Raw genomic sequence first — 142,273 nt, 5'->3', positions numbered from 1 at the left:
CTTAGCAATTAAGTACACTACACACTAAAGAAGTGACGGACGGATAAATGATCACAAATCACGCGTGCTGTTGCGGCTATAAGTGTAAATTATAAACGCTTTCCAACCTTGACACTTAGAACACCCTTTCCCCCCTCCGCTCTGCACACGTACACTAACAATACAATACAGAAACACCTCTCAAGTACACTTCAACTACACATCCACACCACCACAGCCACAAGCAAAATCATTGTTGTTCACTCGACGCGAAGAAAATGGTATGAGTCTGAAAAACATTAATGCTGGAAGGTATCATTCAATCTTGTGAATCATGTTTGCTTGAAAATTTTTCACGACTGACAATTGTACATCAAAGTAGGTGCTGGGAGGCTTGCAAAGATCAGACATTTGTGTTGTTTAAAAACGTACGTTATTATGTTGGATACGCTCGTTTACAGTAGAGAACAATAATTCAAAGATGAGTAAACTTCTACCTCACAATTCAGTTCACCGATTGGTAAACCGTCATCCACAGGTAGGCTTTGGAAAACATGTCTCATTCAACTGGAACGTTAATTAGAATAAAAACATTGCACACTTCAGTTGTTGTCATTAAAATGAATCTGTTCACCGTACGCCTGAGATGTGTAGTACTTCAACATTTAAAATTTATACTTAATTCGAGATGTAAAACACATTTGTGAATGACGTGCAGCGCGTCACGCTAGTAATATCATTCCGACTACTACCGTTGTAAAGTAAACTGTATCGAATCTGTAGCATTTCCATTTTTCATTTCAATTTTTCTTGTGGAACGTTGTGTAGGGCCTGGGTAGGAAAACCCGTACATAACCGTGCTTAAGCAAATACGCATCAAACTTGACTGACGAACGATCATAAAAAAAGTTTTCAGACGGGAGATTTCGGTATAAAAGAAATAAAATAAGAAGAATGTAATCCGGCAGAGTGTGTGCAGTAGTGAAAGTAGAATGCAAAATTTCAATCGGCCTCGTATCGAACGTTAGCTAACCAGAGCATTGTGTATGGTTTTGGCGGAAGAACTATGTAGTGGACGTACATTAAATTGATATTGCCACATCATGCGGGCAGCGACATTGCCTCCGAAATTAGGTTGCTTCAGGACGAGAGATTTATCGTGTTACGATTGGCTTATTATAGATGAAACGAATAGGTGTCGGTGGGTGGTAGTGAGACGGAAAACCCAAAATTGAGGTGTAAGGTGCGAAACCCTCGAGCTAGTGAAAAACTAAACCAAAAACAAACGTGCAGTTTATTTTAAACAATTTTCGCGTGAGATAGTGGACTATCAGTTTTGTTTGTTTTTTTTTTTTTTCGAAGGCAAAATTAAGACACTCTCATCACACGTTAGCACACCGAGCAGCTTGAAGGTAAAGCAGCCACTGCACATCCACTGAAAGAATCTCCCGCAATCGTTTAGCAAATGATAGGAACCAGAGCTTCGCTTCGAGAATTGAGACGTGATAAAATTGCTAAGTTTAGAGGCGCAAAAAGCTTGCGAGCGATTTCTGTTTTCGCTTGAGATAAATTGTTACGCTGGCTGAAAGACTTGACCCAATGGGCTGTCGAGTGTGTTGTATTCGCGAGTTCGTGTTAAAGTTTTAACTAGCAGGACGGAAAACGATGCAATGGGCAGTTGGTAATGACTTAAAAAAAGAACTACATTCTACGTTCTGTAGTGTACCATGAACCGTGTAAGATTATAATAATATGAGTAAAGGAAAAACAAATGTTCAGTCACGACGCTTGTTTCAGGAAACAAGACAGCAGTTCATGAGAGGAGGTCAGAAAAAAACCCGGTTGAAAAACTCCTCACGACTGTTATTTGATAGATACGTATACTCGGTTCGGAGCAGGTATTCGTTTCCATTTTTCGCAGACTGGTTTCGAGTCGGACTGGAAATCATAATGTTACTTAGTAGCAAAAGGCAAAGCGGTGGGCAGTTAAGAAGAAATCGTCACCGCAATCGCATTCACTAAAGACAGTAGATGCAGAGAGCTCCACACATTACCGAGACTCATGCATATAAGATAAAACATAATAAAAAAAACGCTAAGCATGCAACTGCAATGAAAGTCTTATGACAAAAGATATATTTAAGAGGTAAGCATATAGAAGATAAACCGCTTGAGCAGAATACGTCGTGTGAAAAGTATTAAATGAGAAGTTGAAGTAGTAGGAATCGACGGAATACAACCATGCATTTGGTGAAACATGAGCGAGAAATGTGGTACGTAAGCCACAGTAAAAAACAAAACATATAAAAACCTAATGGTGAAACAGAAAAACAAATCCTATCGTGCAAACATGCTGAAAAACAAAAAGTAAATTAAACGAATAGTAACAAAGGACAAAATAGGCAAACTAATGGTGCCCAAGCACATCAACTACAACACAACACAAGTCCAAGCTCGAATGAATGGAAAAAGTATAGAGTGCTTCGTTGATGTACATATAAGAAAAAAGATAAAATTTAGTTATACCTCTATGGATTACTGTAAGCAAATCATGCATCTATAAAACTTCGAAAAGTACGAATGGAATATGGAAAAAAACGCTAATCCAGCTACGCGGCATCATCCGTATATGAGCGGAAGTGCAATCGACAGCAAATAGAGGATATTTTGAAACACAACACAACCCGCAAACCGCCAACAAGCAGTTCGAAGACAAACATAAACGCAGAAAAGGATAACGAACACAAAACAAATGAAGACATGAAACAAACTTACAAACTCGACAAAAAAGGCAAGTGAAACAAAAAAAAAGTAAGAAAAACAAGTATAATCGTTTTAAAACAAACCTAGCAATTTGGTCAGTGGTAAACGTACACTAATAATCAACACATATTCAAAACGAAATGAACCTAAAACCACCCTATATTTGTAGCAAACAATTCTCGACTAAGCCCATGGACGAATCGTGACTGCAATGTGAGCTCGGAAAGGGAGAAACAGAACATAACCGATCCCTTGTTGCTGTTCTCAATCTAAACATGAAAAAAAAACAACAAATTAAACAAGTAAATGAACAAACGAAACAAATTGTAGCGATTGAAGGTAGTGCGGAAGACTTGTAAGAAGCGAATAGAGTGGTAAATCAATCATTAAATCCATGCAATTGCATCCGCATCGATGGCTGTTTGTACGGTTTAATCAAGCTAATTATAAACAAAGTAATAAAAGAAAAAACAACCTTACTCCCACAGTCCGCTGTGTGCACGGTGGTACCGGTGTATGTCTTATGTAAAAACAGAAGGAAAACAAATTCAAAAAGAAAATCTATGTATAAAACCATAAATCTATCCAGAAGATATTATGAAGCAGAGAGGGGAGAGCGAAAGTAAAACATAAAAAATCAACATCCTATCAGTGCACCAAACACACTATCCCATCACCTACGAACCACAAACCACCTAAACACCGAGCTGTCAAACTTGAGAAGTAACTAAACAAAACTCATAAGAGAACGCTGAGCTGTCTAACTTGCTAGTATAACATACACAAACCAGGGAAAATCAGCAGGAGAGAGAGGCCAGGCCCGTCGGCTTTACCGGCGCAGCTTTTGCGTTGCAACTTGCAAGTGAAGAGGAAAATGAAACGCTACCCAGTAAGGATCACATCCACATATATAAATATATGCATAAACTCATGTAAAACTATTGATATTATGAAATGCAAATCGAAGGAAACGAACGAGATAGGCTGATTTCTTTTCCAATCGCTGCATCATATGTTGGCCCACTAGAACTTAATTCCTAGCCCGCAAGAAACCTGACTTCCTGTCAGAGTGTCTTGTGTTTTCAAACGGATCTGTTGCACGTGCTTTCCTAAAGCACTGTTTTCATTTGTGTACAGTATGAACGATTCCGTTCGGATTTTTCCTTCCAAAATTATGGTGCAAAAGAAAAACGTTCGCAATGCCGGTAACATTTTCTACACAAGTAGGCTCCAGCCAATGGGTTGGGAGTGGATAATTTTGCTTTTGAAATGAAAAACAGAAAAGCATAAACGAAAAATCCATAAGAGATGAAGAGTTGAAATTCATTTAACAAAAAAAAACATGCGAAGTACCACACAAATTAAACGTGATCTGTTAAAAAAGCTTCATAAAACAGTTACTAAATTCCCGTAGCTAAAAGAACGCGCCCGAGCATGGCGACAGCAAGCAGCAGCAGGATTGGCGCTCATTGGATATATACTGTAAAATAATAATATTAATGATAACTTTGCTAAAGGCCAAAGTGTAGGCGAATCAGCGACTAAAACGACGCACGCGACGGTGGGTCGAAAGATGTTTGTTAAGTTTTTTCCTTCAGATGCTAGACGAACGTGCGCATAGCCGGAGAGTGCTATAACATATAATAAGCTAAGCTACACGCGAATGCGATTTTGTTCGACAGGATCACCGGGGGAAGGTAGCCAGGCCGGAGGAGGTGGAGAAGGGGGACTGGACAGTAGGTACCGATAGGAGGTCGAAGGAGGCTATGATATTATTCCTATGAACCGCAGTTATTAGTGTGAAACGAACATCAGTCAAATCGAAGCATGCTAGGGGGGGCGGCAACATGTTACATTTTTACTAGAGAGCCTCGAAAGAAAGTAAGCACGTGCAGGATGACCGCTTGTGCAGAGAACCCACTCCCGGCTCCTGCCTTCGTCAACGAGCGTGGCCACGAACTGTTCACGTTGCGGTGAACGGTTGCGGGGCATCAGCACGCGCGAAATGCGTCAGCAGCGGGATGGCTACAATGATATTAAAACAAACAAAAAACAAGCAAACGGTGAATCGAAAATGCGACAAAGAATAACATAAAAAAGGGGAAAAAATACTGTTATTAGTTAACAAGGTATATGCGATAATATGAAAAAGTATTAAACGAGAACATAATGTGAAGCAGAGGGATTGATGAGCGGTGAGTGCTGAAATAAAATTCCAATGATAAACGAAATGAATGACTGCCGATGTCTACTTTTCACTTATTTTCTTTCATCTCCCCTGTTGACTGTTGTTTCCTTAAACGAGTTTCATTTCAAACCCACAGGACACACTGAACGAGTGTCCGCTGTGTGCTTTTTATTTGAGTTAAATAAAAAAACGTTTATCTTTTTCGTCTACAGTAACTGGAACACGCAGGTTCTTGTGGGGACGCAAAACAAAAGGTGTTTAACAGTACGGGATTAGTCGTGTAGAGAGTATAGAAAAATAGATCAAAAAACGACTAAATAGACTCGTGGGGGACCTGCCACACGATAGAAGCGAAGCATTCTATCTCTTTAACGCATTTTCTCTAGATTTGGACGTACAACAAAATAAAAAATATGTTACGTTCCGCGTAGCAGTACATCACGATTTTTGTTTTTAAATATCAATCAAAGATCCGTATGTGATTCCTCACCAAAGGACATCAGCAATGGAAATCATTCGAACACAATGGTGTCGGTATCTTCGACGGAATAAAAGTCCAAGCTACGGCCGTGGTTTTCGAGCGGTATGCGCACTTTGCGCTTCCGATCGAGCAGGTACAGCCGCAGGGCCGAGTTGCCCTCCGGCAGCCCGAACAGCTTTACGATGAGATTCTGCAGTGTGTGCAGGATGATGCGCTTCGGGACCTTCTTCTCGCGCAGCTCCCCCGTCAGCTCGTTCAGTAGCTGCAGGCGGATCATGTTGGAAACCTTGCGCGTGTCCGGCAGAAACTGCTCCGGGCTACCCAACCCTGGAATGGAGAAGAGACGAGCAAAAAACCGTTACGAAACGTGAAGGTGAATCGAAGGAAGGAAGGAATAAAAATTGCCAACAGCTGCCAACCAAGGAGGTATTAGATGAAACTTTCACTTACGCTCCATCACGCGCGGATACATTCGATGCGACTTGAAGAACGCCTTCAGCTGTTGCGCATCATTGCGCACCTCCACCCACTGGTGCGCGTACAGTTTCCACATGTCGCACTCGGAATCACGGCGTAGCTTCTCGCTGATCGTCGACCGGTTGAACATCCGCAGTCCGGCGATCGAACCGACAATGCGCGCCACCGTTTCCTCGTAGCTGACCGACGGATCCGGATCGACCATGACGTGCTCGAGGTGGGCCAGTTTGTCCAGCTCGTTGAATACGTGGCATTGATCTTGGAGCGGATTGTCCCGCAGGTAGATGGTGCGCAGGTTGCGGAACAGGTCCACCTTCTCGTTGTGTGGACAGTCTTCGGAGAACGTTAGCTCCCGGATGCCGTTTCCGGTCAGCACCAGTTCCTCCAGTGCGGGCAGTCGGCCCAGATTGCGGACCGAGTCGGGATCCCGCACGGCATTGCCTTGGAGGTCGAGATGCTTCAGTCGGCTGAGTGCGACAATGTACGGCGCCTCGTCCTCGATGTAGCGAATGTCGTTCTGCTCGAGCAGCAGGTTCTCAATACCGGGCCACATGCGGGCGAGCCGGACCAGCTCGGTCCACGAGCCGATACTGCAATTTTTCAGGATTATCGTACGAATGTTTACAAACTTTTGAGCCAACACGCTGATCTGTTCCTCGTACGGATCCACAAACCGGTTATTGCTGTTGGAAATAAATGATGAAGATTAATAAAGCGCTTTTTATGGACATGTTCGCGTGGACGTTCTTACGAAAGGTTCAGCTCCCTCAGTGTCGGAATCTGCTCGGCAATGTTGCCCACGACCGACCAGTTCCAGAGCAACGTCGAGGATACATCCAGCATCTCTAAATTTACGAGACTGCTCAAGTCTCCGGCCGCGCTCACGGGGCAATAGCGTACCGATACGTCCACCAAATGCTGCAGATTACTCTGCTTTCCCCCGATCTTTTCCATCCCAACGATCTCGAACAGGGACGCGTGCAGTTGCTTTTGCACCGCCTGTATCATCTCCGAATCGAGCTGCAGCGTGTCCTCGGTAACGATGTACTTCTCTGTGATGGCTTGCTGTAGTGTTTGGAACTTGGTCAGCTTCTCGCTGCGTATCATCGAACCAGCGTTCGGTGCTCTGGAATTCGAAACCGAACACACAAACAAAAAACACCATCTTAGCACGGTTGATTAACTTCTCGACGAAGAGGATCGTTGTTGACACACGGTCACGGGTGATTGCTGCAATGGCAACGATGAGTCATCGGTGGTAGTGTTAGGTTACTAACCTTGTTTGGAAATACTGCACCCCGTTGATGGTGCCCGAATGTTTGCCCCGGACAGGATCGTCCCACTCGATACCGATCCATTCACCTTCCGTGTTCGGTACCTATCGATGAAATGGAGCAAAAACACAAAACACCAATTCAGCAAGCGAAAGTCATCAAATCCAACTAGCACAAATTGTACCTCGCCCACGTATCGCACGGTGCCAAAAAACTGGCCCACTTTTACGCGAGCACCACGCTCGAGATGGTTTTGCAGTATCATGACGACAAATTTTCACCTCACACAAAATCAGTGGACAGGTTTTTGATGTAGGAAATTGGCCACTGTCGAATCACTTGCCACCGTAAACGTTGCAGATGCGTCTGACGAATGTTTTCACACTGCAGCAGTGTTGTGAAGTCAACAAAATGCAAAACAACTAGTGTTGTGCCTTATGACTCTTTAGGTGAAATTCATTCATCTAAGATTCACTCAGATTGATTCATGAATCTTTTGGGATTCCAATCTTCAAACGTCGATGAATCTTTCAAAGCGTGAATGAGTCTTCATTAATTTTCAAAGGATTTTTCACGAATCTTAATGATTCTTTCGTTGGCCGACCAAAAACAAACAAGGGGAGGGGGGTCTCTGTACCCATGTTTTGATGTTTAGTTTTCTGTTCTTTTAGAGAACCTTTTGATTCATTTATCCCTCAATAAAACATTCATGAATCTCTAAAACGATGCAAAGAATCATTAAGATTCATGAATCTGAATCGGAATTATACAACTCTAAAAACAACGAAATGTGCGTACGAGAAGGCAATGTTTTCGTTCTGTTTTGAGGCTCTTTCCCATTAGAAAGAGGAGGACGACAATAGTTGCTACGGTGCTATAAAACTAGGTGCCTAGTGAGTGATGCGTTTGTCAAAGTAATGTTTTAATGATTTTCAAAATAAAACAGTGGAGAAAGAAACAATGAAACAAAATTAATGGAATCTGCAAATAACTTTTTTTATTAACTTTCCGTTCTATGCTAACCCTGTCAAATAATTGATATCGGTTTCCATAAAAAGGGATCATCTCCATTATCAACATCCACTAGGCAGTCAGTCTATCAAAACAAAATAATTTGCTGTCACATAAATATCGAAAACAGTATTTTTTTACGCGTGCAATTACCTACGATTTCCAGCGAATTAAACGAGATTTTGTCCGTAAAATAGAATTCCGCGATTGTGATGGCCAGCGGATTCGTCACCGAAACCGAGCTCGCCGAAGCGCGTCGCCTGAGGCAAGAGGAATGGGAAAAAGTGAGGACAGCAGATCAACCAGTTGGTACGTCGAACATTGGGGGAAATCAATCCTTTGGATGTTTCTTCATTTAATTTGTAATCCTAAACTAGATGCACCGGAAGAGGAATATGACTCGAGATCCCTTTACGACAGGCTACAGGAACAGAAAAATAAGAAAGATCATGAGTTCGAGGAAGCTCACAAGCTAAGTAAGTAACCCGATCATCTCGTTGTTGCTTATCCGCGCACAGGTTGCTTTATAATGTCGCTACTTGTTTTCATGCAGAAAACATGATCAAAGGTCTAGATGACGACGAGGTGGAATTTTTAGACCTGGTAGACAAAAATAGAATGCACGCAGAACGACAGGCGCACATGGAAGAGCAGAAAGAATTGAACGAGTTTCGCGCAAAAGTTGCCACCCTGCAGGAGAAGCGTTTAGATGAGGTAAATACATTCGATTCGCATGATACTCGCATAGAATACGGACTGAAATGAGATAATTTCCAGCAAATTCAGCAGCAAGTTTCCAAACCAAAGCCTACGAAAGCACCCATCGCAGGCTCGCGGTTGAGTCAAAAGCAAATCCTAGCCGGAGTTGTTAGAAAGCGCAAACTGGAACCGGAAAACGAACCGAAATCCACTTCCGAAGTAAATGGAAAGCTTCCTGTCGTGGCCAACCTTACTAACGGAGAGTCCAAAAAAGAACCTGTAATTAAAGCCTCCAACAGCCAGCCGGCAAAAACAGATGCACAAACCAAACCGTCAAATCCGATCAACACGAGAATGCGAGTTATAGGAATACTACCGGGAATGGGATCGTACGACGATGAAGATGAATCGGACTCGGATAACAGCTCGGCCGAATCGGAGCTGGACTCTGGGCATGAAGCGTACGATTTCGTTGGAAGAAAGATCCGTAAAACTTGCGATGGTAAATGATGGAATGCGCCTACAATTGCTTTTAAATTATACACTTAATCCTGTCCCTGTAATGTTCTATTGTGTTTATTCGCTAATCTGGTTAAATAATAAATGTTGGTAGTACTAGGATACATCTCAAAATTACCAATTTTCCTTTTGGTTAAGATGAGCACTATCTCGCATTTCGATTGTTTATAAGCAAATTGTATCAAAAATAGAAAATCCTGCAATGATGCAAATTCTTTCGATCAATTTGACTGCCGTAGTAACACCATGATTTGTTACGGTAAGATTTTCGCCGGCGTTTGCAAAACTCAATTAACATTATTTTAAAACAATTTAAACAATTGAACAATAAAGTATCTGATTAATTTATTGTTACAATTTCAAAACTGATGCTAAACAGCTTTATTCTAGTTACCTTGGCTCCACTGAACCGGTTGGAAGAAAAAGAAGTGTTGCAACTAGTGTTGCGACAATCAAATCTGTAGGGTTTCGAATCTATCGATTCAAGTCCATTCTGAAGTCCCGATCTCCAAATCCGAATCCCAATCCATCATATCATGCGTACACTTCTAACTTACGGTGTTGCACATGATATGATTAATTCATTGAATGATTTACAAAAGAATATCAGTAAATATGACAATTTTCTTCTAATTAATCTAAAAAAAAACACGAACATTCAAGCCTTTTTTGAGAAATATATGCAGACACTTACTGATTTACCCCAGTTTACTTCTAGTAGAGTGGTATTTCCGTCCATTGTGAAGGATATTATAATATATCTCACGTATTTGAGACATTCAATATCCCATGAGCTGTACGAGCTACTTTATTCACAGGTTCAATTTTGAGCTACCCACCACTAGCTCAACATTTTCGCTGCTCGTTTTTAGGGCGAAAAGGCGAATTCTCTCCCAAAATCAGGGAAAATTCGCTTCTAAAACACAACGGTAAAAATGACCTTGTAAGGCAGCGATTTGTTCGAGCTTGATGACCTGAACCGGTAAACCGATTAATCCCGGTACGTGTCTGAACACGGGTGAGGATGTGTTGGTGCACACAATGCAAATGTGTTCGTGACCCGGTTCATTCTCGCAGAGCGAAAATTCTTCTCTCTTCGCTTGGCGAGAGAAACTAGAAAAACTAGAAAAGATGGTCAAAATGTAGTAACATACTTGAAACAAAGTTACGTGTCTTGAATAGACCATTCGTTTGAGGGGTCATTTGAGCAAATCGGTTTAGGAACTACAAAGTTAACTGCAAATTGGCTGTTAAAAGGCAAATCAAGGTTGCTTTACTTTTTCGCCCGATGGGCGAACCACTTCCCACACCGGTTTTTCCTCAAAAATAAGAAACAATGGTAATGTTTTCCCTTCCACAAAGTTGTTTGTCTTGAAGAGTCTTTTCATTTGAGGGGTCACATGGTAAAAATCGATTAAGCGTGTTATTAAAAAGTTTGTAATTTCAACTGAAAATACCAACCAAGGTTTCTGTACCACCGTCCCATTCAAAAATTTATTTAAAAAACTAAGATTTGTAGAAGAATCTTTATTGTATGAAATTATTTGCCTTAAAAAAGCCGTCCATTTGAGGTGTCTTTTGCTAAAATTGATCTAGGTACTAAAAAAATATTTAAAAATGAGATATTTCAGTCAGTTTTTCAAGTTATGACCAAGGTTTTTGAAGTTAGCTTTTCGGGCAGCGCTCGGATCTCTCGCTCTAATTACGCATTCGCTCCTGCTTCCGCTAGTCCAGGGGTAGACAACACGCGGTGAGAGTGTATGAGATTCACGGCGAGCAAGATGCCTTGCGTTTAGAGCATCGCAAGAACCCGAACGAGCATGACGCGTCGATGCCGTTCGTGATCGTGGCGTTGGATTTCTTATTTTTTCCTCCCGAAAACACCTTTCTCCGGTGATTGTCGTGCGAAGCAGTGTGTTTTGTGACCGCTTTTGTGTGTTTTGTTGGTTCCGATCGATCCGCCTTGAAGAAAGCGGACAAAACTAGCGGAGAAAGCAGCAGCAGCAGCAGCAGCAATGTAAGCATTCCATTGCATGTAGTGCGCTGGCGGACGCGTGTGTTCATTGTGATTTTCGTGAAACCCGTGATAGCAGTGTTTCTGTGCACTGCAGAAAAGTGCAGCGGATCGGGGAAATGATGTAAATTTCGAAGAAAAACTTCGATTCTTTCTGAAAGAAAAGAATTCCTTGCGAATGGGGCGTATTTGCGTGTGTTAGTGTTGCGAGGGTGTGTTTGTGTGTCGGTCGTTTACAAATACATCTGTTTTTCTAGAACACAAATGGTCTTCGCGTTCAAAGTACCAAAATGGGAAGGTTGCGTGGTGTTCGTTTGACGTTTGAAATAGTTAGTCTTGACAGTTGTGTCGCAACTATATTCTTGTTTACTCAATTACTGTTCGTAAGTTTTGTGACTGCAAAGTTTGACCTAAAAGCTGAAGGCGTACAAGATTTTCCTTTCGGAATAACCAGTTTATTTAGCTGTTCCAATCCAATACATCCGGATCCATTCCTTGCCGGGAAAAGGCACGGCCAAAAAGTTTGTAAAATATTGTATCGTAATAAATTTGTCTAAAGTTACACGAAGCATCAAATTAAAGAACTGTTTTAAATCACAGACGAATTTTTAGCCTGCAATATTGCCGAGGCTACCAACGCCATTTTGTCCAAACATGCAGCGCCGTGCTTCGCCTGACGTAAGCTGAAGCACTTTGGTAAAGATCATCGATCGGCCGACGATCGAAAGAAGCTCTGCCCCGTGGAAGGTTCGTCAAATGCTATGCGATCACTAGTTCCCATTCGCATTTCACCACCTTCTTTGGGGCGTGGAGAATATGCTTCCCTTTCAATCATAAGCTGTCCACCATTATCGGTTGCTATGATTGTGTATAGTATAAAAGACTTTTTTTTTGTTGTTCTTGCAACCATTATTTCCTTGAAGCGTCCACTTTTTTAGCGCAATGTGAAAAACGAACGAAGAAATATTTGTCCGATTCTTTTCGGCTATGTTCAATGTCCGATGTGGGCCAGTATGTTTTTTTGTTGTGTCCAACTTCCCTTTCCTGGCCCAAAGGCGTGTGGTATTGGTACCAGAACGGGAAATGTTGCATTCTACATCTCTCTTCCACGAAGTAGAACTGCAATTTAGCGCGCAGTTTAACGCTGTTTTTAATGCTCCCGAACAACACAAAGGAAACAGCGCTGGCCTGCTGGACTGGCCTCCGAAAGGGGCAACTGGCGGTGCGAGCTTTAACTTTTTCACACGATTAACCAGCTAATTGATTGTGCGCCCGCTTCTTCGCTCTCCAGTGTTCTATCTGCCGTTCCTTGCTGTCTCGAACGGTGGATTCCGGTGGTGGTCAGTTTTATTTTTGCTGTAGCGTCATGTTTGCTGCTGCTGAAGTTTCCACGAGAAAGTTTTCGTTCGCGATCCGCGATCATCGCGGGGTACTACGCAAGTAATAAACACATGCAAACGCTTGGCAACCCGCGGAACACACACTTTTGTCGCTCCCGCTTCGCATTCTCGTATGTACGCGCAATGCGGCGGATCGTTTCTGCTGTTTTCCAGCAGTGGTGTATAGCACTATGCTGCTGTTTGGCGGAGAGATCTTCTTTATGCAAATTGGATGGATCGGGCACACAGCAAAAAGAAACAACACCACACCGGAAGAAAGCATAGAAGGGGGAAGTAATGGGAAAAACGGCATACTTTGGCAGATGAGATCTTCCTAGAAGCCTGCAGCACGGCTGCTGGCAGATTTATGATCAACAATCTCCTTCCACCATAGCCGCTACCGGGTGGAGAGTTTTTATAGAGTTATTCTCCGTTCTCACACACAGTCACCATCAGCGGAGAGGTCAATTGACGAGCCAAAGGATAAGAAGGTTGAAGAAAAACTATACCGTGGATGAAGAAAATGTCTTGTCTGACATTTTCTGAAAACGACTGAAAGGGATGCAAAGTAAGTCTTTTGCAGGTCACCTTTTCAACGCAATCGCCAATGTCTATATTAAACAGCAGACAAACAGCAGGTCAAATGTCACCTCGGCTTACAGTGACGTAAAGCGTAGGGTGCTTCGTTGCCACAAATCAAGCACAGCATCCACGGCATCGGCATGTGGCATGGAAAACAATGATATCTCAAGATTTATTAGTAGGTCGCAACGCAGTATGCGTTCATATATCTTCAACCACCCACCATCATCCCACGAACCGGGCGGCGGTGGGGTACAGGGGTGGTGGTTGAAAAATCATTAAATTAGATAAGATGATGACCGTCTCCTCGTCAAGTCCTGCGTTTTTTAGCCCCCACGTCATCATCGCACTTCATGGGGGTCGTCGGCCATTTGTGATAATGATTGCTACCACCACCCACCCCGCCAAGTCACAAGCTGCGATCCGCGTTCCTTCCCCTCCGCAAGTTAATTCGCATGGTTGCGTAGGATTTTTCCATCGCTCGGTGATCCGCTATCAAACATCACTACCCCTATCTCGATACCCCCTATTGGCGAGGTCGGCTAATGACGCCAAAGGTGAAAGTAATAAGTTCACGGCGAAGAAAATCGATAACGTAGAAAAATCAAACGGAACAAGAGGAAATCACAAAAGCCTACCGGAAACAAAGGGTCAGGCGCAGGAGGAAATGTGTGAATTGAATGGCTCAGTACACTAGTCACGTACTGAATATTGTCGCTTTTTGGGGAAGTCAATTTTTTTTTCGTTTATAAATGTTTGTTAAACCACATCGTCTGGGCCACATAGAAAAAAAAAAGATTTTACATACACTGTGCCAATCGGTAAGTGGGACGGTCAAAAAAAGAACACTTGTCTGACTTTGCGATCAATTTTAGGGTACTTAGAATTGATAACAATGAATTTCGCTTATCACATCTTCTTTGTCTATCTTTCTACGAAGCATGTGCAAAAAGAGAGAGTAAAACTCGGCCACAAAGCGGCGCAATGATCGAAAAAGTGCAAAAAGTCATAATTTTGCCAGTCAAACGTAAAGTTGGACACTTTGTATTACCAAGAATTTCTGCGGCTTAAGTGTTGTGGAAGCTAGCTTAGGCACGTAAAAACATTTTCTAATGATCTATCATATACTTAACCATTGTTATATGTACACAAAAAATAAGTTTTGATAAATTATTTACACTTTGTGGTTGATATATGTTACACCACTGAAAGGAATGAAATATTATCTTTTTTATCATATTAATCGATTAAAAATGCCAAAAATTATCTGGTTTTATCAATTTAACCAAAGTTACTGTTTTGCGATACACCAACAATCGATAAAAAAAGCCCATATTGTCAAAAATATAACTTGAAATAGGTCATCTTACAATAAACTTAAAGGACGATGATGTGAGATTGATTTAAAAACCAACTGAATTGAAGTCTTTTCCTCTATTATAGATGTCTAAGAATTTAATAAAACAATGAAAGGATTCAGAAGGTTCGAAACTATTTCCAGAACATACCCGCAGAACCCGCAAACAACACCTTTACTTTTCTAAACTTTATATTGACGATGATTTTAGATTATGTTGAAAGGTACTCTGCATATCTCGTTCAAATGCGTTAATTTAATGTGGTAATTGTCGTCAGAGTAAGTATGACTTACATATGAAGCAAACATAAACAGTTTTGGTTAGAAAGGTGGACAGTTTTCTAACGCAAAACGGAGCTAACGCGTTTTAAAAAATGGTTGTTTTAACTTCTATTCCTTGGGGGTCATTTGATAATGTTGTAGGTGTTCATGTGATCAGAATTAACTGAAAAACTTGTTTTTAATTAAAGTACGATCGATACACATTACAATTTTCATATGATGAAGAAAATTATGACGGATATTGTTGATATAGTTTGACTATTCCAAGATTAAGAGTTCCGCCAGGTTAACTATACTCACTATAAGCTACGAATAACACAAAAGTTGCTTCTCTAAATCAGCCTCAAAGTTCAAAAGAATCTTTCTGAATCTCCAGCTTGAAATCCAATAGCCGATTTGAGCAAAATTGTACAGTATACTATGTTACAAACATTTTATAGTATAAATTGGTGCTAAAACGAACATAAAGATTAAATTTGAGCAGAAATGTGCAACAAAGTTGAAAAAAACTGTTGTCAAGCATCAACAAACAGTCATAGAATATAACAGAAATAACATTAAACATCAAAAACTTCTGAAAATAGTTCAACAAACCACGTATTAAACCTGAATAGCAAGTGTCCAACTTTACGTTTGGCTGGCAAAATTATGACTTTTTACACTTTTTTGATCATTGCGCTTATTTGTGACCGATTTTTACTCTCTCTTTTTGCACATGCTTCGTAGAAAGGTAGACAGAAAAGATGTGATAAGCGAAATTCATTGTTGTCATTTCTAAGTACCCTAAAATTAATCGCAAAGCCAGACAAGTGATCTTTTTTTGACCGTCCCACTTACCGATTGGCCCACTGTAAGTATCCAAGGTTAGAAAGCAACGATTTCGATATTGTACCATCTATTTTAAATGTTTATCCAAATTTTGAAAGGTTCGTTATTTGGGTTCATTTGGACAAATCGCTTTCCTCTTTTCGGGCGGAAGGTTTAACGATAAAACCTTCCTTTATCGATTCAAAATTTACAACGTACAGTGTGCCGATTGTTTATGTCCATTGGGAAAGTCTTGAAAAGCAATGCACGTATGTAAAAGCTGTATGCTTATACTGTTACCATCTTGATACGTACCGGATGGAAGGAAGCATATGAGCCCAACGGCGGGGGTGGTGCAAAGTGCGTGCAAAGTGTGTGTACACCATCTATGGGTTTGCTTTTTCTTTCGTTAACTCTCGATGTCGGCTTTCGATGTTCCTTCGGTGGAAGAAAAAAAAATGCAATGGAAAGTGATATGCGGCGACGATGATGATGATGATGATGTACGGTAGCTCTTTCGATCGCGCCGTGTGTTGGTAAAATAGTAAAACAAATAGTAACCTCTCCCCCGAAGGCAGCGTTGTACTACATTGCCACCCTTCAGGTGGAGGAAAAGTGAGGCTTGAAAGTGTGAAAAAATTCATATAAAAATTAGGAAAAATGATGACGACGCGTCGATGATGATCGCAATGATTGCGCGGAGTGAAATCAAACAAACCGTCGATCTTCGCATGGATCTTACCATTGTGTGTTTGTTTGGCATTGTGTGGATGTAGTTGTGCCGTTGTACGCTTTCTCACGTCTGTGTTGTGCATGTGTTCGGCAAATGATCGATTGTCAAATGACGTCTGCGGACGCAGTTGGCCATGTTTCTTGCACAGTCTCAAGTGATTTCATTCGCCTTCTCCGTTGGAAGCTGTTTAAAATTTAGCAAAACCTCTCTCCGTTTTGTTTTCTCAATCTAGATTGCTTTTTGGAAAAAGTCCGGCGTGCAAATGCGTGCGAACCAATAGTGAACAGTTAAAAAAGTGTCTGTGCTAAACGCAAATATAGAAAACAAGTGTTGAAAAGTCTGCTGAAGAACAAGATTGCAGTCCCGGGAAGCCCGGTACGACCGAGCTTGAAATTGATTTTGTGTAGAGCCAGAGGTCACATCCCCCCGCTGCCCGGATGTAATTCCAGCGAACACCCTTCAATTGCAACATCTTCCCAGAGCAGCTGAACTTCCTCGCTACTCATATCTTCCCCGGCTTCCAGCAACGTACGGAAAGCTGGCAAAAACTAAGCGCTCGCCAGGATTGTGTTTTCCGGCTCCGGACGTCACTCGGCTCCGGTGCACCGGAAAAACCGGAGAAGGAGGAGGAGTGCAGCAGTGTCAAGTACGCCGTAATCCACGCACGCATCCTTCACGCACGACTTGCGTCGACGTGAATCTGGATCCGTGCGGTTTTGCGAGCGTCCCGGTTTCCCGGCTTCATGGATAACAATCTGTCGTCTACCGGACCGCTTGAAAGGTAAATCAATCAACTCGAAATCATGTTAAAACCTTCCCCCCTACACACATGTATTCCTTTAGTATTACAACAAACGATTTTCCCTTCCACCTTTTTCCATTCCCCCTGTACCTTCTACCGCACGTGTATGCACTGTTTTTTTCTCTATTCGTCTATAGAGCTAGTAGAAATGTTAGAATGCAATTGCCGTTGATCAGATTAGTGGCACCGTATCAATATATTGCACTTTTTATTCCAATGGGAACAAATCTTATTGACAATCAGATAACCTCGTTAAATTCAAGTTTTTATGTACCATTAAATGTTATTCTTGTCCAACTGGCGCAATCACCATCGGGTACCGTCGTGCAATTATCCATTATCACAATGTCCATTCACGCGAAGGCGCGAGCGTCTTACATCACCGCGTGTAAGCGATAAGTTATTTTTAGACAATGTCATCAACCGATTCCTGGAAAGTGTTTGCTAATCTGATAACTTGTGGCCGATTTTCATTCACGTCATTCATGCAGAGCCGATAAAGATCGCTTGAGAATCAATACCCGTTTCACAAGTGATTAAGAAAATGGAGTTATTGAAGTATCGATTTTGCCCTGCCTGAAGAGCAATAAAATGTTAACTTGGCAGGAAACAGCACCCTTGCACAATGCCACACAGGGAGTACGTATTGCCCTTATCGTTCAAGTATGGGTACCTACTGGTCTTTGTCGGCATGCATACCGTGTTTGCAAATACAAATACAAAACCAACATCAATTGGGGAAAAATTACCATCAAAATGTGGAATTTCAATTCCAGAAAAAACCCACATCTTTGCTCTCCACAAAATCTTAAATTAAAATAATTATTTGTCTCCTAGTGTCATGGATTAGGTCTACAGTTGTTTGCTGTCGAATGAGATAAGTAAACGGGAATCATGTGACATTTGGAGCATCGCTGTTAACGACACTACTGAAGTACTTTCCGCTAGTGCTACCGGAAATTCACTTGAAATAATATCTGCAAGAGACTTCTTGCCTGACCCTACTCGAGAGTCGAGCGACGTCTAGACGATTAGATATGCTACCGTCTGAGAAAAAACTTTTGCTACTTATTCGCCATTGAATAACATCCTTGGAACAACAGATACGAGCTTGCGTACTTCCGGAAGAATTTTCTCTTCGAAACCAAGAAGTATTGAAACCGTTAGCGTTTTGAAACTATGATTATTTTGGACTTAAATCATGCGAAATGAGTCACTTTTTGCATTCATCATCTTTCAGGAAGTGAGTCGCGGAAGTAAAATTATTTATGTCAATAGAGACGAAACGAAACCGATGTAAAGTTTTCTCTTTTCATCTTACGAGTAGGAAAGAGCTGGATTTGGCGAAAATGGTCAATTGTAAGCCAGTGTGGAAGAGATGATACAATGTACGGAATGAAACAAATCAATATTGATCGGATCCTATGGAGAGCTGATGCTCGTTGTCTGAGATCATCATTTGACAGTGTTGAGATATTTTTTAAAATGTGGAGTTTGCCACACAAAAAAGCCTTCTTCAATTTACATGCCACAGTTTCAAAAGAGTACAATAAATGACGCATTCTAAGCGGGGATCTTTTGTAGAGAAGAACACCCCACCATCGCCACACCGTCCAAGAAATGGAAGGAAACGTGCTCGCCTTGCTATGAGACGAGAAACAGTGGACAAACAGACCGACCGGCACTACAATGAGCAAACACACGGGTCTCGTTTACGGTGTCTCTGCACTATTCGCAATAAGCACGAGCCCAGGATGACGTGCATAACACGCCGCCTTGGGGGAAGTGAAAACCACTCTCGGTAAACAGTTAGATGCAGGCTAATGTAAAATGCAATATCATGGATGTGACTGGTGACGTATGCAGGTTATAGAAGTAAAATATAAAAATAAAACAAAGCTATTAGCCAAAGCACTGGTACGTGATAAAATTTCACGTGTTGTGTTTATTATAGGAAAGTAATTCCGAATGCTTTCTGTTGGAAGATTTCTAATATAACGGTTGTCGTACTTTTATACTTTCCTTCCATCAGCCGTTCACTATTTATTCAATTTGAATATTTTATGATGATGAATAATTTTAATATTTTAATCAACGGTTGATGTTCAAGCAGTACTTTCAGCTGCTTTCTACTAAACACATTGTAAATTCGATGCTGCCCCCCATGCCGGACGAATCTTTCCGAACAACGGTGTCCTATCGCGGAAAAGTGATAGTGTGAGAATGCTGGTCGCCACACTGGGCCGCGGCACAGCCTTCACCGTTTCCTGCTTGAGTCATCTCGTGCAGTGCTGTGCCATCAGAGGCCCTCCAATTGCTACTACGCGAGGCGATGTCGAACAAAGGTGAAAAATGCAGGGACAGATCTCGGTTTTCACCGGCGCCATATTTTCATTCATTCAGCTATTCTGCAGCGCCTCCACATATGCTACTGTCCTCCACAAACCCGATGGGTCCCACCTTTATTGCACGCAGGGAAAGGTTCGGAAGGCTCCACGATGCATGATCTCATTGGCTCGGAGCCCGCCAGGAGCCCCCCGGGAGGGAAGGTGGTGGTGCCCTCCTCCACATTGGCTAGTTTTATGGTTCACGACGCCACCCCGGTATCGGTTGGAGTGTGGACATGTGGGCTAGGGGAACCGACCGGGACCGCCTCTCTCCACACTTCCCATCATCAGGAGGGCCCCCCATTTCACGACAAATCTGACCGTGCCGCGACGGATTATGTGTCCGAGCTCAGGCGACTCTGCTGACAGCACAATTTCCAGCAAACACATCACCACCCTCGTGCCGTGTGTGTGTGTGTTTGCATGTGTACGCCTCTATGTGTGCCAGCACACGAGATTCGCTGGCCGCGAGAGAGCGTTAACGCAAAACGTGAGTGAACGTTAAACAGACAGATTGCGCGACGGAACGGATTGCTGCGGAAAAGGGTCGTTGGTTGGTTGGGTTGGGTTGGGGGAGTGTTGGGGGATGCGGGCGGTGTCAAAGCTCACCGCGCATGTGTTAATCGATTGTCCCTTGGGCGCTTGGGGGTGCCTTGTGCCTCGCGAGGCGCAGTTGTTGCGGTTGTTTTTGCTACATTGAAAATTAATTAGCAATAGGTTCTCGTAGTTTTCTTTTTTTTCCCGATCGCTTAACAAACCACTGGTCGCAGCCGCTTGATGTTAATCGCTGCCAGGCAGGCAGGCAGGCGTCCTCCAGGCATCAACAGGATTACCTTTGATGTGTGCGCTTGTTTGTGACCCGTTAGGGATGTGGAAAATGTGAGGGAGCGAATTTATTAAAAATGTCACGGCGTGTGGTTTTTTAATGTTTCCACGTTTCGGCTTGATCACCCGGCACCGAACTGCATTGTGCGTTCGAATCGAGCTATAGCTGCTTACGCAATTTTAAATGAAAACTTTTCCTAGTTCACAAGAAGTGGCAAAACTACTTAAAAACTCAAGGAATCAATTATTAATTAGTACAGAATGAAGAGAAAATATGAAAATGAAAAATGTGGGACTTTTGTAAATTGAACTGAACCCTCTAATCGTCGTCGTCGGTCGGTCGCGATGAATGTTTATATTGCAACAAAAATAGTTTGGTTTCACTGCATCTCCCCAATCCCCACCCACACCTAACAGCCAACAAACTCGTGTGCAATATATACAATTGTGTGTACACTCCAATAAGGGGGGCACACATGCATATCAAAGAAACGGGCGCGCGCGCAGACAAGACGGGAGCAAAATGTTGTGTTTAGCCTTCTTTACTGCCCGACAACGCCGACGATCGCGCCCAATGTCTCGAGCCCAGCCAGAGCTCCTCGGGATTGTGCGCCGCAATCACACACATATGGGTGTTATTGTTTTGCTTTTACAGCTACCCTTCCGCCGAACGCGGCCATCTTGTGTGGAATCGCGAGACGACGCTGGCACAGGACGGTAAAAACTGGAAAAGAAAACTCACGTCGGTGGTAATGGCCGCTACCGTCTCCCCAAGCACCCTCCTAACGCCCGTCATTTGCTCAGGCTACTTTAGAATGTTCTTGCCTCCCGTTCGGTTCGCCTGCCTCTCGATGGAGTCGTTGGTGTGCCAATGAGAACACCCGGCAATGCCACGACGGGGGAAGGGGAGGTTTGTCTTTCGACCTCGCATTGGCGGGTTCAGTTCCTATGTTGACTCATCCATCCACCGTTCAGCCACCGGAGGATTGATCGGTTTAGTCGAAATGGTGGAGGAATAGATCGCCGTTGGTCAGACAAAAATGGCAAAATACCTTCGTCACTGCGTCATTTTAATCGTTCGCAAAATTCCTTCTTGAACTTCAATGCCAACAATCAAATGTTTTATGCGTATTCCATTTTGGCATATTTGGAAGATATTTTAGAAATTTTTGGATTCGAATTAATGAATTGTATTTACATTAACGTTTGCATGAAGAAATAGACAAATTTGAACGAGCATTTCTTTTAAATTTAGAACAAGTTTGGCAACTGTATAATTTAAATTGAATCCGCCATGGCCAAAACAATGAACCACCTACGTTTGATTGTGTGTTAAAACATCCAGCTTTATCGCGGACCACGTGACCAAAGATTATTTAAAGCCAGACTGCGATAAGTGGTAAAAAACTCTGTTACTTTATGTTACTTTTGAAGCGTGTTACAATATATTTAAAATGTTTTGGGGTCTCTTCACTCCCATTGAACGCCATATCGTGATTGAAAACCAGTGAGAAGGATTTGTACAAAGTTGCTGTACTTCCTGTCAAGCCTTTAAGCGTATGGAGATGTGTATAGTGTGCAGTGCCTTCCGGAATAAAGCCACTTTATCAGAAAACATCATAAAGAGTACAATTCAGTGGTTTGGACATACCTGGTCACAGTAAATCATGCGCAAAGAGCAACGGAGTAGTTGAACGGATCAAATATAATTGAAATACCTCGCACTGCTAACCCTCCTTTTGCCTCGCAACTACAACCAATCCGGAAAAACATTTACAATACTTAAAGATAGAACCTAATCCAACATTTTAAAGTCCAAACGGAGTATCATTTGGTCGTAAATGCCCCACAATAACTGAATAACATCCTTACACGACTGGTTTTGTCGGCTATGGCTAAAGTTTCGGCCAAAGACAGTAAGGCCGGCTTACTGGCCGTCGGAATATTTTTCAAAAGTACTAAACAGATGTAACTTTACAATAAAATTTACTTCATTCAATTAGCTTGGTTAACTTTTGTCTTATCACCGATGAAAATTTGTCTAGTTTTTAATGCAAACTTTATATCAAACCTATTTTCGACCCTTTTACTTCTGAATAAGTCACAGAAATATGGATGTATGTTATGGCTAGAATAAGGAATAAATGCGCCACAGGATACAAAATCTTTTACCCATGTCTTTCGTTCCTTGTTCTGTAATGCTTTTCGTTCTGCTTACTTTTAAACGATCATTCGTTTTAAACTTGATCAAATATCTATATGTTTGATACAAATTTCATTGTTTTATGCAAACGTTTAGACTTTTTGATCTGCTTAAGATTGTTTTCATCAGGGACGAGATTGACGTTCAAGAAATCGCCCAGCATTGCGCTTACCTGGTGTAAGCGATCGCCAAGAGATTTCGATATTGGGTCAACCCCCTTCACACTCCGCCCAACTTGTTTTGTGGAAAACTTTATCCCTCCACCTGCTGCACGTACACCATCGGTGGAAAATGTGTCCTGCCATTCCATTGCCGGTGACAAATGGTGCCGATAGTGGGCTGCCGGGTATTACAGCGGCAGCTAGCTACCGGAGCGTGGCCGGGTAGGCGGAAAACCACCACACCACCACGGTCCGCGTAGACAACGGCCGGAAACGTCGACCGGAAGGTGGCGGAAAAGAAAGAGAGGAAGGGTCGTTAGAGGTGTATCAATATGGCGCTTCGGCAGAGACCATTATCAACCACACCCAGCATATTGGCGCTGCCTGGCATCAGTTAGCACAGAGGTATACATATCGTCGGTTCGGCGCCACCACCAGCAAAAAAAACGGCCCTTCTGTGGAACCCCGGATGGTTGATGAACCGAGAACGAGCATGGGGGTGTGCTGTTGTTGTTTTTATTTTTACTTTTTCCGCCACATTTGGGTTTAAATATTCCGTTCCCTTGTGCCAGGTTGGGGGAATCGACCTCGGGAGATCGATATTGCGAGGCTTTTGAACGGAGGGAGAGAAAGAGAGGGAAAAGAAAGTTCCGTTCTGAAACGAAGAAGAAAATGTATGTATGTTACATATTGATTAAATCATGAAAAACGGAAGCAATCACTTCCGATGGATTTTTCGTGGAAAAGAACACATCATGACATGGCAATAGACATCTTGTCAAGTCTTAATTCGATGTCATATATTGATGATCGTGTTAACAAATGTTCTTCCCATGTTGCCTTTCACGAGGAAATCTCAATTTGAACTCTGCTAAGGTCCAAAACTGAGCTATTCAAATCTGCTAATAATTGATCGATGGACGGGGTGAAAATCCCTTTAGAGATTCCACCAGCCGAATCATTAGACGCTCCGCATGCGAGTGACAGCTGGCACCGTTCCATGATGACAGATGGTTGGTTGATAGTTGACGGAGCGTTACGCGCCGTTGCTGGACCATTTAATTCCGGGTATTTTGCATATGCATCGACATCTCCAAGCCGACCACAGGAGGCTGGCTGGCTGGCCAGTCAACGAACCAGCTAACCATGCATCATTCGCCCGCACGCATCGGTGGGTTTTAACGCGTTGCCGTTCGCGAGATCTTCAGACCCCGGTGGGGACCGCTGACGTACTTGAGTTCCCCCCGTGCAATTTATTGCCGAATGGAATTAGCAAGCGTTTGCTAAAAGTTTAAAGGTAAAGTTGAGGTACGGTACGCTACTCGATTACACACAGTTAGCCGGGTGGTGGTTATATTCATTTGCTGTATAATACTTACCAGCGCGTCATTCAGCACCAAGTAGGAACGAAATTTGAGGGGTAATAGTATTAAATAATGGTCTATCAATGATCCATAAAAAACTACTAGAACAGAATTCTTTTAAAAAAAACCGTAAAATGGAAGGAGTGAGCTTCTCTTCTTTCCAAAATAATGTACTTGTGTGACATTTTTAAGGTATGAAGCTCCCGTCCATTTTTTGTATAAAAATCGTGAATTTTCGTCGCTAAAGACGGCACCAGTGAATCCGGGTGGGTATGACAGATCCCGCGCGGGGTTTAGAAAATTCACATTTGATAGAGAGTTGTGTAATTCAGATTCAGATTCATGAATCGGAATGATTCTTTGCGTTTTGAGGTTCATGAATCTTGAGATGAGAGATTCATGAATCCCAAAGTTACGTCAACAGATGAAAAGAGATGAGCCAAAACTGGGTAGAGGTGGTTTCCCCTTTTTTATGGTGGCATGATCTACGTCAATGAAAGAATCATGGAGATTCGTGACAGATCCATGAAAGATTCATTAAGGTTTCGAAAGATTCATGAACGTTTGAAGATTCGAATCCCTAAAGATTCATGAATCCATCTGAATGAATCTTAGGTGAAAGATTCATATGAATGAATCTCGCCAAAAGATTCATATGAATGAATCTCGCCAAAAGATTCATAAAGCTAAACACTAGAAAATTCGTCTGAAAAGTTAGAAATAAAACAATTTTTTATTTGGCGATTAGATCTTACAGAAGATAATCCAATAAAAAATTGAGAATCTATATGTTATTTGGTATTATCGCCCCGTTTTCTTTGAAGTATGTTGAATAGACACTTTATTGGTCGCAAAACCGTTTTCCTCTAAGACACTTGAACAAACATCGCATCAAAGGACGTATTTTTCGTCAACCGTTCATCTCTTCTGCTCATCAATGGAAGCTTGTGGAAGACAAAATATCGATTCTATGCAATACGGCATGCGATAGTGTGCACCGCCATCGCACCGCCGAACGCTTGTGAACGAAATGACTCCCAGAGGTTTTTCGCAGGAAACGTGTCAAGTTCCTCGACGAAAGGAATGAATAACATTTTACAAAAAAAAAAACAACAAACGTTGTTCGCCATTTGTCCCCAATCGTTTCAAGTTCGCGTTCGAAAGAAAGCTATTATCGAAACGAAGAAACCGTGGAAAAAACGGTACCACCGCGCACCAGTATCATGTCGCCCCCACGGGTTTTTAGCCAGTCCAGCTTCACTGCCCCACCCCCTCCCCAACCCAACCCCATCCACCCCGTTGTGCGCAGGGATGACGAATGGATGGATGGAAACATACCGTCTTTTGGATTAGGTCATGTGCCAGCGCGCGCTGAGCAAAGATATCTCGGCAAACATGCGCGGTGTCGCAAATAAGACACGAACCGTTTCATCGATGATCATCAGGATTGAGGTTGACGGGAAGGCAAGAAACACAACCAAAAAAAAAAAACCAACCACCCCATACCGAGGGAGAGTGAAAGAGAGAGAGAGAGAAAGGGCACTACTGCGTTCAATGCCTGGTGGTGGAAAAGGGAACGACTGATACTGCTACGGTCGATCCTCTCCGATCGCGTCGTGGTGTGTTGTCGTGGATTAGGGCAATTTCGCAGTCGCCCCCCTCCGATGGCGTCATCATCTTCGTCGTTTGTTGCGGCTTGTGCTGCATGCATGATGCACACCTCTTCTACCAGTACAAGATGGGGTGGTCGAGGAGGGGGATGAAGAACCGCGGAGAGATGAAAAAAGGGATGGAATCTCGAATCATAAGAAAGAAGTAAAAAAAGGACAACACTTGAGCAAGAGGCTCTTGGGGGCCCCCAAGACACAAGATCGCAAGTTGTGTTTGTGTTTTGCTTTTTTCTTTACGATTCTGCTCTTTACGCTTTTTTATTTGCCTCCTTCAACCGTTTGCCGTTCCGTGCGGACGCGTGTCATCTGTCGGTGTGTGTCGTTTCGCTGCCGACGACGGAGTCTTCGGGGCCGCGACTCTTGACAGCTCCAATCTGACGTTTGTCGGGGGGGACTCTTGTGCCAACTCTTGCGTGCCGTCTTCTAGTATGTACGCGCGTCTGTTTGTGTGTGTATGTGTGTGCCTCCCAAGGTGCAACAAGACAGTGTGACCACGCATTTATCATATCATCAGCTAGTGCTAGCAGCAGCAGTCTCCGTCAGCCCAGACTGACGTTCCGGAACCACGAAGAGTAGAGACGCCTTCTTCTGTGTATGTGTATGTGGACACAGAAAAAAAAATTTGCAAAGATCACCGATCAGTGAACACACTTTCGCGCGAGAAGAAGAGCCTCGGGCGAAATTCGCTCCGGGCTGGAAGCCGGGCCAAAGAATTTGCCAGACCAAGACGGCTTTTGTCGTCGCTTACACACGCCCTCCTCCTCCATCTTGTCATCTTCCTTGGCCCGATACCGCCGGCAAGGAATCCGGTGGTGGAGGATTTACTGCAATCGGCGATGGGGTTCGCGATGCAGTGCGCAGTGCTACTCTATCACTTCGGCCTACCGTGGCTACGATCGGTTTCAGTTTGGTATTTTTATTGCCCTCCGTGGGGCTTTGTTCGCATTTGCGCTCGCCGGAAAACATTCCGCCCGAGGTGATTTCGCTTGTATCGCGGGGAATGGGAATGGACAGAAACATGGCACGCTGGTGGCCGCCAGCCCTGCTGCTGGGGCATTTCTGTACATTGTTTCCTAATTTCCTACACACAAAAAAAAGCATCCAAGTAGAGATTCCCTTTGAGTGTTTGCTAAGGAAAGAAACATTCGATTTAGCATCTAAAATGCAAACAATAACTATCAAATTCGTGAAGACTAACTGTTACATATTTTGTCAAATAATGCCAGACAAATAAGATCAACAACAACACATAACTGCAATAAAAATGGACAAAGTAATCTTGTTTAGATAGTGGAAATGTGTATAAGGTAATGTGGGGCAGGATGCCCTCCCCCTTAAGCGAAAAACATTAATTTCTTCCCCTCCACTCATTGAAAACATTCTAAATTTTCATAGTTGGATTCCTAAACATCTTTTTTACGTACGAAAAATACGAAAACCCACATCGAACTTGTCCTTTTTTTTGTTAAAAAATGTATGTAAACATGGTTCAAGACGAGCCAAAAAAACAGGACAAGGACTAAGGACCAAGCATCCTTGTCAAAAGGCTATTCCATGCGGAGGTACAAGTAAATAGTCCGCTATCGAATCCGCATAACAGACAATAGTTTGCATTTTTTTATGTAGTATTCCAAATTTTCCAGTAATTCCAGTTTTCATATAAGTTTGTGCTGATTTCCCAACAGTTCACTCAGTAACAGTCCCGTGTATATTTCAAATTTTGTTCAGTTATAAACTTTTAAGTTGTTATTAATTTGCATCATTTTCCTTTTGTAAGGAATATCTACATATCTACATTCATCCACCAAATTTTTGGATAACGACCAAAATAAAATCAGGAGACTAAACCAGATGATGACGAGGCAAAAGCTGATGAGTTGGAGATAAACTCAGTTGCGTTGATGCGCTTTTGCAAACAAATATAGGTGGTTTTTATTCAACACCTTTTTAGTATGTCGTTTTTGCATTTGATTCCGTCCTTTTTTGGTTCAGAATTTTTCTCAAATGTTCAAATCAGCTGTTTGGGGTCGCCTATACCCGCTCTACCATTGTATGGATAGGTTTTGTCATGATTTTCGCTCAATAATAGCGACCTGTTGGTAGATTGCTAGATTTCTAGCAAATCGAGTCTTAGTTCGGTCGTGACAAATGTCTCCTTTCCATACTGAGTGAGTTGAGACCGATGGAAAAATAAGATCCTCCGAACTGAAACATACGAGTGATAGGAGTTTTGTGTTTTTTTTTTTATTGCACGTTGAGATGTTTCAGTTGTAAATGTTTCACTTTGATGTTTTGTTGTTTTCCCCTCCCCTTGCGTCGATTTCCTTTTCTTTGCAAAGTTTCCTTCCTCGCGGGTTCCCCCGAGATATGTTTTCATTTTCCGAGAGCATTGCCAAACATGCACGCACGCGCGCGTCCGCGCTCGGAATTTAAAGCGAACCCTTTTGCTGCGTGGTCGTTGGCATGGGTTGGGAAAATACAGGTGTACCGGGTAAGCGAGCCTGTGTGTGTGTGTGTTTTAAGCCGCTGATGTGTGCACGCTTGCTACCTTCCAGGAATGTGGTCTTAGTCATCATAGTTTCGATGCCCTACCTCCCCGTAACAAACGGCGGCGAATTCGACCCCAAAACAACAATCGTGTCTGTCGGGTGATGATCCTCCTCCTGGTTTGGGGTTGTTTTCTCCCTCCACTACTGCCTTCCTTCTGCTGTGTGTGCCTTCGGAACGGCCGTACGTGGGTAACGTGTGTCGCGCAAAATGACACGAATTCCGTCGCGAATTGCTCCCGGCGGCCCCATAAACCACGGATCGGAGATGGGCCTTCGAGGTTGACGTGATCGAGTGACGATGATGATGAGTGGATGATGTCGCCCGGTTCCACCGCGAACGATGAGGCTTTTCTGGAGCATAAAGCTGCAATCACGTTCACGCTCACTGCCACTTTTGATAAGCATCCCGAAAGGTGGTTGGAAACTAACTCTAACATCTCCATGAAGCTTTTTGTTAAACCTTTCCTTTGCACAAACCGTAAAGACATGTCCTTTGTAATGGTGTGCATAGCTATGTTTGAAATATTTTCTCTCGAGGGAAATTCAATTCACCATGCGTGACAACCAAACATTAACGCGCAAGTCGACGTAGGGTTATTAATTTTTGACGTTTTTAAATAGTTTTATCCAGCAACGGACAGGGGAAATAAAATGCCCATTTCAATTAGCGACCGCAGTAAGATTCGTCAATCGATATGTGCTGTAAATAGTTGAATGATACGTCAAACCGCACCCGTCGTGCGTCAAATTTAAACATTTTTGCAACACTAGAGCATCAGCAGTTGACCTATTGACATAGTTTAATTTTGTTAGTTGGCGTTGGCTGGTGCTAAGCGTGTACTAATTGCGCGCAGGGTAGGCTATAAAATATATTCCTCCGTTAGAAATGTGACGGACAAAATCCTTACTGCGCCCTGTTTGCCCACCCCTCAAACGTTTACGCGATTTATTCTTCAATTACGACACATCGTAAAAAACTAAATCGGTCAAATGGAAAACCATGTCTCACACTGGGACGTGGACGTTGCTCCTTGGCGTTGAGCAAACGGAGAAAAGCCATCAACGAATATTTCGGTTCGGGTTGCAAATGGAAAGCCACAACATCCATCCCGAGTGTCGTTGGGAGAGGTTTATTTAACCCACCCTGGTTGGTTGGTTGGTTTGTTGATCTGAAACAATTTTAATGTCCTGCTTTTTTAATAAGCATGAAAAATCGATCATTCCAAAACATTATTTCTAAATTCCACCCCAGAACGGTCGGGTACGGCCTTATTTCTTGGATCGTGGTTTTAATTGTTGGTGGTGTGTGCACAGTGGTGTCGGTCGGTTTCTCAACACACACCCGGGGGCCCGGCCACGAGGTTCGGTGTCGTTGGAGGAGGAAAATTAGAAAGTGTCTGGTGTTTGTCGTTTCGCCGTCGTACTCCCGGGGGCGGCGGGCGCAGGTCTGGCCTTTTTATGTGTGTGTGTGTGCGCCTGTGCCTTGTTGGTCGAGGGAATGCGGGCGTGGGATGCTGTATTTGTCAACAATCGAAAATAATCTCGAACATCATCTTCGAGTGCGTGCGGGCGAAAGAGCGAGCAAGAAGAAACGTTGATGATGATGATGATGATGATGCTGCAAGAGAAAGAATTGATATAGGCGGAACGGTCGGGGAAGACGCTGCTTCGCTGGGTTTTCCCTTGTCAAATGGCGCATACAAACGACGCCTCTTCCACTACCACCACCATCAACACCATCATTAACCAACCAGAGGCAGTTCGTTCGGCCCCGGCATGCTGGGAAAACTTCGGTAGCCGAATCACAACAGAAAAGCGCATCTGGCGCATGCCTCGCAAAGCCGTCCGTGTGCTGTATGTTGTTTGCCGGCATTTCACGGCATCCTCCTGAATAAGTCATCTTGTTGTTGTTGTTGTTTTTTTATATTCTCTTTTCTCCTGTCACCCGGTGCGGGTGTGTGTGGTTGTTTGGCGTTCGTTGCACACCAACAGCATCCCTGTTTGACGTGAGCCGACGCCGTCGTCGTCCCATCTGTCATATCGGACGTGTCGGCATTTACCTACTGGTGTTTGTTGCTCCTTTTGCCGGTTAATGTTATGGCGAAGGGGGTGAGGGAAGAGAAAAAATCGGGGCATTCCAATTTTCGTTTGATGCCGGCAGGATACGGTTTGCCATAAAATATTGACAAGTGGATGAAGGATTTTATAGCACAACGCAAATCTGAACCAATGGAGCCCAAAGGCGGTGACACTCCTTGTGACAGAAAAATGCATTGAATAATGTATCTACTCACCTTTTTATTCTAATTTGGGTTGACATGAGTGAACATGAGTACATAGCCGTTCTACTGTATTTTATTCTATCACTAAATCCTCGTTCTTAGCGACGATAAACGGCATAGAATTGTTCGTAAAATCACTCACTAGATTAAGGCGACAAATGCACATCTTTTCCTTCCATCCTTTTATACTTGACACTAGACTCCTCTGCTAATAAAGGCTTTATTAAGCACAAAAACGGAAAATGTTAGAAAATGCTACAGCTCTTGCGAACCCAAACGGAAAGGAAGTGAAGGAAGAGAAACATAAAAAAAAACTAGTCCAAGAAAAAAGAAGAAAGAACAAATCTCCCCGCCCCTTCGTCCCTCGGGCGCTCTAGATCAGACCATCGACCGACCCTCTCTGGCTTGTTATCGTTGTAACGCATAACAAAAACCTGCTGTCGCCCGGTTAAATTGCTCCCACCGGACCATCCTGAAACAGGGACACGCGCCGTATGGGGGACGAGCCTTCCTTCTAGCGCTGCCCTTGGCTTGTGAATTATATTTCCTAGCCTCGGTCCTCGTTAGCCACTCTGAACGAATGGTCCTGCCGTTGCTCATTTTCACCCATTTTGTTTTGTGCGTGTTGTGTCCCCACAAGGGGCCTCTCTATTCGTGTCATAAACGAACTTAAACGATCTTTTCGGCATGGATTTTTATGATATCTATTGGTCCGTTGCTGTCCAATTTTACGTGTGGGGTTGGGAAGGGTATTTGTATGTTTACTTCATAGTGCTTCTACACATATCGCGAATATTTCGTGGCGTGTTTTGCGTCGAAGTTTTCAAAATATTCTGTCCAAAACGACACATTTATCATCCTCGTTTGAAAATAGAATAGCAGAGATGAAATAGCTCTTCACATGTTTTTCTTGAATAATAGGAAAATTTACTCCTTACTTCTTGTGATTTGTCTATCCATCTTTAGACGCATTCAAATTCCACTGGTTATTCTTGCGACAGCATAAATTTGAAAATTCTTTTGTAAGTTCGCCCAAACTGAATCCCCGATTTTTGTACAGTTGATGTTATCTAGGAAAATAATATAATTGAAGATAAACTCACATTGCAAATCTGTTTATCGTTCCTGTAGTGCACATTATTTGACGAAACAATGTCCATTGGCAAACATTGGGATAGTGTTGTTTTGAATCCTTATTTAAATTAACATCTTCTTTATTAGATTTTTTAAAACACTTTTTATATCGTTTAAAAGCTTTTCCTTTTGTTTTGTTTGGTTATTTAATTAATTTCGTTTAATTTTGAGATGTACCATTCCATTCCAGTCCATTGTCTTGTACTTTGGTCCAATGATTTTAATGTGATAATATATCCAACGAACTGTACCCTCAATATTTAGTTTGAACGGCCAGGCCGTATTAATGCTTCATCAGCTTTCTTGCTTGCAATAAGACCAACATATAACTCTAAAAAAATGTTATGCCTCTTCAATATAAGAAACTGTTTTTTATGCTTTGTTATCTTTTCAATCATTTAAACTTGAATTAAACTCGTTTATTGTAAAAAAAATGGTTTTACTAAAATTAACGCTTTTTAGTTCGGTTAATCTTGATTTTATGTGAGTGATAGTTCGAATCAGGCATCTCTTGCGGATAAGCTTCCCCATAATGTAAGCCAACATTCCGGTCCATCCGATTTTGGCAATAAGTGTCCCGCGATGAGGCCTCTTCACTTTTTTACTTTGTTCCCGCACTCATTGTGGACACTGTTTATGACTTTAACGTGCCGCGTGATTTTCTTTATGGCAATGTGCCGTGATGATGGAGTTGACCGGATGGTCGCTGTGTGATGTCACACCACGTACGCGACGATCCAGCCAAGATGGCGCTCGTATCAGCGGTACAGCGGGCCGCGCCTCGGTCCGCTTTCGACCTAAAAGCGTCCGCAGTGTGGTGGCCCGCAAAACTAAATTGACAGAAGAAACTGAAGAGAGAAATGAACGCGCACCCCAATGTGTTTAGTAAATAGGTAGAGATGTGGGGTTGCCTGTCGGCCGACGGTCGTCATCGACCGTCTCGTCACGGTCCGGCGGCTGGCGGTGGGTTTGGTCCGATTAACGAACCGCCATCGTAACGCGGGCCGCGAGGGAGAAGCGTTACGCAAAAGTTGTTCACCCGCCGCCTCACCGGGGCCTGACAAGCGCGATTGCACTTAATTAAATCTTAATTATAACAGGTCAAACACTGGAGAAAATGAACGTCGGTGGGGGGGCGAGCGGTGGAGGAGGATCGCAGCCGCAACGGAGATGGACCAGATCCATCCATTGGCATTGTTGAAATCGTCGATGTAACACTTTGTACTACGAAGACAATTCTCCTCCCGCGACGGAGGCAGGTTATGAAATGCCGGTGTTCTAGACCAAGCTCTGGCACATAAATCTGATGCTGGATCTGGTAATTGGTTCGGAATTATGTTACTCTAGTTTCCACTACCAGCGTTCGGGGAAAGACAAACTGGAAGGAAACACCACCATCCACTACCCACTACCCAATGACGTTTCTTCAGTTCTTTCTTATCCTTGGCCTGGATTGTCGGTTTTATTTTCTTCCTCTGCTTCGGTACGAGATATCGCTGCCGTATCGCAAGGAGACGGTCAAACCCTTCTGCATGATGATGATGATGGTGCGTTACACTTGTTTCCTGTCCTCTTCCTTAGTGTTTACCCTCCGAGACTAGAGGCCGTGGTGGACAGTGAAGCTAGTTCGCTGGAAAAATGTGTTTGTAATAAATCACCACGCACGGGCATGTCTCTCTCCCGTTTCCATATGTGTGCGGTTTGTGTGGTGCACGAGTTAATTATCGCTGCTCGTGCGCGCACTGAGCAAGCAGTAGCTAGCAGCATAAACAAACATCGTGGCTTCACTTAAAACCGCGCTACTCTTCAGACCGTGCCGTCGTGACAGAAAACTAAAACCGTATGTACATAAGCCCTGATCGACAGGGCCACGAGGAGGGTGTGGGGGACTGGAATTGAGCTGTTCGGGAATACCGTAACGATTCGTCGAGCGTGTGGATCCCTTTGCAGATGAGTCAATCTTTGATTCGTCTGAAAAGAACTGCACTGTTGCATAGGGAGGCATAGGAGAACTGCGATAGTGCTTCCGCCCGCAGCCAAGCTGATGCAGGAACCTCAATTTTCTCAAGTTGATTTCCAAGCAAACGACAAGCAGTTATGCTTGAAGTGTGCAAATACATAATTTACAACCCAGCGCATTCAATTTAATAAATCTCTTCGATAATTTCCATCATGGAGTGAGAAAATGACAAACATGTTGTTCACATGTTGTTTGGAAGAGAAATTATAAGACGCTCTCTTCTCCTTGAAAAGGCCGTAAAACCAGCGCTAGAAACCACACGTGCATCATAACCTCCTACGAACCCACACGTGGGATTGATTCGGTTGAATTAATCTGTTTTGTCCGTCATCGAGCCAATTACCAGGGGCGGCTTGGGGAAAGGGCTGGCAAGCTTGTAATTAGTTGCAAGCGGAAGGATCGTCGCGGGTGAGGCACGAAGAATGGAACCCAACGTCGAACCCTCGGCACGGGTCCGCCAGCCGGTTTGGAGGAAGATCAGATCAGCGCTTTTTTTTTTGCTGCTTCTTTTGGCGTAAATATACCAGCAAGTATACTGGAGGGCATAGTTAAAAGCGTTACCAGAATTTATCGAAAAATATCTAAAGACACCTTAATATCTTTTTCTTGGTATGTTATGACGTCGTTCTCGTCAAAAAATACAAAATGACACAGTATGGCGGTTGTCGAGCAGGGTTTGTTATCATACTCTGCAGATTTGGCTATCTTAGGCTTATCTGTGCTCTACTTATCTTGGTACTCACCGATAATCTTGAATTTTCTAACAAAAAAGGCGAAAAAAATCCTTTATTATTTCAATCAAATTATGAAGATTTTTTCGGGAAAAACCCACCCTCGTCTGTTGCTCTACTTTACGTAACCTCGTGGTGGTGTTAACTTAACACCTTGTCGTCCGGAGTCTCCACAGTGGAGCGCGTAGAAACGTACTGATTGTTTTATGATTTGTTGTGTTTGATTAGTACATCAGGTAAGTGTAATAAGTGAATTTTGTTCGCTTGTCCACGAATGGAGTAATAAAGAAAGCCTTCAGGAAGCGAAGTGACAGAACAAAAGATGCGGCAGTAGTACGATGCAAAAAAGCGCGAATCGCCCGAACGACAAGGAGTCTGCAAAATCGTAGATTGATCGCAATAATTGATTCTATTTATCTAAAGCTAGCAATAGTTCAAAAGAAAGGCCCATGTTTTTTTATATTCATTTTGCAACAGTTACCGGTAAATAGTTCAATGTCTATCTATTGGATGTATATTGATTGTATAGTTATACGGAGTAGTTTTATTTGTTACATACTACGTGTATATGTTCATGCACAATCTTCCACTCAAGAAGTTTAATACACGTGGTTTAATTTCATTTTACTGTAAATAGAACCAACAGGTGATATTAAGGTTTCAAAATCGGTGCAAATGAGCAAATAGTTATTACTTGTATGAAAATTATATCAACCACTGTACACCGGTACGCTCTCGCCTGGCACGATTTCTTCCTTTGGGTGTCCCGGTCGTTAAAAAATATTTCGTCTCCTCGCCATCGCGTACCGCACCGGGGAGGAAGATCAATCGCATACCGTTGGCTGGAAAAATGCCAACACACACACACACATAAACTAGCTCGCCCAGAATGAATGTGGGGGCGAATTGGGTTTCAACCCCCCTGAAGAACTACTACTGGCCTGCTGCGGGGTACATCAATGTGGGCAGTGGTGTGGGGCGGAGATAGGAAAGGGTACCGAAACATATCGTGTAAATTGCTACTGACAGATTTTATAGACCCACCGCTTGCCGCAGGATGGCGACGGAAAAACGCGTTGACAAATGAGGGAAAAGCCCGAACTGCTGCCATGTGTGCGCCAAATAAGCGTGATGAAAACGCTACACATTAGTTGTGCTGGCTCCCGAGAAATCATTTTTTCACTTCATCGCCCGCTTCTATTCAGCAAATTGTGTTGCCATCGGTTGCGAAATTAGCAACAAACGTGATTTATGGCTCCGGTTGCACAGCTTCACGGTTTTGATAGTGCAATCACGACAATGAGGCGCGCACGGCAAATGGGAAACTTGATATCGCGGGTTCTCTTTTTTCCGGCGTCGCGCGGCTAAGATATATTTCAATGTTGTTCCATTTTCCACCGGGAAAGTCACGCTCTCACCTGTACGAAACGTCGTAAAGACCTCCCTACAAAGAAGGCTAATTTGGGACACACCGTTCATGATGTTAATTATTTGACTGCGTGAATGAAGGGTGCCGATGTTGTTTAATAAAAAAAAAAATTGGCCGCCCGCTCATATCCATCTTTGTGCCGGCCAGAAAGCGACCCAATCCCCCCCCCAGCACGCCCAAGGTGGATCCGTATCCGTATCGATTATACAAACAACAAGTATATAGGGGTTGTTGTTTGCTTGCCCGGTATTTTTAGACTTTTAAATGTTCATCAATCGATTGGGTACGAACTTCGACGGGGGTGTAGATATGGTGTGTGTGTGTGTCGTCCTTTGGTCTCGGTCGGTTGGACCGATGGAGAACATGTAGCAGAAGCCTTTCAAGCTTACATTACATGCCCGTTATAAATAGCTTTATTCCATGGAAGATTCCCTCATTACAGAATATTTTCTTTTGAATCTTTGAATTTTTAATTTTTAATTCATTCTCATCGTCACATCATAGTGGCAAGTGTGTTATTTACATTTAAACCTTCTACGAAAATCTTGACAGTTAGCGGAACTGTTTCATATCAGAATGGAAACCGTTATTGTTTGAGTCCAGAAGGTCCATGTTCTGTGCGGTCCCAACTATGCCACTGACCTAACTCGTTGTGAAATACGTTGGCAATATATACAGTACGAAACTAAATATGACTCCCCAATATTGAATTATTTATCGTGGAAATCAAGAATCTTTACTTCCCCCATTGAATAATAAACTAAATTCTACATCAAATATTTTATGTAAGATCTCCGAGTTTCAGTGGGAATGGAAAATACGTACAAACACAAGACAGAATACCGGAGGCAAAATACGTTTGTGTCCACAATCAGATTGCTAGGATTGTAAATCTAATTAAGTTCAGTATTCATAACTAACATATTGAGGCACTTAATAAATGTCTGCTGAATTGCAATATTTTATTTCCAAACTGTTAATCTATCATAGGGGAATCTTACATGATTTCAGGCATAATTAGCTTTATCTTTGTCTTCTCTGTTAAATTTGATTGTAGAACCGCGAAACGCCACACACGCCAATGAACATATTTTATTGCTTCATATTTTTAAATGGCTTAATTAAGTTTAAAAAGTGCAGGTTCCTTTTGGCCTGCCACCGTTCTTTGCCATATTTTCTCCTGTAACTCTTTAAAACACTGATTTATGCCTCCAAAATTAAAATAACAGCTCCTTCCGACAACAGATTCCGAAGGAGTTAAAGATGATTTTACAAAAACATACTGTACGTTTAAATTTTTTCTTATGTTTAAAGTCCAATAATGGGAAACTCCTCATATTACGACAGTTATCGTTATCCATTCCTGTTTCTAAGTTTTTCTACCGAACATCGCTACTAATGCCCTCAGTTATTGTTCATACACTTTCACCTTCCTCGTCGCTGTTCTCCACTGTTGTCCAGCATTAAAAACAAAACAAACTAACATCAAACACCCTTGAGAATGGAGATTTTTCCACATCAAATCAACACCCCAGGGGTGTGGGGAGGGGAGGGGAATAATTTTGCATCCAATTTCCCATCCCACGGCCTTCAGCGTGCGTCAGATGTTCGTCTTTAATAGGTCGCTACACTTGGAAAGGCGCGTACGGACCTCGCCACGTTTAAAATCGCACATCACGCGTTGGGTGGGACGTAGCTGGTGTGTAGGTGATGTGTACGAGAACTACATCCTTGGGCATGATCATCATGTGGTATGTCGACTAGCTTTGTGCGCTAGTTATTATTATTATTATTTCAGCCGAAGTGCAAGTGCAAGGGCAACTGAGGCTAACCCGGTTCCGCTCGTCGGTGATGACGGAAGGGGTGGTATGTGTTCTCAGTAGTGAGTGCGCATCTCGAAGACACTCTCTCGCACATTAGCATGCGTGTTGCGTACGTTACAAACGGTTTTCAACGTTGGGCAAACGGTGTTTCTGGGTTTCCATTCGAGCACGATGGAAGCTCAACTGTGGACGAATTTAAAATGGCACTCGGAAAAGGGCTGGAACAATTTTAATAAGACGGTAAATAATATCAACTGTTCCGACGTTTTAAATTATACCAGAAGATTTCTGATTTAGGCAGCACTTCAATAACAGTTGTCACCTTTTAAACCCTGGTTGCTGTGAGTAATGAATTATTGCTTACCAAACACTGGCTTGTTATGCCTCGTGCCAATTTATCTGCTTGTTACGTGAGTCGTCGTGCCCCCATTAAAAAGTGCAATAGTTAATTAAACGATTCATTTTTGGTTTTACGGTCAGCTTAGCTAGCTTGTCGGTGTTTGCTCATCGCCATTTTGTACATTATTCACTCTTTCACGTTCATGCTCCATCAAAATCCGGCTCATTTGGGCCAAAGCTACCATAATCTAGTTATTTAATCGTTAATCATTACCATCAATGTAGAAAAGTATTGCATGGTCGTCGGTGTTTTGGCTAGTTTAGAAACTGATATTACAACAAACAAAAACCACCCCCTTCTTCACTAGTTAGATTTGTTTATGCACAGGACGTGTTTGATTTTATCATATTGCAACATCATAATCGTGAATTATTAATTCACCTTCGTAGACGTTGTGTAAATTTGCAGCCACACCCATTTGTGACACCGCGATTTGGGTGTCTTTCACTTTTCAAGTCTGGTTCTCTCGTTTTTATTTTTTTCAATTTCCCAAGGCGCAGCACCCGCTGATACACTTGCAAAGATTCGCTGCTGCAATTGCTTTCGCTTTTCAATTTGTACTTTGCTAGTGGCGGCCAATAGAAAGAAAATGGTTTTTTCCGGTACACGACAAAACACGCACACGCACAGTTCCTTCCACGCACAATTCCTTCTTTTTTTCCAGGCGTTTCCCAATCTTTTCCAATTGTTTCATGACGTTGCGCATATTTTGTTTTTTTACATGTTTCCTCCAAGTTTAGGTTTTAATTTTTTAATTTCTTTTTCTCAACGTTCTTTCTCTCCTACTTTTCCTTTTCCTCCCGATTGTGGTTCCGATTCGGATCTTCCCACCCGTGGTTCGAATGCTATTTGGGAAACAAATCTCTCGACACACATCTTCATTCACCACTTGACCCGTGTGTCCTTTTGGCCTTTGACCCACCGACACACAACACTTACACACAAACACACATGTGTCCTGACTCCTACCCGACTGCAGGTCACCAGTACACAATCAGAGCAGCCGCATCCCGACCACCCAGAATGGCAACGCAGCGTCGCCCCGGCAGCACCAGCAGTCGCAGCAAACGACTCCGCAGCAGCAGTCGCAGAACCACCAGCAACACCACCACCACCACCACCAGTCCCCGCAGCGACCACAGTCACTGACACCGACGCGGGAAGCCGCCGCCAATGGTTCGATGGCGATGCAAACGCTCGTCCTGACGGTGCACAAGGATGCGACCGGCTACGGCATGAAGGTGTCCGGCGACAAGCCCGTCTTCGTCGAGAGCGTCAAGCCGGGCGGGGCGGCCCGACGAGCCGGTCTCATGCCGGACGATATGATCCTGAAGGTAAAATGTCACGCTCTCGCGGGGTTGTGGAAAATCTCCCGAGCCCATGCAATATGGATCGTGCAAAATGAAACTGTTCGTAGAACAAATTGATCGGCCATTCAAGTTAATCGAAACAATAATAAATTTTTTCAAGAAAAGGGCAGAAGATAAAACAAAAAATAATCAAAGCGTTGAGGTTTATAGGGGTTAAAAAATAAAAAAAATATTCTTTGCTTTATTTAAGATTAATATTTGCTAACTATTTTCTAGTAGGAAAAAAGAATTAATATTCCAGTTTTTATTTTTAATATCTTAAAACAAAAAGCATATCTTTAAAATTTGATCAAATTGTGGCAGATTAACAATCAAAAGCCATTATCAAAGTCGAAGGGGAGGTAGATGCAGAGTTGAGGTAAAATTAATTAACAGAGGCAAAGTTTTAAAGAGAGTAAAATTGCTATCGAATAAATTGAAGCGCAGTCGGAACCTTTTTTTAATCCAAACAAAACTAGATAAAAGAAAAACAGCATACTAAAAGAAAATTGTAGGGAAAAACCAAAGAAGTTAAGACAAGGAAGGAACGAAGTGTCACCTGCTGCACTAGTCCTTCGGTGGTAGGGATTTTTACTTTCATCCGTTGCATTGCAGGAGAATTATGTAAACTGGTTTTTATTTTCTTTAATTTATTTATTTACGGTTTCCTTTTCTTTCCGTTGCCTCCATTTCTCCACCACCGTCGGAATGTTGCCGCCTGGTACCCCGCACTGCCTGCCGCCTGACCGATCGTTTTTATTGTTGTATGTATGTGTGTGTATGTGCGTGCATTTTTTTTTCGTACCAACTTGTCGAACGGGCGCCCATCCGTGAAACGACATCGCGTTCGCGGGGTCTCGTCTGCTGCAACATCCTCCACTTCCTCGCGCCGAAACCATCCCGCTCGCCGCGCTCCCCCTGGAACACAACACACCGTCCCTCACACACTAGGTCAATGGAGCATCGGTGCGAGCGTCAACCCACACGCAAGTGGTGGAAATGATCAAAGGTAAAATGAAACGGAAAGTAATGTAATAAAAAGTCCAAAGAAACACCTAGGCGCTGTCGTAACACTGCGCGGTCTTGAACTGTTTTATTTTGTCCATGCCAATAGCATACTTTCCAACTGCAAAAATAAAAATCATAACTATCCCGCTTTACATCACCTTCGCCACACAAACACTAACAAGATAACATAAGTATGAGCAAAATCCATTCCCTACTATTTGCTAATCAGCATACTGAAATATTTCACATGAACTTGTCATTTCGCTTCGTGATAGCAAATATATAGTTACTCTTAACATCCTTGCATAGACTGTGCTGCCTCGGAATGAGATTTAATAATTTTTATCGGTATCAACTACTACATATGTATATTTTAGTTAGTTTCTAGCTTATTTTAATTATTTGTAGAAGCAAATATACATTTATTTTCAAATATTAGTTAATTTCCATATGCTTAATGTAAGGCCATCTGTAGATTTATCAACATTACTCCATTATATGTCTATATATAGACATTTTTCCAATTTAAATCATGTCAGATCATATTCGTTGCAAGTAATATCTTTATACTGTAGTTTTTTTTATATCGAATACCAACAAAATATCTCCATCTACCCTAGCTTTAGCCTCGCATGCATGTCTTCTGTCGAATGAACCATTTTCAAATTCCACCCCCCAAGTTTCTCCATGTTTGAAGGAAACTTTTATGTATTTTTCTTCAAATTAAAATTCGTACATCTCATGTTCTGGTGTAATGAGTGAAATGAAATAATAATATTTTCCTTTCCCATTTTCAGCATCGGATGTTGTTGAACTGACCGTGCAGCGAGGCAGCAACAGAATGCAGCGTCCGTCGCCTTCCAGCAACTCCATCGCGCCGATGACGCCGATTGCGCAGCGGAACAGCATCACCGCACCGCAGCCGGTCGATGTAAGTATCTATCTAGGGCCCACGGCCGCGATATGTTGCTTACATGTTCAGACTTACTGAACTTAGCGAAAGAAATGTTCATCTTTCAAATAATGGGTTTACTAAAGCTAGCGAATCTTTTTAGTCACTGGAAGAGAGTGAGATCGTGTGGTTAGAAAAAAATATCTGCTTTAATTCAAAACATACAAAATTAAATGTGATAAAGTAAACATGAAAACTTCCTTTAAATATCAATCATAGAAACTTAATACAACACTAAATTATACTCCTTCATGATTATGTTCCGAGTTTCCATCTTTCCTAATAAAATTTCGACAATATTTTTGCTTGTCCACAAATCCTTAGAGAAATTGTAAATAAGTTTACCGTTGCCAGCAAGTATTACTTGTTATGAATGATATTCATTTAAACAATTAGGATAACAATGTAAGCGTCAAAATGAGTGCCTTCCTGTTTTTAGTTTCGTAAATACTGTTTACAGGACTAGAATAATGGTTTATTATCTATTTATCAATCTCATTTCGTTTCGAAGTACCTCAACCCCAACCAACTGCAAATACGAATGTTTACCGAATTTTGTTCTTTTCATTGCTTCGGAACAAACTCTTGCATCCAACGAGGATGATTTTATTCTCTCGACCGCCATTGAATCTTATTTTTCTGTTTGTTCATCCCACCCCCGTCATCGTTTATTTTTCCACGAAATTTACTCCATCATCGATCGCAAAATGTCAAGATCATCGGAAGGGGTGGCAGGAGCGTCGCCATCATCTGTCGCTTCTTCGCCCCATCCCATTCGCCGATCACAGCCAAGATCGTTTAGCCGGGCAATATACCCGTGTTTTTCCATCGTCGGCGACATGGTGATTTTCCTTCAGTTCCGTCTAAAAATATTCCCAATATGTGTATTCGCTTCCCTCGGTTCGCGAGGTGTGCGGCGATGCAAGCGGCATTTATTCCTTCCGCCCTTTTTTTTGGGTTTGCGAAGCGTTACCCTTCCCCCTCGTCAACTTTTCCTTCCTTCGCGAATCCCATGGAGGGACCGATTTTGCCAGATTTTCTCAAAAATCGGCTCCCCAAATTTGCTCTCTCTCTTTCCCGTAGATGTGAAAATGATCTTGTTGGATGGAGATCTACTAGGCAGATGCTAATTTCTGCTTTCTCTCCTTCTCTCAAGCTATGTTGCTCTCTATCTCTCTCTCACACTGTGTCGCTGACTTCCAATTTTATTTATTCACCATCCGACCCCGCGATATCGGGTTGAATCACTCTATTTCGGGATTTTTCATTCCGTTTTTCCGATGGCGATGGAATGCGCCAATGCCGGGTCGGTACGACGCCAGAGACGCTCAGGAAAAACCCTTGTTTAGAAATGAACGCAGACGAAAGATCGTCGTCGACGCATCAAGCTGGAGCAATACTCGGTTTGCAGAGTTTACGAGATAAGAGTTTACGATCGTGATAATCGGCTGATGATGCGACATCAGGATTGTGGGAGTTTATCGAAAAGAAATTGTAATACTTTGAACATCCCTTTAAATTTACCGCACTAACACTGCTCCCCTTTTCCGCCCCCCCATACACCAACCAGTGCGTCAAGCAGCGGGAGATGGAGGTGCAAAAGATAAACACGCTGCTGATGATGCTCGACCAGGAGAAGAAAACTCGGGAAATCCTGATCGCCAGCAACAAGCACCATCTGCCGGAGGTGGCGCGGGCCGACGCGACAATCCAAAAGCTCGAGAAGGAACTGCAGCAGATGCGTGCCGAGGTAACGTTCGATCTACGTTTCTTCCGCTTTCCACCCTTCCGTCTTTTTCTTTTCTCTGTCTTTCCCTCTCTCTTTCTCTCTCTTCTCTCTGTTTCACTTTTCGTCCTCTTCGCTTCGCTCATATATACACACACACACACAGAGACAAAATCACGATCTGTTTTACCAGTTTCTGTGTGGTATGTTTTGTGTCTTAATTTGTTTAATGTTTTTTTCACCCGCCACCTCCTCGAGGTTATTCACCACAACTTTTTACAGGAAATGTTGAGATTTGATCGATTTTAAAACCAAGTTTTCATCTCTTCTGATATGGAATCCTAAAATGTTCTCATAGAAACGGTAACAATGTTAACCGATTTGTTAAACGGTAGTTTATGTTTCATCGTCAATTGGCACTATGAAAATGTGATCACAAAACACACAATAGAGTAGATGAAACGCTCTTTTCAGATTTGGTAATAAAAAATACTCATTCAAAAGTAACAGTAAACGAACAAGATAAATTTAATGCAACAAGAGCAATTATCTTTTAAACACAATCCATATTTGTAGAATGAAAACTGGATCGAAAGTCGTTTAAACTCTGGTAGACGATAATTTTCAAATTTGGTAACAAAAAAACTCATTGAAAAGTAATAGTAAACGAACAAGATAAATTTAATGCAACAAGAGCAATTATCTTTTAAACATAATCCATATTTGTAGAATGAAAACAGGATCGAAAGTCGTTTAAACTCTGGTAGACGATAAGAAATTTTCTACAATTTTTCCCTGTTTTGTTTGTGTTCCACCATTTTTACCTTACTTATGGTAAAGGTTTTGTTTAAAAAAAAACAATATATCAGAATGTTGAAAATTTTCAACAGTAGTAAGTTGAGTTTTCTGCCTTCACTCTTCGGTATTTAAACTGTAAAACGGGGTGGTTCAAAATGCCGAATCATCACTTTGCAACGACATGGCCACCTATTGTTTCCACTCTATGACTCGCTTATGTGTTCGTGTACATGTATGATTGTAAATGTGTGTGTGCGTGTCTTTTGTCCAGCATCTATGTTCGATCGGAGGATGCATCTTTTGTGCTGCTACTTACCAAAAACGAATTTCGACGATCGCCATTAATTAAATACATTTGTGCAATTAAATGTTAAGGTCATCTAGTTCATGCGAAATTTTCATCAACACATCATTTAAACACATCTTCTAATCCAAAACACAAATGAAATAGAATTTAACCAACAAAATGGTTCAGTTTCATAGCATAGCATCACTGCGTGATTATTTGTTACAATATAGGGTTTGATGAATCGCCAGACAGTTTTAGTTTAAGGTTTCGAACGAATTTTGCTTTCATCGGCATCACTCAGGCAAATCAGATCAGAGTTGATAATACCATTGTCCTTATTTAATTTATAGAATCGAAACCGCTTTTCTTTCATCATCGAAACCCTCGATCGACGGACGGATACTCTCGCCTAACTCGTGTCTGTGCATACAAACTCCAACGATGCATGACATTTTGACATCACCTTCTTATCCGTTTTGATTATCAATCTATCATCCTTGAGACAAAATTCTATATAAGCAACACGATTTGCTGCATAAACAAAATAGATAGGTAAAGATTCGTCCACCAAGATCTGTCCGAAGGATATGTCGAGCTGCTATTTAAACCTTCTGTATGCTGTGCCTTCGCGTTTCTTTTAATGTCCCCAGAAGAGCCTTATCCTGTTTGGCGTGCGCCACCCCTTCGTCGTCTATAGTAAATAGTGTGGAATGTTGTTTTTTGTTCTGGTTTGTTTTAAGGAATGCTCGTAGACGTTTTGTGCATTTCGAGTAAATGATCGATTTCCCATTTCCAGCAGTCGCAGCTCTCCCCCCAGGCAGGCTGCCGCCTGTGTACAGTGTAGTGTTGTTTGACATGTTGCTCTTAATTTATTCAACGTTGTTGTTTCCACCCTTCCCGGTAGAGAAAGCTGCAACATCTTGATGGCATCGGTTTGGTTTTATTTGATTTGTCTTTTCCTTTTTTTGCTATGTATCTTACGATGCGAAGAGTTTTTGTTGTTTTCCCTTTTGCATACCACAGTTGTGTTGATTATTGCCCGTTTGGAATCTGTATTCGGTAGGGTTTTTGCATTAGCGTTATTTTTGAACCTATATTTTAAAAATAATTACATATTTATATTATCTAGTTCATTTAACACGTTAAGCGCTACGCGCAAATTGTACTACTTCCCGTTCTGCCAGCGATTCGTAGAAACGCCGGCCTACCCAACGGGCTCTGTCGGCCCGAGCAGACCGACGCCGGCTTACGGGGAAGAACACTGTCGGCCCCACGGGGCCGACGTAGCGCTTAACGTGTTAAAACCGTTTGTTTTATGACACTGCGTTTCATGCTGGGTTCGAACAGGAGCACCTAGTGGGATGGGTTTTGATTTAGCTGGGAAAACAAAAATGCACACGGGTTGGTTGCGATGCTCGAAGCAAACCATCGTCAAGGAAGGAGATATCGCACAAGCAGAGTCTTATCACGATCTCTACCTTTCTTACACTTTCTTTCTCTCTCTCTTTCTCTCTCTTTTTCTCTTCCTCTCTCTTGTTTCTTTTTTTCACTCCTTTCCCTTTCTTATGGCAACTACCAAAATTGCACCACATGGCACCCACCTGAAAATTGCACTGGCGATGCATTTTTCTGCACGCCCATCATAACCTTCCCACATGCGAATATTCACAAAACATGGCTATTAAAACATCATCATTCTCCCCCTCTCCCTTTCTCTCTCGACCCCTTTTTCTCTATTTCTCATATCACTCGATTATCGTCCGTTTAATGCTTGTTGTTTAATCAAACATTTTATTATTTTTTCTTCCGTTTATTTGTTTTGTTTTCTCTCTACTCGTGCTCTGCCGAATGTTCACAATTTCCCCGTGTAACCGATATCAAAAATAAAAACCAATCCACTCCATTTTCCCAAACGGCTCCCAATAACATACCATCATTGCGTTCTGGCTATGAACTTGATCTTCTCCACATCTCCCCCTCTTTTTCGCACGGATAACCAAATTAAACGAAACCAACAAAACGAAAAACAAAACAAAACAAAACAAAAAAACATAAAAAACCTCCACCTAGACCGGCGCATATCCTGCGTTCAGCGCGTCTTCGATCACCACGCCGCCCCTGTTCGCGCAACCGCAACCTCCGACGACGAACACCACGTCGACGCCGGCGTTCCTGTCCCGCTTTCCCCGCTCACTGTCCTCGCTGAGCCTCGGGACCAAGAAGAAGTCCAGCGACGCCAAAGAGATCAGCTCGCCGACAGCCGCCTTCCTTCGCTCGCCGGAGTGCATGAGCCCGGACGGTGGAGGACCCGGTGGCGGCGGCGGTCCCATGTTTGGCGGTGGTGGAGGAGCGCTGAACAGTAGCAACAACAGCACCACAACCAATTCCCCCGTTTCGTCGGGCACGCCGTCGAAGTCTTCGTCGTCGAAAAAGTATAGCACCAGCAGTGCCGCCGATCACCATCCCCACCATCACCTCCATCATCAGCAACAGCACCTTCCGCATCTCATGACACGAAGCGCCGGTGGACACTTTGGCAAGCAACAGACTCAGACGGCGAACACCGACATACCGCCACCGCTGCCGCAGCGCAATAACATTCCAAAAAAGCCGGAGGATATGGTCGACACCACGACGATGATGGTCGGCTCCCGGCGTAACATTCTCGTCTCCGACCTGGACACGCATCTCGTCCTTTCTCCCACGTCGACAACGGCGACGGCGGCCACGACGGCAAAGGCGGCCGCGGCGGACACGGCAAGCCTCAACTCCGGTGCCTCGTCCGGTTCTGCCAGCTCGAAGTCGAGCAACAACAAAAACCGTAGCAAGAAGAAGGGTGGCGGCTCGAGCGGTAACAATAGTTCCGCTAATAGTAACAACAACAACAGCAACAATAACAACAACAGTAGCACCAGTATGTCAATCGATTCACCGCAGCTCGCGGACGGAATGCAGACCGCCACCGCCACCAGCACGACGATGTACCTTTCGCCGGCGGATCGACTTGCCGCCGGATCCGGTGGTGAGATGCAGGCCGAACCGCCTCCCTTACCTCCGCGCCAACCGGGCATGCTGGAGGTGATCAACCAGAATCTCATCCTCAACAACGACAACGTTCAGCAGCAGCAACAATTTGCCAACAATGGCTCGGGTGGAGGATCCCCAACAACAGTGACGAACAGTAGTGGTGGTGGTGGAACGCCAAACGGAAATAATAACAACGGTATCAGCCACGGTGGTGGTGGTGGTGGTGGTCGGGGTTCGATGGAAATGCGCCCACCACCGAACAGCATTAACACGCTGATGAACTATCCGCTCATAACGACCTGCACCTCGGTGCGCGACAACATGGCCGCCGCATTCCCACTGTCCTACCGGCCGAACATAGTGCACCAGATGCAGCAGCATCAGCAGCAAGCGACCGTAAGTAGCTACGTAGTAGAGCGGGCATCTAAAGCCTTTCCTTCGAAACGCAACAGCAAACAAACAAAACAAAACAAATACCATACCCCCCCGCCCCCCAAACTCTCGCACAAAACCCAAGCACGGCTGCTCCCGATCAACCCCCGCTTCCCGAAAACTAATCACAATCCAACGGGGGAAGCGAAGGGAGAGGAGCGTGTGCTGATGTCCTCTCCCGCGCACGAAGAAGATGGCGGCATCTTTTCCTCACAAACCGCACAAAGAATGAAAGTCTTGTAAATTATCTATCACTCTACGCGCTTGTAAAACGCACCCGCCCAAAAACCGATGGACCAAACAATGGGAAAACGAATGGCAAGGGACGTGTACAGTTTGTCCTGCCGTGTGTGACCGCCGCTTATCGACTGATCGTACGGGGAACGCACCACTTAACACCCTTGCTCCTACGGGATATGGTTTCTTCTCTCTCTACACACACACACAAACTCCTAGCTGTCTGTCTGTCCGTCTGTCTGTCTGTCTATCCTTCTCGTTCGTCCGTCCTGTCTGTCCTACGTGACTATCTTTCGTTCTGCGCGGGGTTCTCTCTATCTTCTACGCCAGTTGTAAGTCCGTACCGGACTCCTGTTGTACATATATCCTTACTATACTAGTTTTCCGCTTCGTCCTCCTCCTTCTTGGCGTGGTGTTGTACATATTTGGGTTTTCGAGTTGTATACAAACCTTCTCCCCTGTCCTCTCACTACTTACCAAAAACGCTTATATTTTTATTCCTTGTTGTGTAACATTTTCAGATTGTGGATTTCGGTTTGTTAAGCAGGATTATTGTTTATTACACTACTTCTTAATTTTTTGTTCGTTTTTTTAAACTTATTTTGCTCTTAGCGTGTGAGTGAGTGTGTGTTTTTTCGTGTATGTGTGAATATTTTTGTGAAAACAAAAACAACTCCTTACAGGTTTTAAAATCACTTACGATCCTCTAACAACGACATCGGTGGGATAACAGGTTTCTTCAAGACAAGTTGTTTTGGGTTAAAACTTTTTAGAAGTTTCTCTGTGTAAGTAGAACTCACAATGGACAACGGATTGCTGTTTTTGTTCTGCTACACGGCTATGGTTTTCGCGGATTAAAATCCAACGATATCCAATCGATGCTGATGGGAATAGATAGAACTATATTTTACAGTTACTTTTATTAGATGGTAGTATAATGTATGTTTGTAGTGTAGATGTGCATGATTGTTAGATTGTTCATACTGTGCATGTTAGTGGTGAATGGGTTTCATCGGTTCAGTGGAATGCGGGGTACACGTTTCCTATCAAAATACGCACTGCACGCAACATTACGGTGTTTACATCCATTGCTTAGAAATCTTCCAGCGACAGTATGGGCGATTCAAGGTGCTTTTATCTTTCTGGGGACGAAACGGACGGATTTATTCCTTTTTGTTTCCTTCCTTCGCCTTCAAACTCTCCTGTGCTTTCCGAATGCGTTGTTCGATTATCGTGTACAAAGTATTAAGTGTGTTTGAACAATTAATGTAAGCCTTTAAGATAAATGTCACTGTGTTATTCCTCACCCGGGGTGGTTTTGAAAAGAACACAGAGTACTCTTATTGCAGCCAAGTATTAACACAATTTTCCCCCAGTGCTATTCTCCCCTGGAAGAAACATATACCATAAAGTTGCGTTTGCTAACAGTGTTCTGTTTCTGTCTCTCTTCTTGTGTGTTTTATCGCCTTCCCATGTTGTTGTGCCATCTGATCGTTTATGGTACTGCATCATCATGTCAGGCGGCTATGAGCCATTCGGCATCGGCAGCGCCCGGTATCAACCAATCGATCAGCAAGAAGCATCGCCGCATCGTCTCGTCGCCGGAGAACATTGGCTCGAAGGACTTCGGAATGGTGGGCAGCAGCGATCATCACTCCGGCTCCTATCGGCACCACAAGACGTCGTCGGACTCGTGGGACAAGCGTTCGGAAGTCACACCACCGGGCACACCGCCTCCACCGTACCTCAGCACCTCGATGACCGGCCACCACCATAATCATCATCATCATCCGCATCATCAGCAGCAGCAGCACGGTGGAGGACACCATCAACACCACGACCACTCGACTGCCGGTGACCTGGCGATCGCGAGCCCTCTGAACAACAACAACAACAACAGCAACAGCAGCAATAATAATCCTCACAACCATAGCAATAATAATAACAATAACAACAACAACAGTAGTAGTCACATGTCGTCCTACCATCACCACCATCCGCATCACGTCCAGCAGCAGCAGCAGCAGCCGCTCGGGGGCGGTGGCTTGATTGTGACGGGGCCAAACAGTGCCACCGGTGGGCCACCAATCGTCGCGGCACAGGCGAACGTGGCCCAGAAACCGATCATCTCGATGGAGGATGACGACATCTCGGATCAGGAGAGCTTCATCGAGGAGAACAGCCCGTTCCGTTCGCTGACGCAGCTGCTCGAGGCGGAAAAGTCCGTCTATCTGGCGGTGTTTATGAACTTTGTCCTGACCAACTCGGACCCGTCGGCGCTGCTGTTCTACTTGATCACCACGCTGTACAAGGAGGGCAGCATCAAGGATATGCGTAAGTGGGCGTACGAAATTCACTCGACATTCCTGGTGCCGGGAGCGCCACTGCTGTGCGCGAACGTGGACGAAGCGCTGGCGCGCGAAATCGACGACGTGCTGCAGAAGGAAAACGACAAGGTAGAGATCCTGCGCAAGGTGTTCTGGCGCAGCCGGCTGAAGGCGAAGGAAAGCATCAACCAGCAGCTGCAGCAGTTTCAGACGAAGCGCACGGCCGGACTTGGTACGATGTACGGTCCGAACGACCAGCAACTTCAGATGGCCAAGGGTGACAAGGTGAAGGAGCAGCGTATCGTGGAGGAAACACTGATGCCGAAACTACAGCAGTATCTGTAAGTTACCAGCGAGTAAGTAAATATAACCATACCACATTAACATCCTGCTTTTTTCTTCACCTCCCGTAGTGACGAGCTTGAGCGAGAGTCTCCGAAGGAGGATGCAAAGAAGTCGGCGCTCTGCTCGGCCCTCTCCACGGTTCTGCAGCGGTTTTTCGTTACCCGGTCGAATCCTGGCGGTCCGATCGACAAGGTGCATCATTTCGTCAGTCGAGAGAAAAGCTTCAAGAGTCGCCTGATGGCCAAGAATCGAAAGCAAACCATCCTCGGACACTACCTGCACCTACAACCGTACTACGAGGTGACCCGCTGTAACCACTGTCAGAACATTCTGTGGGGCGTCAGCCCCCAGGGTTATCACTGTAATAGTACGTATCGAACATTGAGTGCAAAGCAGCATCCCGGAAAGCTTGTTTGTTTGATGTCTAAACTTCCTTTTCTGTTTCGCTTTTAGATTGCGAACTTAACATCCACCGGGCTTGTGCAAAAGATCTGACCGAGTGCTGTCCCGGGCCGGCCAATCAGAAGAACGACAGCAAAATTACCAAGCTCATGGAGAAAATCTCTAGCCGGAATCATCATCAAGGTACGTAACAGGAACCAACAACGCAAATCAATGGGGAGACACTATTTAAATATTCTTTCTCCTTTTGTTTCATTGTAGACAAATCTCGGCGTCACGATGATGAGGCGGCTGCAGATGATTCAACTGCTGGAGGTGAGTATTACCCATGCTTCGTTACGCAAAATGATGAGACGTATAAATGTATCAGAATTTGTCAAGAACAATCAATTCAATGCTATTATGGCAATTTTATTCAATTTCATATGAATTAGATGAAGTATCTGTCACTAATTTTATCTACGACTTCTTTGAAGTGTGGTATAAAAGCCACTGTCAATTTATAGTCTCATGTAAATGGAACTCTAAAAAAGAATAACGCTATCTTTAGTAGCAGTTGAAAGGTCACGGTATTATATTTCAATTATCGCATTGCCTGAAATCACCAAATGGCCATAGTTTAGCATTACCCAAACATGTTTACCAAATAAAACAACTTAACAGAGCAGTTGAGTAAAGTTGTTTTACGTTAGGAAAAGAAAAAAACATTAAATGCCAATGGTTTTGTATGATATTAGTCAATTTTTGAATAAATTTGACTACAACCGATTTTGTTCAAATGAAGGCAGAAATGTTGTGTTGATTATGTTTCTTTTAATTCCATTAATAGTCATTATACGAATGGCGCAACCAGTGAACAAACGCAAAATGAAGAAACGCATCGTTCACAATATTGTCATGCTCAACTTCAATTTTGTTTTAGTTTATTTATGTATATCCTGTAAAATAGTTATTTAGATTGAAGGATAATGGTTTATTCACTTTCTGTTTTGTTTGAATTATGATCATCAATGGGATGAAGAGATTTATTTATTTGATGTTACTAGTTTACTGTCAATTGGTACTCAACGAACATAAGTGGTACTTAATACCTTTTTCAAATGATAACAAGTTGTCAAGAAAAGCTATGTGCTTTCCAGGGTCAACTCTATTAGGAGTGTCAAAGTACTGATAAGAAATTGTCTGATTCTTTGAAACCCCATTGAAAGGGACAATCCTTTTCCGGCCTAGACGGAGCCCAACTCGTTTTATCGGCACCACCACTAACGGTTATTCCCAGTGTTGAACTCAATATTCATACATTTATTTTCCTTCTCCGTCCTCCCTGGGTACGAATGCATAGTGGCCAAGTGTGTGTGGTAATAGGTTGCAATAATCAGACCCAATCAGACTCCGACACTCCCGGTCCCCGGAGTGCGTTTTCCCTTTTTCAGCCGCGGTTACGGCGCATGGGAAAGACGACTTCCATCTATCGATCGCCCCACAACAAGACGCCACCATAACGGAATAGATTTTCACCCGGGCATGGCATGCCGTGAAGCGAAAAGATCGCTGAAAAAGTGGGCAACCAGCGTGATCGTAATCGCCCGACGTGCGGTGGACGCCACAGTTAATTGCTGTTGCAACGTCGGGTACCGTCTTACCAGGCATACACCATAGCGCCATAGAAGGGCTTACGTCATTTTCTTGTTTTCCGAAGAAGGCACTATCTTTCTACGTGCGCCACCACCTCCTGCCGAGTGGATCGTGTATTAGTTCAGCATGAAGCGGTTTTGCTTTGTCGTAAAAGGGAGGGAGGGAGCCAAGACGCGACCGGGTTGTTGTCTCTCGTTTATCGTAGCGACTCGTTGCGCTGTCTCGATAGCGTCACCAATGCGCTGAAGTGCCGCCACCGAACACCTTGCGTGCGCACACTCCTCCGATCGCGTTACGACCCCCCGGTGTATGGTCGGTCGGTGACTAATGTGCAAAGAGTTTTAGCACGTGCGTGCCCGTGCAGCCCACGTTTCTCTCGGGACATTGCTGCGGCTACTGCACCCTCCCTCACACGCTAGAGACGACACATTCCTTCCCAACCACCGTGCTCGATGAGTGAGTCTTTTCTTATTTGCTTGCCTACGAGCCGATTAATCGTTGCTACGATTGCGCGACTAATCGACCCTAGGGCTGCGGGTTCTACGTGGCGGGACTTTAACATCTAAACACATAGCTCTAACTTCGCGTGTGGGTTCGACTGACTGGGGTGTACGCCCGCGAGCAAAACTTAGAGGCCTCCCGGTTGCACCGATGCATGTAATTACGCGGGAGTTTGTGTGCGATCTTGATCTCGCCTCGCGCGTTGCGATCGAAGCAACAAAGTTCAGCATCGTCGTTTAGCAAAACATTTAAACAATTTACGGCCATCGAAGGTTAAAGGTTATGCCATGCAATCGATCGATCGATAAGATGGTTTAACAGAATCGATGAAGCGTAAAATTCAACACTTAATTAAGTATACGATCGGTTTGTGCGACTTTTGTTCCGTAAATATAGTAAGTTAGAAATAGAAATTACTGTAGGAATTTGGTTTTGATGGGCAGTTGAAGTCTCTGGAGAAACATTAAACTAAATCCATTCCATAAATGACTGCTTTTGTTAGGAAATTAGAACAGAATGATTTCCGCTTCATGTTTGCAAATCGTTTCCGCTTTGTTTTCGCACAAGGAACAAATTGTAAGGCAATTTACCTTATTACTATCATGTAAGGCATGATGCAGCCTTCGAGCTGAAAAAAATAATTTTCCGTAGTTAGTGGAGTACAACACACCCCGTTAATAATTATTTTATAGAAGCTTTCCATCAAGATATGATAATTGCAACTCCGTATGAAAATTTACTTTGTTCCAGTGACTTTTACATCATACATTTCGATATGAGATTTTGAAAATTAATCACTTGTGAGTTGCGGATGGAAAATAGTTACGAACAACCTCGAGTGAATTTAGTTAGGATAGTGGCATACTAAATAATTTTGGAAAACTTGAGTATTTTGCCTTATGTTATATGTTATAGCAGTGTTTTCTGCACCACATAAGCCGCTCCATATTGCCGCTATGTCGAGGATGTTGGATCCAACTCTGTTCCAATTCGGCAAATGACATTTAAAGATACTTAAAGTGTGTCTGCTGTATTACAATATTGTATTTTAACACTTGTTATAGCTTATGTAAATTATCGTAGTAAAATCTTTTCTGATATTAGACTCGATAATTTGCTTGGTTCTATTTTCCATGTATAAAAAAGTGCCAATAAATATATTTTATTACTTTTTTTTTAAATTGTGTAATTCAACTAAAAACATCCTGGCGCATTTTGCACCATCGGGACATCTTGCCTCACTTTTTTTTTGTTTTGCTTGGTTTCCATCAGACAGGGCTATTGATTAATGATCGCTAACATATGCCTCACCACAATCCAGCCATGCAATCTGCGGATAGCTATTATCAGTGGCGAGCGTCCTGCCCATGTTACTCACTTCGCGGTATCAGTGACGAGAAGGCCACGTTTCCGTTCTTTCCTGTGTCGCTTTTTTTAAATTTCTTATTGCAATCAAACTCGTTCGTAAAACCCGTGTAAACGCTAAGGGCCCTTAGTGGCAACGTTACGAATGAAACATGGAACGCACAAACTCTCCGAAGATCGGTCGCTCACCGTAATTTCGGATCCCCGGCGCGGACTTGTTCTCACGGTGTGTCCCACCGTCGTAACTCTCGCAACGCCACACACTCAACTCACTGTCATCGCTCGGGAAGCACGTTTAACACCAAGGAGAAGGGCGGCATGGCCGTTAAGCCGTTAGCGCGCACACGCAACATGTGGAGCCGCCGTTCTTGTTTTGCTCACAATCGCGCACACTCTCCCTTTGTGTGAGCATGCGAGATGATGTAGCTCCACCGAACAAAACGGCCAGATTGACTGTCGCGCTGATGACAGTTCCGCGGCCCCACGGCGGCACTGGGTGGCGCGGAGATGCCGTTTTGGCGGCAGCGGCGTCGAGTTCGGTGAAAAATGTGGCGCGCACATCCACCGATCGTTCAGCACACCGGCTCTCGGCTCGCCAGCAGTTAGTTGCACGTTAGCGCGGATGATGAACGGACATCGTTCTTTCGTACCCGTCGGCCCAGTCGCTTAGATTCGTCAAATTATCGGCCGTACATATCATTTTTGGGATTTTGAAAATTTATCTTACTAGTTTATCTTAGTGCAAGTGAGGGGAGAGGGTTAGGCGTGTATATCTCAAGGGAGGAGGTTGAAGGTGAAAGATAAAATATAAGAAAAATCCCCCGAAAAGATACTCCGATTACTAATTGCTTGTCGTCCCTCCAAGCAACTCGAGTGTCTGTGTGTCCGCGTGTGTGGTGACAGTTGGTTGACGTCAACGATTTTAAGTGTTTGTTTTTCCTCCCTGCCTTAGTGTATCGGTGTTTTTGAGGCGAAAACTGTCATCCGGCAAAAGATGTACAATTTTTCTCAAACCGAAAACAGCCGAAAGGATTGTTCAAGCAATTTGTGCAAACAAAATACTTCTCAAGGCCGTAGCGAAACGATTTCCACCGATGACCGAGACCTTCGGTAGAGCAAATTTACTGAGATCACGCAAATAGCCAGCTTTTGTCAATCTGCCATGACGCTGTTTTTGGTGGTGGTGTTGCGCTTAGCGAGGTCGTTGGGAAGCAGCCATAGATATATTCGAGATTTTTCTCGATTTTTCCTTCGGTCAAAGTGTCGAAAAAGTGTCGAAGCAAGAAGAGAAAAAAAAGCACCGAATAAATGCCATTCCGTTCTTTTGCATCAATGCAACACGCAAGGCAGTGCGAGCTTCCTTTTCCGACAATGTATACTGGTCCAGCTCATCGTGACATAAATTGGGCCACCCACGCAAGTTACATGTGTATCTGAATCCCGATGGGGTAAATTAAACCATCCAGCTGATCGAACGTCTTCTACGCGTAAATCATTCGAGGCCAGCATGCATTCGGAGACCGAAATGAAAATGCGGCTACAATGTGTGCAATGTTTTCTGGACTATTTCAGTGCATTTACCCCCCTCGACCGGGTGGGTGGGTGGGTGGTTGGTGTGTTTTGGCAGCGTCACAAGGAAAAACTGACGAGGCCGCTTTAACGTCGCCCAGAATACGATCGTTGCTAAATGATTAATTGTGGTTTATGGATTAGCGTGTGCGAGGATGGCGATGGCTTGTTAGTGTGTCTTGATCGTGCGCGTGCGTTTGTTTTTAGTTTGTTGCTTTGTGAGGCAGAAATGTGTAACGCCTTCGTTTATCTTCGAACCCTTCCCATGGTGGTGGACAAAGCGAACATGTGCTGCAGAAACCGTACACATTAGTTGATTCGCAAAAAAATGAATGTAAATTAACTGCACACTACAAGAGCAGGAATGGGAAGGAACATTAAAATGTGAACATATTAACTGACCCTTACGACCTTCCTATCTTAATTGCTTCATCAATTGCTAGCTCTCTAATTGAGGAGGACGTGAAAATGTTCCTCTTAGGAGGGAAAAAGATTCTACAGTTGTAATTGAAAGTTTATTATCCCTCCTGACATCCATTAGGTGCTGACTGACGAGATAAAAATTTTACGTACATTAATCGATAAGATATACGAATTTTGATATCATACAATTTACTTAAAAATGAAATATGCCCAATAAAAAAAACAAGCAAAAATTTAAGGTTGTTCCTCTATGGACATGAAAGTAGTTCAGTAACTCCTTCAGTTACTTCAAAATGAAAAAATCTTAAAATTTCCAAAGTAAATTTTATAGAAAAATAATCCTTAGATTCCTGCAAAACATAAGAAAACGAATATATAACTTCAATCACATTGCAAACATCCAATACAAGTTCGTAAAATTATAATGCCGATAAAAAATCATAGGCCTTTTTTAACCTGTTAAAGATTTTCTTCATAGCATAGATTGAAGATATTGGTCAAAGTTGTTCAATCGTTTCCAAATTTTTTTACCAATCGCTTATACAAGTTTCATCAATTTTATTTCCAAAAACGATCTATAGAGCAACCTGGCTTAGGTATTTCCATTGAATGTCCGCAATGTCATACTCGTCACCTTTCTAATACCTCAAAATCGTCAGAATTCATAACACCGTCAAGCACGGTTTTGGTGCATGAATAATTCATTGAAAAAGAAACCTGAGGAGGAACACGACGATGATGACCGATGTTGGTCCGTGTCACCTTCCATCTTCTTGCTTCGTTCCTCCAGCACTGAAATGTACCTACTGTTTTTGGCAAATATTACACGCCTGTTATACACGCATTCCTTTTTCCGTTGGGTCGGCGCTTGACCACCGTGTGCCAGCCCGCACACAAGGGGAATATTATTTTGCTTTGCCGAAGGCGAAGGCTAGGTTGACGCCCGCCGCACCCAAGCGGTAGGAATGAGTGAGGATGGTTTGACGGTTTATTTTTAAAACTTCTGTTCTTCCATTAACCAAAACCAAAAGAAACAGGCGACGCAAGACGACCGTCATCATTCGGACGACGTTCTTCTTCCACACGGTAGAGCGCCGGCCAAGAAACACCACCACCATTACCAGTGTAGGCATATTTAAATTTTATTTAGAAAAAAGGGCATAAAGTAAAGCTACGTCGACGACGACGACGACGACAAACGGCGGCCATATGTCCCCCTTCCTTTCGCAGAAAGTTACCGGCGCCGAGCTGCGAACAGCGGGTCGGAAATCTTTTGGCATCCCCATATATCCTCTCTCCGGGCCGCGATAGTTTTTCCTGCTCCCATCGTGGACGTTGATGGACGTGGGGTCGTTTTTGGCGCAGGGGTGTGCGTTTTAACCGTTTCTTCGCCCGACGTGCAACTCGACGCAGTTTTAGCCCGACCGGAGCCCGGTGCAGAGGGATCCAATGTGTGTGCTCCATTTGGGTTTACCTTACGAGTGGTTTTTCTTTCCTCTTTCGGTGGAAAAATAGGTGAACGTGAACCGCGCGCGACCGCACATATACACACAGTCTTTGGAACAAACATTCTAAACGACCGTTTACGGGTTCTTCTAGTGTGCCGCTTTGTGGCGAGGTAGAGAGTGCGAGTGATTCGACAGGGACCATCTATAGAAGATCAACTGGCGAGAAGCGAGTTACCACAACAACAACGCTGCTAAAGACGTTCGAGACAAGGCCACGTCTCTAGGGTAGATTGCACGAACCGTTGTGGTCAAGCAGTGTGAAAGTGTGTTTTCTTTGGTAGAAAGTGTGTATTCTTTAGGGAGCCAGTGTCCGTTTGTGTTTGTTGGCGTGCCGAATTACGTATATGCCCCAGCGAAAGAGAATCGTCCTTCATCCATCCATCATCCGTCCGTCGATCGGGAAGCAAGGCTACTCGGACTCGCCATGATGTGGTTTCGCACGGGCAGCTTTCCAGATGATCGATTCAGTGTGTCGACGCTGAAGAAGCGCATCCGGCGCAAGACGAAAAGTGCCCCGGAAGATCCGACAGCGGCCAGCAAGAAGCCGGCAGACACACCGGAAAATGGCGCACCGGATGCGGCTGTGGCTTCGGGGAGTGTGAAGAAAGGCGATGGCAAGGAGAAGCATTCACAGAGTGCCAATGGGGCGGCACCATCGTCACCAACCTCCAGTGGTCCGGTAACGCATGGGTTGATGATACTGCGGCCACCGCCGCGCACGTACAAGAAGAGTACTTCCAAAAGCCGGCTCGATGGGGCGAAGAAAGCCGTCACGATGCCGATCACGGACACGCGCACGACGACGGGATCCGCCACGATCAAGAGCTCCCGGTCGAACACGAACCTCAACATCAACACGCTCATCCGGAACAAGCTGAACCACCACAAGCAGTCCACGGCGTCGCCGGGTAAAATCCTGGCGAAATTGGTCGATCACACGGATGGCGATGGAACACCAGCCTCCGGGCCTTATCCGTTGACACCGAGCAAATCTGTAAGGATCGTCTCCCTGGTGTGGATTTTTGTTGCCTGTTCCTCTGTCACCACGTGTGGCACAAGAGGCTCGATGCCATATCGTGGTGATGGTTGAACGCAGAATGTGTCGATGATATGACCGTATGTCGTGTGAAACTTCACAATCCATTTTGTTCTCTCTTTTCCCTTCCTTTTTGTTTCTGCCTGGCTTATCGCCCGGTACCCCGTTCGACAACATCTGGTCCTAATTTTGAACCCAACCCACACTACTCCCACTCGACGGGCGACGCGCGCACGTAAACAATACACATGCAGATAAACAATTCCCGCTCACATCTGCTACATCTGAGCAGCGGCAACCTGGCGCCGGGACACCACAAGAAGTACAAGCTGCAGAAGTCAAAGTCGCGCAAAAACCTACAGAATCAGCAGCAACAGCAGCAGCAACAGCAGCAACATCAGTCAAAGCGTCCCTCGCTGGGTGCGACGGAAAGTTTCACCAAAACACCGTCTTGGGAAGATGACGATGAAGGTGGTGGTGGTGATGCTGCTGGAGATGGTGGCGGGAAAGAACCGCGAGATCGCGATAAAGGCGTAACCGGAGATGATGACAAAGTGCTTGGCACATGTGACACCACCGGAAATGGTAAATATACATCTTGTCGAGTGCTTCGCGACGACGGTTTTTGTGAAGAGTTGATAAAAAAGGGTCGGATTTGAGCTAAAAATACACATCGCTCATCGGTTCACCAGTGGGCGCGATGAATTGGAAGGGTTATTAGGTGGGTTTTAGCGATGCGTACGATGCGTAGGGCTGGTTTAAGTTTAACCGACGTTGTCATTCCTTTGAACTTCAGGATGCGTATGACAAATTCGTTTCCTGTTATGTTGTGGAAGAACTTCCCCATAAGGGCCTCGTGTTTCCGGCATATCGCAGTGAATCTTCCAGGGGTTTGTTTTCCGCTTTTGCTAAAAATACCACAACAGACAGAACTGCCCTTTGCCCTCTTCCCCGGAAATAACCAGCGGCATAACCAAGGGGTTTCAACGAAGTTTCATGCTCCTTCATCTTCCGGCAACGGTTAAACACTTATTCAAAATTGACCTCCACGCGATTTGTCGCGGCGGTTAAGGATTTGAAAGAGTAATACAAATAGAAGGCAAAAGAAAACAACATAGAATCTTGCTCAGCATAAAACAGGCTGCGATCGTCGTTCAGGGCCATGGACGTCGAATGTGAAACGACGAAGAAGTGTTTCGGGTAACCGGTTGGGGAAAATATTGAAATTTGCATAGGTGACACTGCTGCCGCTGCGTCGTCTGGCCGTTAGGCAACCACTTGTTGACCTACTCGATGTTATATGCACTCGGTGACTTACAGGGGGGGACATGGTGTCGATGATGTCAGTTCTCTGGTCAAAAGACTGGCTTTTTCGGCATCAATGTTCCCCGGCAGAAACCGGTAGACTCTCGAGATTCGAGGATCTTTTCAAGATCTTGTTCCCATCGTCAGCTCGGTGAAGCCTAAGAATGTCAACGAGCGAGCTGTTGACAATTATTTTCGTCGAATGTTGTTAGTTCCACACTCGTGTAAGGTTCAACTTGACAAATTCTGATACTGTTAGTTGTCTTATTGTAATTGTTTAGCTTCCGGAGAAGTTGCTTCTTTGTAAACTTAATTAATACAATTTCGTCACATTGCAGAGCGTGGGCCTAACATATCGCTGGCGCGCCAACCGTCGGACCGTCGGCAGGATTCGAGTGGACTCCTAGCTAACACTAGCGGAACTTCCGACCATCTCAACAGCTCGACGTCCGACGCCTACAAGCATACGGTCGACGATCAGTTCCGCGAGAGGTAAGTGTGATATTCCCAGAAACGACAGTCCATCACGAAGGCCCCTTTTTCACCCACCCATGTGTCCATTGCATTTGTTTTTCTTTCTCCATCCAGCATCAAATCCAAATCTGCACCCGTATCGGTCAACCGATCGGAGTCGTACAAGGAACGATCGCAAAAGAAAACTCGCACCACGCGACGGAAAACGTCCGATCCGAGTCTGTCGAAAATGGCGTAAGTAGATGGATGGGTTTTCCCCTTGTTCCTATCTTTCCCGTTTTTTTACCGATAGTTTTCAGACAAATTCGTTAAGTCGCTGTGTGAATCCTAGGATAAGTTGGACCTTATTTATATAGTGAAATATTTCAAACTAACGGGAGAACACAAACTGCCGCCGATTTGATCGATGCATGCTCCGTGGTTTTATTTAGAAAAAGATTACTCACATAAAAAAAAAACGTTGGCAGCGGTTAACTGAGAATTCATTCGTCGCGGGTTGGAATATATTTTCCTTTCCTTTGGTGAGCGAGTTACTGGCAGTAGAATACCATAACTTTCATTCAAAGCATCAACACGCCATCCGTGGATGCACACAGCACCTTCCTCTTGCGCTCTCGCACCCTTCTTGGGAAATGTGTTGACGCGTGTAGCACATAAACAGTGCGCCAATGATAGCGTAACACAGCAATGCGGCTACCATCACCATCAGACGAAAAACCGTGGAAAGATGCGATAGGAATGGAATGTCCTGGAATGCTTTCGACAAAGCGAGAGTGACCCTTTGCCGCGATTAATATTTCACGTAGCTTCCCATCATTTCCCCGTTTTGCGATTTTGCCGTTTCAATGTAGTGTGTGTTCGTGCGTGCGTGCGTGTGTGTAAATATGAATACCGACCACACAGCGCGACGTCATTGCGTGTGCCACGTCGGTCGAAGGATTAGAGAGAGAGTGGAAAACAAGAAGCACCGAGGACCGTCCACGATTGACTACGATCGATTAATGAACGGACCACCTGGCCACGCATGGGGCTTTCCTTTCGCTCTTCGTACCCCACCCAGACAACCCCGAATCGTAAAGCAATCGGCAAAGATAAACAGCTGACGTAAGCCGAAAATAGAACGCACCATCGCGCGCGGCCCCGTTTGCGTCCCGATGTCGACGATGATGATGTCTGTTTGCGTTCGTTGTCGTTGACCTGCTTCTAGGAAGTTCGTAGGTTTTGGGGGGAAAAAGACAGAGAAAACGCAAACGGTGGGCGGAGGGCCATCTCATTCCGGTTAGAAAAGCGTACTACGCAAACAACATCATCATCATCCTTACCGGCGGTAAAATGGTTGCCTCCTGGTCGTCGTGCTCTATGTTTTCCCACTGTGTTTCACTGCTGCGACGTCGGAAACGTTGGTGGAAATGTTGTCCTTTTTCATTGGCGTTACACCGCCGCAAGGAATAATATAACGAATGAGAGTGCACATAAATGGAAGAAATGCGTCCATCATACGGCCAAAAGCAAGACATTTGCCTATGTTTTGAACCGCACTTAGGCTGAAAATAACCAGGAATGAAAATAACAACCCTTTTGAAAAAAATCAATCAGACTGAATAATAATCACGAAGCTTCGAATCTTTTAGTAACTAAAGTCTTTGTATTTTTTGTAATTTTGTCTTTGTGTTAAGAATGAATTTTTAGTTGCCAGAGAGACAAGGATTGGAATCCCAATCAGGAATTTGAATCTTAACCAGCTTAAAATAATAAATATGAACGGAAAATGCGTGCCGAATAAGTGGATATACACATCATTAAAACACTTTCTCTCTAGTTTACTAACTCCTATTGTAATGAAATCCCTATTTGAGACTCGAATACCTGATTAAGATTTGAATTCCTAGTTGGGATGTCTCTGTGGCGACTAGTAGCTCTTTTGTGCGCTCTAGGGATTTAAATCGCTATTTGGGAACCGTATCTAAAACGAGTGGTCCGTAAGGATTTAAGTCAACCAAGTCAATAGTAAGGTTCTACTCACTCATTTTTACTTAGTAAGCACATCACTAGTTGGAACTATTAAATGATACAAACAATTTTGGATAACATATTTTCCAAACGGCCCATAAACATTAAAGTTTTAATTTTTTTAAATAATTTGAATGCTGTTGAGCTAGATTAACTCATACAAAAAATTATCATACCTTCCAGACTGTTACTTTTTAATCCCAACAAGGTCTCTTTGTAATACGTTTCATACTACAACTATATTTTGAACTAATTACTTGTTGCAGGTTTTAATAGAAGTAATTTACTATTGATTCGAAGAGGAACCATTTCCATAATAAACATCATCCATTTGCGACACTTCCTACGTTGGCTGCACAAATTACATTGATGCCATAATGTCGGTTCCGTTTTAGAAAACCCGACCCGTATGTTTGCAAAACATTTCCCCGGGGCGGCCAGGGGCGCAGGTATCCAGTTCACCTCGAACGTAGTGAATCGATAAGATCTGGAAAGTATCAGTTACTTTCCCCCGGCAGGCGGACGGCAGGTTCCTTAAGGAAACCTTTAGATGGTGGTGGTGATGGTGGTGGTGATGGTGGTGGTGATGATGAGAAAAATGGCTACCCGCCCACGACGCAACGTACCGTGTGGCGCGTCAGCATTTCTCACCGCCACTCGGGGCGCCACTTGGCGGTACACTTCCGCGTTGCAAATTCGAAGTGAAAGAATGGAATTTTCCTACCGCTGTGAATAAGTGCATCCCATTTCCCAGCTACTGCTGCCCGTTGGTGGCCTCGCGCGCTGCTAGGTGTGTCCCTACCGGCGGTCGGGATCACCGTCCACACCTGGATGGAAATGCATTATCGTATTTTTTCCTCGGTTGTTGTAAAAACGGGCGAGGGTGGGAGGGTAATTGAGTCCGATATCCTCGATGCTCGCTGCTGACAGTTGTTATTAGTGTCCGAGTGTGACACAAACGTCGTGGTCTTGTCGTCCGCCCGGTTGCCTCTCGCGAGGGTAAGCAGAATGGCGAACGATTGGCAAACGACCGTCGGGGCGTACCTTCGAGTGGTGGTGGCAAGATTGGCCGATATATGTGAAAATTCATCCCATTCCTATTTTCCATTCTCCCCAGCTCACAAACAAGATATAGAGACGGAAACAATGTGTGCGCTGGTGGGTCGGCGAGAAACGGCGGGTGGGTTGGTGGTTTCCATAAACCACGTGCGTCTTCTTCCGAGCGGAGTCGGGGCTGTTGCTTTCCTCCTCGCCTTTCTTCCAGCTGGAATATGGAATATGGACGGTTCCGCGGGCCGGTACAGTGGTGGTGGTAGTAGCGCTTCTTCGGGATGTACTACATACTAGTATCATCATCGATAGCAGCAAACGCCCGACGATGATGCTCTTAGTGTTGGTGGTAGTAGTAGTTCGCGACCGTAGAGCAACCACGGGCCGGGACCAGTCGGGCCGCAGACACACGCCACACTGCACACTACACTAGTCCCGGTCGGGTGTCCCGTGGAGTTTTGTGTTCTCTTGTGGTTCGGGACCGAGTTTGTGCGCTCGTGCGGGCGGTGCCAGTTGCCGTCTTTCAACCGGATCGAGGGAATTCGTCCACTCTAGTCCTAGTTCCCTGTGCACGCGCGCGCGTTCAAACAGGCCGCCCTCGAGCCCCGGAACAGTCGGAATGCGTCGACGTTCCGTGCGGCTGGCGCGTGTGAAATCGGCATCGTTCTCCACCGGTGGTCCGAGCTCGCCTTGTCTGTGAGTGAAGAGAAGTGTTTTAGCAAATGATAAATGTAATTTTGTTTTGACATTTTCCAAGTGGCTTTCTCTAGAGGTTCCTTGGTGATCGCCGAATTTGCCTAGAGAAAACTCCCTCTGCGTAAAATTAGTTCAAAAACACATCCGTATTCACATGATGGTGATTTACTTCACACTCTCAAAAGTGAAGAATTCGCTGAAAAACTTTCCTAAAACTACGTTCCCTTCCCTTGGCGCAAACCCGAGGGGCTCGTGCTAAAGAAACAGTGGTGGTCCTTGAGGGAAGGTGTGTGATGGTGGAGGCAAACAATTTCTACTTGCGCGCGCGATCACACAGTGCCGTAGTCCAAGCCCTTCTTCTCCCACAGCACACCCCCCCCCCCCCCCGCCCGTCCACCAGATGGTCACTAATAACCTTGAGAAATTCAACACCACCTACTCCATAAACCATTTTGTGTTGTTTTTTTTACCACCCTTCCCCTTGATCCTTCGATGTGTTTGTGTATCGTTGGTGTGCGCGGGTTCCCGCAATATTCCCATCTGTCCGGTGGAGGAAGCCGTGGAGGCGGGGGGGAGTGTACACGCGTAATGGTCCGTCGTGCCCCTAGTGTAACGTACCGACCGGTTTTTGGAAGTAGAACCATATGAACCGCCGCGGAGAGGTTGGAAAAATCGAGTAGAAAAACGCATTGAAACCGTGGTGCCATTTTGTTCGAAGATTTGAAGAAGCTCGTCGTGTTGTTTTTTGGTGGATTGATTTTGTTTTTCCGTTCCGTTTGCATCCTCGTTTGGCGTAATGTAAACAGTACGGTTTTACAGTGGAGAAGAAAAATAAAACCAACCCCCCCCGGCCCAAATGCCAACATCATCGGCTTGCAACTCCACAGATGGCCGGTCAGAGTGAGTGGTGTGGGTGCACTTCTTTGCCTACAGCGACATTTTCCGAGAAAAACTGAGAACTGCGGTTTTGAAAAATGTGTTTGTTTCAAACCACATTCTTAAGGTGTGTCGGTTGTGCGTGTGTGTGTTTATGCCCCAAAGGAGCTGATCGTTCGTGAGCAACTCCTTCTGCTTTTCGGTTGTCTACTTTCGAACACGGCATTTCGGATGGGGCCGTTATAACCTTTCCCTTACGATATGATTCGCCAACATAACCGATTTCCACAAACACAAAAGCGGAAACCCCGTTTTATGTCGGTTCAGGGTTTTCCCATCCCCCCCCCCAAAAGGAAGCCAATTATCACCAAATTTTCCTTCCAAAAGCGGGGCGCCTCCATCCAGGGCAGTTTATGTTTACATCCTTCTGTGAAGGCACATTTATACGATACCAATCCGTGCGTGTTTTTAGTACACGGTGTTTAGTAATCGAATGGCGAAAATCATTTCCCTGCCAAACTGTCGTGCACAGATCGATTGCCTAACGAACGGAAATTGCACCAAAGGAATTGGTCGGAACCGCGTCCAATCACCACCACCTAATCGCCAGTCTACTAGTGGGCAGGAACCAACACGGCGCCCTCTTTACCGTGTGTCGAAACTCGCGTCGATGATAAATGAGGCGTCAAGGAGGAATTGTAGAGTGGTGTTTGTGGTGTGATTCTTCCATTGGAGGGAAAGGCAAGACATCCGAAAGGACAACACAAATGTCAACAAAGTGTGTTGGTGGAGGCGGGCGCTATTTTTCAGCTGCGGAGGAAAGAGCAAAAACAAATAAATGGGAGGGAAAAGCGCCCTATAATGGAGGTGGAAAAAATGGTTTTGCTCCTTTTTTTCCTGCCCTCCCGTTCTTCCGGCAGCGATCACCGTTACCTTCAACCGCCCGAGGATGACGACAGCGGTGTCCTCGGCTCGGAAGGAAGGTATAGCTGCTGTCCGGTGACGCCAGGATGATTTCTCGCGAACAAAACTGGAACGAAAGGAGACACACGCGCCGCGCACATAAAATGGCACTTTTAATGAAGTTCCCTCCATCAAACCCAATGGGTGGATGGGCAGGTGCAGGCGGCGGAAAAGGCGCAAAGGTGTCGGTCCAGGTGGTGGAATTGGGGTAATGCTCGGGATCTCACTACCACACAGATCTAAGCTAACCATTGTCAGTTTTAGTATCTAACCATCAGATGAGGATTTTGTGAAATATTTATTTCATTAAAATTCTTATTTTAAATTCCAAGATTGTACTCCCAAAAAACTATGGCAATGTGTTCGCGTGTCCTTTAGGTTAATATCCTCCTAAGGGTATTTAAGTATTTTAATTTAAAAAGTTATTAGTAGTTTTCTGTAACAACTTTTTCTTACTCCTAAAAGCATACCAACCTTCTGCAAAAGTGAACCTCCTACAAGTGCAAAAGCATCCTCCGCATGGATAGAGATCATTGATTTTCCCAACCAGTTGTGTGGCGGAGAAAAAGTGGAAACAATAGGGAAGAGGATGGTTGGAAAACTGATGAGATGAGTACAAAAAGTCTCAAATTCATTGCTTTCTCCAACCAACTGTGTTAGATCCACCTACACATAGCAATTGTCGTTTTACCATCAAGTAACGCCATGGAACGCGTTTGGGTGAAAGGCAGGTTTTGCAAAGGCAACGTGAAAGCCTTCGGTTTTCCCATTTTAACACATATGTTGTTCATTACGCCTGCACTATCCCCCATATGCATGTGGGTGTAAATAGAGGCATGTGGCTGAAGGCATATGGTATTTTTAATTTACAAAATCGAAAAATGAACCGGGATGTTAAATAGAAAAGGTTTCGGGGACGTATCCGGCCCGCTGAACCGTACCGAACTTCCATTTTAATTGACAAACTATTTACGGAACTACCTGTGCTCGGTAACGATTACTGTTTCCCAAGAACTCACGGGGTGCACATAACATGCTATAATCCAGTTGAAAAATGTCCCATTTCAAAATCCACCGGCCAACACTAGTGAAGAGTGTGCATGGAGAAAGGGGAAGCAAACAGTAGAGCTTACCCCGGCAAGCATTCGCTTCCGCTCCTTTGGCTAAGCTGTGGAACGTGTGTCGTTGACGAGCTGCTGATTAGAAGCGCACTGCATCATCCCACACTCTACCCCGGGACAACACCCGGCTTTGGAAGACAAAACCGCAATGTGGAGCAGAGCCAATCGGGCCCAGAATGTGCGATGCATGTGGATGTGTTACCACATGGAGCCAGAGAAATGGGACAGAATGGCAGCATATAAAATTGTGCATAAGCGAACGGCCGCGAGGAGAATGTTGCGTTGGGAGCGCAAGGGACGCCGGCGGGGACGGTCCGGTATTTATAAGAATGATGACGATGATGATGATGACGGCGAGAGTCCACCATCAAGAAGGGAACCGAGTGCTTTCGGTGGTGGTCAGTTGTACGGCTTGCTCTTGGAGCACCATGCACCTCCATCGTTTGCGAGCGATTGGTAACGGTAAAGGTGTATTTGTTTGTTGGCTGGTATGTTTTTGTTTTCCCTCCTGCCTACTTCACGTCTTGTTCCTCCAGCGTCGTATGTGCGGAGCACACTCCGCCTCTCTCTGGTCCGTTGTGTTTTGATGAGCTAGTCGAAGGTGGTAGAATGCGGGTGATGACACCAATCCGGGTGACGAGTTTTTCTTTTTCTCACCCAACAACACATGACGGCACGCTCGTTTCCTTTGGATGGCTGAAGGGAAAACGGAAACATTCCAACCCTTTCTCGAACACCTTTTGCAATAAAAATAGAAGAAAATTATTTGACTAGAAAATATTGGACAAACTCCTACATTCCATTATTCCTAAAACATCCGTGTCAACCCATTATTTGGTCGAAGGAGAAAAAAGGACACGTTTATTGCAACTTTTTTCAGCTTCCAGCTCATCGCCAAAAAAGCGCCTCCCACTTTAGATCCACTTTAAAGGCCATCGAAATTATGCAGGTTAAATTGGTGAAGACGCGCTCTCGAAACTATCCCCAGAACGGTGTCGGAAAGTCAAGGTTGTTGGCTACCCAACACCGACGGCAGCAGAGGAAGAGAGTGATTTAATTAACATAAATAATTAAACTGAACCCCCTTTTCCGAGACGGCCGAAGACAAGATCAGCTGACGGGGGAGTGTTGCTTTCCCGTTCGTTTACGTAGTTGATGGAACATTCTGTTTAGTATCGTCAACATATGATGGGTCGTTTTAATCGATTTGACGCTGCCAGTTACTTTTTTTAGGGGTTTTTGAGCATGACGATTTTTTGCATTAAATTAAGGAAAATTATTTCTCTCGTTTGCGTATCAGTATTTAGGAATGAACAGTTTTCAAGTTGTTTTATGAATACGGCAAACCTAACCGCACCCTTTAACTTTGAAAACTGGTCATTAAACTTCATTAGAGTACCGTTAAATTTATCGATAACTTCGATTGGGTATCTTTATACGTCATTAGACAATTTTCAGATTGTTTTGAACAGATTGAGACTGTTTTGGTTGTTTATACGTTACCTGCATCTATAAAATGCAAAATAAACCGGCCTTCAATTTGGTAATTCGCTGATCATGTTCAAGAATAGCCTATCGCAATTCATCGTAGTTTAGCGATGGCTAACCAGTGCCCTAGTCACCTATTCTTTTTCAACGGTACATTCAACTTGTTAAAGGTTGCTCTATCCATATAACCATAGAACGAACTGATCTTTCCGACACTTTCACCGACAAACCAAACTCTTATACTTGTTCCGGCACGAAAAAAAATACACTGATTAACCGATTGCCATTTTGCTTCGATATCATCACGTTTTCTACTTGCTGGTTAATTGTTTCTTGTACCAAATTTTCTTAAATTTACTGCAAGAATTTGTCACGCTCCACCCTATACTTAGTATGCGTTCAACCGGTTAACGAATTTGTGATCTGATTAGTATTTTTCACGAGAAAGCATTGCCATATGCCCTTATTGATTATCTTCCCTCTCCTCTTCCAGCGATGAACAAAATGAGGCCTCCTCGCTGGCCAACAACAACTACTCCAGCAGTTCCACATCTAGTCTTCCATTGGCCCTGGACAGCCGGTCCACCTCGCTGGAGGCGGTCGGCGGAGGTCCCGGTGCCGCGACTGCGGTCTCCTCGGCTGGTCCAGCAGGAGCCGCCAGTGGTGTCGGAGGCGTGGGCGGTGTCGGCGTAAACCCAACGCACTCCCCAGGTGGCGTCCTGCCTGCGAGTGGGTCTACCATTAGCGGTGGCACGGGCGCACTGTTGCACGGGGTCGTCGGGTCGAACGTACCGACGGCGCGCGAGTGGATCGACAGCGAGGACGAGGGCACGGTGGAACCGGAAGCGGACTGGAGCTCGAACATACCACCCGAGATACTTTCCTCCATCAGCGACCTAGAGAAGAAGCGCCAAGAGGTGATCAATGGTACGTTACACTGAAACGAACGCAGTTAGCGCTTTGAGCTTGTTCGGTTAAAACATTCTTCTTTTTTACTCCAATGTCTAGAAATTTACCAAACTGAACGCAATCACGTCCGCACGCTGAGGCTACTGGAGGGCATCTTCATGCGGCCGCTCCAGGAATACGGTGCCCTACCGCACGATCTGATGCACCTGCTCTTCCCGCACTCGCTGATTCACCTGAAAGATCTCCACACCGCGTTCGAGTTCAAGCTCAAGCAGCGGCGCAGCGAGCACGCAAACGTCGTACGTGAGATTGGCGACTTACTCCTGAGTATGGTAAGTTTAGATGATGGTTGACTAATGCGGCATCGTTCCGTAACTAAAACCCCTCCTTTCACACACACACACGCTTATCGTCCCGACAGTTCGATGGACAAACGGGTGAGGAGCTGAAGGAGCACGCGGCACACTTCTGCGCTCGCCAACAGATCGCCCTGGAGGCACTGAAGGAGCGCCGGAAAAAGGACGAGCATCTGCAGCGGATACTGATCAAAGCGGAATCTCACAAAGCGTGCCGCCGGTTGCAGCTGAAGGACCTTCTACCGACGGCACTGCAGCGACTGACCAAATACCCGCTGCTGTTCGACAACCTGTACAACTTCACCGTACGCAGTTCTCCGAAGAACGAGAGCGAAGCTCACGCCATCCGGAAGTCGCTCGTGTCCGCCAAACGGATCCTGGATCACGTCAACCAGGCGGTACGGACGGAGGAAGATATGCATAAGTAGGTTTCATTCTACGTTACGCTGTAAAGCGAGATTATGGAAGAGAGTGATCGTTACTACAATCGTATTCTATTTGTTTCCATTCAAGGTTATTAACAATCCAACGCAAACTCGACAAGAGCGGACTGGATAAGGATGCTTCTAGTGAATTTAGGGTGAGTTTAACATAACTCCACTTGTTGTACTTGTCGTTGGTAGGCTTTTCTAATGGTGAAATTATCATTCCTTTACAGAATATTGATCTAACCGTACGTAAGCTAATCCATGATGGGCCTTTAACGATGAAAAAGAATCCAGGTGTACAACTGCACGGACTGCTGTTTGAAGATATTATGGTGCTGCTACAGAAGCAGGTTCGTTCGACAATCCTTCTGTTTTCCTACAAACTTTCGTTGAAGAAACCATCACCACCCTCAATAATGTCTCACCCTGTTGTACATCTTTGTTTTCGGTTCTACTTTCCTCCAGGACGACAAATATCTTCTCAAGTATCACTCTAGTCCCGGTCTCGGCGGCAGCGAAAGCAAGTACGCCGAAGGCCGTTTCAATCCCATCACCAAAATCAATCTCATCCTGGTGCGACAGAGTGCTGTCGATAAGAACACGTTCTTCCTGATCAACACCAACGTCTCGCAGATGCTGGAACTGACCGCACCGAGCAGCACCGAGTGTAAAACGTGAGTAAACTTTGCGCCATTTTTTTTTACGATAATCATAAACTTCGCACCGCTAGAGCCAGCCGCACATTAAATATTTTAGTGTGTGCCCCGGCGCAAGCTAAACAAACGGCACCATAAATCCTGGTTGGCATGGAAACTATCTTGAATGCGTCGAAAATTTTCCTTGAGTCTTTGAGTTGCATATAATCAGGCGTTCGGGAGAAAAATCGTTCCCCAATACATATGTATTTTAAACGATTTTCAAAAGAGTATTACAGCTGACTAGTTGTGAATGAGAAGCGGTTCCGTTAGAAACCAAATTTGCATTTCAAAAGAAGCGTCCGAACCTTGGTAGAAGCCGTATGTTGTGGAGAAGATAAGCAATTTAAATATATACCTCTCTAGTATCTTCTGTTATCTCAACGTCAATAAACGCGTGTTCAAGCTCTCGAAGCTACACCTTTCGGGTCATTTTGAAAACGAGTCGCGGTTCACCTTAATTTGCATCATAAAAAGCCAGTACTGACAACAAGTTTATCAAAAGGTTCTTTGCGTTCAACGGCTGTGAATATGAATTTTCATTGCAAATTTGGTAACCCAACAAAAATATCTATGCCCCCGCAATCGGACGTTATCGATCCGTGTAACACTTTCATGTTTTGCTAACCCACTCGTTACAATGTAAGCAGGTTGGCGTGTGCTGCCTTTGATTTTACAGTCCATCGAATACACTCATTCTAAACACGCAAGTAATGGGCATTTGTCGTCGTCGCACTTCGTCACACTTGTGCTAAATTTAGTAACCAATTTTCATGTTCGAAAAAAACCAAGCCAACCCACGAGTTTTTGGAGACATGATGATTCATCTGGCAACGTCGACGTGTCGGTGGGGGGAAAGGATATTTTTAGCATGAATTGTCCTTTTTTTTACCATAAAAGAAAAATCATTTTGAAAATGGGCAAACATGCGAAAAACAAACCTTTCAACGAAATGCCGTTACTCATCGAACCATATTTCGAACATTGGTAAAATTGAGCAACTATTCGGGTGTGAGGTTAAATGTTTTATGTTTGATTTTAAATTGAAACTTAACGTGATAGAAAGTAATGTTTACAAAAGAGGAGGCGATGAGGAGGTGCAAATGGTACTGCAAGCAACCTTGCCGAAGATGTAGTTGAAATCAATCGACCCTGCGCCGTCGCTTTCTCCTTTCAATGTTCGTCGAGAGCCTGTGGAGGAAAAACTGGTTTGCGTTGTCCCCCGCGAATGCTCCTCCCAACCCGTGAGATGAGCCAGGATGGGGCGACACGTGCGCGCATAAGAGTATGTTGTCAGCGGCTATTAGCAACTGGTTATTGTTTCATCGCGATCATCACCGTCGTTGTCGTCGTCGTGATGTAGGATTGCTTCTTTTTTTTCGTTTCCATTGCTTACATGTGACAGTGAACATGACTGGCTCTCGGAGTAAGCGGGAACTCGTTTAATCCCGTCCGTGTACCGGTGGTAATAAAAGAAAACTGAATCGTTTTCCATCAACCGAGAGTGGAATGTATTTACATAAAACGTCGTAATTTAAATTAATAGGTGAAAAACGTTGGGCCCACCTGCTTGCTGCTAACGATGTTGGGACGATTTATTTGCGCAATCAAGGGGCAAGCTTTTAATAAAATCAATTCTGATACATTCGACGCCTTCAACTGCATGTTTATGTTTACCTCCTTTCGTTTCATATTGAATTTTTATAAAAAGGATTTTATCGGAACTTTTCCACTCGGTTACAACTTTGGCAAAAGAATCTTTATTAGGAAAACAACAATAAAACAATTGCAAAGTTTTTCTTACAACTTTCCCAACTGATAACATGTGGTTTTTGTGACATCATTTTGCTTTTGCCCCACGCATATGTGCTACTGATTCTGCCTTCCAAGAACGGATCGGCAAATAAAAGTAACAGGCACATGAAAACGCGCTGCATGCATGGTGAACCCATCTGGTACATCTGGCCACCAGTATCGCCACCAGATATGTACGGGGGGCACTAGAAGAAATTATTAGCAAACAAACCAAAGGCAGAGCAAACGTAAACGAGGCAACCGTTTCACCACACGCCCACTAGGTCACAGGCTGCCTTTCTGGGAGATTGTCCCGTATCCTTTCGCGAACGAGATTTTTATTTCGGTAAACTCATTACATTTGTGATTGTCCCGGTTTCCCCTGGGGCTGGCAGCTTTCACCAGATATGAACAGGTAAAGAAATATGGGGTTGGGGGGAGGGGAGCGAGACACGAACCCACAGGGAAGCCATTTTTCACGAGATAATGCTGTCTCCATCTCATAACTTCTGGGCTCAGCGTTGGAGAAGGTTCTGTAAGGAAGAAAAAAGGTCTCACCTAAATTCCATTGCAAACATATTGCATGGAGCGGCCAACATTTTCCAAATGGACCAACATTCTACAGACGCAATATAGCTTCACTTTTCTTCGTTACAGGTTTTCCTTTAATCAACAGAAGAAAAAAAACATTTTTAATTGCCTTCCACAAAGCAACCAATAGTAGCACTCTCACGTTTGTTGTCAGTCAGATTCTCGTTAAGAATTATTTTATAGACCCCCGTTTGTGCGAATCGTCTTGGCCGAGTGCGTATGATGTTGCGTCTACTGCGTAGATCTTTGTGCCTATGGCTCTATGAAGGGGGTGGAAAAGAAAAGCCAGTTTTCCAGTCCGCACACAACGCACTGCACGTTAATCGGTCGATCTCGTCCACGGCAGCAGCGGCGGCGGTGGCCCTGAAGAAAATCGGAGTCGCCGCGAAGTGTGAATGACGTTAAGCAGCCGCCGCCGCCGCCGCCGGTTAGAAGGGGAGGTGGTGGTGGTGTCTCTCGTTGGTTGGGCCCTCCGAACCGTTTATCCATCCATGTCGGGTTAAGCGTATTCCACAACACTCCGGAGGCGGCAGCTCCGGGAACAGGTCAAGTACACAACAACACCCCATATGACCTCTCACATCCGTGCGGCGGACAGCTTTTCCTTTTGCTTCTTCACCGAGCCGAAGATTGTTGTGTCCTGATTTCGCTCTCGTTTGGCACAACTCCCTTTCATTTCGCCTGTGTGTGTGTTTGTGGTCCATGGCACAAATGGTCCATTTTATGCGGCACGTTTCGAAGCCAGATTCACAGCCGCGACGAAAATGAGAACGGGAAAATGGTTTGCTTGAAAATTAGACTAAAAAATGTGCCACCTTAGGTGCGTTCAGTTGACGACGGATAGTAACATATCAATAAAGTAAATTCTACGAGAAGCTAATCGTCTGCTCAGATGAATGTGAACGAGGCACAATGACTAACCACAAATATTTCGGATTACCGTGAGACATTTTCCTTCAAACGCTACGTGTTGGTGGATACTTTTTTGACGGCAGGAAAACTTCCTCAACACCCTTCGTAAAATTCAAAAGTCTTCCCTCCCACACCCAACCGCCGCCAGCTTTTGGCTAGTCAAAATAAATTGCACACCAAATAGCAAACGCGCGCGTGAGCGCGAACGTTGATGATGCGTTTTAGGTAGAACTTGAGCACGTCTCTGCCGCTTCCCTGCTTGTGTGGATTTAAAGAAAACGAGAATCTCTGACTCCCGTTTCTTTCTCCTCTCCCCACGGACGTCCGTTTCTCGCGTGTGCTTCAGAGGAAATCGATTCATAGGAGAAGTCGCACAACCGGAAAATCGGAAATCGAACGAAAGCGAGGGAATTATCATAACAAGAACGCCGGAAAAGTTTACGCATCCGGGGCACGCGGGTTCCTGCCTTCAACACTTGCGTGTGCGCGCCTGCGTGTGTAGGCGTGCGTTGCTGGTTGGGTTTTTCGGCTGGCCGATTCGTAGGTAACCGTAACGACGTAAAAGGATCACCGGTTATTTGGACCCTTTTTGGAAGGGGTGCTACACTTGAAAAGTTTGACCGAAAACGTGCTCCTCGTCCGGGATGTGGGCAAATATATATATATATTTTCCCAAGCAGACATCTGGTACTAAAAGGTTTTATGTTTAGTCTTGTTTTTCATTCGTGCACCCCAAAGGCCCTGGCGAGAGGAACGATGGTTGGCAGAGGCGGGATCCAGTGTTGAATTTGTCCCATCATTTGAAGGAAGTTTTTTTCTTCGGTAGAATTTCTCTACGGAAAAAACACAAAGTCAAAGAGAATAATGTTGCAGAATAATTACCGAACAGAACAGTCATTTAGGTTGTTTTTGCTTAGGGCTCGGTTGTTGTTACGGCTTTGATAAACTTTTCCAATGAGCTTATCGCCCCCGATCCCCCCCCGACGTCGCCCCATGCCCGTGGCGTTGTATAATATTTCAACTCAATTAAATTCCAACATGTGCGCCACCGGCCCCACGGTTTGGAAGTTGTAAACCATCGTTCGACAGCTCCATCCGATTAGCCATAGCTCCGGTTGTTCGAAGACGCACGCGGCAAACATAGAGAGAGAGAGAGAGGAAGTGGCAGAGACTGAGGGCTAGTACGGCCGAGCGATGGAGAGTGAGAGAGAAGGGCAAGTAAAATGAGATAAAATTTGCCCAAGGTTCGGGTGACGGGTGACGACGGGCCCTGCCGTGTGCCAGGTCCAGTCCGTGCATCCACCCGTCCGTGTCGCCCTTAGACCGTGTCAACACGGTGAGCTCACAGCCGTTGACGGTCTCGGAAGAGCGAAACCACACCAACCCCCCGGTTCGACGGTCAGGGAGGGAGGAAGGGAAAAGCAAGCTGCGTGGAGGAGGGTACCTTATAAGACTCTGTTTCGCACTCGAACCGGCTCAGTTTTCCCCGAGAGCGTGAGAAAGCCGGACGCATCCTTCGGACGAGGTGTGTGTTTTCCCTTTTTTTTTGGGTTCGTGTCACCGGGAAAAGCGCGCGCGAGGAAAAGCTGTCTTGCCGGAAAATTACAGTGTGTACGCAGTTTTTCTGGAACTCCTGCTGCAAAGCCATATCGTGAATTCTTGTGTTAATATGTACCCGAGTTAACAAAATTCAGTGTCGTGTAGAATTTAGAAAAACAAACCCATAAACCGTTCCACCTTCATCTTGTAAAAAAGCGAAGGTTCTGAAACGAAAACAAAAAAAATGGCAGTGGTCAAAGCAACCGAGTGTATTTGCTCCCTCGTGCACAACTAACCCAGTTTGAATCTAATCCATCTAGTTGATGTCTTCGTGACGCGTACGCACGCACGGCACCACGGTTCGTCTGTCGTGTGCTGTTGGCGGTAACATGTTTCAAATCTGTCGAATTTGTGATGGTCTCACGAAACAACGACATCCGTGGGGGGGGGGGGGGGGGGGGGGGGGTTTGTTTTTCCACCTCTTCCGCTCGCGCGATGACCGCCCGATGTTTGTTTACACATCCTTTCACATCCAGCGTTTCGTCGTTTCCTTCCGTTGTCTCGAGTGTGTGAGGCTCATCAGGCGGCACGAAACCCTAAAACAAGGGGGGCAAAATAAAACCATCTGATCTTCATCCACCGATCGGATCCATCCCACCAACAACCGTGTTCATGCCCCTCCCCCTGCCCGTGGGTGGGTGGTTGGGTTTGTTCTTGTTTTTTTTTCTCGAGATGGAAAAAGCGGAGCGAATACTTCGGAGGAGGAGAAGATCGTGATGTTCTGCTCCGTAGGGCGTTTTGTGTGGGACGGTGCGCGAAGTTTTGAAGGTTGCTATAATTGCTCCAAACTCCAAACAAAACGCACACAAACACACCCACCGTGCGTTGGCGCACCGCCGTGCGATGGACAAATTGGCCGGGTCATTTATTCTAGAGCTCTGCTGCGGCTGTGGTGGTAGTATCAGTCGCCGACATTGTAGGCCAGTAGGCCGTCCGATGTCGATGGGGGGAAAATGTCGGAAAATTAGCGCGTGAATAAATAGGAGCGCGCTAACGTGGATGATTGAACTGCCTCAATTAGGAGGATTTATTGGAGACGAAATAATGGGTGGAGTGATATAAGGCAAACGAGCGTACTATGTCGTGCAGAGTCTTTTTCTTGTTCCTGTAAATTGGTCAAATTTTCTTGTTTTCTGATCTAAATCTATTCTAACCTCATAGATAGAACCGATTCGTATCTGCGTAATAATTTTGCTGCAAATTGCTTAAGATTATCTCTCATAGCCTCTCAGAAAATGGTTGTCATATCCATAGTGTTTGGAATCATTCAATTTCGAACGGATGCTTTCAGCCTCTGAAAATTCACATTATTTTCAACCGATTGATTCCGTTCTAATACCCTTATTAAAGGAGGAACTTTACTGGGCAATTTGCTTCAAAATTCTCTCCAGCTCTCATATTCTGGAAACAGGTTGATGCTGTACTCGAAACAATTTAAGGTTTTAGTTTACATGCCATTTCCTTCCATAATCAATCGAGTTGCAAATAGAACTAACAGAACGCGTTTTACAAACTCATAACTGGTAGTAACCCAAAATATAGTGGAAATTCAACCGGCCTTTAGTTAGGAAAAGAAAACACATTTTAGAAGGAAATTTTTGTTAAACGTATAACTTTACAAAAGACAAAATCAATTGCCAGCAAAATTTACAATCAATGGAAAGAGACCGTACTTCACGATTGATTGTCAATATTTTATTTCGTGGCACATTTTTGTTTTATCATTTCCACCCGCTTAAATTGTTTAAACGTAGAAAAGTAATATTTTTACATTTTCCTTCGTTGGATAATTTATAGGAATGTCTCAAAATTTCGCTTTGATCCGAATGTTTCGAAGCTGGTCCTAAAAGCCCTGATTTTTGTTCCTTTCTACAAAACAACAATCATTTCAATGCTATCCATTTTCATGTGCATATGAAACTCCATCACAACCGGTAAAATGAATAATTAAAGTACTTTGCTCTTTTTCCATGCCAAACACAAGCTGCAAAACACACCTTCCCACTCGGAAGTAATGCATTATGGGGATACTTAATTATTCAGCAAATAAAGCATGATATGATGCTGCAACAACGCACCTGAAGTCGGGGTGGAAAAACTTTATCGCATGCCGCATGAAATTTGCTTCCGCTTCACTAAACAAATCCGAGTTCCATTAAAAACAGAAAAGTGCTGGAATGCTGAGCTCGTTGCTTCCCAGCAGCATCCTGCCATTCCTGATGGTGAGATATTAGACACCCACTTCAATCGAGCCATTTGCCTGGGACTTGTTTACGGGCCGGTATCAAACGCCCTTCGGTGCCTTTGGTTCAGGTTGCGAGAGGGAGGGAGAGGTAGAGGTAATTGTTCAAACATGTGTCACTTTAAACATTGACACAACGTTTAAATTACTCTCAGTGCAATGGCTGGCGCGCATTAAATGTTCTGAAAAGGAGCTTGCAAACCTGGCCCTGGTCTATGAAAACCCATATGACACTCTGTATGGTGCTACACAACAAGGTGCCTGTGTTGTTGTTCCGTTGAAGGAAGGCCGTCGACGACGCGATATTAAATTGAGCTAACGAATGTCCCAATGCCGGTCGGATTAAAAACACACAATTAAGATTATACGATTGGAAATGGAAGGCACATTTCCCGGCATACTCTCCCTCCTCTGCACACTCCACCGAGATCCGACGTCTTGCTCCTCCGGAACACTCCCTCCGGCGGTGGAGGGGAAAAGGATGATTGAAAGTTGAATAGGCCAAACGCAAATTGCCCGTTGATACGCGATATCATCGCGCTGCACAAGCACACACACACACAAGCACACCCTGCCCTGCCCCGCCCTGCCCTAGCCGCCCTTTGGCACAATTGTAGCAAAATGACAATATGGTAATTGACATTTCAACAGTCACCTGTCTCGTGTGATGGTGGCCTGGGTCGGCTGGCGGTTGTTCAATGTCGATGTTGACATCGCCTGTCGTCGTGTAACATGAGCCATACTGGATGGTTGGCTCGCTGGCTGGCTGGCTGGCTGGCTGGCTGGCTGGCTGGGTTGGTCAATTATTTCCTTGGAGGAAAACAAAAAAACTAGCCAGCCCTATGTCCCAATGCGATAAACATTCAATTACAAACAAACGTCCTCTCTAGGCCGATCGGTTTTGATGTCGACGGCAGGGTCTTCACAGCACGATGTACCTTTACTACACAATACTTTTACTCAATACTTTTTACTATTATTTCTCTGTTCACGAGGCTGATGAACTGCGATTTTCGTTCTTTAGGTCATAATTTGCATGTACATTCTTACACTGCACACAACAATCCACTTCCCCTCGAAGCTAATTGTGCTGACACGGCGCGGTCGGCGAATGCGTGGAGATTCATTGAACACAATTTGATTGGCATGTCGAACACCGACATCCCATCCACCCATTCGATCATATTTCCTTCGGTAGAAACAATCAATGTTAGTACAAACCGAGGCAAGTTAAGGTAGCGGAATTCCGTACACGAGATATGGAAATTTGATCCACCCGACGGATCTGAAAGCGGGCCCTGCTGCTGGCACACACTTTGACCTGGACCAAACCGACTGTGAAAGTTTCTGCGGTTTTTCGATCTGCTCGAATGGCTGAACTTCAGGATCGATACCTCCCAGCTGGCCCTGGGACTGTTTGGTTGCCAGTTTGATTAGCATTGTTTTTAATTTCACTTTCATTTGCGGTTGCGGTTGAAAGAAAAGGTCTGCTAGTTACTTCTACCATGTGTGTGTGGGAATCGTGATTTCCACGGAACACCGGAACACGTGGTGGACATGAATATAATCGGTCGAACTGATCAGAAAAAAACCTTGGCTATATACCAAGGCTAAGCTAAAAAATAAACAACTGCCCACTGACCGCTAATGGAAGGTTAATCAAGCAAATATTCTTTTTATTTCCTCCGGCAACCAGCATCGGCATGTCATTTGCATTGTAAACAAAATTGGTTTATTTCACAATAAAATGTCTAGCCCCCAGTGTTTTATTCCGAGATTCTCTCCGTTTGTTTCCCGGTCGCCAGTTGATAGGCGCTTCCCTAAAGGCTATAGTGGTTTTATTTACATTTTATAGGAGGAGGCTGAAGAAGGTCTCAAAAATCCGCGACGTTTAATGTCACTCGTGCACTTATCAGTTACCACTTAAACAAAAAACTAAACCAAACAGTACGCAAACCGCCGCCGTTCGTTGTGTCGTCCTTCCCTTCACGCCAGTTGATCACGAGCGCTTGAGCGGATCGGTATAGATCGTGTTTCGTTTCAGTTTTGTTTGTTTGCAAAGCCTGTGCGCCATCGTCGCAGCAATAAAACAATCATTTTTCCACCAGAATGCGTTCTTTGGCGGTTTCCTAAAAGCCCCCTTAAACCGATAGAGAGCGATTAAGTTACGCCGGCTTTTTTTTATCAGGCAAAATGTGGAGGTAATAAAAATAACTTATACGGTCTGTTTAGCAAAAGAATGTGACCTGCGTGAAAACAAAACATTAAATGTATTACTCTTTTCTGACAGTTATTATTTAGGACTCTTAAATCATATATAGCTCACATATTACGTATCGAATAATAAAAAGGAAAAAGGTAAAAGCGATACTTAAGCCTAAACAATGCACAAACTAGAAAATCCAATCTAATTATCGGATTGAGGATTCAAGGATTCAAACACACTCCAAGCCGGTCTAAAAACTCCATAAGGCTTGGTGAATCACCATTCCGCTTAGTTCCAATTAGTTTGCGAACTTTCCTTTGCCGCAGATAGGCGTAACCGCAACACATTGCTCCACAAAAGCCGCACTTATTACGTCCGAAGGCAGCATACCGCATGCCTTCCCCATGTTGCGCAATGACCGCACGGCCGCTGATTCCCTGATAACAATGTAAATCTTCCGGTCCTGCGGAGAGAACCGTTCTACACACGTTGCCAGTGGGGGGGGAATCAGTGGAAAGGAAGTCAAGTAGATGGACGGGAGAGACAAAAGAGGATGAGCTTTTCGCATGAAGGCCACACTTACCTAACGCTTTTTTGTTGACTTACACAATCTCTTGCCCCTCCCGGTTCGCGTCGTCGTCGGTGCGTTGGAATGGAAATTCCAATTTGCCAGTAATAATCGGCAGATTCGTCGGCGGCCGCCGTTCGGTTGGCTGAGAATATTTGTCAAATTAAAGAGGCCGTTCGGAGGGTCTTTAATTGTAAACTATTAAGCGAAGCGACAACATTATTTAAGGCCCATAAAAAAGTGATAACCGCGATATACCCTATAATCATTATAAAAAATTAACCACCTGTTCGTCCAATGTCCCAGGAAAAGATTAACGTTACGTTTGGGGAGCGAATACAAACTACCAATTTACGTGCAACGGGGCACAATTACATAGGAGCGTTAACTCATCCCCGCGGCTAGTAGTGGTAAAATGTAAAGAGTTTTACGGATTTGTCACCGGTCAGTTGTAGTGCGGCTTGAATAAAAAAGAAAAAAAAAATGATGAACTTAACCGTCCCGACCGTCACGGGTCGATTGCGACGCAAAAGTATCGCCGCTGAGGTGGCGCACTGTATGCCCGAGCTGAGGTTTGAAGACGGAGCCGGTTCCGCCGCCAAACATCACGCCAAGCGAAGGAGCAGCCTCGGTGGAGAACCGATCCGGCGGCCTTCTCTAGTGTCCAGGTGTGCCAATTGTGTGGGGAAGCGTCAATACCGAAGATATGAGGAGGGCTTAAAATTGTTTGTAATAACTAACGTTTCCCTTCTTTCCATACGTTTTCCGTTGCAGATGGTTTAAACACATCTCCGATGCCGCCGATGCCTACAAAGCACGTACCAAAGGAACGCACGAATACGGCGACGACAGCAGTGGCGGTGGTGCCGGTCATCCACCGAAGGACAGCTTCGAAACCGTCACCGAGACGCAGAAGATCGAGCAGACGTCGACGCCGCTCGAGCGCAAGGACACGCAGTGCCGCGCCATTAGCAGCAGTGCCGTCGTTGGCCATCATCCGCACCAGCAGCAGCAGCAGCAGAACCAGCAGTCCCCCCACCATCACCACCAGCAGCAGCACTCGTCGAACGTGGGCCATGGCACGGGTGGCGCAGCGGGAGGTGGAGGAGGAACACCAACGCATGGTGCCGGAGCGGGCGGACGGAGCGCTGCCGCCGACGAAGATCATCATTCGCACGGCAAGGGACGCCACTCGACCGGCGCAGGTACCGGTCCCGGAGGGGCGAACGCCAACGAAACGGAGGACAACCTGGAGAACGAGGAGAAGGAAAAGTTCAAGCGGACGCAGCGACACGGTTCGCAGGAGTGTAACGGTCGCTCGTCGGACGACGGCGAAGACGACGACGACGCGCCGGAAGACGACGAGCATTATCCACGCCGGGGGGCGGCGAGCGGTGGCCGAGGTCCGAACAATACGCGCACCATCACGCAACAGTGTTCGCTGGTGGCCCCGAGCGAAATCCATGTCAGTGTCAGCGCCACGCTGACCGCGGAACCAATCCTAACTCCGGCAGGTGAGTTTCATTCGGGTAGTTCGTGCCCCCGGGATGGGATAAACAACAACACTCCTGCCAGGCGCTCGCTCCAGAACTAGCATGATGATGCGCGGAGGAAATTCTTGGAAAGTCCGCAAGCAAGGAAGCGTCCGTTTTCGTTGGCCGTTGCAAAACCAACATCCAAAGACACGGCAGAGTACCAGAGTACCAGACGGTGAAAAGTATACCAACTTTCGGTCGTTACAATGTATTCGGTTCGAATTGCGATGATCTAATTGAAATTGATTAACGATGGTCACTTTTCGTCGAAATTAGATTCGCGCCGTTAGCTTTCGATCACGTAAAATAGTTCAACCTAACTACGTACCTAGAGTTTGATAATTTAGATTTAGATTCTTGCATATGAATTACTCTTTGCTTCGATTTAGAGATTCATGCATCTTTGGATGAGAGAATCTTAGCATAACAGATTAATGAAGTCAGATTAAAAAGTCATTGAAATGGGAAGGGAAGACCCTAGATTTATGTAAATCAGATTCAGATTCATGAATCCCACAGGTATATCAACTGATGAACAGTAATGAGCTAAAAATGGGTTTTGTTTTTTGGTCTCATAATCCACGCCAATGAAAGAATCGTGGAGATCCACGAGAGATGCATTAAGGTTTCGAAAGATTCATAAACATTTGATTATCGAATCCCTAAAGATTCAATGTATCCATCTGAATTAATCTTAAGTGAAAGATTAATATGGATGAATCTCGCCAAAAGATTCATTAAGCACAACACTAGCGGACCCCTTCCCCCCATTTTTGTCACCCATCAAAGCGTCATGAAGATTCATTGAAGCTTCATGAAATATTCATCAATGTTTTGAAAGGTTCTTAAATGTCTAAATGAAATTTGTAAATCATAAATCTCGCCAAAAGAATCATAAGGCACACATCTACTACGCACATTTAAAGTACCTAGTGTAACACGCTTTCCAGACTGCACCGTCGCGTAACGCGACGTCGCCTGACAGGCGCTGAACTCCATGCAAAAAAAATCTAGCGCGATTCGCGGGACATCGCGCAAGGTTTTTTTTATATGGAGTTCAGCTCCTGTCAGGTGACGTCGCGCTGTATTGTGGACCCCGAGTAAGGTTCAGAAGCGTTTGGGGACAGTTAGCATCGAGTAAAAGTTGTCATCGATTGAATTGGGCTTTAGATGAATCATTTCACCAATTAAATATCCCAAGTGTTCCCGTGAATGTGATCATTCGCGATGGAGGCAAACTGCATCATCCTCAATGTGGCCAAGTTGGCAACGTAAACACACACGATCCCCGTGGTCCCTGGTTTCGTATCGAACCCCGTATTTGAAGCGGAACTTGGCAAAGCTATTGGCAGCGAACGGAACCGCTATTTATTTTCACTTCTTTATGACTTGTCGACGATCCTGTAAACAATCCGATCCGGGATGGCAAGTGAGTTGACCAATCAGCAATCTCACCCACCCGAATATTGGTCAGCTCGGCGTGCATCCTTCGTGGGAAGTAGAGAGTCCCACAGGAACACAACGGTCGGTTGGTTGATGCAAAATTTCACAGTTTTTGGTGAAGTGAACCGAAGGGGAATGTTTGTTATTGTTGCTCGCGAGCTCTGGCAGACATTCTCGCGGGAGTTTATTTGGCTTCTTCGCGAGAGTTCCCGACTGTCCCGGAATAGTTTTTTGGTTATTTATATTTCTCATCCTCAGTTGTTTTAATTGGGCAGACGTCTGTGCTTATTTTCTCAACGTTGCTCGGGGTCATTATCAAATTAGGGAATATAGTAACCACAATAATAATATTGTAACTTGAACTAAATGGAAAATTATAAAAAAATGTTCAAAATATATAACAAGAATTGTTCTACAACAGGAGATAATTTATTAATCCAATGTTTCCCACCCGCTATCAGAACAAATGCGCCGATACGACCAGCTGATACAGAAGACGCTGGCCAGCAAGCAGCGCATCGTGTGCGACATGTTCAAAGTGCCGGACGAACACTTCCAGGCGATAGCGGACATTGCCGCCCAGCCCGAAGCACCAAAGGAACCGACCGACATCGTGCTGGCCGCGTTCGCCTACGGCCAAACGCTGATGGAGATCCTGAACGAGCACACGCAAGTGACGGACAGCCAGCAGATCAGTGCCGTTTCCACCTCGATCTGTGATGAGTGCAGTGTGCGCCGTGGCCGCTGCACCACCGGCAGCAGCAGCAACAGCAGCAGCAACAGCAACAGCAGGAACATTCCGTCGACGACTACCACCGGCGCCAAAGACCCGATCGAGCCGACCGGCCCGACGATAGGCGGTCAGTCAGTGCCTTCCGCGTCAAACAACACATCCCCCCCATCCGCTCCCCAGGTTGCCGGCCAGCCGCCTCCGCCACCACCGCCGATCGCTGTGGCCGTGTTGGATCAGTCCGTCAACATTACGGAGGACGAGGATGGATACTGTGAAATCGATGAAGTTAGGTAGGGTTTAGGAACGTTTGGGCGTTTGTGAAGAATTAAAACTAACGAGACACACTCTGTAACCTGTCCACCTTATAGAGCCGCCGCCGTGCTGATGGCAGAGAACGAAAAGGCACGCAAGCTTACGGAAGCTTCCAAGCTCGCCGCTGCGGCCGCCGCCGCCACCGCTGTAGATACCTTAGACGACGGTGTGATTGGAGGTGTTCCAAAATCGCCCGAGTCCCATATAGAAATCAACGAGAACTACGACTCGACAGTGGTAAGCATCCTTCGACGCTTTTCTTACAACAATTGAAAATTTACCATTTTCCCCGCTCTTCTCTCTCTCTCACACACGCGCACACAGAGTCCATCCATGACCCAAAAATACTCCGGACCGATGGGGGTTGAGCTTTGCGGCAAGAATCGGCTGCTCCACGCTACGTCCCTCGCTCCGACCGTACCGTGCCATCTGATAGCGAGCTACGTCACTGGCCTAAACGCCCAGATTTCGCAACTCTTGGTTAGTGGACAACGCACTCAATTAAACCTCGATCTTGCTAACCACCCGCTCTGTTACCTGTTTTTGTTTTTTCCATATATTTTAGCATAAAATTAGTGAAAAGGATGTCGAGCGAGAGCATCTGCGAAGGGAAAATCAACACTTACGGGAGCTGCTGAATGCAATGCATCAGGAACGTGTTTTAGAATCGCAGGTGAGTGGAGTAATAAATTCCGAATGAACGGGTTTGGCGAGGTTACTGTATCTCTAGCTTGCAAAATGTACTTTTGAGAATTATTTCTCGCTTTCCAATAACGAAGCAACTATTAAGAATTCAAAATAGAAATTTTAACTTTAATTATAAGTGATTAAAAGACTGCATCTTTTGCATTACAATTTGGGTGCTTTCTCATAAGGACTGGTATTCATTTACTTGGACCAATTCGCTAGTTTTTTCGGGGATTTTTGATATTTGCTGAAATGAAATTTCAATTTGAATGAAATCTAGCATACCACGATCTGGAATAAGCGCTCTCTCAGTCCCATGGAACTGACAGAGCCTTTTTTGTAGGGAAACCAAGTTATTGGGGCCGACAGTACATCGCGTTTCTTAAAGTAATATGGCGTTATTGAAAAATTAACAAAAGGCTTTGTTTTACCACTTTTTTGCATTGTTCTATATCGCCTAGGAATGTTTGAACATGCAAGCACTGCTCACTACTCACCGTCGATGGTCTATGACGAATTAACGACTTAACGGAAAGCAATGAAAATGACCGTAGCGCCTAATGTGTTTATTCGGAATCATAGGAACATCATAGGTCGAAAAGCGTCAGAGACAACCTTTGAAGAGAAAAACTAATCCTACGATTGCATAATGTACAGTGAGCCCAAAAAGTATTCGTCTAGATGAATATTTATTTGAAAGACCCGATTTATAAGCCTAGTAGGCGCACAACAAAAATTCCAATGGTCAGATTGAGTGTGGTACTGGCCAAGGCACTATCGATGTTTGATAAAAATAAAAAAATAGAAAAACTTAACAGTAAAATAAATTTAAAACTAAAAAATTGAAATTTTGCTAGTGCAAAAAGTATTCGTCTAGTTGGAAATTGACCGCCTTCCTGTGGGCCTCTCTGAATCTAATTGATGGCAGATCACTAAAGTGACATGATATTTCAATTTGAATGAAATTTAGCATACATCGGTCTGGAATTAATACGTTGAGCGCTCTCTTAGTCCCATGGAACTGACAGAGTATTTTTTGTAGGGAAACCAGGTTATTGGGGCCGACAGTGCATCTCGTTTTTTAAAATAATATGGTCAGTTCGCGTTATTGAAAATTTTTGTTTAGGAGGCATCGGGAAATGAGCAAAAAATGTACAAAAGGCCTTGTTTTATCACTTTTTTGCATTGTTCTATATCGCCAAGGAATGTTTGAACATGCAAGCACAGCTCACTACTCACCGTCGATGGTCTATGACGAATTAACGACTTAACGGAAAGCAGTGCAAATGGACGTAGCGCTTAATGTGTTAATTCGGAATGTCCAGTTAGTTCACATCATAGGTCAAAAGGCGTCAGAGATAACCTTTGAAGAGAAAAACTAATCGTACGATTGCATAGTGTATGCAAGTCTACCAACGAGATAGCAAACCTTGTGGCCAGACCTTGTTTTAAAGCTCAATCGGTAATTTATCGATTCTACGGCTCAAAAACATTCGAAAATAAGCAACGAAAAGGTCGGCCACGAGCTTTAACCACATAAAAAATGCAATACTGAGATGCAAACAAAGAATCTTATTTCAACGGTGAAATATGGTGAAAGTTCCGACATGGTTTGGAGGTGCATTAGTGCAGCAGGAGTGAGGCAGCTGCACTTCATTGATGGGATAAAGGATCACAAAACCTACGTTCAAATTTTGAAAGACAGTTGTATACAAAGCGCCGAGAAGTTAGGATTTCAAGGAAGATTCCTATTCTAACAAGATAACGAGCCTAAGCACACAGCCGTAAATACCAAGTTTGGGCTTCGTTATAATGTCCCAAAACAACTCCATTCGCTTCCCACAGAGTCCAGATATGAATCCGATAGAACATCTAAGGAAGATTTTAGATGATTCCCTTCAAAAACGGACAATCTCTAACAAGGATGAGTTGAAAGGCGCCTTACAAGCAGAATGGAACCGAATACCGCCTACCGTCTTGACAAATTTGGCCAATTCCATGCCACGTAGACTTAAAATTGTTATTGAAGCAAAGGGATACCCTAAAAAAATATTAAATCTTAACACAGTAAGCTAGTTGCCTCGAAAATAGGACAACAATCCGAAGTAGACGAATACTTTTTGCGTTCATCATAAATGCTTTTTTTTGTAATATTGCGCCATGGCCACCAGTGTTGTTAAGTTCTACTAGCAAATTTGATTGATATATACGAATTGACTAATCCTCTACCGACCATGGCCGTTTAAACGCATTTTTTGAGCCTACAACGCTCTAAAATATGGGTTTTTCAAGAAATTTTCGTCTAGACGAATACTTTTTGGGCTCACTGTATGTCAAGTCTCGCAACTGTGTAAAAAGTACTGTAATTTCCAAAGTCATCCTGAAAGAAAGCATCCTGAGGCCAGGGAACTGTTCTGGTTGTTTACGTCTACTGCACAGACGTAATGTAAAAACGTGGGCATCTGGTAGATAAGAGTACACTGTCCGTACCGTTTAAATCTTATCTAGTACAAATACTTGATCCGAGTGCACGGTGGAGTTGGTCGGTTTATAAATGATTTTACCTCCATTTTTAGTTTTTTTATACAATCTGCTGGCAAAAACAGGAGCAAAAAAGTTACGCTCAACCAAATCAACCATTTGAACAATTCCTCCAAGTTTAAATACAGGAATACCCTTTTTTTATGTGGCACGACATCCCCTAGTGGGACAAGGCCTCTCTCCGAAGAGAGTTTGTGTGACCGAAAGACGGTATATTATACATCGGTGGTCAGCCGTTCGTAATACCGAAGGGTGCCAGACTCGAGATTCGATCCCACACCTGTGGTGTGGTGTTTCCTCGCGCCACCGCTGCGCCATGGGCACCCCCGTTTAAAAATGCAGGCCCCCCCGCTGCGCCATGGGGGAATACCCGTTTACCTTCGTTTAAAAATGGAGGCAAAATGCATTGCTCCTTCCTAACCTCTTGTTAACTGTTCTGCTGGGCATTTCTGATTATTATTTTTCATTCGTTTTCATTTAAGGAAACCAACCAAGAACAGCAGCCTACGAATGGTGATGATCAGCAGACGCAGCTTCCAGTGACGTCATCGTCGACCGTGACGGCCGGTTCGGACGGGTCGACTAATCAGCAGCAGCAGCAGCAGCAGACGGCAGTAACGGCACCAGTTGCGCCTTCATCACCATCCCCAACGGTGGAGGACGTCGGAAACGCTGCTGGTGGCGGAACCACGGCGGCACCACCGACCAACGCAACGGACTGAGGGGGTAGGAGAGATTGTTAAATTTGTTCGCAATGGAAGTACCGACAGCAGCAGCATTAACCTCGGGATCGACGCCACCACAAACCTACTAGTGCTCGTTGAAGCATAAGCAGCAACGCCTCTCCAGCGTGTGTCGAATGGCTTATCTCCGTTGGATAACAAAAACAAAAAGCGAAAAAAGGAGTGCAATTGGGAAAACGAAAAGTGTGGGCCAAAGCAGTTAAAAAAGCCTTTGGGTTCGGAAAATGCGAGACACAGTTTCCTTACACCACTTTCAACTTTACTGGAAGAACCATTTTCCTGTCGTCGCACGGATCTCGGGCGAGATATGGGCTATTCATTAATTTCGAGTGTTACGCGGCGAGGCTGAATATACGAAAGAGGAAAATAGATCGGTGTACCTTTTATCCTCAATTATTTGTGCTTCCTGTGCCTGTGTTTAGAAAGGCAACGCAAATTGTCGCACAACAAACACGGACGACACAGCACAGAATAGAAAAAACACCTCCCCGGTAGTGAATGATGATGTTGGGGATAATTTTCGTTTTTATTGTAATTTAAAGTCCCGTTCTCCGCTCCCATACGCTCCCTTTCCCACCGCGCTCTGCACAACAACTCCATTTTCGTGAACGGTGTGTCACTGTTGCGCTAAAACCCTTAACAAAACAGCAAAGTAATGGAAACAAAATATCATCTAAATATGTGTACTTCTTGTTCCTTCTTTTTCACACACATCGCTACATCCTGTTTCCATTTTTCTTTCTTTACGTATAAAGTATACGGCGCACTGTTGTAATTGATTTATTCGTCTGTAAGTCTGCTTATCATCGCGGTTGCGGAGCTAAACGCGACCGGCTCTGGCGCGCATGTTTGGTTATGAGAAAAGAAAGCATTATTTTATTACAATCATAATTAATAGTAACATTATTATTATTGTATTATTATTATTATTTTTATTATTATTACTACCGCTAATGTAACGTCGAAGCTACTAGCGTATAACCCTGGCAAACACGCCGAAAACCGCTCGAGTATCGGGATCTTCCGCCAGAGGGTTTGCAATGAAAAAACACTGTATGAAACTCAACAAAACGAAAACAAAAAAAAGTAATAAACGTCGAAAATATATGCCGCCCGGTGTCTCTTAGCTTTTCCGCTTGTTTACCTTTTCTGGTACCGTGAGTACATTTATATATATATTTTTTTTTAACTTTTCGCTTTTTGTTTTTCCTCTGGGTTCTGTTCGGGCAGCCGCCACGGCTCAGCTCGGTCCGCTGCTTTGAAGAAAAAGCCTTTTTAGGATGTAAATAAAACGAAACGCCTCGATGCACGCCTTTTAGAAAATTACAATCATACTAAGGGGACAGTCGAGACGAACTAAAACAACCCTTACCTTACTTATTGTGATGAATAATCTTTTTATTGTTTTTCCTTCTGTTTATAACCTAGTTCTTTTGTTCTTTCTTTTATATATTGTACGCACGAGGAGAAAAAGCTTGTCTGGCTAAACTGGCCCTGTTACCTTGTAAATCAAAGAAAATGATTTTGTTAGCTTAAACTGCACTCAAAAACTGTATAGAAATTATGCTTTATTTCGAAATGCTACTGACAAGATAAACTGTTTGCGTGATTTAAAAAAGCAACCCATGTTCAAGTTTTGTCCTTCTTGTCAAGCGAAGAAAAATAAACACAGGAACGGGAAAGGAAATGCAAGCCCACAACATGTGGGATGTGAGGAAGCGAGGACGTGCTAAACGTAGAACAATCAACCACTACCGACACACCAACACATTTTCCATTTTGTAGCACATATTTGTAGTAACGTAACCTAACCGCGATGGCGTAGTCTTATTGTAATCGATTTGGACATCTCTGCTGCACTGTGAGCAACGGTTTGTGCTTGTGATATTTGTACGGACGCTGCCCGCATGGCCTACTGCTCTGGCTGCTTTCTCGCCTACTGCTTTTGGGAATTGATTTTCCTTTACCGTTCCCCATGTGATTGCATTTAACGTTTGCAATTTTGAAAGATTCAACTCCATTTCGGGCAAAGAAGCAAACCAAACTGTGAGCAGTACCCAAATGGCGGCAGCGAACAAAATGTGTTGATACCATGTTAGGGGAAGCGTTTAATTCTAGCATTTAAAATATAGTGTGACGAGCAGATTCACATACACACACATACACACACACACACAACCCTACTAGTGAGAGCATGCCTTATTTTTGAAAGTAACACACAATTTTGCAAACACTTCGTTACGTACGAAGTGGGAACGGAAATTGCGACGGAATTGGCAATGATCGGAACGATTTGTCTTAGTTTCCTTTAAATCGATGGTCCCGTAGGAGGGGGATATAAAAAGGAGAAAAGTTTGGTATTAAAGCAATGTGTGTGGGCGTTGTTCGTTCCACCAGATACAGCAGCAGTTTCTAATCTCACCCTTCGAAGCGAATATGGAATTGAAACGATAAAAAAAAGTTTGGCAAAAAATGAAGTATTGAGAACATGTACTGTAAAACTGTATTTATATCAGATAAAAACTGTGGTTAATGAATTCCATTCGTATGAAATAACCAATATTTATGTAATGCTTTTTTAACTTCCAATCGTTTGATTTGATAAACCTTATGCTGAACGAAGTGCTATACAATTATGGCAATATAGGGCAAAGTTGACGAACGATAAAATTAAACAAGTTTTCAGACTTTTACAAATTTCATTATGTAAGCGCAAGCATGCCATGGAATAATATTTGGGCTTGGAATGGGAAAACCGTATGGAGAACAATCTGAAGCGAGTAGCGAAAGAGGAATTGAAATACAAGAGTATTATAAAATAGACTTAAACAATATAAACTAGACTGCAGAGAGATCATCCAATCCCAATGAATAAATCGATCGATCAATCAATCAATCAAAAAAAAGCAAAACTAGCAAACAAGTAGTAAGCACGTGTTGTATTATAGATCCTTGCATTTAAAAGCAAAACACACAATTGTAACGCCACCAAAAGCACAGAGAGAAGCAGGTCAGGGGAAAGGCGGCATAATATTGTCCTTATATACTCGTCGGATACTTTAACACTTTGCTGAACTACATTGTTGCAGGACAACATGGCGATTGAGATAGAAAGGGAGGAAATATAGCTAACACATGCTAACGGCTGAAAAACAACCATTAACCTGTTGTTAGCATATACAACTATTGTAAAGCTCTAACAAAAAAAAACAAACTGGCATTATCTATCTCCCTTCTGAATGTTTTCGTTTCGTTTAATTTTTGGGTCAAGCAATGAATTTAGCTTCCCACCTTTGAACAAAAATCGGTTTTTGGATGTGTTAGAAAAATTTGCGAAAAGAAAAAAACTTGTGAAGTTGAAGGAGACACAAACAGAAGTCCCTCATTCCGAAGCGAACACAAAGTGGGGGGATGAAAATGGAAAGCAAAGCGCGATCGATTTTTCATGCAATGCTAAGGAGAGGCATCTCCTGTTTGTAAAGAGAACCCGTATGAATACATTCATTGGAATTATACAACTAGTAGTTATTCGATGTTTGTTGTTTGCTTTCAAAATACTTCCAATGTCCGAAAAAAAAACTTTAAAACATTTGCCCTGGAACATTGGATCGTTGCAGCAAGATAAGTAACTTGTGGAGAAAAGTGGAATCTTTTTATTAAACCTTCGCATTTTTTAAATCACGCTATAGAGAGAAATTGGCATTACCGTATTTAAAGTGATACAACGTCATTTATTTTGATGACTTCAGTGCAAGCGTCTTTTTTCATTCAATTTTCTTTCGCCAACTAAACTAATTTGTTAAACCCGTTTTCGACAGTTTTGTGATCCATTTCGACAATTCAATTCCAACTTATTTTCGCTTCCGGCGTAATTGCAACGCCTTTTCGATGATTTTCTTTAAATCGACTTTTCGTTTCGTTGTAACTCTACCTGAAAGCAGAAAGCTATCCATTCTTCAATTTATAGTATTCGATATTTAATTATAATAGTTTTGTGGTAAGATGCATGAAAATGTTAGCGGAAAAGATGAAAATTGACTGAGAATTCGAGGCGCAAGGAAAAGTACTGTAAAATCACAGGTAAGTGGAAAAAGCAGCTCATCGCCAGGGTTGCTTCGATAGCACCTGATATTCAAGCCCCTGTTTCACTTGTTCGTTATTTACACGCTTTGCTTAGTGTTCTTCTTCCTTCTCCTCAGAGATCCAACAACCCCCGGCGATTGAACTCGACCAACATTGGGCGCACGATGCGCTGATAGTTGGCCCCGTTGTACTGGATTTCGCGAGCCTTCTCCCCGTCCGCGCCGTCGCTGAGCAAACTTTCCATGTCGGCCACGACCTCGTCCGTGTGGTCCATCAGCACGATCGGCAGTATGGAAACGACGGAGACCAGCGAGAAGAACTCCATCCGGCGGATCTCGCGCCGAACCTGCTCCATCGTAGGCACGGTGTGGTACTCGAGCTGCCGGAGCGTCCCACTGAACGATCGGTAGTACACGTCGAGCAGTTCATCGAGCCGCGTCCTTGTCTCGTAGTTCGGGCAGTTGGCGAGGACGTAGTTCAAGTCGATTCCCGGGCTGGTGTAGAAGCTAATTTGCAGATCGACAAACACCACGTCCCGCACGGTGTTCGGCTCGTTCGTATCGTAGCGGATCATGATGTTGTTCGACCAGAGATCCCCGTGGTTCAGCACCCGGAAGCCACCGTCCGTCTCCACGTCCTGCTCCAGACACTTGCGCAAGCGGTCAACGTAAACGGGCACCAACCGCTCCAGCTTGGCCACAATCGACGGATCGAAACCGGCCCAGTTTTTGCGCACCACCCCGATCAACGTTGCCAGCCCCTTCTCAAAGACGGCATGGATGTCGTCGTTTGCCTGCCCACCGTCCGGGTTGAACATGTTGAAGTGAAACTGCTTGCGCATCAGCTCCGGCTCCTGCTCGGCAAGCCGCATCGAGGCGGCATGAAACCGACCAATCTTCTCCATCACCAGGGCACACTGGTGGAAGTCGAAGCCGGCCTGCCGGTTGCTGTTCACGTACCCGAGCGCCTTCAGGTCCTCGAACACGATCACCCGGTCCGGGACGTTAGTCGCGTGGTAGCAGCGAGCGGCAAAGAACGTCCCCTCCACCATCTGCGACAACTTCGGCACCACGTCCCGGAACATGGCCACCTCCTTCTCGTACGTCTGCAGATCCTCGATGATCGTGCCCCGTTTGCCGGTGTTCGGAAGGCTTTTCACCACGAGCGAAACGGTTTTCGTCGTGCCATCCGGGGCCACCGTGATCGACCGATCGGTCGCGGCGCACTCACCCGTGAAGTGAACTACGATTCTGTACACATCGCTCATGTAGTTGTCCCCGGCGGATACCGCACGCGAGATCTTGTACTCGACGAGCCGGACATTCTTCACCCGCAAACCGTCGGTGATCGACTGCAAGATCAACTCCTCGCCGATGTACGGCGGCACCGAAATCTCCGAGTCGTCCAACGCGGGCATCGCTCGTTCTCACAAACTCCCTCTACTCAGAAGGCACAATCGGAAACACTTCGCTAATATCTACCGTTCAGCTTGACTACGGTACGGAAACTGGAAACCCGTGGCTGGTAACGAGCGAGTTTTATTGATACCCGACCCGGCGTGGAGCGTGTTCCCGTTTCCCTCAGCCCACTGGAAGCTGCCTATTTGCATTGTGGGCAATCAGCTGCCATATTAACATGTCTGGCAAGTCACGGCTCTCGACACGGAGACCTGACATTGAAGGCACGCGTCACCGCACAAGTTCCCGGCCCAGGGCAAACATTTGTCCATCAGCTTCTAGATTAGATAGTGCTGCTAACTGTTTTTGATTGTCCGTTGATGTATCATCTTCATGCATGTTCGCATGGCGCTTTAATGCGAATTTTCGTCGGGCGCACGCTCGTTTATGATGGATGGTTTTCTTTATTGTTTTGGTCCCCAACCCCGAAAGGGAATTCACTTTCGCACGGTACGGAACGGGGCGGCTTGTGTAGTTAATTTATTTTATGATATCACTCAATGTTCAGGTCCCGCGAAAGAGTTTGCCGCCAGTTACTACAAGTTAGACATGCTTATTTATGAAGATAATGGGAATAGAATCCAAATTTCTTGAGTACCAGGGAGAAACCCATTGTATGTAGCTAACTTTTGATGACCCAAGTAACCACAAGTGTCGGTTACAGAACAGAAGTGGGATAACGAGGTAAAATGATCAAGCCAGCACCGATCGGCCAGCCAGCGCACCGCTGGATATGCAGACGCAGCACTGCCAGTTCTTCAAATCAAATCAATTTAATTCAACTCAAGAAGGTCAAATAAAAACTATTTTTTAAAAAGCCCTTCCATCGCGCAGACATATAACTGCTATTAGGATGAAAAGAGATTTTAGTGAGATTTTAAGATTGCAAACTGCGCAATTCATTTGTGGCCTTAAAGAACCCAAGGCGAACAAAAAGTCTGCTCATTTTGGAGCGTTTTTGATTATATACACGCGTTGTTTTTTTATATGTACGTGCTATCATCCTGCAGTGACCGTTATCGTAACTCAGTCAAATTAGCGTTCAAATCGATTGCATACTTTATGGCGCAATAACTGCAACAGAAGTACTTATCTTTATATCTATTAGTTTAAATATACAGCGGCCTATTCTCATAGTAGAGTCGAGAGTCACTTTGCTCGAATGAGCCGATTTCTTATTCCAAGGATGACCGCCGATGACTAAGGCTGTTGAGATGAATCTGTAAAATGTGACGAGTATGGTATTCTTGTGATTTCAAGGTAAAGCGAACGAAATAAAAAAATATAAATCACATTTGAATGCGCGAAAAATGCACAAGAACTTCCAATAGTTTGTCTAGATTCAAGCATACATAAAATCAATGATTGTTTTTAAAAAAATGTCATTACCTGTGAATCACACTTTTGAAAATGTTCATCTCGCCTACTGGATTTAAATAGGATTTTCGATTTTACTTACTTCCTTACTATAGTTGCGTTTCTTCTAGCTCTACGCAGTGCTATGAAGTGTTCTATATCAATTTTTATTGCTCGAAATAAAAAATTAAGGATGGAACTGCTGTTGTCCGTCAATGAGCGTGTTGGGAGGACCTTCCAGTGAGTGGGTCACTCAGTGGAGGCTGCGAATGACTGGAAGCGGTTTTGGGCTGCTCCTCGGGTAGGCCCGCTACAGCAACTAAGCGGAAAAATATTGACTTGAAATGTTCTAAAATGAGCAAAGCACCTCCTGCAGAACTTTTGTCAAACACTGTTTGTGTCACTCATTGCATGGCGCAACTTTTAACAAATAGGATGACCGAAACGAGCCTTACTTGGATTTACCCAAATTGATCTGAAAGTTATGATCTATGAAGCTTTAGTTATATATTTTTACAAATAATCAGTTCATACTTGACTCGACAGAATAAATGATTTGTGCCTTCCGATCAGCACTGATACATATTCAAGATGCGTTGAATATCGCCCGAACTCATCGCTACCCGCTGCCCAATCACCACCCCGTTTGCACGTGGAACAATCGTCGGCAGTCCGTTGGTGCTGAACGCCCGTTCGTCGTAGTGCATGATGCTGCCATAATCGTACTCGACGCCATAGCTGAGGATACGATCGGTGCCGTACGACTGGAAGTTACCTTCCCGACCTGGCTCGATATTCTCCCACTGGATGCTGACCCAGTCGTCCCGATCGGTGGCACTCTGCATATGATAGAAGCCCAGTGCGTGGATCAACTCGTGGACGATGGTTCCGTGCCTGAAGCAACCACTTCCGACCGGATCCGTCTGCAGTGTGAGCTGTTGAGCGCCCCGGATGCGCCCGACGAACGAAGAACATCCCTGGCCAGCTCTGATGCGCACGAAGTCCACCGTCGAGGCCGTCGCTGGCACGAACCGGATGCAGGTGAAAGCCTCTATCGTACGCATCGCAGCCTCAATAGCGGATCTGTGGTCGGGCGCTGCACAAGTAAAAAAACAAACGTCCATCATGACAAACATCCCAAGTAACATTTTAAGTTTTATCATGGTTCTAACGATGTTGTTCATTCTCATCATTAAGTGTCATCTCAAGAGTAAAATATCTTAAAGGCTGTGATAAAACCTTCATAAACCCGTTTTAAGTGTAAGAGGGCCCACTCTACAGAACGTTGTCAAAACCATCCCTTAAAACCTTTTCTAGACCAAAAATCACTGATTGGGTTTAAGAGAAGGTTTTAAGAAGGACTTAACAGCGTATTTACAGACTCTTCAAGTCTACTAAGATTTTAGACTTATTGAGCGGTTTTATAGCTATCCTCAAAAGGTTTTAAGGATGTCAAAACTATTAAAACTATTTTGCCTGCTGAGAAACCTCTATAAAACCAATTGGACTTGGTACACCCATGTTAAAACATTGAGAAAACTTGTTGAAGTCTAATAGGTCTTGGAAATGTTACTTGGGATGCTCGATACACCATTTTGGTCTCACAAAAACTCACAGAAATCACTGGTCACTATCTCGTACGGTACGGTTCGGTCGGGCCAGAGGAACGTCGGCAGGTACATGCCCGTTCGCTTCCGCAGCTGAACTGACTGCTCTTCCGTAAGCAAAATGTCACCCTCGAAGTTGTCGCCCAACTCATCGGCCGGTACTGGCAGACGGTGGCGCTCAAGAGGACCCGGCGCCACACGAGGCACCATCAGTACCACAACCAACACCGCAACACCAGAAACGTGCCAATGGAACATGTTTCACCTCGCACGGCTTCACTCGTAACCAGGAACCACAATCGAAACCGGGTGCGGAATGTGTCCACTTACGCGACGAATGGGCAACTGTTTTATAGCACTGCTCAATCTAAACCTAATATCAAATTGATCCAGGTGGGGTGCGTCTCTTTTGCGTCAGGCGATAATCTCCCCGACGATAGTCCGTTATCGCTAAACAAAAACCTCTTTTCGGACGGCAATCAATTTGACGAATTGCATTCAAAAGGTTCTGGTAATTTGTTTTCATTCACCAATCTTTAGAAATCCCAGAGCAGCCAGTGAGATAAGACAATCATTATTGTCCTGCAAAGCCTCACCTTGGCTAGAGTGCTTGCTCTGCACGTGAATACGGTGCAGTCGCGTGGCAACTCTTAAACAAACTGCCTTCAATGCATCAATGTTCAATGCCATTCAATTGTGTTAGACGACCATTCTTCTTATTTGTCTGTGCCGGAAACAAATGTACCAAAATGTCCGTAAAATCACATTTCACTGCGGCTAAAACATGCTGATAAACATTTCGAATTGACTGGACGAACATCCTGTTCGAAGTTCAAAAGTAACTGGTACGTTACTATGCGTTACTAAGTTTACTATATAACTTCAGGCGTATTTATTTCAAAACAGCCATTTTTGCATAACGCCATACGACTTGCGACTAAAAGATGTCATTGGTGGTGAGAATGTTTTTTTTTCGTTACAATGATTCAATTTGTAAAACTTGAAACATCTTTCATAATAGTTCCGCAACAACTGGCTTTTAGCCACTTGTGTGCATCGTTGTGGCTTTGAGGCGTTGAGGGACCAGGCGTCTCCATGAACCTTTCATGAAGAAATGATACGACAGTTTTCCGCTTCAATTCGTTTTCCAATTCAATTTAGAAAATAATTATAATTGGCTTGTTTAGTTGCTAATAATGTTGTGATAGGACCTGACCCGATGGATAAGCTTTCGGCCACTCACTGATAACTCGCCGGGCCCGGGATAAGGCTTACGAATAGAGAGGAAATCCATTCTTAAAAAAAAACAATGTTACTTCCCCAATACATTTATCGCTATAAAACCATTTTTAGGATTTTACTTGTTTGTTATCTTTCTCAAAACCTCTTCGATTTGAAACATCGAAACAGATGTTTGGTTATGGAGTAAAGTTAATGACAGATACTACAAGTGATAAGCAATTTTATATTGCTAAATCACATTCTAATCTTTTTGCGAGAGAAGTTTGCTAAACAGTCACTCAATTATTTGAATTTTGATCGACTGTAAACTAACCACTTCCACTTTTGGATGAAGGTGAATTGAATTAACTCAATAATATTTATTATATTAAGAGCATATATTTTGATATATAATATTAATAATAATATTTTATTATAATCATTATTGTTATTATTTGAAATTCTTTGCATTAATTAATTGATTTTTAAACGCGCATAATTGATAAGTATATTTACCTTTTGACAAGCTCACGTTCAATCGTTGATTCTAAGTCGAGTAACTTGGTTCGTGTAGAAGCATACCGACGCAATCTTGAACGTGTATACGAATAAAATATCGAATAAATTATTCGAAAAATGCAATCAATTCTGCCAAATCTAAAACTAGTTCATGAGCTTATCGTAGGATATCTTCCTTATCGCTTCCTGATTGTTGATGCCAATCACCTGGCGATAACAACAGCTCATACTATTATTAAACGGCGAGAACCACTTCGAGGAGAGATTAATTTATTCGCTGCAACGGTTCCCTCTGTGGCATCTCATCAAAACTCGAATGAATTTGATTCGATTTGTGTACTTTCGAATTGATTTATCAATGGCATTAGACTTTCAAAACATTCGGCAAGCATAAGATCCTTCGATTCGTTTTACCAATGCTATTCAATGGTTTATTTACAGGATTAGAAAATCAGCATGTCTGAAGACGTTACCGGCCTCCGGGGATCTAGCCCTTCAGCAGGCAGCCGTACATCCAGTTGAGCTTGGAAATATCCTTCTCGCTCATGCTCACGCGCTGTCCGATGGTGGCGTTCGGATCCTTCGGCACGATGGTGCGCTGGCCGTTGATGGAGAACGCCGTGGCACCGTAGTGCATAACGCTGCCGTAGTCGTAGCGCACGTTAAAGTCCGTCACCGTGGTGTCCGGGTAGATGTTGAAGTTGTTCTCCGTGCCCTGCTGAATGTTCTCCCAGATGATGTCGACGAACTCGTCCCGATCGCTGGCACTCTGCTGGTGGTAGAAGCCGAGCGCGTGCAGGAACTCGTGCACCACCGTGCCAATGCGGAAGCAACCCTCGCCAACCGGGTACGGCTGCAGGTTGAGGTTCTGCGCCCGGCCAGTGAAGCCGACCGACGAGTAGCAGCCAGAGTCGGAGCCGATCACCCGGATGTAGGCCGGTGCGTCAGCCTCGACTCGCTTGAACTGAAGGCACGACTGCGACTGCAGCAAACGTACGCCGAGTTCGACGTGTTGCACCTGTTCCGGGGCTGTCGAAGAAAAGTCGAACAAACTGATGAGACCATTTTCCACCTAGGTTGGCTATTCTACACTAAAAATTTAAAGATCTGCTTGTAGGACAGAAATTACATTGATTGTAGGTCGAGAATCAAAACTTATTACAATGTGATTCTACTTAAAACAATATACCCATTAAATACCCCTTGGGGTACACTGAACCATTGCAGATAATTGCGTTATCCAGATAATGATGTTGATGATATTACGCCAATCGGATCTAAAAACTTCTTCACTTCATTGTTTTCACTTTGAACTTACTAAAATCTTCCTCGTTGATGTAATAGTAGACAATCCTGTCCGGCCAGTGACGCGTCTTTGCGATCAATCCATTCCTCCTGTTCCGCACGATATCCATCTGCTCCTCATCCAGCACCATGTCACCCTCAAACTGACCACTCCATTCTTCGGCAAGATCGTTCGGGCCAAGATGTGCCAAGCGATCGACTGCAAGTACGAACAGAAAGTTATCCTCCGCAATTCAAAGCTTGATATCTGTTAGATGTTGACGACATACCGTTGGCAGCAGTGTTAGCAGACTTTCCAGCCGTCGGTAATCCACTGACGGCAGCTGCCAGCGCTAAAACTCCAACCAGCAAGAATCTCTGTGGAATCGAACGATAAACAGGGTTGGTCTTCAAACGGCCGAAAATAAATAGATAGAAAAAGCTCACCATAGTGTCCAGCCGATCGACCAGTCCAAGAAAAGCGAAGGAAAAACGATGCTCTGCAACCACTTAATACGGCGATTGGATGCGATATGACTCGCCTAACGCCTCCGAGCTACCTTAAATCTGACAAACAGCTCAAGATCTGATTTATATCACCTACCGTACGTCATTGTCGAGAATCCCGTCGAACGTTTCGGCAAAGGTTCATGGGCAGGTGATTAGAGTGGCGGAATCAATGGACGAGCCTCGTCACAATAGGCAATCATGAGTGGCGTTCATGCGAGGCGATAAGATTAGTGTCGAGGACAGGGAGGATAACAGTCACAGGTTGGGTGGACGTTTTGGAGACCATTGGTGCGGGAAACCACTCCGCTATCTCCATCGGACAACGCAGATTCCGAACTAACCCCTAAAGGTTTGCGCACCAAATAACCCACCGTAAATATCCTCTTCATTGGGATATAAATTAAACACTATCTGAAGTATGCACTCGAAAGATCCAGATGATAGGTAGCAGCAGTTATTTAGTAAAAGTTTTGTGGTGTTATTCGAAAAAAACACTCTTGAACCGGCAAGCTGGTTCTGGAAAATCCACTCTTAGACCAGAATTATCTTAGGCTGAAAATAGACGGGGTGCGTCCGACGCGTCGGTGTCCCGAATGTAATCTACAATCTGTCAAACTGACATCTTTTAGATCACTTTCGGAACGCGCTAGGCGACGCGACGACCCGGACGCAGAGTTGCTTCGAGCAAGCATAAAATAAAGTTTCTTTCAGCTGGCGACGCTCGTGAAAAATCGCAGCTGATTACCTAGACGGGGCGCGTCCCACACGGGTAAATGACAACACGCCAACGTCAATTAGATTCTACTGGAAGCCTCGACCTGGACGCCCCGTCTATTTTCGGCCTTACTTCGATTGCTTCAAAAATGTGATCTTGACTGTTGCTTCTAGGATGTTTTGAAATTTTATTGACAGAGAAGTTCTAGCTACAAAGGAAGTAGCAAAACACACTAGTCATCTTTGCTTAAGTCACCTTCGCGCAGCAAATTCATATTGGGTAACAGGGTAAATGAGGCCCCTGTCTACAGGCCTCTTGCTCCAAGCAACTCTGTGTTCCGCCTGGCGCGTCGTCTAACGCGTGACGAAATTGATCTAAAATATGTCAGTTTGACAGTTGTAGATCACATGCGCTACCATGATGAACCACATTTACCGATGAGATAAACAGTACTCATTGATAAATACCTTTATTTATTTAGACGAGGGCTTTTACTGTCACCGTTGCCATGAACTGTCAAAATGGGTTCTGGCTTTTCTGGGCCAGATAGATGACAGTAAAAGTCCACGTCTAACAAGGATATAACCGTAGTAACGCTTCTGACTCCAAAACTGTAAACCGATGATGTAACGCTAGTCTCATCATGTATTAATGCAGCTCGGAGGGAATCTCAGACGAAACACCTTTTCGACCTTGAGCGATATTTTTAACTATCTAGAGATAGTATCTCTTTTAGTACATTGAACCCAAAATAACACTTCAAGTATCACTTTCATTCTTCGATAAATCTCCGTTCGATCCACTCGGATTATCTCAGGTACCCTTTCCGTACACAATGATAAGCCATTCGGGCTTTCCCATGGGGAAGAAACATACGCACGAGCAACTACTAACGAACTACGGCCAACCCAAAACAACGATAGCTCTCCAGTACCCCTAGTCACCGTGACCTAGAAAGACCTATCGGGCGCCGACATAGCTCCCTGCCTAGCCTGCGATATAGAGGTAAATACAAATGTTGGATCGGTTGGTTATAGAACCGCTCAGACAAGAGGTTCCCAGGTCGAACGCGATTACACGCTGCATGTCGCCGATGCAAAGTCATTTTAGCAAACAAAGCAATCGAAGGTTTCTCTCTGTGTGGGTTGAACGCTGTATCTTAGTAGTCGACCAAATTCCCTAAACCAGCGTTATGACCACTGAGATAGAGACAGTGGCAATGAATGGTTGTGCTGCTCCTTCCTGGAGGCTCACCGTCATTTGACATGCGGGAGGTTTTATTTCGACACGGGATTGATAAACGGCTATTCAGACGTCGGTGATTAGACAGTCTACTGTTTTTATGGCTCGATTATTTACGGCTGTCGATGAACTTATCGCCAAGATGGTGGTGAAAGAACCTAGTAGGCCAGTTGTTTTATTACCCTCAACCGGTCTATATTTCTACCAGCCTTGATCCCCGTGCGACTCATTTCTGCAAACGGTTCGCTGATCGCTAGTGCTCGGTAGTGGCTTGGTAGAGTTCCGGGGACAAAATGTTCCACTTCCAAACGTTTAGCTTGGCCGTGTTGTGCGTAGCATTGGCTCAGACCAGGGTGCTGCCGAACAGACCGGAGAACAGTGAGTCTCTAGAAGACTGAACAACAGGGTGGCTTTTTAACTCGTTCCTAAGGTATCCTATTTTTTCGTCCCTCCAATGTTCTTTAGTCGCCCGGCTTCGTCAGCTGCGTCCGGACGAGCTGGCGGAAGAGCTGAGCGGTCAGTTCGAAGGCGATATAGTGCTAACTGATGAGCAAGAGCGTGATATGTTGGCTAACAGACGGAATGGGTTGATTGCCGAAACCTACCGCTGGCCGAATAATGTCATTCCAGTGATGATTGTCGAAGCGGACTTTAGTAAGTACACGGATACCACATTTCTGCGGCAGCGCCTACTAATGTTCTGGTTGAAAACACATGCTCTCGATGCTAACTTGATGGAAGCACTGTTTCTATTCCACAGCTCCGGAGCAGATCGAGCACATCAAACGTGGCATGCGTCAGCTCGAGGCCGTCACCTGCCTTAAATTTGTGACGTACGAGCCACAGCATCAAGATTACGTGCGAGTCATGGGAACCGGTTCCGGGTGCTACTCCTCGGTTGGCCGCCGGGGCGGAGCACAGAACCTCAACCTCCAACCGTACCCCATCGAGACGGGATGCTTCCGGTCGGCGACGATCGTGCATGAGTTCATCCACGCGATAGGCTTCTACCATCAGCAGAGTGCCAGCGATCGGGACGAGTATGTCGACATCATCTGGGAGAACATCGAGGAGGGCAAGGAGCACAACTTCAACATCTACGAGAACAGCCTCGTGACGGACTTTAGTGTGCGCTACGACTACGGCAGTGTAATGCACTACAGCGCGACCGCATTCAGCAAGAATGGCCAGCGCACCATCGTACCGAAGGTGAGTGTCACCAGTGTTACGCGGGACTTGATTTTGCCACTAAAATAGCTCAATTCTTGCAGGATCCTAAAGCCGCCATTGGACAGCGTGTGGGAATGAGCGAACGGGACATTTCCAAGCTGAACCACATGTACAAATGTCTGGTAAAAGGCTAAGGTATCGGTAAGACATGATAATACGCATGATAAGATTATACGAGCGCTGTTAATTTGGAAGATGAACTGTTATATATTTGAGACGAAAATTGAGGTTTATTACTTTTGGGCGAAATAAAAGAAGTGTTATGCATTACGTTTATTTTCTTTCTCAAGTTGCTTCGTTTAGTTTTATCCTCCAAGAGTGGCAGTTACACGTCTACAACGGCCTGTTGATGATAGACTTCAACGTCACCGAACCGTAACAGAAACATATTGGCTTCTCAACGAACATAGGGAAACGGTAAACGCTATACAGTTTACTTTTTGGCTAGTAATTTGTTTATGGGCCCACCTCAGTGTTTACGACCAACATGGGTGGGTAAAAGAGTAAATGAGGCCCCGGCCGCCATGTTTTCGATCGTGGCTACACCTCTTGTGGACGTTTAAACTGAATGTATGCAATAGGTGGTACATAAATTCGTTAATCTCGATCAACGAGTATTTAAACCGTTTCAAATCCGCAAACTGTTACTTTTTAGTATATTTGTTGACTATCTTTTGGCGTTTTTCATTTGTTTATATACCACTTCTCCATTCCGCTAGCTCGGTGTAAAGCAAAAAAGATCGATGTGAATCGAATTTTATTTTTTCTTAATGTATCATGTAAATTAAAAAAAAAAGTGTGCGCTACAATGTTTACATATTAGGCCACTTTTGAAAAATAATTTCATATTAAAAAAAAAAACAAATAACGTCACAAATTAACCTTCAAAATATGGATTTTAACATTTTCCATAGGTTGTTTCCGTTTTGCGCTTTGTTTCGTTATTCCGTACGCGAGCGTTTCGAAGCGTTATGCGCGATGGGTTACTATGGGAATTGGCGTTATTTTCGATCTTTGAGGACAATTTATGACGTCATTTGTAATGGCAAACATATGATTTTATTTTTGAAAAGTTGCTCAACATACTAACTTTCTTGCGCACACTTTTTTTCTAGATTTACTGTTGTGTAGGCACCTTGGACGCGCGCGTAACGCTTCCGCTCAACCCTGTCCTTGTTGACGGGGTTTTTGATGTGGAGAGTCCTTGCCGTGGAGCGCTCGAGAAGATCGGTCCCGAGCTCTCTCTCGCTTCCCAACCGCGGACCGGCACGGACGTACGGCAGCGCTGGCCGCAATACACCGGATAGACACACACGCGCGTTATAATTTTAACTTGTAATTTTGTACGCAATTAGTAATAAAGTTTTAATCATTTTATGTAAACCAACAAACCATAACAAAACTAAACCAAACTCAAAATTATTTTGCTGTTCCTTTATTACAATGAAATTGTTTACGGGTAACAAAAACATCTTCTGTGCAGCGATTTAAATGTTTATTTAATTTGAATATTTTTAAACACATCAACTCATTTACATTTACATTTACATTGTTTACATTTACATGGTTACATTACAAAATGATTACATTTTTATCAAACAATTGATCAATACAATAACAAATCTAACTACATCTGTCTACAAAAAAATAAAATAAGTAATCCTGCCAAACACCGATCCATGGCAGGCGGTGTCATCCTTCTTTGATTGTTTTTCCTTTGGAGCGTCGATTTCGGAATCCGTGTTTTCCTCCAAAAAATCGTCATCTTCGTAAAACATTTCTGCCTCTTCTTCTTCGATGTCCCCTAGCGAAGGTTGCCAGCCCTGGAAATGAGTGAAAACATCTTTTAATACATGTAAGATTTTATTTTTTCTCTTACTTACCAATACATCTTTTTTTACCCTCGGGTAGCAAACGCCCACATCTGTAACGTTGTCGTCCAGAACATCGGCGTCCGAGACATCGGCGTCCGAGACATCGGCGTCCGAGACATCGGCGTCCGGGACATCGGCGTCCGGGACATCGGCGTCCGGGACATCGGCGTCCGGGACATCGGCGTCCGGGACATCGGCGTCCGGGACATCGGCGTCCGGGACATCGGCGTCCGGGACATCGGCGTCCGGGACATCGGCGTCCGGGACATCGGCGTCCGGGACATCGGCGTCCGGGACATCGGCGTCCGGGACATCGGCGTCCGGGACATCGGCGTCCGGGACATCGGCGTCCGGGACACCGGCGTCCGGGACATCGGCGTCCGGGACATCGGCGTCCGGGACATCTTCGTTCGGGATATCGGCGTTCGGGATATCGGCGTTCGGGACATCCTCATCCCGCATTTCGTCAACTGAATCGAATTCTTCATTTACTTCTACTGAGCTCCACAAAACTAATTCTTCCTCTTCCGGCTCCTTTTTGGACCTAAAACAACAAAAGAAATCGATCATACCCATTGTGTTAGTTTCGAGCATCCGTACTCAATCGTTACAAATGCTCAAATAATGAAATGTGTATGCTGCGATTGATTTATAGGCTGTTTCGAAGGTAGTAAATTGCATTTCATAGTCTACTAGATGCAATCGGTTTTATTTAAAATTTTAGCAATTTCTTTTTAGATCTCAGTTGGCTGAGATTTAAAATTTTTGATCTTAGTGCACACTTATCTGATGTGTATATTTACTACGTGTAAGGTTTTATGTTTTATCCTACTTACCAAAATTTGTTATTTTTTTCTTGTCCTGTGGCTATTGAATTTGTTGCCTTTGACTCGGCTTGTTCGTGAACTGTTGCCGGTAAGTAAATATTCACCTAGAACAGAATTTACGAAGGCCTCGTTGGGAAAATACTACAAACTGTCAACAACAATACAATAGGCATCGAGTCCAGAAGCAGCAGTGAAAACATTTGAATGAATTTGGGCAAAGTGTACCCAAACACGATGGACGGCATTTCATGAATTTGACAGAATTGGTGAAAAAAGCATAAATGTTTCTCCATCGGGTAAAAGAGTAAATGAGAGTAAAGAAAACCACACATTATCATTCAAGAATCTATTCGGATATTGAACAAGACGCTACTCTAGCGATGTTCACTTAATGTTGCGATCAGTTGAATATATTTTAATCATGAATTCATGTTTCTCTGATTTCGGCCATGAACATTTTGAAACAATATTCTAAAAGAAATCGGAAAGAATCGATCTTCCGGAAAGAATGAAGCTTCCGGTCGAAGGATTGTTGCAGCGCTGTGTAGACCTGCAGTCAAACAAAAAAGTCGAGGAAAAGAAATAAAAGTTATAAACTTGTTGTGTAGGCACCTTGGGCGCGCGCGTAACGCTTCCGCTCAACCTTGTCCTTGTTGACGGGGTTTTGATGTGGAGGGTCCTTGCCGTGGAGCGCTCGAGAAGATCGGTCCCGAGCTCTCTCTCGCTTCCCAACCGCGGACCGGCACGGACGTACGGCAGCGCTGGCCGCAATACACCGGATAGACACACACGCGCGTTATAATTTTAACTTGTAATTTTGTACGCAATTAGTAATAAAGTTTTAATCATTTTATGTAAACCAACAAACCATAACATTTACATTATAGATTTTGAATGAAGAAAAGTTGAAAAACGCAATTTCGACCGTTTTTGCTATACACCGAGCTAGCGGAATGATGAAAAAATGCATCGAAAAACCAAAAACCTTAAAAGATAGTCAACAAATATACTAAAGAGTAACAGTTTACGAATTTGAAATTTTTTCAAAAATAATGAAGTTACAGCGTTTTACAAGTAAGGGTCAAAATGACCCCTAAAAAAGCATTCTAGGGATCGTCAAGTTGGTTCTCGTAACTGGTCGAACAGAATAATCTGAAATTTTTATTTTAGATGTAGCTTTGGATTTTAAGAAGCCTTATTTTTTTGTAAAAATATTCAGCCGTTTTCAAGATATTAAAATCGAAAGCTGCGTTGGGGTCAAAATGACCCCAATTTGGATTCTAGTGTTAAAGTCCACGTCTAACAAGAATATATAATATGCTGCTCGGGGGGAATCTCTGACGAAACACCTTTTCGACCTTGGGCGATATTTTTAACTATCTAGAGAAAGTATCTCTTTTAGTACATTGAACCCAAAATAAGACTTCAACTATCACTTTCATTCTTCGATAAATCTCCGTTCGGTCCTCTCGGATTATCTCAGGTGCCCTTTCCGTACACGATAAGCCATTCGGGCTTTACCATGGGGAAGAAACATACGCACGAGCAACTACTAACGAACTACGGCCAGCCCATAACAACGATAGCTCTCCAGTACCCCTAGTCACCGTGACCTAGAAAGACTGCGATGTAGAGGTGAATACAAATGTTGGATGGGTTGGTTATACAGGCGTGGCCAGCCAACTTTACCTCGAAATAAGGTGATTTTGTCTCTAACGCATGTTATTTTGAAATAGCTCATCAACTATTGTCTCTGAAGCATGTGGTATTGAAAAAGCTCATCGACTGTTGTCTCTAACTCATCTCATTTCGTCTCTAACTCATCTGACTTTGTCTCTAACGCATCTAGGTTTTCTCAAGCCGAAAACCAAGGAAAAAATAAAGTAGTTGTTGTTATGCTATATTGTAGAACTCCAAGAACAATAATCATTATTATTTTTGTATGCTTTAAAGCTATTCTTATGTGTTTTTGAACAATTTTGCGTTTAATTTTTACCGCTCAGATGAGAGGTTCCCAGGTCTAACGCGATTACAAGCTGCATGTCGCCGATGCAAAGTCATTTTAGCAAACAAAGCAATCGAAGGTTACTCTCGGTGTAAGGGTTGAACGCTTTATCGTAGTAGTCGACCAAATTCCCTAAACCCAAGTGCCAATGAATGGTTGTGCTGCTCCTTCAAGCCAATGAATGGTTGTGCTGGCTCACCTCCATTTGGCAAGGGGGAGATTTTATTTCGACAAGAGATTGATAACCGACTACTCAGATGTCGGTGATTAGGGGGTTTACCGTTTTTATGGCTCGATTGTTAACGGATATCGATGAACTTATCGCCGAGATCGTGGAGAAAGAAGCTAGTAGGCCAGTTTTTTTATTTCCCACAATCGATCTATTGGGCCTATATTTTTACCAGCCTTGATTCCCGTGTGACTCATTTCTGCAAACGGTTCGCTGATCGCTAGTACGCGGTAGTGGCTTGGTAGAGAACCGGGGACAAAATGTTCCACTTCCAAACGTTTAGCTTGGCCGTGTTGTGCGTAGCATTGGCTCAGGCCAGGGTGCTGCCGAACAGTCCGGAGAACAGTGAGTCCCTAGAAGACTGAACAACAGGGTGGCTCTTTAACTCGTTGCTAAGGTATCCTATTTTTTCGTCCCTCCAATGTTCTTTAGTCGCCCGGCTTCGTCAGCTGCGTCCGGGCGAGCTGGCGGAAGAGCTGAGCGGTCAGTTCGAAGGCGATATAGTCCTAACTGAGGAGCAAGAGCGTGATATGTTGGCTAACAGACGGAATGGGTTGATTGCCGAAATCGATCGCTGGCCGAATAATGTCATTCCAGTGCTTATTCAGGAAGAGGACTTTAGTAAGTACACGGATAGCTCAGTACTGCAGCAGCGCCTACTAATATCTCAACTGGTTGAAAACACATGCTTTCGATGCTAACTTGATGGAAGCACTGTTTCTATTCCACAGCTCCGGAGCAGGTCGAGTACATCAAACGTGGCATGCGTCAGCTCGAGGCCGTCTCCTGCGTGAAGTTTGTGAAGTTCGAGGAGAAGCATGAAGATTTCGTGCGTCTCTCGGGCTACAATTCCGGGTGCTACTCCTCGGTTGGCCGCCGGGGCCGATCACAAGTCCTCAATCTCCAACCGTACCCTATCGAGTCGGGATGCTTCAATTTGGCGACGATCATGCATGAATTCCTGCACACGCTCGGCTTCTACCATCAGCAGAGTGCCAGCGATCGGGACGAGTATGTCGACATCATCTGGGAGAACATACAGGAGGGCAGGGAGCACAACTTCGAGAAATTCTCGCCCCGGACGGTGACGGACTTTAACGTGCGCTACGACTACGGCAGTGTGATGCACTACAGCGCGACCGCATTCAGTATGAATGACCAGCCCACCATCGTACCGAAGGTGAGTGTCACAGCGTCACATGGGACTTGCTTTTGCGACTAAACATTCTCAATTCTTGCAGGATCCTAAAGCTGAAATCGGACAGCGTGTGGGATTGAGCGAACGGGACATTTCCAAGCTGAACCACATGTACAAATGTCTGGTAAAAGGCTAAGGTATCGGTAAGACATGATAATACGCATGATAAGATTATACGAGCGCTGTTAATTTGGAAGATGAACTGTTATATATTTGAGACGAAAATTGAGGTTTATTACTTTTGGGCGAAATAAAAGAAGTGTTATGCATTACGTTTATTTTCTTTCTCAAGTTGCTTCGTTTGGTTTTATCCTCCAAGAGTGGCAATTACACGTCTACAACGGCCTGTTGATGATGGACTTCAACGTCACCGAACCGTAACAGAAACATATTGGCTTCTCAACGAACAAAGGGAAACGGTAAACGCTAAACGGTTTACTTTCCGGCTAGTAATTTGTTTATGGGCCCACCTCAGTGTTTACGACCAACATGGGTGTGTTATGATATTTTATGAGGAAAAATATACCTTGTTTCGCATGCGTAAAACTACTGTTTACATGGGAATAAGATGTATTTTAATTGTTTGTACCAGGTTCTACATTGTTATTTTGCTCCGGAGTAGATTTTATAATTTGGAACCTAACTTTCCGATTATATGAACTTTATTACGAAAGTGACAATGAGCATAACAGAAGCGAAAGCATACATCGTGTAAGTATAAGGCAGGGATCGGCACACGTTTTTCAAAAAGGGCCAGATGATTAAAGAGAAACCGAAGGCGCGGGCCGGATACTTTTAAGTTTAAACGATGCTTCAATGTTTCAAAGTAATACCCTTTGTAATGGAGAGTGGAACTTTCTAAATAGCAAAGTTGCATAAAAAGTGGTAAAAGATGAAATGTTTATGTTATCGAAAAACATGTAACAGGAGCACCTCGTTAAACAATTATTATCTTCATTTTTGGGAAGAAAATAAACCTGACGTCGTGAACAAATCCGATAAAAATTGGGATGGGTTTTTAGTATGAAGCACTTAAATATTCTTACGGGCCGGATAAAATCATTTGGCGTGCCGGATTTGGCCCGCGGGCCGCACTTTGCCGACCCCAGGTATAAGGGATCAAATTATTTCTTTTAATCCAAAATGTTCTGGTCGATTAACCTTAGCACTAATACTACCACTACCAACAGAGGAATAGAAACAAAACACTTGTTTTGAAGGGAAACGAGTCGTATAAACCGAGATCAGTACTGTTGATGTAATACACCGGGAGATACGGTAAATGCTTCGTTATGTTTAAATAAACAGTTCTATCATTCACCCGGGTCTTACCATCCGGAGTTTTCCACACCTTTTGTTTGTCATCAGTTTACGAAAGCTATAGGTACAGACACGTGTAGGCACTTTTAAAAAATCAATTAAATAGTTTATTATCATCTACCGTTGCGAGGCCTATCTGATCCGATATGCCCCGTTCCGTTGTTCATTTGTTGCGGTTTTTTCGTCTCGTCCATATTTACAAAAATAATAAAATATGGAAACAAGTACGGGGAAAACACACATTCATTCTGTTTCATAAATTAAATTACGAAAAAGGGGTAAAGCAGCGACGGTGGAACGGTTCCGCCTTTCGGTTGCCAATGGGCCCACAACCTATGTAAAATACGGCCCTACAATTTATTTAGAAGGGTTTTGTAGACTGGTAAGGCACACTGTTCAGCTTCCCACAAATTGTGTGACGAACGTACTTGCAACGCTTAGGCGAACATAATTTAAACTAAAACTGTCTACGGGGTAAAAATTATCGCTCTATATCCTACGAATAAGTGTACATCTGTGTTTTTGCATTCATTTCATTCGATACGATTTCGACCACAAGCGTTGTTACGAACGCGTAACGCTCGTAACGCTCCGTCCCACAGACAGGAAATATTTCGTTATCTTCGGGCCTGCATTCAACTTCGGGCTAAGCCGGGGGTGGGGGCCAACGTGCGTTCGGCCACTATAAAAGCAAATGCACGATCACTTGAAGGCCTTTTTCCTGTACCCAGAATAAATAGAGTGAAGTTTTTAAAACGTGCCACAAGGCCGTTAACGAAAATCACCGTTTTTATTTCTTAAACCCCAACAGGAAAGAAGCAGGTTGCGTTCGCAACATTTTTTAAAAACTTCACAAGTTTTACACCACCAACTCACAGCACGAGCCGATACCACTCCGTTTCGTCAAAGATGTCAACAACCGAAGCATTAGCAGGACTGATCGAAGATCACAACGACGCCTTGAGTGCAACCGGTGCGGACGACGATAATGGGGCGTTTAGGACGTATGATGCTCAGCGGGTAAATTCGACGGAGGCAAACCTGTCCACCGAAGACGACTCGACCACCGTCGAACCAGCTGGAATCGCGCCTGCGCCAATTTATTTGGAACGGCAAATCATCGCGCTGGAGAGGAAGGAGCTCGAACTCGAACGCAAAAGCATTGAGCTATCAAAGCGTGAGCTCGAGCTTCAAAAAAGGATGCTGCATCCTAAACGCAGCGAAAACGGTCAAGGTCCACAAACCGAGATCGAAAAGGCGGAGGACTGGGTGAAACGGACGGCGCAACTCGGGGCGATGACCGGGCCTCACGACGCTGATGCATCGATCAGCAGCATCGCACAGCAGACGAGAGGACGCGTACCGTTCACACACACCACTTCACCGCCACACGACGCTGATGCATCGATCAGCTGGATCGCACAGCAAACGAGAGAGCGCGCTCCGTTCACCCACACCACTCCCTTGCCGCCATACTCGATTCCACCTACACTGCAGGACGCTTTTAGGCGGGACTTAGATTTCCTGCATAAAAAACATGAGTTGGAGGATAAGTTCTCGATGGAACGAGAACGGTTGTTTAGAGGATACGGTGTGCTTGGAGGAGAGCACCGCAGACACGACACACCAAGTGGCACTTCCGCGACACCGAAGGTAAACTTCACCACTACCCCGCTGGAAGAAAGTCAACTCGCCGCGCGCAAGGTAGCCAGCAGGGAACTACCTAGTTTTTCCGGTACCGCCGAAGAATGGCCGATATTTATCGCCAGCTACGAAAGCTCAACGGCCATTTGCGGCTATTCCGACGAGGAAAACTTGCTGCGACTGCAAAAGGCACTCAAGGGCAGGGCTCGCGAAGCCGTGCAACATTTAATTCTGTTCCCGGCCGGCCTTAAACTCGCGATGGCGACCTTACGATCGCAATTCGGCCGACCGGCGGTGATCATCGAATCGATGATCACAAAAATACGCAACATGCCCACGCCAAAGGAAAACCGCCCCGACCTCCTGGCGAACTTCGGCGTGGCGGTGAGGAACATGTGTGCTACCATCGAGGTGAGCGGCCTGCTCGACTACATGTGCAACATTGCACTGTTGCAGGAATTTGTAGGGAAGTTGCCGCCTTCCGCATTTTACCAATGGGCTTGGTACACCCGAAACTCACACAACACAACACTACGAGATTTCGGTAACTGGATCGGGGAGCTTGCGGACAGCATAGGAGCCCTGCCCGTCGCATACACACCATCGGCCCCAAACACGACGCGACCCGATCGACCCCGCGCAGAACAACACTCGACGCGACGGACGAACGCGTTTGTGAACGTGCACGCAACGGAGACGCAGGACGATGCAACATGTAGCAGCGACAAAGTGTGTGCAGTATGTAACGGCCAGTGTAGTGTCCTTACGGAGTGCAAGATATTTCTATCACTGAACGTGAAGGCTCGATGGGCCATCGTGACCAATCGAAAGGCCTGTTCACAGTGTCTAAGGTGGCATCGAAGCACGTGCCGAGTCTCCAGCGTGTGCGGACAAGGAGGCTGCACGCAGAAACACCACACACTACTACATAGCGAGAAAGTCGGTAACCGGCCGGCTTCGACAACGACGGTGGCAACGGCGGAGTGCAACGTACATGTGAACACAGCAGACGGGGTCTTACTACGGTACGTGCCGATCGTCCTTCACGGCAAGGGAAGGACGGTAAAGACCTATGCCTTGCTGGACGACGGATCCTCATCCACCTTCATCGAGCACGACCTGGTCGCAGAACTGGGGTTAAGTGGGGCTCCGCAGCCGCTGTGCATCAACTGGACCGGTAATCAGAAACGCGAGGAGGCCGGATCAGTTCGATTAGCGATCACACTTTCTGGCGCCTTTGACGGGAGCAAGCGGCATGAAATATCGAAGGTGCACACGCTGGAGCAACTTGCGCTACCTGAACAGTCGCTAGACACGGAAGCACTGTCCAAGCAATATAAGTACCTCGTGGGAGCGCAAGCCGAATCTTACGCTGGTGTTAAACCCCGGGTGCTAATCGGAGCAGACAATTGCAGGTTGGGGCAAGCGATGGTGACCTTCGAGGGCAAAGCTAACCAACCTGTTGCTACAAAGACGAGACTGGGGTGGACTGTTTATGGGCCGTGTTCTTCGGTTTATCCGACCGTCGAGAAAACTGTTCTGCACCATAGCATTTACATTTGCCCACGCGCTGACCAAAGTGACGACAAACTGCACAGCGCGGTGAAGGAATTCTCCGCGATCGAGTCACTTGGAGTTTCAAGCACCACAAGGGCACTACACTCGAAGGCGGACGAAGGGACCAAGTGGCAACATTTACCAGACCTGGGTCCATCAAACCGGTGGTTCCAGGGACCCGACATCCTTCGTGAACCAGAACAGCAGTGGCCAGGAGCCCACGCATCCATCGAGGAAACCGCAGAGGAATTGAGGCCGACGCGGTATATGCATCCCCCGCTGATGGGAAACCTTTCCGTGGAACGGTTGGCGGCTTTCCAACAACCGTTCACCTACACGGGAGTTGATTACTTCGGGCCCATGCGCGTAGCAGTTGGCCGACGATCGGAAAGGCGGTGCGGAGTAATTTTCACGTGCTTCACTACACGGGGAATACACTCGGAAGCCGCAAACACGCTGAACACCTCATCCTGCATTCTTGCGCTCCGACGGTTCATTGCGCGAAAGGGAATGCCCGTGGAAATACGAAGCGACTGCGGAACCAACTTCGTGGGGGCCTCCCGTGAGCTGAAGGAGGTTCTGCAAAACATTGATCGTGACAGGCTGATGGAAGAGTTCAACGCGCCAGGTCTGAAGTGGGTAGTCAACCCTCCAGGACCACCACATTTCGGAGGTGATTGGGAGCGCCTGATCCAGTCGGTAAAAAGATGTATTGGTGAACTTCAAATGCCACGACACCCAACCGATGAAATCCTGGAAACGAAATTGGCTGAGATTGAAGTTGTCGTAAACCCAAGGCCCTTTACACACGTACCCCTGGACAATGAGTCGGATTCACCACTAACGCCTAACCATTTTCTCTTCGGAAGCTCCAATGGGACGAAACCTCCGATCGCCCTCGATGACGGTTCCACAGCACTACGGACAGCGTGGAAGACATCGCAACAGCTAACCAACAGGTTTTGGAGGAAATGGGTTGCGGATTACCTGCCGACTCTAGCACGTCGAACGAAATGGTTTCACCCGGTACGCCCTACAAAAGAAGGAGATGTAGTGGCAATCGCGGACGGAAGCTTACCACGGAACAGCTGGCCCAAGGGCCGGATCGTCGCCGTAATTCGAACTAAGGACGGGCAAGTGCGGCAAGCGACAATGCAAACCCAACACGGATTACTTCAAAGACCGGCGACGAAGATAGCAGTGCTTGACGTCAAGCAGGATGGAAGTGATGACGTGCCAGCACGAGGTCCAAAGTGACAGCGGTTTAGTAAACAACGAGAGACAGGACGGAGTAAAGTAAATATGACCCAGTCGGCATAATTACTCGGGGGGCAATGTTACGAACGCGTAACGCTCGTAACGCTCCGTCCCACAGACAGGAAATATTTCGTTATCTTCGGGCCTGCATTCAACTTCGGGCTAAGCCGGGGGTGGGGGCCAACGTGCGTTCGGCCACTATAAAAGCAAATGCACGATCACTTGAAGGCCTTTTTCCTGTACCCAGAATAAATAGAGTGAAGTTTTTAAAACGTGCCACAAGGCCGTTAACGAAAATCACCGTTTTTATTTCTTAAACCCCAACAGGAAAGAAGCAGGTTGCGTTCGCAACAAGCGTAGTGAACATTTGTACAGGGTCTCACAAGAAGTGACGTGCGGATCTCGGCACACAATCGGCAAGATTAGTATTGGCAGCAAGTATCCGTCATCGGGACGGCGTAGAACTTGTTCTTTAAACATTTTCGACGGCTTTAATGACTGACACACACAAAAGAAAGCACTGGTACTACTGCTGTGGAAGACTGCATTCAACTAGGCTTACCTAAGTACTATGTACAGAGCTCAGTAGGAGAGTGTTCTAATTTCCTCTTAAACTTCTACATTAAAAAAATAAAACTAACACTCCCGGGAAGCAGCGGAACCAGTTGTCGCGAGCATTGTACAAAAATTCAGTCCTATTGTTTTCCGTTTTTAAAAACTATCTTCTTAATGAAAAGGGTGTAAACATTGTTTTAACCGATATGGAATGTTGTATCGCATCGTCGTTGCGTAACACCGCGGTTTTGCCTCATTCTAAGACACTTTTCCAACATATTTTGTTCGTGTTTTCTTTCCGCGATTTCAAACTTGGAAAACGATATACAATGGTTAGCAAAACAATTAAACCCTAAAAGATATCAATCTTTTACTCCGCAAAAAAACAAGGATAGAAATGCATGTAAACATGAAAGGTAAATTAGGATTATGCAAAAACGACTCAAGATGCAATTTAGATGAACTAAGAGAGATTGGTTACAAACCAACTAAAATTTACAATAAGTTTATATCGGTTTGAGTTTTTACGAATGCCTACCAGCAGGCGTTCGAAATGTCGAGTTCTCCTACATCCGTATATTAAAATGTACGATCCATAGTTAACCCTCCCATATATTAAATAACCAAAAGCTGTTAATAGGTTACAATAGTAGGCAATTATGATTAAAAGGATTCTTGCATGCAGTTCTCTCCTTGATCATTTGTCTTGTCTCATTGTTTTGCCCAATAGTGCATCTAACATGTTCCCCTCTCTTTTTCCGCGGACCTTCGGAGCGGAACATGCGTAAAAGAACAGCATCAAAACTTCTTCTTCCCTTCTTCTTCGCCCCCGCAATTCAACTCAACTCGTTGCCCTCGTAAAGACTCTCGCAGTTTTCGATCAACCGCAGGATCGGTGTAATATTGTACGGGAAGAGCGTGTCGGCGACGAGCCGGCTGATCTGCATTCGCAAGCTGATCAGCACCGTCATCACGCTGTCCAGGATGACGTTGGCCGCACCGGTCGCACCGGTCGCGTCACCCGGCAGTACGAGCGCACTGCCTGCAGCGCCGGCCGTGGAGGCTGCAGCTGCGGCCGCCGCCCGGACACGGTTCTGCAGCAGTGTGGCCGCATTGCTGTAGCTGTTGTGACGGTAGTAGTTGTAGCAGCTTTGCGTAAACATGGACCAGTTCTGGCGGATGTACTTGAGGAAGCGCAACAGGAAGAGCAGAAAGCACGTCTCCGGGCTGATGAGCAGGTCGAGGAAGAGGTGCGTGATGTTCGGGCCGAGGTTCGAGAACTCGATGAACGTGTAGACCGGATTGAGCATTGCGATCAGCTCCGGGAAGGCGTTGTTGCGGAAGGAGATGCCCGAGGTCACGTCCAGCGTGCAGACCATCGCCTCCACCAGGTAGTCGTCCTGGTCGTCGAACAGGTGTATCAGCACCTTGCTGAGGTGGCTTTCCGGGTGAAACTCGAGCTGCGCCTTCAGGAACGTCTCGAGCTTCTTCACCACGTCCCGAATGCTGCGCTCGATCATCTGTATCTCCTGCATGTCGAAGTCGCTGCTGTCCACGCTCGAGTCACTCGAGTCGCACCGGATCTCCTTCACGATCACGGCGACCGCCTTCAGCACCAACAGGGCCATCTTCTGCAGCAACGTCCGATCGTAGCACGTCTCGGAAGCCGCCGCCACCGTCGCCGATCCCCCAGCACTCGGGGGCGTCATTGAGTCGGAGACAACGCGCTGCAAACGACGATCCTGATAGCGAACCATCTGCCCCTGGTAGCCGAGGAACCCGAGGTGGTTGCTGTACGACGACTTGGGCATCTTGTCCAGTATGCGGTAGTCCTTGACCGAGCGCACGATGTTGTGTGCCAAGCTTCCCACCTCCTCCGGGATGAGGTCCTGCAGAGCGAGCGTGCTACCGTAGCAGAGGGCTTCGTTGAACAGCGTCAGCATCTGCCGGTAGATGACGGCGTTCTTCGTCACCAGCAGCAGCAGCTGGAAGTTGTCGAGCTGCGAGTGAAACGGTTGCGTCTCGACCACCGACAAATTCGCCTTCACGCTGATAATGCTTTCCCACAGCCGCAGAAACGTAAGGATGCAGGTTTCCGTGGCAACCATCACCGCTGCACTGCTACTGTTTGCCTGAGCTCGGATGAGCGAGCTGATGTGCTTCACCAGTGCCGACCACTTGCCACCGAGGATGTTGATCGTCTCAAACTTGATGCGTGTCGTGTCGAAGCTCTCGGAGTCGGTGAGCGTCACGTACCGGCAGCCATGCCCGGTATGATGCCCATCGGCTTGAGTCGACTGTGGCGGTGGTGGTGGTGGTGTGGGAGGGACTGAAGCAGAATGGTGGTGCAGGTGGTCTTGACTAGATGCCGCCGAGGAGGAGGAGCCCATCGACGGTGACGATCCTGGCGCTTTGGACGTTGTCGTCGTCGTTGTCGAGGACGAGGATGATTCACCCGAAAGACCGGCGGGATGGAAAATGCTACTTGCCGCGGCGTTTCCTCCATCGCTAGCTCCGTACTGATAGTGCGCCGCAAAGTAGTTGTCCGCCAGTGGAGGCATACCGTAGACACTACCACTGCCTCCAGCCATCGTCGACGCCGTCACCGACCCAGAAGAACCAGAACCTCCCCCCGGAGGCCACTCCGAAGGTCCACCGATATCTTCGTCCACAACGCCCGGTGTGCCGCCGCCGCCAACACCACCACTTACGTCATCGTCGAGCGGATGTTCCGTTTCGTCTTTCCACTCAACGATGCGCTTGATCACCTCGAGACTGGCGCTAATTTTGCGCACCGCACGTAGATCCAGGTGGCCAAAGTCGAACAGATTAGCGACCAGCTTCTCCAGCCACCGGTCGTCGTCCGGATCGTCCTTGACGATGATCAGAAAAGAAGACAGTATGCGCCCCGCCAGGTAACTGAGGTACTTGTTGCTGCAGCTGCACAGCCCGATCAGCTCGTCGATGTCGAGCGTGGCCAGCCCACCGTCATGTCTCGTTGGCCGTGCGGGAAGCGAATGGGCGTGGTGATGCAGGAGGTGGTGCTGATGGTGGTGGTTTAGGAGGAGATTGTGATGATGTTGGTGGTGGTGGTGGTGGAGGTGCTGCTGCTGTTGGTGGTCGTCGCTGCGGATTAGATAGTTGCAAAGCTCCATCACGCCCGCGCAGATATTGCCCTTGATGTTCTGCTTCAAGTAGGTGTCGAAAAGTAGCTGCACATTCGAGAGAAACCGTAGCAGCTGCTCGAAGGGCCACTCTGCCAGCGGGAGCACGACCGACGGTACCTCACTATTGGGGTCTTCGTACCTATAGTACGCTTTGAAGCATCCGAGCAGGACGACGGAATCGAGTGAGCAGAGACACTGACGACCGATCGCGTCCTGAAACCGGGCATGGCAGTCATCCAACGTTGCCGGAATGTGATGCTGATAGTGCTGCTGTTGCTGTTGCTGCTGATTGTGTTGATGATGATTATGTGAAGAATGATGATGGTGATGATGGTGATTGGAAGGTACCGTCGTTTCGTGCTGCGTGAAAGGTGGTAAATGCTGTGGAGCCAGCTGTAACTGTTGATGTTGCTGGTGCCGCTGCTGCTGATGCTGCTGTTCATCGTCCGACGAGTGCTCCAGGGAGGAAGGTATCAGCTTCGTCGACGAACAGGACGGCGAGGACGATAAGGAGGTGGAGGAAGAACAGGCCGACGATGAGTTGGAGGAGTTCCCGCTCGAGCTCGGAGGTGTGGTGTTTGTCGCAACGACCACCATCATCCCCCCGTTGGTGCTCGTGCTGCTGTTCGTGTGACTTCCACCTCGATCCACTACACTTCCTCCCTGCAGCAGCACCTGTCGGACAGCCGTTGTCCTCTCGCTACCCGCCGGATCCTCATGCTCTATCCTTTGCCGCTTGATCACCGGTTGTTCGTGCGAATTTCGTTCTCCACTACTGCCGACTGTACAACACGCAGCGGAGATCGATGGGGAGGAGGTGGGCATTCCTCCACTGCTGCCCGAGACGACGACGGTTCCATTCAACGGAGAAGCTACGGTGGGATTCGTTAACGACGATTCGATCGACGAGGATGACGGTGAGGATCTTGGCATACCATTGCCGGTATCCATAATGCGGCTGCTTGTGCTGCTATCGACGATGTCTTCACCATCACCGCCGGAGTTGTCGGGTGCCAGACCCCCCGTCGACGATTCGTGCCCGTTTTGAAACACCATGCGCTCGCGAGGGGAGACGGAGAGCGGACGAGATTGTACTGCAACTGTTGCTTTCTTCGTGGAGAAAAATTTCCCCAAAATGATGTGGGTCACCGAATGTTGTGCTTAGCAATTAATTTCTACTTGTGTTTAAACTTTTGACTGCCGATACGTGGCATTCGGGTGTACCGTGGCGTGTGTTAGGCGCATCTTGCCGAAACGACTAAAACGAAACGGAGAAGAACAATTGTAAGTACAAATTGTAAGAAATATTCTAATGCTTTGAATTCTTAACTAATTTGAACTTTTTCGTATTGCGTTTAACACCTGATTTAGGGATACACACACAATTACCTTCGATTCGAAACGGTATCAAATCGCATTTAAGTAGCTTTATTATAACGGTTACCTTGGCATCCACAAATTTTGTTTTCATCAGGGTTTCCCATATACGTTAAGAACTACAAGTAACCTACATTGATTATTCCTTTAGCTTAACATACTATATTTACGCGAAGAAAGAAAGTAAAGCAAAAGGAAAGTAAGAGGTCAAACTAAACAAGATGGTTGTGCGCTATGAGAAAAACATAGTAAAGAATGTGTTCTCTTGTGTCTGACCACTATGATCACTGATTTTTATTTATTATTCCTTATTTAGGATTATTTAGATTATGCATCGACGGGATCCGTGTTCCATGGTTCATGTTGGTTCAGTTTTCTGACTTGTACTGACACCGTCTTCAATGAACATTTACCGGATTTCACCAAATAGTGCAATAAGTGTCTTCTGTAACACAATAGAACCAATTGGCATTATTAATAATGCAAACTTTTCTATGTAGTTCATGGCTAAGGAAAGTTAAACCATCCCTGTTGGAACGCACTTTATTTTCCCCTATTTTTATTTTTACTTCTACTACGCAATTTCCAATTTTAACATATTTAGTCCTGGAAGTATAGTTTCTTCTATACTCAACATTCATTGTAAAATGAGAACATCATCTAGATACAGTCGGCAATCCTTTCCGTCTCAAACACAGTTGGTTTACGTGCGAAGGAACATAACCTTTCCATTCATCACCTTTCTTCTTCGCAGCGAGAAACCCCATTCGAGAGAGATTCCATTCGCATATGCTCGATCATAATCCGCGGGCTTGTGGTGGTATGCGCCCGACCATATCGATCCCCTTCATCCCGCGCCGCTGCCTCCCTCGCTGCACATCGGAAGAAACCGCCACGCCACCATACGGGCTTCCATCAACCAAAATTCCGTACGACCGACGTGTTTTGCTGTGTGGCAGTGTGCGAGTCCGCCGTCTTACGGCTCGGAGATGCTTCGTCTTTCGGATCACCCCCTGGCAGCAGCGCAGACTTTGGCTCCAAAGGCCACCGAAGCCGTTGCTTTGCGCGGCGCAACGCGGCAGAGCAATATAGCCCCAAGGTCGAATACCAACGCACGCGAATGGACGAACGGACGGTGTAACGGACTTGGTGTGTGGCGTGACTGCAGGGATGCAGAGAGCTTCTACGGCAATCTTGTGTGGATCATACACTATGGTTGACCATTAAAAAAAGTGGGAACGAAAAAAGAAGTGGCCACTTTCGGCGCACGCAACAGGCGGCAATGGACGGGTGACGGATGAAAATTATTGAAGAAACAACAGGGACATAAGGAAGAAAAACCTCGGATCGATTAATTCATGATGCCCGATTTCGGACGCACACAGCCCGCACCCTGGACGGTACGGCACACGGGCTCCGCGAGAAAAACGATTCCCCGAACCGAAAAAGGTTTGTACCACCAATGGAGAAACAAAAGAACCAAAAGGAGAAGCAAAAGACAGCGCTCGGGAAGATCAGAGAAATGTGTCTTGCGTTTTTCACCCATCTTCTACGCTCTTCGTCGAATAGGACCGCCGACATCAAGCCGACACACGCACCTTCTTCTCCGTGGTTAGCCCTCGAGCCCTTACCGTGTGTGCGCGCGCGGGGTCGTTTGATTCTTCTTTTCTTTTTCCAGCACACACACGCACACACACGCACACACATACGCGTGCGCGCACGGGCACAGGCCTCGAATGGTCCAATGGTGCCCGGAAGTCATCAAAATTCCTAAGAACCGTGTGTAAGCCTAGAGGAAACGACATTCCTATTAGTTCCTGTGATCATCTAAAAGGAAAATTTCAAAGATACGATTCATACAGAGACAAGTTTACGATGCACTTGACTATGAACGAAACAATAGACAGAACCCTTGAAATGGCAGCATCTCTTGCACCATATGGCAATCATGAGATGAGATTTAATTGCAACATTTTTATTTATTGTCGAGTCAGTCCTACGAACGTTTACCGACTTGCCAATGGATTTTTCTCGTAGCAATAAAAACATACAACCTACCATTATAAAATATTCCGTAAGTGTTGATGAACGGTTCCGCAGCCAAAGTTGAATGAATGAAAGCTGCGCAAGCATCAAGGGTCTACCGCAGCTACTGCAACTTTGTACGCAACATTCGAGCGACTCGCTATTGTTTGCGGGGCAGCAGTATTACGGTGCGGTGGGATGCATTTCGGAGACCAGCGTACGATCAATTTAATCCTGTTACTATTTCGATTGTTGTAACGGTAAGTTTCATTCGCATTTTCCGACCCACCATGGGATATGCTTTCATTAATCCAAACTCCTTTGCGCCGCGTATCGTTCAGCTTCATGCACGTACGCCACAACACATTACCAAACACACACACACGCACACAAGATCGCCAGCAGGAGTAAGAAGAAAAACACAACCGAACACTCGGTACTCTCCCTTACTCACTCACGTAAGATCAAGAAACAAGCTGTAGGCATCCTTTTCGCACTCGCGCGTCTCATGCCGTCTCGATCGACACACGTTGCTTGGAGCGTAGATCGCGTACGACACACACTCGACGGATCACCGCACCACGGCACGCACACCAATTGAAACCTCCTGTTAAAATGCAGACTTTTACTTCACGGTGTTAGTGAGTGTGTAAGTGTCAAAAAACAGTAGCACTTTTCAAAATATTTCCTTTTTGCATACGGAAGCTTGCCGCGGTTTTGCAAAAACGCTCCCACGACACTGCGCGAACATGAACTATGGATTCTTCCTAAGTTTTTGCAATACATCCAGCACCATATTGGACGATCAGCGCAAGACGGTTTTCCACGCGGAACGCGACACTGCCCACTTGTTGCTTCCCGAGCGTATGGGTTTCAGAAGTGGAAAAGCACAGCAACGGAGGAAGGCACCTCGTATTGAGCCAGCACAGGTTAGCACCACTGAGGACACGAAACACTTACGCCCCGTTTGCTGGGGATGCCAATTTGAACGATGCGTGAAGCTTACTGCTTTTCCACTCGCGACAGCACACCTTTGTGAACACTTTTTACGATAGCAAACTCGTAAAAAATGTTTCTGACGCGGCGATTTTTCGCGAAACGAAACGAGACAATCCAGCTCGCTGTTACACACACGATTTTTTTCTAAAATGGCGGCGGCTGTAGTACACTAGAGACGTAACCTCGGAGCTGGAATGGATTGTTTAACTCGCTCCCTTCTGGGAGCTATCGAATCCGATCCCAGTTTCAGCATCTTTATCTGTTATCATGCATAAGGACTCTTACGTTGGAAACGAATAATGCTTTCCCCATAGAAAATGTTGAAAATGGCAACTTATCCTATATCCGATCGAAGTTTAAAGATTCAATTCTTTTCCGGAGCACCAATTTCCAACACAACACTGGATCAGTGAAACCAAGGGCACTATGAACGAAGCAAAACTAGTTGTTGAAAAGCAATGTTGCAATAACCTTGAATCTAACATTCACAACATTCAACAATCACAGCAGAATAAATGGTAAAACAAATTTAAAACAAACGATCGATATCAAGCGAATGCCAATATTACTAATGTTTTGTAGAAAACTGCCTATAAATATTAAGTAAAACTTTGGCTTTGATTGCGAGTACCACGAAAGATGGTAAAAAGAAATGTTTCTATAAAATAAAGAATTTACCATAATTGATAAGGTCTGTCAAGTTTATTTACGAACTGCGAGATGATTTTCATCGGTGACTGATTCGCAGCGGTGAAACATTTTTGTTGTATCTAGGGAAGGAATAGTAATGTAAGTGTTGACTTGAAATTTGCCAAAGAAAAAGTCGCTACACAATGCATACGTACAGTGTGCCGATAGTGAAGCATGATATGCGCCATGAGGAAACTATCCTCGACGCGATCAATGCCTTTCAACATCTCAATCAGGTATGAAACCAGAAGCCGACGGTCCATGATTCGTTTCTAAATGAGAATCTTCGTCTAGGTAATCGAGGATGTGTTCGGGAAAATCAACGCACGCATTGACCAGAATCGATCCCGACTGCAAGCGCTGGACGCCAGGGTTGAGAAGGTGAACGAAGACGTCCGTCGATTGCACGACACGAAGGAAGCCATCATCATCTACTCTCCCAGCCGGTATCCGGCCAGCGATATGGATTCCGCCCTGGAACCGACGTTCACTCCGACCAACGGAATCGGTATGCCGGAGTGCAACTACCGCTTGAAGGATAAACCATACATTCCATCACACACGCTGCTGGAGAAGATACAATTCTACCATGTGAAATCTCCCCGTGAAAATGAACGAATCTTTCCGTTTGATCGGACAACAAATCTCGCGAACAAAGTGCCGACTGGGCGCCAGATGGGAGCGTATTTAGACACGCTGCTACTGTTCAACGAAGACACGTACGTTGATGAGTATAGGGGACAAGATTGGAAACGATCGTCACGCAAAGATTCGTCTCACGGAAGTACGATTCGTGAGGAGAAAATCTTATCCTCCTCGTCACCGATCATTCGCAGTCGGATGAAGAAGAAGAGTCAGGACATTTTCTACACACCTTCACTGAGCGACGCTCCTAAACTGGACGTGCCGATAGATTTACCGGATCTACCGGGTATCGTAAGCAACATAAACTATGTGGGCAACAGCACCCTGATTGCGCCATCACTTCAGCTAGCGGGAATCATCGAACAATTGCCTTCACTTGAGGATCTTACCAGTGCGATTGACGTAGCAGACCATTTGGAGGAGACGGATAACAAGAAAGCCAACCAGGTACCTCCGGCGGAGACAAGTAGTATGCCAAGCATCGCAATAAATACACCGGCACTTCCACCACCCCCTCCGCCTCCTCCTCCACCACCACCGCCCCCACCTCCTCCGACAGAACCTAACAAAACACATGAATCTACCACGGAACCGAAACCAACATCTGCCGACATTACGGAAAAGAGCAAAACCGATCGTAAACCACCACCACCCTCGACCGGTGATGCACACTTTAACTTGATGGAAGCAATCCGACAGGCTGGTGGTGCGGGAAAAGCGAACCTTCGCCATAACGACCCCTCCGGCCGGCGGGAGACAGACAGCAAAGCCGGCACAACCGAACCGAAAAGTCTCATCGATGATCTTCATAACAAGCTTCAAATGCGCCGCAAAGGAATATCCGGTACCCGCGATGCGCAGGAACCTAGCAATGTCATCGACCGTCTGTCCGCCCTGATTCCTCCGCCACCGGCAAGGCTCGCCACGGATGCATCGGCTAGCGAAAGCAATGAAGAAGACTGGGAATGAGCGAAAAGTGTCCTTCATATGTTTTTTATTGTTAAATATTACAAGGGCTTGGAACTTGTATCCAATATATGTACGGGGAAGCCGTCAGGTCCGGATGAGGGTTGAGTCTAAAATATAATAAATCTCTCCAAACCAACGTGCATTCGATTAGATTGGTTTGATTTTGAAGTGAAGCCCAATTAACGAAAACACTAGACACTTGAGATCCTGCACCAGATAATAGAATCCGCGCAATCCTTCCGGGTCCTTCGATTGGTTGACGTCCACCAACGAGCCCGTTTTGGAGGTAGTGAATGAAATGTGCTCGTCACCAATGACGATTTCCAGCTCCTGCAGACAAAAGGAAATAATCAATTTCACTGTCGCAAGGAAAGAAAATGTTACCGCTAACTGTACCTGCCGACCGACACGATCCGGCGGAGGCCAGAGGGAATCGTCCTCGGCCATAATTTCTGAATCGAGTATGATGCGCTTCAGCTCCTCCATCACCGACTGGTGCACGTACGCCTCCTTCCGGATCATGGTGTCGTTCTTGTAGTTCGAATTGTTGGCGTACCGCAGTTTGCCATCCGGACGAAACTCGAACTCCAGAAACTCGTGGCCAAACTTTCCCTTGTGTCCTACATAGTAACGCAAGTAAAAATCTTCCGACGACATTTTACGGCGTTCTTTCGCGTTCGTAAACTAGTGTTGACAGAAGCCGAATCGAGATCGGAAGACCCGAACAATCTTTCCCTTTACGGATTCCAAAGGATTGGATCCCATTTGATGGGTTCGGATCAGATTGGACTCATGAACCCATTTTTGCAAAGAAAAGCAGTAAAACATCTATTATTTGAGGTGTTCTAACGTTATGTTTATCCCACGGAGTGATAAGGACCTGATTTACATTTACTATATTTTTATTTGAGATAAGACTCTCGTGTCCTAGAGGTGAGTGTTCCGTCATGCACACAGCAAACTCAAATTCTCATTGCAAAAGAACGATGCATTCAAGATAGGATAGGTGAATATTGTTTTTTTTTTGAGTCAAAGAAAGCATGTTATAAGTTTAGCAGTCACGGACAGTTCCAGTTCGGTAGTGCATCAGAGCGGATGTTAGCAGTGCACAAGTTTCCTGAAAGGGTTAGCGGAAAAGTAAGGTTACGGCACGACCGCGTGGTCACCCCGAGCTGGAGCTCAGGTCAGAAAAATCCTAGCTGCCGCACATCTCGTTCTGTTTGAGTCAATCAAGCGGACCACGAGTTCTTGTGTCCTGACAACGGAAGGAATTATCCCTCCCGTGGCCGGCGGGTGGACATATGGCTATTATTAGCCGGTCCTAAAGGACGAGCCCCTTCATAGGAGTTCGGACAGAGTCGGTACGCCTCTGATTACGAGTAAGGGAACAAACGTTCGACTTAGCGTAGGAGGATATACCCCGACTCGCATAGCGAAAGAAGAAGAAGAAGCAGTCACGAATCATAAGAAATGTTGTGAAGTAGTGTGGTTTTTTACGAATTAATTACGAATTATACTAAAGGACTTACCAAATTTGTACTGGTTGTTCTAAAACATATCGGATCGTATGTCACCACGCAGGTTTTGAAAATTGCAACACACAGGGTGTAGATACAACTATGACAATGAAATGTAAATTCTTCGAGTGCATCAAAATAATTTTCCCAAAAGGCAAGACTAAAACTTATGAGAAAAACGAGTTATTTTTTTGTACTTTTTTAAACTCTCAACTTCGTTTCCTTTATTATGTTTTTAATGAGCAGTTTCATGTAACATCAGATTGGTTAAAGAAGTCTATCGTAACGAAATACACCCAACAAAAACTGCTGTAAAGAATTATTCTATTTCAAAACGTATCTTTTTTACCGCTCTGTACGCGTCCCATGTGGAGGTGCGACAAAACGCACGCTATTAGTAATACGGAACGATTCTATCTGTTCAACAACACTCATTGCCACTAGACTGAATATTAAGAGAGTTTTTCGTGCAATATGTAATAATGCCTAAGTATGCATAACTTAAGTTCAAAAAGTACGGCAAATGTAGCACAGCGTACATCGATCCTAGCTCCACGTTGCTTCACAAAGGTAAAAATAACTCTAAAGCTGCGCATCGTCCTGCAGTATACTGTTGTTAACTATGCCCCAGTCGTTTGTTCTGGATAAAAAGGACAGGCTTGAGTGTAAGGCGATGTAAATGGGATTCATAACTGATATTTTCATTCTCTTGCTCTCTCTACAGCTCATCTCGTACGACTTTTTCGGTCGACTATTTGGAATATCACTCTACAACGTAACGTAAATGTTTATAAAATGCACCTAAGACCTAGGGACGGGAACGTTACGTCCCTCTTCTACACGTACGTACAATAAAACGGGAGGCACTTGATTTGATTTAGACCACGGGCCCCATAAGCCATGATAGCCATTCATTTTCCAAACTTTCACATCATCGGGTTATCTATATGTACACCAAAAAGATTGTATTACCGGCCGAACATGCGGATGTTGGGCAAAAGAAAACTCACCGAAGTAAAAAAGGGAAGTAGTACACTAAATACCTTTTAAACCATGAGATGAAGAGAGAGAGCTTATTCTCTTAAGTAGATTAACAGTATTGCTTATTGTAATATTTACACTTGATTGGTGCAATACGACGCTCGATATATACTACATTTTCTCGCAACACCTTAAGGTACACACAATACGTTGCGGTAATCAATATTGGTCTATTTTAGTATAGTGCAGGGAAGATTGTTTCCTTCGATATGTGGGGTGGATGCCATTGTGGTTAAGTTTAGCGGCACATTTGTGTCGCACAATGTGGACCGGGTTCAGTACACTTTCAAACGTTCTCCACAAAGTAAATGCCAACGGGCGTTGATGAGCAGATTATGCAGGTTAAATAAATGCAAAAATGTACCAAACCATCCCTGCTGCCACCAAGCGCAGGGTACACGTACACTGCCTGCCGAGCGCCCGGCGGTTTTGTTAAAAATTCTTCCTATAAAATGTTCTACTTGCTTTAAAAACTGGCTAGGTACAAAATAACAGTAACACACGTATTTTCTTTTCTTCTCGGTGTGTGTCAACAATATGCGCCTTACGTTTGATTTGCTTTTTAAAATATTGAGCTTCCTCTAGCTTGTTTTGTCCCGGTTCACACAGGTTCCGCTAAACGGTTACGTAATGCTAAATGGTGTAAGGCAAGATTTTTTTCACAGGATGGAATACATTGGTTTTATGTTGGTTTGTTTGTTTGTTTGTTTGTTTCGTGTTCGAGCAAAAAACTTTACATCAGTTCATTCCAGAGATTTGGAGGTGAGGTCAGTAAGTGCCTGATCTGTCTTGTCTTGATATTAATTTTTGCGGCCGCAGTAAAATTTAACTTTTCTCTTTCTCAAAAACCATAAACACACACCATCTGTCTCTCTTTCTGTAGCACCATCAAACTCGGACAAGTGGTTTTGATAAGAATAATCATACACCCAAAAAACACAGTTCCGATGAAGCGGAACTGCGTAATCGTAAAAAATAATAAACCAAAAGACCTTAACAATTGTTCTCTGCCCTTTTCTCCTTTTGGGGAAACGGTTTGATTCCAGCATTTTCATTCATTCGCTCCCTTATGCTCCAAACATACGTGCCTGTTTCAAAACCTCTTTCTTCTCCGGTAAAGAGGTGAAAGAAGCCTCCCGGCTCAAAACCTCTATAAATTATTAAATCATCATCATTTTCTTCTCCGGTAAATTTCGTTGCATCATGCACTGGGAACTTTTAGGTTTGTTTTCCGTTTTCAACGCATGTGTGTGTGAACCACGAAGTTCTTCCTCGTAGGCTCACTTTTACCGGAGGCTTTTGCTGGCGAGGAAGCGAAACTGAAGAGACAGAACAATAAATTCACATGGTAAAGAAAACATCGGAGGTAAAGACCGCCAATCGCAAAAGAAACGCTATGGTAATAGTAACTTTTGTGGGAATTATTTGTTACATATTCCCACGTATTGTTCCACGTCCCGGTGTTAAGTCAGATCGAGAAGATGGAGGACAGTGCACTTGCAAAGCGAATGTGCACACTGGGTAAAAGAAAAGAAAAACATATGAGCTTTTCGTCACAAAAATCTAACCGTGGTTGTTTTGAATGAACAAATGCAATGCAAAAAAGAAACAACAACGGAATGAAATGACAAACAAAACAGTTGCGGCAAGAAAACCATTCACAAACAAGTAATACATTGAACCACAATCTCAACGGGCAACAACGGGTGCTCTTGTTAATCTTACTTAAGTCTGTAACTAAACCTGCCAACCGCTACCGACCGGCGGCGGTAGGTCATACTAGGACTTTGGTAAATGATACGGCCGACTCGGCCGATTACTCCCGCCGCTCGTCGTCGGGAGCACTGGCCTGAGGGTGAGGAGGGGAGCGTTCGCTCAGCTGCTGCTGAAGTCTCAGCCGCAATCAGGAAATGATCGCCGGGTAGCGATTGATCGTCGGTCCACCGTTGCTGCCGCTGGCCGTGCTGTTGCTGCTCACGTACAGGTCCGTGTTGGAGCTCAGCATTGGTCCGGAACCGTTGACCGGGCCCCCTCCAGCAATCGAACCACCACCACCACCACCACCGCCACCTGCCACCGACGTGGGTACACTGGGCTGGATTAGCGATCCGATCGCGGGATGCATAATTCCGTCCCGTGGGCTGTCGATCGTCAACTTCACCTGCAGACCTGACTCCTTGATCAGGTTGACCACATCGCTGTGACTCATGCCGGTGATGTCGATCGCGTTGACGGCAATGATGCGATCACCGATCTTCAGCTCGCCGCATCGCTCGGCCGGGCTGCCCGGAATGAGATCACCGATCGACGAGCCAAGAAACTGGCCGGACGAGGAGATGATCACGAAACCGAAGCCTTCGTTCTCCTTCCGTGTCACCAGCACGTTGTATGGATATCGTGGGTTGGGTGGCGGAGGTGGTGGCGGCGGAACCATTGGCTTCGTGAGCTGTCGGCGACGAAGAATCATGGTAACCTGACCCCGCAGGCCAGCCTCACCCATCAGCTGGACCACACGATGATGGGAGGCGTTTTCCTGTGCACACGTAAATAAAACAAAAGAGAAGAAAGAGCAATGTACAAATCGGAAAATGTTAACCCATCTTGAAACAAATAATTGTTTGTACTGAAAAATTTAAATCGTTTTAACACTAATCATACCAGCGGGTCAATTTGACAATAATCTGGCTTTTGTATTGTAATACCTATATTACACGTTAGGTGAGAAGAACATTTGCCCTCTTTAAAATACAGTCGTTGTCACCAAACTTTATCTCGAAAGCAGGTGGCGTTGTCTCTAAGGCATCAAGTTTTGAAATTACTCATCAACTTTTGTCCTCAAGGCATCTGGTTTTGCGTGGTAGTCATTTTCTGTTGTCTCTAGCCGAACACAAGAGAGTAGAATAGTTGATTGTGGTTTTTCTAGAAAACTATGCTTTAACAACAATAAACATTAATAAAATAAACTAATCAACGCCAATTATCATGTGTTTCATTTACCGATTTTCCGAGTACATTTTTGTTTGTGCATTGCGAAAACCAAACAACAGCGCCGAACGTAATTTCATAGCCGGGAAACACGAAAGGATGATTACAATCAAAAGAATGATTTCAAAATTTTGGTAATTACAAAACTTTTAATTTGTTAATCATTTTGCATCAGTTACTTTTTGTATAATTCTTACATAAAACAACAATCTTCACATTCATGTCAAATAACCAAAATGTTCAGTTGTTGCGTTAGAGGTAAAAGTTTGTTAACTATCTCAAAACGAGATGCCTCAGAGATAAAATTTTATGGGCTTTTTAAAATCTTGGTGCCTAAGAGACAACGTCACTCGCTTTTAATATACCGTTTGGTGGCAAAGACTGTATTTGAAGGAATACAAGAGTGGATTGAGGGAAAAGATAACTTCAATGTGTTGTTATTATTATTTTATAATGGTATTATATTACTTTTAAATTTTACAACCCCATACATACCACATTCACTCCGTTGATGTTGAGTATCTCGTCACCGGTTGCGATGCGGGTGTCCTTATCGGCCGCTCCACCCGGCACGATGTGTCCCACCGTCACCTGCGAGCCTTCCTCCGTACCGCCGACTATGCGAAAACCGAACCCGAGCGCTTGCCGCTCCAGGGTCACCTCCGTAAGCGTGTACTCGGTGCCGTCCAGACCACCGTAGCCATTATTGCCCGGATGACCACCACCGTAAAGATGGTGCGGTGGTGGTGGTGGCGGTGGCTGAGAGGGCGAATGTTGCTGCTGCTGATGGTGACCTGGGCCCATTTTTGGCCACCCGTTTCCGTGGTGCAACGGCAGCGGGTTGCCACCGTGGTTGCCGTAGAAATTGCCATGAGCCATTAGTGACTGCTGATGATGCTGCTGATGCTGCTGCGAATCATACAGGGACATTCCCCCAGCACCACCGGGCGACTGTTGCTGTTGTTGGAGATGATGTTGTAGCCCCTGCTGCATCTGGTGGTGATGGGGAAGGTAGAGATTGTCGTATTGCGGGATGCCAACGCCGGGTGGAAGCTGATTGGGTCCGCCTTGTTGCATCGATCGCTTTCGATCCATTAGGTAATCGTTGAGCCGCTTGCCGATGTTGTCACTCATCTGGGGAGGTAGACTGTACAGGGCGTTCTGTTGATGCGGGGAGCTGCTGTTCATTTGGTGCTGCATCTGCGATTGTCGGTTCATGAGCTGATGCTGATGTTGCTGCTGCTGCTGCTGTTGCTGTCGCTGGTAGTCCTGGCAATCGTAGCAGAAACAGTTCTCGTGATGGTACGGTGCCATACCCACCCCGGAGATTGGCGGTACCGGGGGTGGTGGCACAATGGGCGGCGAGTAGAGTTGATTGTAGCCACCACCAACATTGTTTACGTGATGATAACCTCCGCCACCACCGGCAACGCCGAGGTTTTGATGGAAGGAAACCGGTGGTTGATGGTTGTGATAGATCGTCGCCGTATCGCTCGTGCTGTTGTTCGAGCTACCGATAGTCAGTTCGCCCAAGCGATCCGCCAAACCACTCGCATGCTTCATGTGGCCATGGAAATTGTGATGGTACGGATCCTCCCCCGGATGATGCGCGTGATGATGGTGATGATGATGGTAGAGCCCGATATCGTTCGCGATGGAGTCGTTATCGTGCGAGCTGCTGTTTGACTTCAGGTTTAGCTCGAGTTTCACGTCGAGCGCCCCCTTCGAGCCAATGTCCAGCTCGATTTCATCCGTATTCAGCTCGGCCAGCGGCAACGAGGGCGTTTTGGCACGGGCACGCGTATCAACCAGTGGTGTTTTTGGACGCGTCGGTAAGATTTCCTTCGTCTGCGTACTGTACAGGTCGGCCGTGGGTGTTTTGCTGCGGAACAAATTACTGCTACCACCCATACTGCCGGGACCACCTGCGCCATCCTTTTTCAGCATGCCACCTGCTCCACCGCCAAACTTGGCCAGCTCGATGCTTTTCCGCAGCTTATTGGTGAGCTTGCTGCTCGCAGGTAATGAGGCGGTTCCGGTGGCTCCGGGAACACCACCTCCCACACCTGGACCCCGCTGGATCTTCAATGTGGTCTCGATGTTTTTCGGACAGTCCTTCAGCACCTGTACGACCTCGTTATGGCTCATGTCCTTCACGGGGATTGAGTTGATGCTGAGAAGTATGTCGCCTTCCTGGAGGTTCTTGCAGCACTGCCGATCGAGAATCTTCTTCACCCGCTGCCCGTACGAGCTGTCGGTGATGGTGAACCCGAACCCATTGTCGCTCTTGACGATGTTGATGTGCAGCAGCTCCGGCAGCTCGAACTGACCACCCTTGCCCTTGTTGTAGTGCTGCTGGTAGGACAGCGTATCGTTGAAGTACACATCGCCCCCATTTGAGGTGACCGTTGGTCCACCGTTTCCGAGCCCGTGGGGACCGACCACCGATTGGATTTTGGCCAGTGGATTTTTCTGCTGCACGTCCGACGACGAGCCCGGCCGCCGATCCTCTAGGAAACCTCCGTTTTCCAGAAACTTCAGATCGCTATCCGTTACCGCGGAACCGTGCGCACCATTTACCAGGCCGTCGACCGCAATCGTCGTCACCACCTCGGTGTTGGGATCGTTCGGGTCGAACGGTAGCGGGTAACCGCGGCAAACATCCAGGTGCACCTCCTCGCCGGGTAGGATCGACTGAAAGATGTTTACCATCTCGTGGTGCGTGAAGCCGAGCACGCAGATGTCGTTCACATACACCAGCACGTCGCCCATCTTTAGCTGCCCGTCCTGCCAGGCCGGTCCGTTCGGGACGATCGATTTGATCTGCAGGAACTCCTCCACGTTGTCGTCTCCGCCGACGATCGTGAAGCCGAGCCCGCGGGTCGATTTTACCAGCGTTGTCATCAGTCGCTCGCCGCGCAGATTTGCCGGGTTCTTGGTGAAGTGGTTCACCCGACCACCCGCCTGCTGACCGTCAAGCCCACCGGGGCCGTTTCCATCGCCCGGCAACATACCATTCGGTGGGCCACCAGCTCCACTTCCGCTTCGTTCCTGCATTCTTTTTGCCTGCAGCACCGGATTCTCGTACTGCGTCTTGCGGTTCACGTGATCGATGTAGTACGTCCCGTAGTGCGGATCGCAGATCTTCTCCCAACCGTACGGCAACTCGTCGTCCTGGCAATCCTCGAGAGACTTCTTCTGAAACTTGGACAGCCGAGGGTCGAGCCAGTGCGATGTGCCGGTGTTATGGCTGGAATGGAGTCAAGGAAGAAAAGCAAAAAGCACATGTTGTAATATGTTCGAAAAGCTGGAACAGTTTTATTCAAACAAGAAGAATAATGAAGGGGCTCTGTAATTTTCTGTAAAATTTTTCATCATTTTTTGATAATAAAAAATATCATTTTGCAAATGATAAACGAGCTTTTGTAAAAATTTAATGCAAATATTTACAAAGTGTGAAATAAATAAAAACAATCCTTCTAAGCTTGGGCGTGGTCCAGCACTTTTGTTTACTTTTCCGAAAGATTGTATTGTATGCAGTGAGTCTAATTTTTCTTCTATAACTTTAGCGTAACGAACATCTACGATCCCTCTATGTACGCCTTTCCTTATGTTTGGTCTTCTCCTAAAAACGCTTTATTCATCTGAGTTCAGACTCAATCTGACCTTAATATTGCTTATCGTGGTTGGAAAGAAATACGACGTTGTAAAGGAACACAAGATTAAAAACATAAATTTTCGCCACATCAATTTGTTGACAACAACTAGACTCCCAATTATCCGTGGTCGCATTATCCCCTCCGTGGGCTTACCACAGCCGTTATTTAAAATAACTTAATCGTTGTGGTGTTATTTTCTAGACGACAATAGACGATAGGTGCCGTCCTAGAAGACTCTGTAGTACAGAACTCTCACTATCCCACTCCTTGAATCTCGTATGCTTTCCCATTCCATTTTCAGTCAATCACAGTGAAAGTAACGCTACTAAAACATATATCACTGAGTATTTTCTTCTTTGTCATGTGTTGAATTGTGCAATTTTTAGACAATTTAGCCGGCCATCCGTTGTTGTAGAACAACCAGAAATTATTTTTGCAGAAATCCAGAGTCTCTACCTCTCGAACTCGGTCTGAGAGTTTCGACATATTTGATCAGCGCTCATGTCTCGGAGGCGTATGTGATCACAGGATCTATATACGTCCTGTACATCCCAACTTCGACTGTCTCTACATTACTCAAGTGACTAGTGTATATTTAATCATTTGCAATCAATTTTTAAGGAATTGATTATACCTTATCAGATAAGGTACCAAAAAATGCCTTTTACCCAGCAAATTTCAATCTTAAACTATTCGACAACACTCCATTCGTATGAAGTAGAGTTGATGAAACCTTATAAAATTTTAAATCCCGTCCCCATACTCACTCGATAAAGTACACCTCGCCACTGTCCGTGAACGCCTTCTCCCACTTCGGCGGCAGCGGCCCCAACCCGTCCTCGTCGTCCATGTGATGCGAGGAGGACAGGTCGGTTTTTTGGTCATAGAAGCTTCCCGTTTCGCTGTCACCGGTCGCAATCGATGCTCCGCCACCGTTGTTGTTGGTTAGCGGTTGCTGCTGTTGCTGCTGCTGCGATGCATGATGATGGTGGTGATGATGGTGATGATGATGATGTTGCTGAAGCAAGTGCGGATTACCATTGCTTCCGTTGTTGCCCGGCGGCCCACCGATACCGTTCTGTGGCGGTTGTTGTCCCGCGCTGCCACCATTGTCCATCGAGCCGGTGAGATTGTTTAAACCGTCCCCACCAGCGCCAGTACCACTACCTCCACCACCAATCCCGCTCCCGCCTAGCATCGCCATATCCGACAGGCGCGTGTTGTTGCTCTGGTTATCAACGCTCCCACTGACGCCCACACCGTGTGTAACATCCTTTCCGGAATCAGATTTCACGCCCATGTTGTTACTGCCGCCGGTTGCCTCCTTGCTCATCTTTTATTGTTTTTGTTCTTCGGCACTTCCGGGCGGGAAGAGTGTGCACACCAACAACCCTTTCGTCGGTGCAACCATGCGCTCAACGCTGCAGGCGCGTTTCTCTTTCAGACTGCAGTAGCAGCCTGTTGCAACCGCCAGCAGGAAAATTCCCCGGCGGTAACGTAACACCCGACACACGCGTGCGCTATCAAGTATCCAACACTTTCGCAACGGCACAAGGGAGGGAAGCCCAAATGAGCTTTGGTTTTGTCTCACTAAAAATACTTTTACCCCGTTCTTCTATGCGGTTACGGGGTGATTCACACCAAATCTTTTAGCACCTTCGCGCACCGAACACTTGGATGCACTGCTGGAAAACACCGTGCGAGGTCGCAGTCGCAGGCGAACAAATTGGTATCACACTTGCGCGCACACCGTCAGGTCCAGCACACACGCCAGTCTCCGGCCACAGCAAGGGCAACGCAGCTGAACCGGAATGTCGAGGCCGTCGGCGAGATGATGACCGAAAATATACACTTTCACCAGCGAGCGAGCGACACGACACGAAAACGGCGATCGCTGCGTGATCGAAGTCGAACTTTTTAATTCACCTTGATTGGCGATCGTCCCCGGGGGTGCACATTTCGGTGGTTTCACTGGGGGTCACACCATCATCATCATCATCATCGTCGTCGTCGTCGTCGTCGCCGTCGTCGTCGTCGCCATCGTCATTTTGCTCTTCGCTTGCAGCAGTAACAGCACCAGTGCACGAAAGGCAAGACTGAAACGATCCAACCAAAATCGGTTCCCTTTTTTTCGCTTCACAACACAACGAGACACCGTGACCGCGCGAGCGCGAGCGGATAATACCTTGCACGTGGCTAAGCTCGGGTCGCGAGATCCGTTAATGTAAACACATTTCTGCCGTACCCGTCGTGGGATCGATTGCACAGGTCGTCGAATACTGATGGCAAACACCGAATACGGGATGGACCGGTTGATGACGTCGCTTTCGTCGTCGTCGTCGGTGCGGCAAATTCCTTTCCGTGCCGCGATCGGTGTATCATCATCATCGCCGTTGTAAAACCGCCACTAATGGTAGGAGGCTATGAATCACCATCTCACCACCATGGCAACTCCCGCCCTACTCGGATTGTGTAGAGCGCAACGGATTTCCAAATTCGTTTCTGTTCCACTCTGAGCGGAGCGATCTTTGCCGGATGACACACCACCGAAATTTCCTCCACTCCACTAACTTAATTGATACGTACGAGCGCAGTGTACAAAATTGTCGGGGAAAGAATGGAAAGTTTCTGTCGAAGTTTTCCTGCCACACTACATGCGGTTTATCGCTAGTGCGTCGTACACTATTTTGCCGTGTTACTTTCCAAACTCACGACAGTACGAGCCCACTGTATGTACTTGCGAAAGACGATATACCTCATTCGAGTTTCAACAAAAATAGCATTACTACATTTTTTCACTATGCTATTTGTATTATTGCTTATGCACACCGTAGTAGAGAAACTGTTAAAAATATACAGAAAAAGTATTCTGTTCACGTAACTTGGCACTCTCTTTGGGGGTGTTATATATTTTACCTCACTTTCGACTCAAAGAAAGTGTAAAAAATAAATAAAATTAGGAAGTTGAACATCGATATCAATGGAGAGTATTTTATGATTTAAACACTTTCAAATACGCTGCGGAATTTCATGCACCATCACTTGAGCATTTCATGAAAATGCATCATGCTGGAAGTTTCCTATTTCGTAGCATGTGCTCGGTGTGGAAACAATTATTTGAAAATTAAATTAATTGGATTCAATTTGTACACCTGTGTTGTTGGGTTGTACCTTATTCTGGGCTTGTGATTAATTAAGTTATTTTTGAATATTTTCGATTCTCCAGTGCATTTTTTTCCACTATTTTTCCATATTTCATTCAACAATAACTTTGTTCTGGTTTCCTTTCACATCACATGGCTCGCTTTCGCAAGAGCGCACCATTTAAATGGAACTATACAAACACACTCAGACCCTGTGTCCACCTGTTGGACATCCATTGCCCCCCCGGGCCGGACGGGTGACATAAAAATCGGTCACACAACACACGGGCAGGCCAGCATAAGCCAAACGGGAAGGAACTGGCGCTCTTTAACTTTCTTTTCATTCATTCGACGGGTTCTCCGTCGGTGGCACAGAAGGCGAATAAGATCAACAGAAACTATCTTTAGCGAAAATCAACCGAAAGAGAAGTTGTCCCGCGCGAATCGCCTATCCGGCCGGGGGAAAAATGGAGGAAAACATGAACGGTACGTCCAAATCCAACCGATAGGGTGCGAAAGGGACAGCAAGCAAGCAAGCAAGTCGAAGCACCGAACACGATTGGTGGTGGAAGGAACGATGCGGCGAAAGTTGCATAATAAACATGTCATTATTTCTATCATTTATCTCCTCTTTCTCGTCCCTTCTCTTATGCCGTTCGCCTCGAGTACGGTACGATGGTTTTCCATGCACTACCTTCGATGTTCACCTGCTAGGAGTACGGTGTCGTTCCTCCACACTCCTGGCCAGAGCAAGCACCGTATGCTTACCGTGCGAACAGGTTAATGATGTACCCTTCGGACAAAAAACTACTAAACCGTAAACTTTTGTTTTCTTTCTTCCCCGTTCGTGCTGTTTACACACCAACCTTTTTTTCCCATCGCACTTTGCCCACAAACACCAACACACACATGAACAATCTCTCGCACACATCTATACGCATCTTGCCAACGACATCAGATCGCACGAAAGTGTACGCCAGAAATGCATCTAGATTGCGCACCCCAATGCAAGGGTGCAACGGTTATGTTGAAGTTGAAATGCATATGGGACCTGATGAGCAAAATACCTGTTGTCTGCAACTAAGTTTTCTAGATCAGTTTTTCTTCGATGAGCAACATATTTCCTCACAGAATTCCTTAAAACCGGCACATGCTACACTTTTTGATACTCCCTGTACCAATCAATAAAATGCACTTGATGGTCGGGCAGGATTACTAGGATTACTTCCTTTCCAGTGGCAACATACATAAACAACAACTTGAACTAGAAGCCTGGAAAATGTATTCTGCGCATTTGTTTTATTTGTTCAGCTTGGCCCTCGATAGTTGACGTGTAAAAATCAGTAGAAACCCTTTTTTTGAGAAAAATTCCCACCACACAACCTGTCCCTCAATTAACTTTGGTTTGCGACAGTATGCTTGGCGTGTGTATGTGTGAGTGCGTGGACCATGTATTATGCATGGAATTTTCATCCGTAGGAATTTACTGTGGACGACAGGCGTTTGCCGTGGTGGCACGCTAAAAGCATGCACTTTATATTGATTTCGATGCACTGCAGCAAACCGGGGAACATGTATTTCACTTTACAGATGCGCTTCGCATCGAAAGATCAGCGTTGTCGAAAACACTTGAGGTAAACCACAGGCAACTATGCACAGCACAACACTCCACTGTATTCACGCTGGTCGGCGTTATTACTTCTTTAAACACTATTTCGCGTATCTTACCGTCAAATATTATCACAATATCATCTATTGCTTTGCACTTGAGCCACAGAACAAAAATAATTCAATGCAAAAACTAAGTGAGAAGATTGAGCAGCACATCATCGTCGTACTCCATTTCAAACAAAACTGTACTGCTTGTGAGTAGTGTTGGCAGAATCGGGACTCGGAAGATTCGAAGATTCGATCCCCAGACGGATTCTAAAGATTCGAATCCCATTTGACAGATTCTAAAGATTTGATTCGATTGGGATACGAATCAGATTTGATTTGTTTGGGACTCGATTTGATTCGATTCTGACTTGATCCTAAACTGTTTGAATCGACTCTCAATGATTTGAGTCAAATTAGTGACAGAACGAGTTGATCTAGAGACAATGTCATTGATTTAAGTTTACTCAAATCGAACGCTAGGTAGAATGTCCAATGGACATAGATTGTGTTTTTTGTGCGATTTGCAAGTTAGGCTCTAGAAAAATTCCTGGAACCTATTTTTTACAAAGAAATACAGTAGAATGTCCATTATCCGAGTTGTTCTACCCAACAAAACCCATTTCATCAGGACCAGACCATTTTTACCGGATTCTGAATCGGATTCTGGGGATTCAGATTAGGATAAACAATTACCAGACCGACATTGATTTGTTTACATGATGATGATGATGATGATGATGATGATGATGATGATGATGATGATGATGATGATGATGAGTCCCACTGCTTACTCCTACGTAGGTTTGAAAGGTACGAAAGTATCTTGCGATATTAAATATAATTCATCATACGAGAGGGGGCATTGGGGCATTACTCTCCAGAACAATCGCATCCAACTCTGCTCCATTCATACAACGGTCGCCATCGATTGCACAAGGAGGTACATCTTAGATTTCCCAACTAGCAAAAGGAGACCACATTCCGGAGCAGGGCAGGTATTTTCGCACAGTTTTGGTTAACACCGCCAGCTATCTATGATTGATAGTGTGGTGAAACCCGCCAGTACTACTTAATGGTCTTATCACACTGGTCACCAATGGTGGCATAGAAAAAGCACTGGACTGTCAAACGAGGGTGGGGCTGGTGCAATGAGCTTGCTCAATACACCAGTTTGAC

The 142,273-nt window shown here is 45.1% G+C and overlaps 12 protein-coding genes across 12 annotated transcripts; 5 read left to right on the top strand and 7 right to left on the bottom strand.

The window, feature by feature from the left end:
- Positions 1-5,053: 5,053 nt before the first annotated feature.
- Positions 5,054-7,535, bottom strand: LOC131286730 (tubulin-specific chaperone E). The gene is made up of 5 exons (XM_058315724.1): positions 7,347-7,535; positions 7,166-7,266; positions 6,640-7,014; positions 5,862-6,571; positions 5,054-5,738 (listed from the first exon to the last, which is right to left on the bottom strand). Exons 1-5 carry the CDS (start codon positions 7,425-7,427, stop codon positions 5,443-5,445), a joined length of 1,563 nt encoding a protein of 520 aa, XP_058171707.1. The 5' UTR covers positions 7,428-7,535; the 3' UTR covers positions 5,054-5,442.
- A 758-nt stretch (positions 7,536-8,293) lies between these two features.
- On the top strand, positions 8,294-9,495 carry LOC131287711 (PSME3-interacting protein). The gene is made up of 4 exons (XM_058316787.1): positions 8,294-8,482; positions 8,551-8,649; positions 8,727-8,887; positions 8,951-9,495. The coding sequence occupies exons 1-4, from the start codon at positions 8,386-8,388 to the stop codon at positions 9,380-9,382; spliced, it is 789 nt and encodes a 262-aa protein (XP_058172770.1). The 5' UTR covers positions 8,294-8,385; the 3' UTR covers positions 9,383-9,495.
- Positions 9,496-39,293: 29,798 nt separating this feature from the next.
- Positions 39,294-89,780, top strand: LOC131285532 (uncharacterized; the record flags this gene model as incomplete). The annotated part of the gene is made up of 23 exons (XM_058314390.1): positions 39,294-39,659; positions 40,626-40,683; positions 41,480-41,613; positions 43,205-43,384; positions 46,518-47,870; positions 49,664-50,811; positions 50,884-51,182; positions 51,269-51,400; positions 51,479-51,532; positions 60,898-61,051; positions 61,148-61,267; positions 69,731-70,164; positions 70,246-70,478; positions 70,568-70,926; positions 71,016-71,082; positions 71,161-71,280; positions 71,396-71,604; positions 82,312-83,051; positions 84,977-85,538; positions 85,617-85,797; positions 85,885-86,040; positions 86,126-86,233; positions 89,271-89,780. Coding segments are annotated over 23 exons (7,407 nt in total), but the record flags the coding sequence as incomplete, so codon positions are not given.
- Positions 89,781-93,726: 3,946 nt separating this feature from the next.
- LOC131285531 (uncharacterized) lies at positions 93,727-95,031 on the bottom strand. The gene has a single exon (XM_058314389.1). The coding sequence runs from the start codon at positions 95,029-95,031 to the stop codon at positions 93,727-93,729; it is 1,305 nt and encodes a 434-aa protein (XP_058170372.1).
- A 1,965-nt stretch (positions 95,032-96,996) lies between these two features.
- Positions 96,997-98,292, bottom strand: LOC131285530 (zinc metalloproteinase nas-15-like). The gene is made up of 2 exons (XM_058314388.1): positions 98,043-98,292; positions 96,997-97,523 (listed from the first exon to the last, which is right to left on the bottom strand). The coding sequence occupies exons 1-2, from the start codon at positions 98,290-98,292 to the stop codon at positions 96,997-96,999; spliced, it is 777 nt and encodes a 258-aa protein (XP_058170371.1).
- A 1,969-nt stretch (positions 98,293-100,261) lies between these two features.
- Positions 100,262-103,755, bottom strand: LOC131285529 (seminal metalloprotease 1-like). The gene is made up of 4 exons (XM_058314387.1): positions 103,708-103,755; positions 101,349-101,436; positions 101,093-101,278; positions 100,262-100,803 (listed from the first exon to the last, which is right to left on the bottom strand). Exons 1-4 carry the CDS (start codon positions 103,753-103,755, stop codon positions 100,262-100,264), a joined length of 864 nt encoding a protein of 287 aa, XP_058170370.1.
- A 63-nt stretch (positions 103,756-103,818) lies between these two features.
- On the top strand, positions 103,819-104,889 carry LOC131285528 (seminal metalloprotease 1-like). Its single transcript, XM_058314386.1, has 4 exons — positions 103,819-103,903; positions 103,991-104,179; positions 104,286-104,734; positions 104,797-104,889. The coding sequence occupies exons 1-4, from the start codon at positions 103,819-103,821 to the stop codon at positions 104,887-104,889; spliced, it is 816 nt and encodes a 271-aa protein (XP_058170369.1).
- Positions 104,890-109,950: 5,061 nt separating this feature from the next.
- On the top strand, positions 109,951-111,024 carry LOC131285525 (seminal metalloprotease 1-like). Its single transcript, XM_058314382.1, has 4 exons — positions 109,951-110,035; positions 110,123-110,311; positions 110,422-110,870; positions 110,932-111,024. Exons 1-4 carry the CDS (start codon positions 109,951-109,953, stop codon positions 111,022-111,024), a joined length of 816 nt encoding a protein of 271 aa, XP_058170365.1.
- A 7,032-nt stretch (positions 111,025-118,056) lies between these two features.
- On the bottom strand, positions 118,057-121,235 carry LOC131286625 (protein lines). The gene is made up of 2 exons (XM_058315607.1): positions 120,779-121,235; positions 118,057-120,655 (listed from the first exon to the last, which is right to left on the bottom strand). The coding sequence occupies exons 1-2, from the start codon at positions 121,211-121,213 to the stop codon at positions 118,058-118,060; spliced, it is 3,033 nt and encodes a 1,010-aa protein (XP_058171590.1). The 5' UTR covers positions 121,214-121,235; the 3' UTR covers position 118,057.
- A 4,273-nt stretch (positions 121,236-125,508) lies between these two features.
- LOC131289077 (WASH complex subunit 1-like) lies at positions 125,509-127,243 on the top strand. The gene is made up of 2 exons (XM_058318276.1): positions 125,509-125,715; positions 125,774-127,243. Exons 1-2 carry the CDS (start codon positions 125,623-125,625, stop codon positions 127,091-127,093), a joined length of 1,413 nt encoding a protein of 470 aa, XP_058174259.1. The 5' UTR covers positions 125,509-125,622; the 3' UTR covers positions 127,094-127,243.
- On the bottom strand, positions 127,239-127,750 carry LOC131289078 (protein mago nashi). The gene is made up of 2 exons (XM_058318277.1): positions 127,490-127,750; positions 127,239-127,423 (listed from the first exon to the last, which is right to left on the bottom strand). The coding sequence occupies exons 1-2, from the start codon at positions 127,748-127,750 to the stop codon at positions 127,241-127,243; spliced, it is 444 nt and encodes a 147-aa protein (XP_058174260.1). The 3' UTR covers positions 127,239-127,240.
- Positions 127,751-130,870: 3,120 nt separating this feature from the next.
- On the bottom strand, positions 130,871-137,628 carry LOC131285524 (membrane-associated guanylate kinase, WW and PDZ domain-containing protein 1). The gene is made up of 3 exons (XM_058314381.1): positions 137,063-137,628; positions 133,132-135,886; positions 130,871-132,184 (listed from the first exon to the last, which is right to left on the bottom strand). Exons 1-3 carry the CDS (start codon positions 137,626-137,628, stop codon positions 131,555-131,557), a joined length of 3,951 nt encoding a protein of 1,316 aa, XP_058170364.1. The 3' UTR covers positions 130,871-131,554.
- Positions 137,629-142,273: the final 4,645 nt, after the last annotated feature.

Source organism: Anopheles ziemanni, chromosome 3 (assembly GCF_943734765.1).
Source record: "Anopheles ziemanni chromosome 3, idAnoZiCoDA_A2_x.2, whole genome shotgun sequence".
NCBI lineage: Eukaryota > Metazoa > Arthropoda > Insecta > Diptera > Culicidae > Anopheles > Anopheles ziemanni.
Note: the sequence above shows the minus strand (reverse complement) of the source record. Positions and strands in the feature narration are given on the sequence as shown.

Bases quoted from the DNA above. Each gene is read 5' to 3' on its own strand.
- LOC131286730 (XM_058315724.1), bottom strand. From the start codon at position 7,427: ATGATACTGCAAAACCATCTCGAGCGTGGTGCTCGCGTAAAAGTGGGC. The intron at 7,267-7,346 runs GTACAATTTGTG...TTTCATCGATAG, and splicing joins CCGTGCGATACGTGGGCGAG to GTACCGAACACGGAAGGTGA. The intron at 6,572-6,639 runs GTAAGAACGTCC...TATTTCCAACAG, and splicing joins CTGAGGGAGCTGAACCTTTC to CAATAACCGGTTTGTGGATC.
- LOC131287711 (XM_058316787.1), top strand. From the start codon at position 8,386: ATGGCCAGCGGATTCGTCACCGAAACCGAGCTCGCCGAAGCGCGTCGC. The intron at 8,483-8,550 runs GTACGTCGAACA...ATCCTAAACTAG, and splicing joins GACAGCAGATCAACCAGTTG to ATGCACCGGAAGAGGAATAT. The intron at 8,888-8,950 runs GTAAATACATTC...GATAATTTCCAG, and splicing joins AGGAGAAGCGTTTAGATGAG to CAAATTCAGCAGCAAGTTTC.
- LOC131285531 (XM_058314389.1), bottom strand. From the start codon at position 95,031: ATGCCCGCGTTGGACGACTCGGAGATTTCGGTGCCGCCGTACATCGGC.
- LOC131285530 (XM_058314388.1), bottom strand. From the start codon at position 98,292: ATGTTCCATTGGCACGTTTCTGGTGTTGCGGTGTTGGTTGTGGTACTG. The intron at 97,524-98,042 runs GTGAGTTTTTGT...TTACTTGTGCAG, and splicing joins GATAGTGACCAGTGATTTCT to CGCCCGACCACAGATCCGCT.
- LOC131285529 (XM_058314387.1), bottom strand. From the start codon at position 103,755: ATGAGTCGCACGGGGATCAAGGCTGGTAGAAATATAGACCGGTTGAGG. The intron at 101,437-103,707 runs GTAATAAAACAA...TCGATTCCACAG, and splicing joins GAAATATAGACCGGTTGAGG to AGATTCTTGCTGGTTGGAGT. The intron at 101,279-101,348 runs GTATGTCGTCAA...TCGTACTTGCAG, and splicing joins TGCTAACACTGCTGCCAACG to TCGATCGCTTGGCACATCTT.
- LOC131285528 (XM_058314386.1), top strand. From the start codon at position 103,819: ATGTTCCACTTCCAAACGTTTAGCTTGGCCGTGTTGTGCGTAGCATTG. The intron at 103,904-103,990 runs GTGAGTCTCTAG...AATGTTCTTTAG, and splicing joins GCCGAACAGACCGGAGAACA to TCGCCCGGCTTCGTCAGCTG. The intron at 104,180-104,285 runs GTAAGTACACGG...TCTATTCCACAG, and splicing joins GATTGTCGAAGCGGACTTTA to CTCCGGAGCAGATCGAGCAC.
- LOC131285525 (XM_058314382.1), top strand. From the start codon at position 109,951: ATGTTCCACTTCCAAACGTTTAGCTTGGCCGTGTTGTGCGTAGCATTG. The intron at 110,312-110,421 runs GTAAGTACACGG...TCTATTCCACAG, and splicing joins TATTCAGGAAGAGGACTTTA to CTCCGGAGCAGGTCGAGTAC. The intron at 110,871-110,931 runs GTGAGTGTCACA...CAATTCTTGCAG, and splicing joins AGCCCACCATCGTACCGAAG to GATCCTAAAGCTGAAATCGG.
- LOC131286625 (XM_058315607.1), bottom strand. From the start codon at position 121,213: ATGCCCACCTCCTCCCCATCGATCTCCGCTGCGTGTTGTACAGTCGGC. The intron at 120,656-120,778 runs GCTCCACAGCAT...CAGCAACAGCAG, and splicing joins AACATCAACAGTTACAGCTG to CACTATCAGCATCACATTCC.
- LOC131289077 (XM_058318276.1), top strand. From the start codon at position 125,623: ATGCATACGTACAGTGTGCCGATAGTGAAGCATGATATGCGCCATGAG. The intron at 125,716-125,773 runs GTATGAAACCAG...ATCTTCGTCTAG, and splicing joins CCTTTCAACATCTCAATCAG to GTAATCGAGGATGTGTTCGG.
- LOC131289078 (XM_058318277.1), bottom strand. From the start codon at position 127,750: ATGTCGTCGGAAGATTTTTACTTGCGTTACTATGTAGGACACAAGGGA. The intron at 127,424-127,489 runs GTACAGTTAGCG...TTTTGTCTGCAG, and splicing joins CGGATCGTGTCGGTCGGCAG to GAGCTGGAAATCGTCATTGG.
- LOC131285524 (XM_058314381.1), bottom strand. From the start codon at position 137,628: ATGAGCAAGGAGGCAACCGGCGGCAGTAACAACATGGGCGTGAAATCT. The intron at 135,887-137,062 runs GTGAGTATGGGG...ACTCCATTCCAG, and splicing joins GGCGAGGTGTACTTTATCGA to CCATAACACCGGCACATCGC. The intron at 132,185-133,131 runs GTATGTATGGGG...ACGTGTGCACAG, and splicing joins ACATCAACGGAGTGAATGTG to GAAAACGCCTCCCATCATCG.